Raw genomic sequence first — 130,590 nt, forward strand, 5'->3', positions numbered from 1 at the left:
ATGACCTTGCTGGAGTGCGGGGGGGACCTCCAGCCCCCCGGGTGGTCCCTGCGCCTCCTCTACCAAGGGTCTGGGTTCAGTTTTTGCAGTTTTGGGAGGAGCTGTCTGGTGCCTCTGGTGCCCCAGAGACCCGGGCAGACACTGGAATACATTGCAGCTATCAGCAACAGTGGCAGCACATGGTACGCGCCATCGGCGCAGACTCGGTTCATGATCTCCAGGGACAACGGGCAGAGCTCGGTGACGCTGACCATGAACAACCCCAAGGACGCTGATACCGGATCCTATTTCTTTACAAAATGTTACAGCACTGGCTGTGGTAATGCTGCTTATTCCAATGGTTTTGATGCTGGTTGTGGCCTCAAGCCCTTTCTTCTGTGTTCCCACAAATCACAGCATTCTCATATCCTTCCCCAAAATCCCGGCTCTTTTTCTCACATCTCAGCCATTTTCCCCCAAACTCCACAATCACTTTCCCAATTTCAGATTTCCCCAAATTTTGCCCATTTCTCCCCAGTCTGGCCCTTCCCCTCCGTCCCAGTGTGGAACGGGTATCGCTCCAGGGCCCTTTGCACACAAAGATTTTTGTGCAGCCGGCGCTCTGCTGCAGCGCCCCGAGGTTGAGCTGCTCTCTGCCAAACACAGATGTTCATCATTACCAAAACCAGGAAATTTCTGTTTCCTTTCCTGCCCCGGCTGGGCCCCAGCAGCTGCCGGGGAGGAAGTGGGGGGAGGCTGCGGAGCCCAAAAATCTCGGTGTCTGCTCCTCCCTCCCTGACTCCCTCGCTCCCACCTGGGGCTTCACTTCTCCCTCAGCGGCCTCGGCATCTGGGGCTGCTCCTTGGGGCTGGGCTGGAATCCTCTCTGGGAGCTCTGGAGAAAAAACCCTTTTTTTTCCCAAATGCGCCTGAAATTTTGGAGAGATGAAATTGTTGAAATTGATTTCGAGGCAAGGGCTCCTTGCTGAGAGAAGCAGATGGGTGCAAGGGTGGAGTCACCTGGAACGTTCCATCGGTCAAGGGCCGGGTCAGCACAGCCAGGGACAGCGGGCTGAGCTCGGTGACGCTGGCCATGTGTGACCACAGGGGAGAGGTCTGGGGACAGCGGAGGACATGGTGATGTGGACATGGCCAAAAGCACTGGCAATATCAGCATTGCCACCAGAAATACACTTGGCACAGAAATTGGATCCGGAATCCTCGTCCTTGAGGTTGTTCATGGTCAGCGTCACCGAGCACTGCCCGTTGTCCCTGGAGATCCTGAACCGGCCCTTGACCGACGGTGCGTAGAAGGTGTTGACACCATCAGCATTGATTCCAGCAACGAATTCCAGCGCCTGCCCGGGTCTCTGGCGCACCCAGAACTTTCCAAAACTCTCAAAATTGAACCCAGAGGCGCGGCACAGCAAAGTCATGGACCCCCCCGCAGCTGGAGATCCCTCCCGCACTCCAGCAGGGTCACGGCTGCCCGGAGACCTGTGGGACAAAGGGGAAATTGGGATGAGGCGATGCAAAACTCAGGCAGAACTGCCCAATTAATTAATGCGGGGATTGGGGCTAATTGCAGTGTTGAAGGCACTTCTCCATACAGGAAACCTCTGTTAGATATTTAAAGCCACACAAATGGATTTTGGGGCAAAAGCGGTGAAGGTTTGGGCATGTGGGAATGGCCGCGACCCTGCTGGAGTGCGGGAGGGACCTCCAGCCCCTGGGGGATCCCTGCGCCTCTTCTGCCGAGGGTCCGGGTTAAGTTTTAGCCTTTTTGCCATGCACTGGTTCCGCCAGAGACCCGGGCAGGGGCTGGAGTGGCTCGCTGGGAGCAGGAACCTTGGTTCGAGCACCGGGTACGCGGATTCAGTCCAGGGCCGGTTCAGGATCTCTAGGGACAACGGGCAGAGCTTGGTGACGCTGACCATGAACAACCTCAAGGACGAGGATTCTGGATCCTATTTCTGTGCCAAGCGTGCTTATGCTGATAATTGGGGCCCTCCTGCTATTTGTAAATGCATCATTGGTGGATCGATCGCCATCTCAGTGCCCCCACCTCTCCCCAAAGTCCCAGACCCTTCCCCCACACCCCAGCCTCAGGTCTTGCCCTTTTGTCCCAGATCTGCCCCATTTACAACCATGGTGACCAAAGATGCCAAACCCCGTCTGGTGTTGCCGCAAACCCATCTGAGCTGGTGACAGAATTTGTCAAATTTCACCCAAAATCTCAGCCTTTTGGGCACTTTTGGGGGACCAGGGTGAGATTTGGGGCCGAGAGTTTAGTTTGGAGACAGACCCCGTGGGAGTGTTGGGGGCCGATGGGCAATGTTTGGGCAAAGGGGGCGGGGTTGAGACAAAGGGTCAGGGGTGGGTCAGGGGGTTTGGGGAAGGGTCTGGGGACAGCTGGGGACAGCAACGGGGCTGAAACCCCAAACAGCAACACTAACACCAATAACAGCACCAAGAGCAGCACCAGTCAGAAGATTAGGCACAGAAATAGGTGGCGGAATCCTCATCCTTGAGGTTGTTCATGGTCAGTGTCACCGAGCTCTGCCCATTGTCCCTGGAGATTGTGAACCGGCCCTTGACCGATGGCACATAGTAGGTGCTGGAACCAGTTTTGTAGATTCCAGCGAGCCATTCCAGCCCCTGCCCGGGTCTCTGTCGGATCCAGTTCATGGCAAAATTGCTGTAAAAATCGAACATGGACCCTCGGCAGAGGGGGCGCAGGGACCCCCCGGGGGGGCTGGAGGTCCCGCCCACACTCCAGCAGGGTCACGGCCACCTGGAGCCCTGCGGGAAAAAGGGGAGATGGGAATGAGGCCAAAGCTCAACCCTTGACCAAAATTCTGATTATTGGCCCCAAATTCTGACCCCTAGACCTTCTCATCCTTCCCCAAAATGGGTGCCGAGTCTTTTCCAGCAGGCCGCACCCACTTTGAGTCCCTTGACCAATCAGGTTCCTCGCCCCCATCTTCCCTTTGTCCCGCAGGGCTCCGGGCGGCCGTGACCCTGCTGGAATGAGGGAGGGACCTCCAGCCCCCCGGGGGGTCCCTGCGCCTCCTCTGCCGAGGGTCCGGGTTCAGTCTTGGGAATTTTGGGATGGCCTGGATCCGCCAGAGACCCGGGCAGGGGCTGCAGTGGGTCGGAACCATCACCAGCAGTGGTAGCGTCACGAGGAACGCGGATTCCGTCAAGGGCCGGTTCAGGATCTCCAGGGACAATGGGCAGAGCTCGGTGACGCTGCCCATGAACAACCTCAAGGACGACGATTCCGGATCCTGTTTCTGTGCCAAGGACACCGATGGTCACGATGCTTATGCTGATGCTGGTTGGGGAAGATGGAACAGCAAAGCCTTATCAATATGAGTGCCTGGCAAAAGATTTTGAGAATATGGAAACCATCAGCGAGATTGAAAGGAAAGCAAGCTTTGAGATCCCTCAGTGACTGAACAACTGGAAAACAACAGTGTGGCCTGCTGAAGGTGATCCCATTTTGATGGAACAACACCCTCTGCCTGCAGACAGCTCCAAGGGTCAGAGCAGACCGCACAGCTTGGCAGCAGGGGCCAAAGAGGAGATTTTAGGGTTTAAAGTTACCCCAGAGAGGAGGTTTTAGGTTTTAAAGTTACTCCAAAAGGGAGTATTAGGGTTTAAAGTTACTCCAAAAAGGAGTTTTTAGGGTTTCCAAAGACTAGGTATTAGTGTTAGCAGAAGGGTCCCAAAGACCAATTTTTAGGGTTTAAAATGTAACACAGTACGGTAATGAAACGATTCTTATAGGCTGTATGTAAATGCTGTAGGATTTGTATATTGGACCAGATTGGTTAGTGAGGATTAGAATATTCTACAGAGAAGAAGATTTATTGTATTGTGGTCAGAACCTCACTCTCTTACCCTTTTATGCTCTTAGAGTTTTATGTTCTTACCGTTTTACACTCTTACCATTTTATTCACTGACTCTTTCACTCTCTTACCCTTTTTATTCTCTCACCCTTTTACTCATTTACCTTTTTTACTCTCTCACTGTCTCACCCTCTCATCCTCTCTCCCCTCTCTTCTCTCAGCCCTGCTCCAGCTGTGCCTGGCAGCTCCCAGCAGGGCCCTGCAGTCCATCCTTTGCAATAAACCCCAAATGCCACAACCTGGCTGCAGAGATCTCTCGTGTCCGTCCGTCTGTCCTGACCGTTCTTCGCCCGGATGCTCCTGCAATGCTGGTTGGGGAATGGGGCCAAGCCCGGCACATCAATAGCACCAGCATCAGAACTGCCACCACCAGTGTAAGCACATTTCCCACAGAAATAGGATCCAGAATCCTTGTCCTTGAGGTTGTTCATGGTCAGCATCACCGAGCTCTGCCCGTTGTCCCTGGAGGTCGTGACCTGGCCCTTGACCGATGGCGCATACTCGGTGTAGCCACCAGTGTTGCTGATATCTGAAACGTATTCCAGCCCCTGCCCAGGTCTCTAGGGGACCCAGAACATTTTATAAATCCCGAAATTGAACCCGGACCCTCGGCAGAGGAGGCACAGGGAACCCCCGGGGGGCTGGATGTCCCCCCCTGACTCCAGCAGGGTCACGGCTGCCCGAAGCCCTGCGGGACAAAGGGGAGATGGGGATGAGGGGTTGCAAAAGTCAGGCATAGCTGTCCAATTAATTAATGAGTGGACTGTGGCTCATTGCAGGGCTGAAAGCACTTTACAATACTGGAAATCTCTGTTGGAGATTTGGGGCGATACAAAGGGAATTTGGGGTAAACCAGTGAAGATTTGGGGATGCGGGAGCAGCCGTCACCCTGCTGGAGTGCGGGGGGGACCTCCAGCCACCTGGGGGGTCCCTGCGCCTCCTCTGCCGAGGGTCCGGGTTCGATTTTGGACAATTTGGGATGGGCTGGATGTGCCAGAGACCCGGGCAGGGGCTGGAACACATTGGAGGGATCCAAAGCGATGGCAGCACCTACTACAATATATCGTTCAGGGACCGGCTCACGATCTCCAGGGACAACGGGCAGAGCTCGGTGACGCTGACCATGAACAACCTCAAGGACGAGGATTCTGGATCCTATTTCTGCGCCAGATGCAGTGATGGTGGTTGGAATGGTGCTGCTGTTGCTTATGGTGACAATCCTCAGCATCGCCCCAAGGCCGCAGCCCGAGTTCCACAAAATTTCCCAAATTACTTCTCCCAAATCCCAACCCTTGACCCCTTTCTTGACCTTACTCCCCAGTTTCCACTATTGCTGTCCGAATTCCTGATGTTTTCCCAGATTTGCCCATTTCACCCATTTCTCCCCCAGTTCCCCAGGCCCTGATTGGCTGAGCTGGCACAGGCAGAAATGGGAACTCTTGGAGAGCAAGGCCTGAACTGGAGCCCAGGCTTGAAGGTTTGGGGCCAATGGTTGAGTTTTGGGGCAGGAGCAGGGGAGGGTTTGGGGTCAGTGCTGACCATTGGGGCAAATGGGGGAGATTTGGAACAAAGGGTCAAGGGCTGAGGTGTGGGGGAGAATTTGAAGGAAGGGTCTGGGTTTGGGGACAGGTGAGGACACAGAAATGGGGATGGAACCACCACGGCCATCATCACTATAAGCAGCAGCACCACCACTATAACCACTACCAGCAGCTTTGGCACAGAAATAGGATCCGGAATCCTCGTCCTTGAGGTTGTTCATGGTCAGCGTCACCGAGCTCTGCCCGTTGTCCCTGGAGATCGTGACCCGGCCCTTGACCAACGGCGCGTAGTCGGTGCTGCCACCACTGCTGCTGATACTGGCGATATATTCCAGCCCCTGCCAGGGTCTCTGGCGGATCCATAACATTCCATAAGTCCCAAAACTGAACCCAGAGGCACGGCACAGCAAGTTCAGGGACCCCTCGGGGGGCTGGAGGTGCCCCCGCACTCCAGCAGGGTCACGGCCGCCCGCAGCCCTGCGGGACAAAGGGGAGATGGTGAGGAATAAAAAAAACTACCCAAATTTTTATTCTTGCAAGCAGATCCTGATGTTGGCCCAAAATTGGGACCCTTGGACCGCCCCATCCTCCTCCTGCAGCACCTGCTGGCCCTCCCAGGTGGATCCCACACCCTTTTTTTGGCATGGCGACGCCCACTTTGGGTCCAAAACCAATCCAGCTCCCCAACCCCATCTCCCCTTTCTCCCGCAGGGCTCCAGGAGGCCGTGACCCTGCTGGAGTGTGGGGGGAACCTCCAGCCCCCCGGGGGGTCCCTGACATTGCTGTGCCACACCTCTGGCTTCAATTTCAAAAAATCTGCAATGTTCTGGATCCGCCAGAGACCCGGGCAGGGGCTGGAATTCGTCGCGGGGATCAACGGTGATGGTTCCACCCCCAGATATGCGCCATCGTTCAAGGGCTGGGTCAGGATCTCCAGGGACAACGGCCAGAGCTCGGTGATGCTGACCATGAACAACCTCAAGGAGGAGGATTCCAGATCCTATTGCTGTGCCAAAAACACCTATGATGGTTGGGGTTTGGAGGCTCATGCTGCTGGTTCTAATTTTGGTCCTGGCCACATCCCTGTGTCCCCATCTGTCCCCGTTCCCCAGGTCCTTCCCCCCTACCCTTGACCCCATTGTTGCCCCCCACAGACCCAAATCTGGACCATTTTTCCTAAATCTTGACCATTTGCACCCAGGTTGGGGGGACCTTGGTTGAGCCCTGGGGCCAAGAGATGAGGTTAGGGGCCAAGAGCTGAGATTTGGGGCACAACCAGCAGAGTTTGGAGCCAATGGTCACAAGTGAACCCCGCTGTGATCTGGGGCACACAGGGCAGGGTTTTGGGGATGAACCTTTGAGAATTATTTCAAATTCTGAAAGCCCCATGGAAATGTGTGAGGTGACACAATGATTGGGGAGATTGGGGAAAATGGTCAAGATTTGTGGCCAACACTAAAGATTTGGGGGTAGAATGTGGGGTTTTGGGATATTTGTGGGCGGAGTATCGAGGAGGGGCCACCACTGGCATCGTCATCATAACCAGCATCAATATTAGGACCACAACCACTGCTGTAACATTTGGCGTAGAAATAGGATTCAGAATCCTCGTCCTTGAGGTTGTTCATGGTCAGCGTCACCGAACTCTGCCCGTTTTCCCTAGAGATCGTGACCCGGCCCTTGACTGAATCCGCGTAGCCGGAGTTGCCACCATCGTTCCTGATCCACGTGAGCCACTCCAGCCCCATCCCAGGTCTCTGGCGCACCCAGAACATGTCGTAGCTCCCGAAATTGAACCCGGACCCTCGGCAGAGGAGGCACAGGGACCCCCTGGGGTGCAGGAGGTCCCCCCCGCACTCCAGCAGGGTCACAGCCACCTGGAGCCCTGCAGGACAAAGGGGAGAGGATGGAAATCAAAAGTCTGATTGGTCAAGGGCCTCCAAGTGGGTGTGGCAAGCTGGACAAAGGGGTTGAATCCTCCTGGGGGGAGGGTGATAAACTCCAAGGATCCCAATTTTGGGTCAAGAGTCAGGATTGGGGTCAAGGGTTCAGCTTTGGCCCAATCCCCATCTCCCCTCTATCCCGCAGGGCTCCAGGCGGCCGTGACCCTGCTGGAGTGTGGGGGGGACCTCCAGCCCCCCGGGGGATTCCTGCGCCTCCTCTGCCGAGGCTCCGGGTTCGATTTTGGCAGTTTTGGCATGGACTGGTATTGACAGAGGCCTGGACAAGGGCTGGAGTACGTCACAAGGATCAGTGACAGTGGAGGTTACACCGAGTACGCGCCATCGGTCAAGGGCCGGTTCAGGATCTCCAGGGACAACGGGCAGAGCTCGGTGACGCTGACCATGAACAACCTCAAGGACGAGGATTCCAGATCCTATTTCTGTGTCAAAGCTCCTGGTGGTGGTGGTGCTCCTGATGATTATATTGACGGTGCTCGTACTGTCCCCATGTCCTCGTGTCCACCTGTCCCCATTGCCCAGACCCTTCCCCCAAACCCCCAGCCCACACCCAGCCCTTCACCATTGATCCCAACCTTGCTCTGCCTCGGCCCCAGTTCTCACCTGCTGACCCCAAACCACAACTCCTGACCCAAAATCTCCACTCTGTACCCAAAACTTGAATCTGAAAGTGGATACTTCTGGTCATGGGTTAAGATTTCAGTCAACTTTGTGGTTGAGAGTGGAGAATTTGGGGCAGAGCCAGGGCAGGGCTGGGAGATGGTGTCAGAAATGGGGTCAGGGGCAGGGTTTGGGAGAAGGGTCTGGGGAACCTGGGCAGGTGGGGACACAGCCATGGGGATGGGGTTAATACCATCAGCAGCAGCACCCCAAGTATCATAGGCAGCTTTCCCGCAGAAATAGGATCCGGAATCCTCGTCCTTGAGGTTGTTCATGGTCAGCGTCACCGAGCTCTGCCCGGTGTCCCTGGAGATCCTGAACCGACCCTGCACTGATGATGCGTAGGCGTAGCTGGATCCATCGTTCTTGATCGCTGCGACGAATTCCAGCCGGTGCCCTTGTCTCTGATGCATCCAGAACATGGTGAAACTGCCGAAACTGAACCCGGACCCCTGGCAGAGGAGGCACAGGGACCCCCCGGGGGGCTGGAGGTCCCCCCCGGACTCCAGCAGGGTCATGGCCTCTTCCTCGTCCCCAAACCTTCACTGATTTTGCCCCAAATTTCCTTTTGTCGGGGCCCAAATATCTAACAGAAATTTCCTGTTTGGAAAAGTTCCCTAAACCCTGCAATTAGACCCAATCCATCCATTAATTAATTGGAGAGCTCTGCTGGACTATTGCATCACCCCATCCCCATCTCCCCTTTCGCCTGCGGGGCTCCGGGTGGCCGTGACCCTGCTGGAGTGCGGGGGGGACCTCCAGCCCCCCGGGGGGTCCCTGTGCCTCCTCTGCCGAGGGTCCGGGTTCAGTTTCAGCAGTTTTCCCATGCAATGGATCCGCCCGAGACCCGGGCAGGGGCTGGAATACGTTGCGGGGATCTGGAGCAGTGGTGGTTACAACTACTACAGTCCATCGGTCAAGGGCCGGTTCACGATCTCCCAGGACAAAGGGCAGAGCTCGGTGTTGCTGACCATGAACAACCTCAAGGATGAGAATTCCGGATCGTATTTCTGTGCCAGGGGTGCTGATGATAATGGTGCTGTTTATGATGCCTATGGCATTGATGCCTCGCCGTGGCTGTGTCCCCACCTGTCCCCATTCCCCAGACCCTTCCCCAATCCCCAGCCCCTGACCCCATTCCTGTCCCCGTGTCCCAGCTCTGAGCTGGCTCTGCCCCACATTCTCAGCTCCTGGCCCCAAACCTCAGCTCTGGGCTTCACGTCTCAGCCTAGGTATAAAAACCTGGGTGCAAATGGCCGAGATTTGGGGAAAAAGGGCCAGATTTGGGTCTCTGCTAGTCACCAATGGGGTCAAGGGCTGGAGGGAAGGATCGGGGGAAGGGGGTAGGGGGGCACACAGGGACGGGGATGGGGTCCAACAGCAGCAGCAACAGCAGCAGCAGCAGCATAAGCACCCCAATCAGCAGAAGCACATTTGGCAAAGAAATAGGATCCGGAATCCTCGTCCTTGAGGTTGTTCATGGTCAGCTTCACCGAGCTCTGCCCGTTGTCCCTGGAGATCGTGACGCGGCCCTTGAACGCAGACGGGTATCTGGTGTATCCATTGCTGTCAATGCCTGCGACAAATTCCAGCCCCTGCCTGGGTCTCTGGCGCACCCAGCTGATCCCAAATTGTCCAGAACTGAACCCGGACCCTCGGCGGAGGAGGCGCAGGGACCCCCCGGGGGGCTGGAGGTCCCCCCTGCACTCCAGCAGGGTCACGGCCGCCCAGAGCCCTGCGGGACCAAGGGGAGATGGGGATGAGGCCAAAGCTGAACCCTTGACCCAAATTCTGATGATTGGCCCCAAATTCTGACCCCTGGGCCTTCTCATCCTTCTCCAAAGTGGGTCCCGACTCTTTTCCCACTGGCCAAACCCACTTTGATGCCCTGGACCAATCAGGTTTCTCATCCCCATCTCCCCTTTGTCCCGCAGGGCTCCGGGCGGCCGTGACTCTACTGGAGTGCGGGGGGGACCTCCAGCCCCCCAGGGGGTCCCTGCGCCTCCTCTGCCGAGGGTCCGGGTTCAGCCTTGGCGTTTATGGAATGTTCTGGATCCATCAGAGATCCGGGCAGGGGCTGGAGTGGCTCGCAGGGATCAGCAGTGGTAACACCGAGTACGCGCCATCGGTCAAGGGCCGGTTCAGGATCTCCAGGGACAACGGGCAGAGCTCGGTGACGCTGACCATGAACAACCTCAAGGACGAGGATTCTGGATCCTATTTCTGTGCCAAAGCTGCTGGTGCCAGTTGGGGTAATGATGTCTCTGTTCTTGGCCTCTTGCCCTTGACTGGATCCCCTCCTGTCCCCAATCCCCAGACCCTTCCCCCATATCTCAGTCCGTGACCCCATTCCTGACCCTTTGTCCCAGATCTCCCCCATTTCCCGCACCACCAACCATGGATCCAAAACCCCCAAAGTGGTCGTGCCCCAAACCCAACTGCTTTGGCCCCAAAACTCACCCAATTCTACCCCAAATCCCCACCTAGCACTCCCAGCCACAGCCGCTGACACGAATTCTCAACTTTGTCCCCAAATCTGGACCCTGGGCTTCAAACCCCGACCTTCAGAGCCAAGTTATGGGGCACAAAGAGGAGATTTGGGGTCAGGAGTTGTGATTTGATGTTGGGAAATTTAGCAGACTAGAGAATGGAAAAGTACAAAGCCGTGGCTAATTCCAAATCTTGCACCTGTGAGATAGTGTGTCCTTGGGCCTATCTTCAGTAGGATAAAAAACAGTGAAAGAGACATGAGAAAAGAGAGATGTAACCCCTAAGGAATGAGGAAGAGTTCATGGTATAGTTTAACCAATAGATTGCTTGGCTAACAGAATATTCATAAACTTATTATTTGCTGTATAAGTGTTTGATGCTTTCTTCAATAAACCGGACCAGTGATGAAACAGCTGGTGTCTGGGTCCCCTTCCTATGACACACTCAGGTCTCTCATCCGCATCTCCCCTTTGTCCCGCAGGGCTCCGGGCGGCCGTGACCCTGCTGGAGTGTGGAGGGCACCTCCAGCCCCCCGAGGGGTCCCTGCGCCTCCTCTGCCGAGGGTCCGGGTTCTGTTCCGGTGGTTTCCACATGAGCTGGTATCGCCAGAGACCCGGGCAGGGGCTGGAGTGGGTCGCGAGTGTCAGTAACACCGGTGGCACCACCTGGTACGCGGATTCCGTCAAGGGCCGGTTCACGATCTCCAGGGACAACGGGCAGAGCTCGTTGTCGCTGACCATGAGCAACCTCAAGGACGAAGATTCCGGATCCTATTTCTGTGGCAGAAGTGTTGTTGGTAGTGCTGGTTGGGGTGCTGCTGCAGGTATTGGTCACTCTCATGTTTTGGTAGCATTTGACTGTGTTCCTGTTCCCCGGTCACCACGTATTTCCATTCTCTGGACCCTTCCCCAAAACCCCAAGCCTGGACCCCATTCCTGTCTCCATGTGCCAGTCTTGGAGTGGTTCAGCCCGAAATCTGGTCTCTGCACAATACCACAAACTTGACTCAAACCTTAACCCTTGGCTTGAAGTATCCACTTTCAGAATCAAGTTTTAGGGCACAAAGTGGAGATTTGGGGTCAGGAGTTGTGGTTTGGGGTCAGCGGGTGAGAATTGGGGCCGAGGCAGAGCAAGTTTGGGATCAATGGTGAAGGGCTGGGTGTGGGCTGGGGGTTTGGGGGAAGGGTCTGGGCAACGGGGATAGGGGGGACGAGGAGATGGGGACAGCAAGGGCATAGTCAATATAATCAGCAGTAGCAGCACCCCCACCAGCAGGAGCTTTTGCACAGAAATAGGATCCGGAATCCGTGTCCTTGAGGTTGTTCATGGTCAGTGTCACCGAGCTCTGCCCGTTGTCCCTGGAGATCGTGAACCAGCCCTTGACTGACGGCGCGTACTCGGTGTAACCTCCACTGCCACTGATCCTTGTGACGTATTCCAGCCCCTGCCCGGGTCTCTGGCGGATCCAGCCCATCCCAAAACTGCCAAAATCAAACCCAGACCCTCGGCAGAGGAAGCGCAGGGACCCCCCGGGGGGCTGGAGGTGCCCCTCGGACTTCAGCAGGGTCACGGCCGCCCGGAGCCCTGCGGAAAAAACGGGGAGATGGGAATGGGGCGATGCAAAAGTCAGGCTGAGGTGTCCAATTAATTAATGGGTGGATTGGGGCTCATTGCAGGGTTTAAGGAACATTTCAATACAGGAAACCTCTGCTGGACATTTGAGGAAAGAAAAAAGGATTCTGGGGCAAAACCAGAGAAGCTTTGTGGATGGTGGAGCAGCCGTGACCCTTCTGGAGTGCGGGGGGCAACTCCAGCCCCCCGGGGGGTCCCAGCGCCTCCTCTGCCGAGGGGCCGGGTTCAGTTTTGGCAGTTTTGGGATGGGCTGGATCTGCCAGAGACCCGGGCAGGGGCTGGAGTGGCTCGCGGGTATAAGCAGCCTTGCTGGTTCCAGCACCGCCTACGCGCCGTCGGTCAAGGGCTGGTTCAGGATCTCCAGGGACAACGGGCAGAGCTCGGTGACGCTGACCATGAACAACCTCAAGGACGAGGATTCCGGATCCTATTTCTGTGCCAGGGCTTTTTGTGCTGGTTGTTGGGCTGTTGCTAATCGTGATGACAATGCTGTTGATAGCGTCAAACTTCTAGATTTTTCTCCTGTCCCATCATTGGATCTCTAAATTATCGATTTTCATCCGAAACCTCACCTCTTGTCTCAGATCTTGACCCTTTGTCCCTATTTGCATCAATGGTCAGCACTGACCCCCAATCCTCGCCTGTTTTTGCCCCAAAACTCAACCATTGGCTCCAAACCTTCACCCTGACCCTTTGTCCTAGCTCCGCCCCCTTTGCCCCAACGCTGCCCATTGGCCCCAAACTTTGCCCTGGGTCTGGCCCCAAACTCAACTCTTGGCCCCAAATCTCATCCTCGTGCCCCAAAAGTGCCCAAAGGGTCGAGATTTGGGGTGAAATTGGGCAAATTTTGGCACCAACTCAGTTGGGTTTGGTGCAGGACCAGTCAGGGTTTTGGGCCTTTTCTCACCATGGGTGGCAATGGGGGAGACTTTGGACAAACGGTCAAGAATGGGGTGAAGGGCTGAGATTTGGGAGAAGGACCTGGGGTTGAGGTGAGAAGGGGATACTGAGATGGGAATGGATCCACCTCAGGCGTCTTCATATTTAGCACCAGGACTGCAATCATCACCAGCAGATTTGGCACAGAAATAGGATCCGGAATCCTCGTCCTTGAGGTTGTTGATGGTCAGTGTCACCGAGCTCTGCCTGTTGTCCCTGGAGATCCTGAACCGGCCCTTGACTGATGGCACGTAGTAGGTGCGGCCACTGCTGTGGATCGCTGTGAGCCACTCCAGCACCTGCCCGGGTCTCTGACGCACCCAGAGCATGGCAACACTCCTGAAACTGAACCCGGACCCTCGGCAGAGGAGGTGCAGGGACCCCCCGGGGGGCTGAAGGTCCCCCCCGCACTCCAGCAGGGTCACGGCCGCCCGGAGCCCTGGGGGACAAATGGGAGATGGGGATGAGGCCAAAGCTCAACCCTTGACCCAAATCCTGACACTTGGCCCAAAATTTTGACACTTCTGCCACCACATCCTCATCCTGGCTGCCATCTCACGCGGGTCCTGCCCCTTTTTTCTGCAAGCCATGCCCCTTTTCTCGTTCTGGACCAATCAGATTTGTCGTTTCCATCATCTCCCCTTTGTCCCGCAGGGCTCCGGGCGGCCGTGACCCTGCTGGAGTTCAGGGGGGACCTCCAGCCCCTCGGGGGGTCCCTGCGCCTCCTCTGCCGAGGGTCCGGGTTAAGTTTCGGGAGCTACAACATGAATTGGGTGCGCCAGAGACCCGGGCAGGGGCTGGAGTGGCTCGCATGGATCAACATTGGTGGCAGCACCTGGTAGGCGCCGTCGGTCAAGGGCCAGGTCACGATCTCCAGGGACAACGGGCAGAGCTCGGTGACGCTGACCATGAACAACCTCAAGGACAAGGATTCCGGATCCTATTTCTGCGGGAAATCTGCCTATAACAATTGGAGTACTGGTGCTGGTGTGGATCGTTTTGGTCCGGACCCTCTGGCCGTGTCCCGACCGGCCCACAAATCCCAGACCCTTCCCTAAAACCCAAACTCTTTTGCACATTCCTGACTCTGTATCAACCCTAGAGTGGTTCTTCCCCAAATTCTCCACAGCTGGCAAGAAAGTTGACCCAAGTCTTAACCTTGGCCTTAAATCTCCACTTTTAATTCAAAGTTTGGGGCACAAAGAGGAGATTTTGGGTCAGGAGTTGTGGTTTGGGGTCAGCGGGTGAGAATTGGGTCCGAGGCAGAGCAAGGTTGGGATCAATGGTCAAGGGCTGGGTGTGGGCAGGGGTTCTGGGGGACGGGTCTGGGCAACAGGGACAGTGGGGGACACGGGGATGGGGGGCACAGTCAAATCTATAAACAACACCAGCAGGATCATACCAAACATTAACAGATTTGGCACAGAAATAGGTGGCAGAATCCTCGTCCTTGAGGTTGTTCATGGTCAGCGTCACCGAGCTCTGCCCATTGTCCATGGAGATCCTGAACCGGCCCTTGACTGAGGGTGCATAGCCGGTGCTGGAACCATCGCTCTAAATCCCCCCGAGCCACTCCGTCACCTGCCCGGCTCTCTGGCGGACCCACTGCATCCCAAAATTCCCAAAACTGAACCCGGACCCTCGGCAGAGGAGGCGCAGGGACCCCCCGGGGGGCTGGAGGTGCCCCTCGGACTTCAGCAGGGTCACAGCATCTGACTCCATGTGTCAGAATGCTGAAAAATTTCTCTATTAAATCTCTACTATATTACATTGTTTTAATATTTTATTACATTATTACAATATTATATCTCGTTATTAATATATTACATCTCACTAATAATATATTATATCTCATTAATACTATATTATATCTCATTAATTCTATATTATAACTCATATATACTATATTATATCTCATTAATACTATATTACATCTCTTTAATACAATATTACATCTCGTTAATGGAACATTACATCTTATGAATGCTATATAAATCTCATTAATACTATATTATATCTTATTAATTCTATATTATATCCCATTAATACTATATTACATCTCATTAATGCTCTATTATATCTCATTAATTCTATATAACATCTCATTAATGGTATATTATATCTCATCAATACTATATTATATCTCATTAATGCTGTATTAAATCTATGCTAAAGAGATACTAAAAGAAATCCATACAAAAGACACGAAAAAATCTTAAAAAAATCCCCGTGAGAGTCCGACAGAGCCACGTCATGGCTTGGAGCCCATTGGCCAAGGAAACAAAACAATCTGCAGCAGAACCCAAATGATGAATCCCTGGAGGGGAACAATCCCCCGGACACATTCCAACATGCGCAGAAACAACAGGAGCAGCGAGGAGAGATGGGAATTGTTTCCTCTTCATCTTCTCTCTGTGCTGCTCCAGGAAAATCCTGTGACAGAAAGAGAGAGACAGAGAGAGAGAGGGAGAGAGAGAGAGAGACAGAGAGAGAGAGGGAATGGTGTCTGACTCTGTGCTGGGAATGAGAATGGCACAGCTGGGCCTGGTGCCCATCTCCCCTTTGTCCCACAGGGCTCCGGGCGGCCGTGACCCTGCTGGAGTGCGGGGGGGACCTCCTGCCCCCCGGGGGGTCCCTGCGCCTCCTCTGCCGAGGCTCAGCATTAAATTTCCGGAGTTTCTCCATGTTCTGGGTGCACCAGACACCCGGGCAGGGGCTGGAATTCATCGCAGGGATCAAGGACAATGGTGGCAGCATCGCCTACGCGCCATCATTCAAGGGCCGGGTGAGGATCTCCAGGGACAACGGGCAGAGCTCAGTGACGTTGACCATGAACAACCTCAAGGACAAGGATTCCGGATCCTATTTCTTTGCCAAATGCGTTGATGGTGGTTGTGCCAATAGTGATGGTACTGTTGGTGTGGCATTTATTGCTGGTTCTGATCTTGGTCCCAAATCCCTCCACTTTGTTCCCAAATATCTCATATTCCTCTGATCTCTCCACCAAATCTCAGCCCTTTTCATCACATCTCGGCCATTTTACCCCAAACTCTGCCCCTGCTGCCCCAACTCCCGAATTTCTCCCAGTTTTTCCCATTCCACCCAAATCTCCCCCAGCTCCCAAGACCTGGTTGGAGCAGGCCTGAACTGGAGCCCAGGGGTGAAGGTTTGGGGCCAATGGTTGAGTTATGGGGCAGGAGCAGGGGAGGGTTTGGGGTCAGTGCTCACCATTGGGGCAAATGGAGACAAAGGGTCAAGGGCTGGGTCAATGGGTGAGGTTTGGGATGAAAAGCAGAACTCTGGGGACTCAGTGATGGGAGTATGATGAAAGGCAGGAGCTTGAGACAATCAGGGGCAGCGTCACCATTAGCAGCAGCACCATAATTATCAGCAGCCCTGGCACAGAAATAGGGTCCGGAATCCTTGACCTTGAGGTTGTTCATGGTCAGCGTCACCGAGCTCTGCCCGTTGTCCTGGGAGATCGTGAACCGGCCCTTGACCGAAGGCGCCTAGTAAGTGGCTCCACCAATGTTTATGTACGCCACGAATTCCAGCACCTGCCCGGGTCTCTGTCGGACCCAATTCATGGCAAAATTGCCGAAACTGTACCCGGACCCACGGCAGAAGTGGTGCAGGGACCCCCCGGGTGGCTGGAGGTCCCCCCCGCAATCCAGCAGGGTCACGGCCGCCCGGAGCCCTGCGGGACAAAGGAGAGATTGGGACTAGGGGATGGATTGGCTGTGCGGTCAAAGTTGGCGCTGCCATTCCAGAAAAAGGGTGTGGGATCCACCCGGGATGACTGGCAGGAGTTGCAGGAGCAAGACGGAGAGGTCCAAGGGTCCCAATTTTTGGGCAACATCAGGATCTGCATGCAAGAATCAACATTTGGGTGGATGTTTTCCTTCATCCCCATCTCCCCTTTGTCCTGCGGGGCTCCGGGCGGCCGCGACCCTGCTGGAGTGCGGGGGGGACCTCCAACCCCCTGCGGGGTCCCTGCGCTACCTCTGCCGAGGGTCTGGGTTCGATTTCGGGAGTGTTGACCTGTTCTGGATCCGCCAGAGACCCGGGCAGGGGGTGCAATATATCGCAAGGATCTACTACACTGGAGGTTACACCGACTACGCGCCATCGGTCAAGGGCTGGTTCACGATCTCCAGGGACAACGGGCAGAGCTCGGTGACGCTGACCATGAACAACCTCAAGGACGAGGATTCCGGATCCTATTTCTGTGCCAAATGTTACAGCAGTGGTTGTGGTGGTGGTACTGCTGCTTACGGTTTTGATGGTGGTTGTGGTCACAAGCCCTCTCCTCTCTCTTCCCAAATAGCTCAGAATTGTCTGATCCTTCCCCAAAATCCCCACCTCTGTTTCTCAAATCTTGTACATTTCCCCCTAAATCCACCGTCACTTCCCCAGTTCCCAATTTCCCCCAATTTTCCCCATTTCTCCCCAGTCTGGCCCTACCCCTCCGTCTTAGTGTGGCACGGGGATTGCTCCAGGGCCCTTTGCAGCCAAAGCTTTTTGTGCAGCTGGCGCTCTGCCACAGTGCCCAGAGGCTGAGCTGCCCTCTGCCAAACACAGATGTTCACAGTGACCAAAACCAGGAACTTTCTGTTTCCTTTCCTGCCCCGGCCGGGCCCTGACAGCTACCGGGGAGGAAGTGGGGGGAGGCTGCGGAGCCCCAAAATTGCGGCGTCTTCTCCTCCCTCCCTCCCTCCCTCCCTCGCTCCCGCCTGGGGCTTCACTTCTCCCTCAGTGGCCTCGGTGTCTGGGGCTGCTCCTTGGGACTGGGCTGGAATCCTCTCAGGGAGCTATGGAGAAAAAACCCTTTTTTTTTTTTCCCAAAAACACATGAAAATTTGTGGAGATGAAACTGTTTAAATTGATCTCGAGCCAAGGCCTCCATGCTGAGAGAAGCAGATGGGTGCAAGGGTGGAGTCACGTGGAACGTTCCATCGGTCAAGGTCTGGGTCAGCACGGCCAGGGACAGCCGGCTGAGCTCGGTGACGCTGGCCATGTGTGACAACAGGTGAAAGGTCTGAAGATAGCTGAGGACACGGGGATGGGGACATGGCCAAAAGCACTGGCAATATCAGCATTGCCACCAGAAATACGCTTGGCACAGAAATAGGATCCGGAATCCTCGTCCTTGAGGCTGTTCATGGTCAGCGTCACTGAGCTCTGCCCGTTGTCCTGGGAGATCGTGACCCGGCCCTTGACCGATGGCGCATAGAAGGTGTTGACACCATCAGCATTGATCCCAGCAACAAATTCCAGCGCCTTCCCGGGTCTCTGGCGGATCCAGAACATACCAAATCTCCCAAAACTGAACCCGGCCCCTCGGCAGACGAGGCGCAGGGACCACCCGGGGGGCTGGAGGTCCCCCCCGCACTCCAGCAGGGTCACGGCTGCCCGGAGCCCTACGGGACAAAGGGGAGATGGGGATGAGGCCAAAGCTCAACATTGACCCAAATCCTGACTCTGGGCCCGAAACTGGGACGTTTGGACCCCCCCATCCTAGTTCTCCTGCTCCTGCTGCCCCTCTCAGGTGGGTCCCGCCACATTTTCCTGTTTAATACACCCACTTTGAGGCCCTCAGCCAATCAGGTTTCTCAACCCCATCTCCCCTTTTTCCCGCGGGGCTCCAGCTGGCCGTGACCCTGCTGGAGTGCGGGGGGGACCTCCAGCCCCCCGGGGGTCCCTGCGCCTCCTCTGCTGAGGGTCCGGGTTCAGTTTCGGCAGTTTTGCCATGGTCTGGATCTGCCAGAGACCCGGGCAGGTGCTGGAATTCGTTGCATGGATCAGGAGCGATGGTTCCAGCACCATCTACGCGCCATCGGTCAAGGGCCGGGTCACGATCTCCCGGGACAACGGGCAGAGCTCGGTGATGCTGACCATGAACAACCTCAAGGACGAGGATTCCGGATCCTATTTCTGTGCCAAAGCTGCTGGTGCTACTTGGGCTGCTGCTGCTTCTTATATTGACCGTACCGGTGGTGGCAGCGCCCTTGCCTGACCCCCTCTTGTCCCCAAATCTCAGAACCTTTACCCAAATCTCAGCCCTTGCCCCCCTTCTTGATCTTTTTGCCGTGATCTCCCCCATTTCCCCCATGGTTGACCAAAGACCCCAAACCCCCAAACTGGTTCTGCCCAAAACCCTCCTGCTCTGGCCCCAGAACTCACCTGATTCTGCCCCAAATCCCCACTTTGGGCTCCCAGCCGCAGCCGCTTACCCAGTCTTCACCCGCTGCCCCCAAATCTCAGCCCTTTGGGCACTTTCGGGGCAACGAAGGGGAGATTTGGGGCCGAGAGTTGAGTTTGGGGCCAGACCCAGGGGAGGGTTTGGCGCCAAGGGGCAGCGTTGGGGCAAAGGGGGCGGGGCTGGGACAAAGGGTAAGGGGTGGGTCAGGGGTGTTTGGGGGAAGGGTCTGGGGACAGCTGGGGACAGGGACGGGGACAGCACCCCAAACACCAACACAACCACCGGGAGTGAAACCAATGGCATGGGCAGCATTCCAGCCACCATAGGAATCCTTGGCACAGAAATAGGATCCGGAATCGTCGTCCCTGAGGTTGTTCATGGTCAGCGTCACCGCGCTCTGCCCCTTGTCCCTGGAGATCCTGAACCGACCCTTGACAGAATCTGCGTAGTCGGTGGCGCCAGCAGCGCTGACCTGTGCTACAAATTCCAGCCCCTGCCCAGGTCTCTGGTGCATCCAGCCCATCCCAAATTTTCTGAAACTGAACCCGGCCCCTCGGCAGAGGAAGTGCAGGGACCTCCCGGGGGCCTGGAGGTCCGCCCGCACTCCAGCAGGGTCACGCCCTGCCCGGAGCCCTGTGGGACAAAGGGGAGATGGGGATGAGAAAACTGATTGGCTGAGGGCTTAAAACTGGGTGTGTCAAACTGGAAAATGGGGCGGGACCTGGGAAGCTCAGCAGGAGCAGGACAACTAGGATGAGATTTCCAAGGGTCACAGTTCGGGGCCAAGAGTCAGGACTTGGGTCAAGTGTTGAGCTTTGGCCCCATCCCCATCTCCCCTTTGTCCCGCAGGGCTCCGGGCGGCCGTGACCCTGCTGGAGTGTGGGGAAGACCTCCAGCCCCCCAGGGGGGTCCCTGACGTTGCTGTGCCGAGGGTCTGGGTTCAATTTTGGGAGTTTTGGAATGTTCTACATCCACCAGAAATCCGGGCAGGGGCTGGAGTGGCTCGCCGGGATCTACAGCAATGGTGCTTACACCGAGTACGCGCCATTGGTCAAGGGCCGGGTCACGATCTCCAGGGACAACGGGCAGAGCTCGGTGACACTGACCATGAACAACCTAAGGGATGAGGATTCCAGATCCTATTTCTGTGCCAAGGCTGCTGGTGCCAGTTGGGATAATGATGTCTCTGCTCTTGGCCTCTTCCCCTTTACTGCATCCCCTCCTGTCCCCAATCTCCAGACCCTTCCCCCAAGTTTTAGTCCTTGACCCCATTCTTGACCCCTTGTCCCAGATCTCCCCCAGTTCCACAACACCGACTGTGCAGCCAAAACCCCCAAACTGGTTCTGCCCCAAACCCAATTAAGTTTGCATCAAAATCACCCGATTCTGCCCCAAAACCCCACTTTGTGCTCCCAGTCACAGCTGCTGACACGAATCCACAATTCTGAAAAAAATTTGAACCCTTGGCCTCAAATCCCGAACTGCACAGGAAACATTTGGGGCACAAAGAGGAGATTTGGGGTCAGGAGTTTTAGTTTGGGGTCAGCGAGTGAGAATTGGGCCCGAGGCAGAGCAAGGTTGGGATCGACGGCCAAGGGCTGGGTGTGGGCTGGGGGTCTGGGGGAAGGGTCTGGGGAACGGGGACAGGGGGGGACACGGAGATGGGGACACAACCATCATCATCACCTAAATTAGCAACAGCACCACCATCACCAGTGCCAGCAGATTTTCCGCAAAAATAGATGGCAAAATCCTCGTCATTGAGGTTGTTCATGGTCAGTGTCACCGAGCTCTGCCAGCTGTCCCTGGAGATCCTGAATAGGCCCTTGACCAATGGCGAGTAGCCAGTGGTGCCACCACTGCTGTAGATCCCAGTGACGTATTCCAGCCCCATCCCCGGTCTCTGGCAGATCCTGTACATTCCATAACTCCCAAAACTGAACCCGGACCCTCGGCACAACAACGTCAGGGACCCTCCGGGGGGCTGGAGGTCCCCCCCACACTCCAGCAGGGTCACGGCTGCCCGGAGCCCTGCGGGACAAAGGGGATGAGAAACCTGATTGGCTGTGGGGTCAAAGCGGGTGTGGTCTGCTGGAAAATGGGATGTGACTCACCTGGGAGGAGGATGATAAACACCAAGGCTCCCAGTTTGGGGCCAAGAGTCAAGATTTGGGTCAAGGGTTGAGCTTTGGCCGCATCCCCATCTCCCCTTTGTCCCGCAGGGCTCCGGGTGGCCGTGACCCTGCTGGAGTGCGGGGGGGACCTCCAGCTTCCCGGGGGGGTCCCTGCGCCTCCTCTGCCGAGGGTCCGGGTTCAGTTTCGGCAGTTTTGGGATGGGCTGCTATCGACAGAGACCCGGGCAGGGGCTGGAATACGTCGCAAGGATCAGTGACAGTGGTGGTTACACCGAGTACGCGCCAGCGGTCAAGGGCCGGGTCACGATCTCCAGGGATAACGGGCAGAACTCGGTGACGCTGACCATGAACAACCTCAAGGACGAGGATTCCGGATCCTATTTCTTTGCCCGGGCTGCTGATGTTTATGGTGCTGCTGCTAATGGTGACGATGGCCCTGAGGGTCTCATGGTCCTGCCTTACATCCCACTCCCATCATTTTACACTCATAATTCTGATTTTCATCCCAAACCTCACGCATTGAACCAGCCCTTGACCCTTTGTCCCAAATCTCCCCTATTTGCCCCAATGGTCAGCACTGACCCCAAACCCTCACCTGCTCCTGCCCCAAAACTCAACCACTGGCCCCAAACCTACACCCCTGAGCTCCAGGTCAGGCCTTACTCTCCAAGAGTTCCCATTTCTGCCTGTGCCAGCTCAGCCAATCAGGGCCCTGGGAGCTGGGGTAGATTAAGTTTAAATAGGAAAATAATGGGGAAGGTCGACACTTGAGGCAGAATGGGTGGAGTTTGCCGGAAAACAGTCTAGATTTGAGGAGTAGGGCTGGGATTTGGGAGAAGAATCTCTGGAGATTGGGGACATTTGCTGCCCACCGTGGGGGTGGTGCCACTGGTGTCGTCATCAATAAAAGCATAATCAGCGCCCCAATACTTGTGACGTCTGGCACAGAAATGAGATCCGGAATCCTCGTCCTTGAGGTTGTTCATGGTCAGCGTCACTGAGCTCTGCCCGTTGTCCCTGGAGATCGTAAACCGGCCCTCCACCGACGGCGTGTAGATGGTGCTGGAACCATTGCTCCTGATCCATGCGACCCATTCCAGACCCTGCCCGGGTCTCTGGCAAATGCAGAGCATGTCAGAGCTGCCAAAACTGAACCCGGACCCTCGGCAGAGGAGGCGCAGGGAACCCCTGGGGGGCTGGAGTTGCCCCCCGCACTCCAGCAGGGTCACGGTCGCCTGGAGCCCTGCGGGACAAAGGGCAGATTGGGATGAGGGAAAAAATCCACCCAAATGTTGATTCCTGCATGCAGATTCGGATGTTGGCCTCAAATTGTGGCACTTTCTCCTCCTCCCAGTCCTGCTGGCCCTCCCAGGTGGGTCCAGGTCCCTTTTTGGATCTGGTCACCCCCAGCGCAGCCCACACCCAGGTCCGGCTCCTCATCCCCATCTCCCCTTTGTCCCGCAGGGCTCTGGGCAGCCGTGACCCTGCTGGAGTGCGGGGGGGACCTCCAGCCCCCTGGGGGCTCCCTGCGCCTCCTCTACCGAGCGGCCGAGATTGATTTTGCGATTATTGTGATGGCCTGGATCCGCCAGAGACCCGGGCAGGCGCTGGAGTTCATTGCAGATATCAGCACCACTGGCAGCACAAGCTACGCGCATTCGGTCAAGGGCCGGTTCACGATCTCCAAGGACAACGGGCAGAGCTCGGTGACGCTGACCATGAACAACCTCAAGGACGAGGATTCCGGATCCTATTTCTGTGCCAAATATGCTTATACTCCTGATGGTACTTATGGTGTTGCTTCTATTGACGTGACGCCTTGGCCCCACCCCCCGACCAACATTGTTGGACCATCAGGGCGCAGGACAGTCGGGACAGACGGACGGACACGAGAGATCTCTGCAGCCAGGTCATGGCATTTTCAGTTTATTGCAAAGGAAGACCTGCAGGGCCCTGCTGGGAGCTGCCAGGCACAGCTGGAGCAGGGCTGAGAGAAAGAGGGGAGAGAGGATGAGACGGGAAGAGAGTAAGAGAGTAAAAAAGGTAAATGAGTAAAAGGGTGAGAGAACAAAAAGGGTAAGAGAGTGAAAAAGTCAGTGAATAAAATGGTTAGAGTGTAAAAGGGTAAGAACATAAAACTCTAAGAGAATAAAAGGGTAAGAGAGTGAGGTTCGCACCACAATACAATAAATCTTCTTCTCTGTAGAATATTCTAATTCTCACTAACCAATCTGGTCCAATATACAAACCCTACAGCATTTGCATACAGCCTATATGAATCGTTTCATTACCATACTCTATTACATTTTAAACCCTAAAAACTCCTCTTTGGGCCCCTTCTGCCAAGCCTAAGACCTGCTCTTTGGAAACCCTAAAATCCCCTTTTTGGAGAAATTTTAAACCCAAAAACTCCTCTTTGGACTAACTTTAAACGCTAAAAAGTCCTTTTTAGAGTATCTTTAAACCCCAAAAACTCCTCTTTGACCCCTTCTGCCAAGCTGTAGAGTCGCTCTGACCCTTGGGCCTGTCTGCAATCAGAGGGTGTTGTTCCATCAAAATGGGATCACCTTCAGCTGGCCAAACCGTTGTTTTCCAGTTGTTAAGTAACTGAGGGATCTCAAAGCTTGCTTTCATTTCAATCTCGCTGATGGTTTCCATATTCTCAAATTCTTTTGCCAGGAAATCACATTGATAAGGCTTTGCTGTTCCATCCTCCCACACCAGCATCAGCATAAGCACCATGACCATCGGTGTCCTTGGCACAGAAATAGGATCCGGAATCGTCATCCTTGTGGTTGTTCATGGTCAGCGTCACCGAGCTCTGCCCGTGGTTCCTGGAGATTGTGAACCGGCCCTTGACTGAATCCGCGTGCCTGGTGACGCCACCACTGCTGGTGATGGTTCCAACCCACTCCAGTCACTGCCCGGGTCTTTGGCGAATCCAGGCAATCCCAAAACTGCCGAAACTGAACCCGGACCCTCGGCACAGCAACATCAGGGACCCCCCGGGGGACTGGAGTTCCCCCCCGCCCTCCAGCAGGGTCACGGCCACCCGGAACCCTGCGGGACAAAGGGGAGATGGCGATGGGGCGATGCAAAAGTCAGGCAGAGCTGTCAAAGTATTAAATGGGTGGATTGCAGCTAATTGCAGGGTTTAAGACACTTTACCATTCAGGATACCTCTGTCGGATGTTTGGGGACAAAAAAAGGCAATTTGGGGCAAAACCGGTGAAGGTTTGGGCATGGGGGAGCAGCCGTGACCCTTCCAGAGTGCGGAGGGGACCTCCAGCCCCCGGGGGGTCCCTGCCCCTCCTCTGCCGAGGGCCTGGGTTCAGTTTTGGGGATTATGAAATGTTCTGGATCCGCCAGAGATCCGGGCAGGGGCTGGAGTTGCTCGCAGGGATCAGCAGTGGTGGTTACACCGAGTATGCGGGTTCAGTGCAGGGCTGGTTCACGATCTCCAGGGACAACGGGCAGAGCTCGGTGACGCTGACCATGAACAACCTCAAGGATGAGGATACCGGATCCTATTTCTGCGCCGAGGCTGCCGGTGCCAGTTGGGGTAATGATGTCTCTGCTCTTGGCCTATTCCCCTTGACTGGGTCCCCTCCTTCCCCCAGGCCCCAGACCCTTCCCCCAGATCTCAGCCCTTGACCGCATTCTTGACCCTTTGCCCCAGATCTCCCCCAGTTCCAACACCACCAACCACGGAGCCGAAACCCACGAACTGGTTCTGCCCCAGACCCAACTATGTTGGCACCAAAAATCGCCCGAATCTGCCCCAAATCCCCACTTGTGCTCCCTGCAGCAGCAGCCGCTGACACGATTCCTCAACATTTGTCCCCAAATCGGGACCCTTGGCCTCAAACCCCGACCTTCAGAGCAAAGTTTTGGGGCACAAAGAGGAGATTTGGGGTCAGGAGTTGTGGTTTGGGGTCAGCGGATGAGAACTGGGGCCGAGGCAGAGCAAGGTTGGGATCAATGGTGAAGGGCTGGGTGTGGGCTGGGGGTTTGGGGGAAGGGTTTGGGGAATAGGTACAGGGGGGGGATAAGGGGATGGGGGTGGGAAAAGCTTGGGCATCGTCACTACGTTCAGCATGTTCACGGTAATTATTAGCAGCACACTTCACGCAGAAATAAATGGCGGGATCCTCGTCCTTGAGGTTGTTCATGGTCAGCGTCACCGAGCTCTGCCCGTTGTCCCTGGAGATCGTGAACCGGCCTTTGACCGATGGCGCGTAGAAGGTGTTGGCACTGTTGTAGTAGATGCCTGCGACGTATTCCAGCGCCTGCCCTGGTCTCTGGCGGATCCAGTACATTCCATAATCCCCAAAATCGAGCCCGGACCCTCGGCAGAGGAGGCGCAGGGATGCCCCGGGGCGCTGGAGGTCCCCCCCACACTCCAGCAGGGTCACGGCCGCCCGGAGCACTGCAGGAAAAAGGGGAGATGGGGATGAGGCCAAAGCTCAACCCTTGACCCAAATCCTGACTCTTGGCCCCAAACTGGGACCCTTGGAGTTCATCATCCTCATCCCAGGAGTGTTCTATCCCTTTGTCCAGCTGGCCACGCCCACTTAAAAGCCCTGGACCAATCAGACTCTTGATTTCCATCATCTCCCCTTTGTCCCGCAGGGCTCCAGGCAGCCGTGACCCTGCTGGATTGTGGGGGGGACCTCCAGCCCCCGGGGGCTCTCTGCGCCTCCTCTGCTGAGGGTCCAGGTTCAGTTTCGGCAGTTTTGGGATTGGCTGAGTACGCCAGAGACCCGGGCAGGGGCTGGAAATCGTCGCAGGGTTAAACACTGGTGGAGGCATCGGCTACGCCGATTCAGTGCAGGGCCGGTTCAGGATCTCCAGGGACAACGGGCAGAACTCGGTGACGCTGACCATGAAAAACCTCAAGGACGAGGATTCCGGATCCCATTTCTGTGCCAAAGCTGCTGCTGATAGTTGGGCTGCTCCTGATCGTTTTGACCCCACCCTTATCGCTGTGTCCCCCCTGTCCCCGTTCCCCAGACCCTACCCCTAAATTCCAGCCCCTGACCCCATTCCTGTCCCCGTGTCCCAACCCTGCCATGGCTCTGCCCCACATTCTCATCTTCTGGCCCCACACCTCAGCTCGGGGCCCACTCGGGGCCATTTTGGCTCCTGAGCTCTCCTTGGCCATTCTGACCCTGCCCTTGACGCATGGAACGTTCCAGGTGACCCCACCCTTGCACCCATCTGCTTCTCTCAGCATGGAGCCCTTGGCTCGAGATCAATTTCAACAGTTTCATCTCCCCAAAATTTCCTGTGTTTTGGATAAAAAAGGGGGTTTTTTCTCCAGAGCCCCCAGAGAGGATTCCAGCCCAGCCCCAAGGAGCAGCCCTAGACACCGCAGCCGCTGAGGGAGAAGTGAAGCCCCAGGTGGGAGCCAGGGAGGGAGGGAGGGAGGAGAAGACGCAGCGATTTTGAGGCTCAGCAGCCTTCCCCCCACTTCCACGCTTGACTGAATCTGCACAGTAGATGTAGGAACCATCGCTGTGGATCCCTGCAGGCCACTCCAGCCCCTGCCCAGATCTCTGGCGAAACCAATCCATTCAAAAATTCCAGTATTGAACCCGGACCCTCGGCAGAGGAGGCGCCGGGACCCCCCAGGGGGCTGGAGGTCCACCCCGCACTCTAGCAGGGTCACTGCCGTCCGGAGCCCTGTGGGACAAAAGGAAGATGGGGATGGGGCCAAAGCTCAACCCTTGATCCAAATCCTGACTATTGGCCCCAAACTGGGACCCTTGGAGTTCATCATCCTCCTGCCAGGTGTGTCGCAATCCTGTATCAAGCTTTCCCCTCCCAGTTTGTGGCCCTGGACCCATCAGGTTTCTCCTCCCCATCTCCCCTTTGTCTCGTAGAGCTCCGGGCGGCCGTGACCCTGCTGGAGTGCGGGGGAGACCTCCAGCCCCCCGGGGGGTCCCTGTGCCTCCTCTGCCAAGGATCCGGGTTCGATTTTGGCAGTTTTGAATTGTACTGGGTCCATCAGAGACCTGGGCAGAGGCTGGAGTGGCTCGCAAGTATCAGCAGCGGTGGTGGCACCATCTACTATGCGCCATCGGTCAAGGGCCGGTTCACGATCTCCAGGGACAACGGGCAGAACTCGGTGACGCTGACCATGAACAACCTCGAGGACGAGGATTCCGGATCCTATTTCTGTGCCAAGGGTGCTGATGCTTATAGCTGGAAGGCTGCTGCTTATGGTGAAGACTCCAGTGGTGGATCCACGCCCCCATCTCAGTGTCCCCAGCTGTCTCCAAACCCCCAAAATTTCCCCAAAATCTCTGCCCTTGTCCCATCCCTGCCCGGGGGTCTCTGTCCCAATCCCCACCGGGACGGGGCTATGGGGACCCCTCTGGAGCCGTTTGGTTTCCCACCATCGCTCTCCTCACCGGGCTGTGGCCATGGGGAGGTGCCGGCGGCTCACGGCCCCGGCAGCATACACAGAACTCAATGGTGCCGCTTACCGCGAGGGGTTTGTGGTCAATTACACAAAGCAAAGGCAGATTGACATAGTGGGGCTGGATCTGGGACATCCCCGTCCCTTTTGGGGAATGTGGTTGGGACGTGGAGCCCAGACCTGAGGTTTGGGGCCAGGAGCTGAGATTGGGGCAGAACCAGTTCAGAGCTGGGACACAGGGACAGGAATGGGGTTAGGGGCTGGGGACTGGGGGAAGGGACAGGAATGGGGTCAGGGGCTGGGGACTGGGGGAAGGGTCTGGGGAACGGGGACAGGGGGGGACACAGCCATGGGGATGGGGTCAACATTATAAGCATTATTCCCCGAATAATTATCAGCAGATTTGGTGCAGAAATAGGTGGCGGAATCCTCGTCGTTGAGGTTGTTCATGGTCAGCGTCACCAAGATCTGCCACTTGTCCCTGGATTTCCTCACGCGCTCCTTGAATGACGCCCCGTAGTGGGCGCCGGAACCGTCCCTGCTGTTCCCCGTGAGACACTCCAGCCCCTGCCCGGGTCTCTGGCGCATCCAGAACATTCCATTGCTCCCAAAATCGCACCCGGACCCTCGGCAGAGGAGGCACAGGGAACCCCCGGGGGGCTGGAGCTTCCCCCCCGCACTCCAGCAGGGTCACGGCTGCCCGGAGCCCTGCAGGACAAAGGCGAGATGGGGATCAGAAACCTGATTTGTCAAGGGCCGCAACCTGGGAGGGTCAAGCTTGATAAAGTATCAAGACCCAACAGGAAGGAGGATGATGAACTCCAAGGGTCCCAGTTTGGGGCCAAGAGTCAGGATTTGGGTCAAGGGATGAGCTTTGGCCTCATCCCCATCTCCCCTTTGTCCCGCAGGGCTCCGGGCGGCCGTGACCCTGCTGGAGTGCAGGGGGGATCTCCAGCCCCCCGGGGGGCCCCTGTGCCTCCTCTGCCGAGGGTCCGGGTTCGATTTCGGGAGTTTCTCCATGTTCTGGATTCGCCAGAGACCCGGGCAGGCTTTGGAATACTTCGCAAGCATCTACTACAATGCTGCCAACACCGACTACGCGCCATCGTTCAAGGGCCGGTTCACGATCTCCAGGGACAACGGGCAGAACTCGGTGACGCTGACCATGAACAACCTAAAGGACGAGGATTCCGCTGTTTATTTCTGCGCCAAACATAGCAGTAATGGTTATGGTTCTGCTGGACCCGCTCGTATTGACAATTCCTGCCGTGGCCCCAGCCCCTTTGCAGTCCCAAGTGCCCACAATCCCCAGAGATCTTTCCCCGACTCCTAGCTCTGTTCATCAAATCTTCACCAGTTCCTTCCATACTCCGCCCCTGCTGCCCCAACATTCGGCTTTCCCAGAGTTTTGCTCATTTCACCCAAATCTCCCATAGCTCCCCGGGCCCTGATTGGAGGAGGCCTGAACTGGAGGCCAGGGCTGAAGGTTTGGGGCCAATGGTTGAGTTTTGGGGCAGGAGCAGGGGAGGGTTTGGGGTCAGTGCTGACCATTGGAGCAAATGGCGGAGATGTGGGACAAGGGGCCAAGGGCTGAGGTTTGGGGGGAGGGTCTGAGGACTCGGGGCATTTGGGAACCCATCAAGAAAGGCAGGGCTGAAACCAACATAAATACCATAAGCTTCGTAATTAGATCCAGCATAAGGAGATTTTGCACAGAAATAGGATCCGGAATCCTCGTCCTTGAGGTTGTTCATGGTCAGCATCACCGACCTCTGCCCGTTGTCCCTGGAGATCCTGAACCGGCCCTTTACACATGGCGCGTATGCGGTGTAGGAACCACTGCTGATCCCTGCGACCCTTTCCAGAGCCTGCCCCTGTCTATGGTGGATCCACATCATTCCAGACTGTCCGAAATCGAACCCAAACCCTCAGCAGAGGAGGCGCAGGGACCCCCCGGGGGGCTGGAGGTTCTCCCCACACTCCAGTAGGGTCACGGCCGCCCAGAGCCCTGCGGGACAAAGGGGAGATGGGGATGGGGCCAAAGCTCAACCCTTGACCCAAATCCTGACCCTTGGCCACAAATTAGAACACTTGGAGTTCATCATCCTCCTCCTACTGGGGTCCCACCCCTTTTTTAATCATGCAATGCCAACTTGGGAACTCTTCACCAATCAGGTTTCCCATCCCCATCTCCCCTTTGTCCCGCAGGGCTCCGGGCAGCCGTGAACCTGCTGGAGTGCGGGGGGGACCTCCAGCTCCCCGGGGGATCCCTGTGCCTCCTCTGCCGAGTGTCCGGGTTCGATTTTGGAGGTTTTGGGATGCACTGGCTGCGCCAGAGACCCGGGCAGGGGCTGCAATGGCTCGCAGGGATCACCAGCAATGGTGCTTACACCACGTATGTGCCGTCGGTCATGGGCCGGTTCAGGATCTCAAGGGACAACGGGAAGATCTCGATGACGCTGACCATGAACAACCTCAAGGACGACGATTCCAGATCCTATTTCTGTGCCAAATATGCTGGTAGTGGTTGTTGTAGTCCTGGTTCTTATAGTGAAGATGACAGTTTTGGATCCACCCCCCTCTCAGCGTCCCCCCCTGTCCCCAATCCCAGATCCTCCCCCCAAACCTCAGCCCTTGACCCTTTGTCCCAAATCTCCACCATTTGCAGCAATGGTCAGCACTGACCCCAAATCCTCCCCTGCTCCTGCCCCAACACTCAACCATTTGCCCCAAACCTTCACCCCTGGCCCCCAGTTCAGGCCTCCTCCAATCAGGGCCCAGGAGCTGGGGGAGATTTGGGTGAAATGGGCAAAATTGGGAGAAAGTCGGAAGTTGGGGCAAAGATGGTGGACACTAGGTGAAGGTCAAGAAGGGGATCAAGGGTTGGGATTTGGGGCAGGATTTGGGGATTTTGGGACATTTGGGGAGCCAGGGATGGGGGTTTGCTGCCACCACCAGCATCGTCGCAATGTTCAGAGCTCCTTGAGAGGATTCCAACCCCAGCCCCAAGGAGCAGCACCAGACACCGCGGCCGCTGAGGGAGAAGTGAAGCCTCAGGTGGGAGCGAGGGAGGGAGGGAGGGAGGAGCAGACGCCGCGATTTTGGGGCTCCGCAGCCTCTCCCCACTTCCTCCCCGGCAGCTGCCGGGGCCCGGCCGGGGCAGGAAAGGAAACACAAAGTTCCTGGTTTTGGTCACTGTGAACATCTGTGTTTGGCAGAGGGCAGCTCAGCCTCGGGGCGCCGCGGCACAGCGTCGGCTGCACAAAAAGCTTTGTGTGCAAAGGGCCCTGGAGCGATCCCCGTGCCACACTGGGACGGAGGGGAAGGGCCAGAATGGGGAGAAATGGGAGAAACTGGGGGGAAATTGGGAGTTGGGGTAGTGATGGTGGAGTTTGGGGGAAATGGTCAAGCTTTTAGGAACAGGGCTGGGATTTTTTGGAAGGATCTCTGGGATTGGAGGCATCAGTTGACCATCATGGTCACTGCCAGGATAGATGCCGAAACCAGCGTCAATAGAATTGCCAGCGTAACCATTGCAAAGTTTGACACAGAAAAAAAAGGCGGAATCCTCGACCTTGAGGTTGGTCATGGTCAGCGTCACCGAGGTCTGACCGTTGTCCCTGGAGATCGTGAACCGGCCCTTGAACGTTGGCGCGTATCTGGGAGTGGCACCATCAATGGTGACACTCGCCACAAACTCCAACTCTGCGCGGGTCTCTGGCTCATCCAGCCCATCCCAAAATTCCCAGAATCGAACCCGGGCCCTCGGCAGAGGAGGCGCAGGGACCCCCGGGGTCTGGGGCTTCCCCCCCGCACTCCAGCAGGGTCACGGCCGCCCGGAGCCCTGCGAGAAAAAGGGAAGATGGGGATGAGGCCAAAGCTCATGCCTTGACCCCAAAATCCCAACTATTGGCTCCAAATGGTGAACACTTCGTCCTTCTCCTCGTGATCCTGGTCACCCTCCAGAATGGATCCCATCATTTTTTCCAACTGGCCTTGATGACTTGGGGACTCTCGATTAATCAGGTTTCCCATCCCCATCTCCCCTTTGTCCCGCAGGGCTCCAGGCGGCCGTGACCCTGCTGGAGTGCGGGGGGGACTTCCAGCCCCCCGGGGGGTCCCTGCGCCTCCTCTGCCGAGGGTCTGGGTTCAGTTTCGGCAGTTTTGCCACGAACTGGGTCCGCCAGAGACCCGGGCAGGGGCTGGAATGCATTGCCTACATCAGGAGCGATGGTTCCAATATTTACTATGCGCCATGGGTGCAGGGCTGGTTCAGGATCTCCAGGGACAAAGGGCAGAGCTCGGTGACGCTGACCATGAACAACCTAAAGGACGAGGACTCTGACTTTTATTTCTGCACCAAATGTCCTAGTAGTAGTTATGGTGGCGGTGTTGCTGCTTTTAGTGACAATACCAGCAGTGGTCCCACCCTCCCTGATGGTCACCAGATGTCTCCACTCCCAGTGATCCTTCCTCCAGAGCTCCGCTTTTCTCCTCAGTTGTTAAAGAGTTTCCCCCAAACTCTGCCCCTGCTGCCTCAACTCTGGACTTTCTCCAACTTCTGCCTATTTCACCCAAATCTCCCCCAGCTCCCCGGGCCCTGATTGGAGGAGGCCTGAACTGGAGGCCAGGGGTTAAGGTTTGGGGCCAAAGGTTGAGTTTTGGGGCAGGAGCAGGGGAGGGTTTGGGGTCAGTGCTGACCATTGGGGCAAACGGGGGAGATTTGGGAAAAAGGGTCAAGGTCTGAGTCAATGGGTGAGTGTTGGGGGAAGGGTCTGGGGATTCAAGACGGGGGGCGACATGGAGACGGGGGTGGATCCACAACTGGTGCCTTCAACATATGCAGCAGCATCACCCCAATTGCCAGCAGCACCATGTTTGGCACAGAAATAGGATCCGGAATCCTCGTCCTTGAGGTTGTTCATGGTCAGCGTCACCGTGCTCTGCCCGTTGTCCCTGGAGATCCTGAACCGGCCCTTGACCGATGGGGTGTAGCCAGTGTCAGTACCATCGTTCCTGATCCCCGCGAGCCATTCCAGCCCCTGCCCGGGTCTCTGGCGGATCCATTGCATGGCGAAACTCCCGAAACTTAACCCAGACCCTCGGCAGAGGAGGCGCAGGGACCCCCTGGGGGGCTGGAGGTGCCCCCCGCACTCCAGCAGGGTCACGGACGCCCAGAGCCCTGCGTGGGCGTCCGTGAAAGGGGAGATGGAGATATGGGAACGAATCCACCCAAACGTTGATTCCTGCATGCAGATCCTGATGTTGGCCCAAAACTGGGACCCTTGGACCACCCCACCCTCCTCCTGCAACTCCTGCCAGTCATCCCAGGTGGATCCCAAACCCTTCTTCTGGAATGGCAGCGCCCAGTTTGACCGCAAAACCAATGGGTCTCATCATCCCTATCTCCCCTTTGTCCCGCAGGTCTCCGGGCTGCCATGACCCTGCTGTAGTGCGGGGGGACCTCCAGCCCCCCGGGGGTTCCCTGACGTTGCTGTGCCGAGGGTCCGGGTTCAGTTTTGGGAGTTTCTCCATGTTCTGGGTGCGGCAGAGATCCAGGCACGGGCTGGAATTCGTCGCAGTGATCAAGGACAACGGTGGCAGCATCGCCTACGCGCCATCGGTGAAGGGCTGGTTCAGGATCTCCAGGGACAACGGGCAGAGCTCGGTGACGCTGACCATGAACAACCTCAAGGACAAGGATTCCGGATCCTATTTCTGTGCCAAATGTGTTGATGGTGATTGTGCCAATAGTGATGGTACTGTTGGTGTGGCATTTATTGCTGGTTCTGATCTTGGTCCCAAATCCCTCCACTTTGTTCCCAAATATCCCATAGTCCCCTGATCTCCTCATCATCAGCCTTTTTCATCACATCTCGGCCATTTTACCCCAATGTCTGCCCCTGTTGCCCCAACTTCTGAATTTCTCCCAGTTTTGCCCATTTCACCCAAATCTCCCCAAGCTCCCTGGGCCCTGATTGGAGGAGGCCTGAACTGGAGCCCAGGGGTGAAGTTTTGGGGCCAATGGTTGAGTTTTGGGGCAGGAGCAGGGGACGGTTTGGGGTCAGTGCTGACCATTGGGGCAAATGGGGACAAAGAGTCAAGGGCTGAGTCAATGGGTGAGGTTTGGGATGAAAAGCAGAACTCTGGGGACTCAATGATGGGAGTGGGATGAAAGGCAGGAGCTTGAGACCATCAGGGGCATTGTCACCATTAGCAGCAGCACCATAATTATCAGCAGCCCTGGCACAGAGATACGATCCAGAATCCTCGTCCTTGAGGTTGTTCATGGTCAGCGTCACTGAGCTCTGCCCGTTTTCCCGGGAGATCATGAACCGGCCCTTGACTGATGGCGCGTAGTAAGTGGCTCCACCAATGTTTATGTACGCCACGAATTCCAGCCCCTGCCCGTGTCTCTGGCACACCCAGTTCATGGCAAAATTGCCGAAACTGAACCCGGACCCTCAGGAGAGGAGGCGCAGGGACCCCCCGGGTGGCTGGAGGTCCCCCCCGCACTCCAGCAGGGTCACGGCCGCCCGGAGCCCTGCGGGACAAAGGGGAGATGGGGATGAGGCCCCGGATCCAGGTGTGGGTCTGGCTGGGGGTGACCAGATCCAATAATGGACCTCAAGCCCCCTGGAAGGGCCTGCAGGATCAGGAGGAGGAGAAAGTGCCACAATTTGGGGCCAACATCAGGATCTGCATGCAAGAATCACCATTTGGGTGGATGTTTTCCTTCATCCCCATCTCCCCTTTGTCCCGCAGGGCTCCGGGCGGCCGTGACCCTGCTGGAGGGCAGGGGGGACCTCCAGTCCCCTGAGGGGTCCCTGCGCCTTCTCTGCCGAGGGTCTGGGTTCGATTTCGGGAGTGTTGACATGTTCTGGATTTGCCAGAGACCCGGGCAGGGGTTGCAATACGTCTCAAGGATCTACCACACTGGAGGTTACACCGACTACGCGCCGTCGGTCAAGGGCCGGTTCAGGATCTCCAGAGACAATGGGCAGAGCTCGGTGACGCTGACCATGAACAACCTCAAGGACGAGGATTCCACCACCTATTTCTGTGCAAAATGTTACAGTAGTAGTTGTGGTGGTGGCGCTGCTGCTTATGGTTTTTATGGTGGTTGTGGTCCCAAGCCCTTTCTTCTGTGTTACCAGGTATCACAGAATTCTCTGATCCTTCCCCCTGGTTCCAGCCCTTTTTTCTCAAATCTTCACCATTTCCTCCAAACTCCTCCCCTGTTGCTGCAATTTTTTGTTTCCCCCCAATTTTCCCCATTTCTCCCCAGTCTGGCCCTTCCCCTCCGTCCCAGTGTGGCACGGGGATTGCTCCAGGGCCCTTTGCACACAAAGCTTTTTGTGCAGCCGGCGCTCTGCAGCAGCGTCCAGAGGCTGAGCTGCCCTCTGCCAAACACAGATGTTCACAATGACCAAAACCAGGAACTTTCTGTTTCCTTTCCTGCCCCGGCCGGGCCCCGGCAGCTGCCGGGGAGGAAGTGGGGGGAGGCTGCGGAGCCCCAAAATCGCGGCGTCTTCTCCTCCCTCCCTCCCTCCCTCCCTCCTGGAGCTTCACTTCTCCCTCAGCGGCCTCGGTGTCTGGTGCTGCTTCTTGGGGCTGGGCTGGAATCCTCTCTGGGAGCTATGGACATGGTGACGATGCTGGTGGTGGCCCCAAAACCCCATCCCTGGCTCCGTAAATGTCCCAAAATCCCCAAATCCTTCACCAAATCCAAACCCTTGACCCCATTCTTGACCTTCTTCCTGAATGCCCACCATCTTTGCCCCAACTCTGGACTTTCAATCAGTTTTGCCCATTTCACCCAAATCTCCCCCAGCACCTGGGCCCTGATTGGAGGAGGCCTGAACTGGAGGCCAGGGGTGAAGATTTGGGGCCAATGGTTGAGTTTTGGGGCAGGAGCAGGGGAGGGTTGGGGGTCAATGTTGACCATTGCTGCAAATGGGGGAGATTTGGGACAAAGTGTCAAGGGCTGAGGTTTGGGGGATAATTTAAAGGAAGGGTCTCAGTTTGGGGACAGGTGAGGACCCAGAGATGGGGATGGATGCACCACGGCCATCGTCACTCTAAGCAGCACCACCACCATAACCACTAGTACCACGTTTGGCACAGTAATAAACGGTGGAATCGTCGTCCTTGAGGTTGTTCATGGTCAGCGTCACCGAGCTCTGCCCGTTTTCCATGGAGATTGTGGCCCGGCCCTTGGCCGACGGCGCGTAGTCGGTGCTGCCACCACTGCTGCTGATACTGGCGATGTATTCCAGCCCCTGCCCGGGTCTCTGGCGCACCCAGTGCATGCCAAAACTCCTGAAATCAAACCCGGACCCTCGGCAGAGGAGGCGCAGGGATCCCCCGGGGGGCTCGAGGTCCCCCCCGCACTCCAGCAGTGTCATGGCTGCCCGGAGCCCTGCTGGACAAAGGGGAGATGGGCACGGGGCCTGGCTGTGCCATTCTCATTCCCTGCACAGAGTCAGACAGCATTGTCTCTCTCCCTCTCTCTCCCTCTCTCCCTCTCTCACTCTCTCTCTTTGTCTCTCTCTCTGTCGCTCTCTCTCATTATTTTTCCTGGAGCAGCACAGGGAGAAGAAGAAGATGAAACAATTCCCATCTCTCATCGCTGCTCCTGCTGTTTCTGCACATGTGGAATGGGTCGGGGGGATCGTTCCCCTCCAGGGATTTACCAGTTGGGTGCTGCTGAGGATTGTTTTGTTTCCTTGCCCAGTGGGCTCCAGGCCCTGACCTGGCTCTGTCAGACACTCGCGGGGTTTCTTCAGGATATTTTAGGGTCTTTTGTGCAGAATTCTTTTAATATCTCTTTAGTATAGGTGTAATATAGCATTAATGAGATATAATAGATAATTAAAGAGATATAATACAGAATTAATGAGATATAATATAATATTAATGAGATGTTATATAGAATTAATGAGATATAATATAGCATTAATGACAGGCAATACAGTATTAATGAGATATAGTATAGTATTAATGGGATATAATATAGAATTAATGAGATATAGTATTAGTGAGATATAATATACTATTAATGAGATGTAATATACTAATAATGAGATATAATATTGTATTATTGTAATAAAATATAATATTTGTGTAGTATAGTAGAGATTTAATAGCAATCGTTCAGCATTCTGAATCAAGGAGTCAGATGCCATGACCCTGCTGGAGTGCGGGAGGGACCTCCAGGCCGCGGGGGGTCCCTGCGCCTCCTCTGCCGAGGGTCCGGGTTCGATTTTGGGAATTTTGGGATGGGCTGGTATCGACAGAGACCCGGGCAGGGGCTGGAATGGATCGCAGCGATCTGGAGCAATGGTGCCACCGACTACGCACCATTGGTCAAGGGCCGGGTCAGGATCTCCAGGGAGAACGGGCAGAGCTTTGTGGCGCTGACCATGAACAACCTCAAGGACAAGGATTCCGGATCCTATTTCTGCGCCAGATGCAGTGATGGTGGTTGGAATGGAGCTGCTGTTGCTTATGGTGACAATCCTCAGCATCGCCCCAAGCCCACAGCCCGAGTTCCCAAAATTTCCCAAATTACTTCTCCCAAATCCCAACCCTTGACCCCATTCTTGACCTTACTCCCCAGTTTCCACTATTGCTGTACGAATTCCTGATGTTTCCCCAGTTTTGCCCATTTCACCGAAATCTCCCCCTGCTCCCAGGCATTGATTGGAGGAGGCCTAAATTGGAGCCCAAGGGTGAAGGTTTGGGGCCAATGGTTGAGTTTTGGGGCAGGAGCAGGGCAGGGTTTGGGGTCACTGCTGACCATTGGGGCAAATGGGGGAGATTTGGGAAAGGGAGTCAAGGGCTGACGTTTGGGGGACAATTGGAAGGGAGAGTCTCATTTGGGGACAGGTGAGGACACAGAGAAGGGGTGAATCCACCACGGCCATCGTCATTATAAGCAGCAGCACCACCATAACCACTAGTACCAGGTTTGGCACAGAAATAAACGGCGGAATCCTCGTCCTTGAGGCTGTTCATGGTCAGCGTCACCGAGCTCTGCCCGTTGTCCCTGCAGATCCTGAACTGACCCTTGACCGACGGTGCGTAGTCGGTGCTGCCACCACTGCTGCTGATACTGGCGATGTATTCCAGCATCTGCCCGGGTCTCTGGCGGATCCAGAACATTCCATAACTCGCGAAACTGAACCCAGACCCTCGTCACAGCAACGTCAGGGCCCCCCCGGGGGGCTGGAGGTTTTCCCCGCACTCCAGCAGGGTCACGGCCGCCCGCAGCCCTGCGGAACAAAGGGGAGATGGTGAGGAATAAAAAAAAACTACCCAAATATTAATTCTCTCAAGCAGATCCTGATGTTGGCCCCAAATTTGGACCATTGGACTTCCCCATCCTCCTATTGCAAATCCTGCTGGCCCTCCCAGGTGGATCCCACACCCTTTTTCTGGCATGGCGATGCCCACTTTGGGTCCAAAGCAAATCCAGCTCCTCATCCCCATCTCCCCTTTGTCCCGCAGGGCTCCAGGCGGCCGTGACCCTGCTGGACTGTGGGGGGTCCTCCAGCCCCCCGGGGGGTCCCTGACATTGCTCTGCCAAACATCTGGCTTCAATTTCACAAAATCTGCAATGTTCTGAATGCGCCAGAGATCCGGGCAGGGGCTGGAATATGTCGCGGGGATCAACGGTGATGGTTCCACCCCCAGATACGGGCCGTCGGTCAAGGGCCGGTTCAGGATCTCCAGGGACAACGGGCAAACCTCGGTGACGCTGACCATGAACAACCTGAAGGACAAGGATTCCGGATCCTATTTCTGTGCCAAAAATGCCTATGATAGTTGGGGTTGGGAGGCTCATGCTGATGGTTCTAATTTTGGTCCCGTCCCCATCCCCGTTCCCCAGGTCCTTCCCTCCTACCCTTGACCCCATTGTTGACCCCCACGGACCCAAATCTGGACAATTTTTCCCAAATCTTGACCATTTGCACCGAGGGTTGAGAGCCTTGGTTGAGCCTTGGAGCCAAGAGCTGAGGTTTGGCGCCAAGAGTCGAGATTTGGGGCAGAACCAGCTGAGTTTGGAGCCAATGGTCACAAGTGAACCCCGCTGAGATCTGGGGCACACAGGGCAGGGTTTTGGGGATGAACCTTTGAGAATTATTTCAAATTCTGAAAGCCCCATGGAAATGAGTGAGGTGAGACAATGATTGGGAAGACTGGGGAAAATGGTCAAGATTTGTGGCCAACACTAAAGATTTGGGGGTAGAATGTGGGGTTTTGGGAGGTTTGCGGGCACAGCATCGAGGAGGGTCCACCACTGGCATCTTCATCATAACCAGCATCAATATTAGGACCACAACCACTGCTGTAACATTAGGCGCAGAAATAGGATCCAGAATCCTCGTCCTTGAGGTTGTTCATGGTCAGCATCACCGAGCTCTGCCCGTTGTCCCTAGAGATCATGACCTGGCCCTTGACTGAATCCGCGTAGCCGGAGTTGCCACCATCGTTCCTGATCCCTGCGAGCCACTCCAGCCCCTGCCCGGGTCTCTGACACATCAAGAACATGGTGACACTCCCAAAATCAAACCCGGACCCTCGGCAGAGGAGGCACAGGGACCCCCCGGGGGGCTGGAGGTGCCCCCTGCACTCCAGCAGGGTCACAGCCGCCCGGAGCCCTGCGTGACAGAGGGGAGTTGGGGATAAGAAACCTGATTGGTCCAGGGACTCCGAGTGGGTGTGGCCAGCTGGAAAACGGGGCAGGACCCATCTGGGAGGAGGATGATGAAATCCAAGGATCCCAGTTTGGGGCCAAGGGTCAGGATTGTGGGGTCAAGGTTTGAGCTTTTGACTCATCCCCATCTCCCCTTTGTCCCGCTGGGCTCCGGGAGGCCGTAACCCTGCTGGAATGCGGGAGGAACCTCCAGCCCCCCGGGGGGTCCCTGACGTTGCTGTGCCGCCCCTCTGGGTTCAGTTTCGGGAGTTATGGAATGTTCTGGATCCGCCAGAGACCCGGGCAGACGCTGGTATACATCGCAGGTGTCAACAGCAATGGTGGCAGCACCGACTACGCGCCATCGGTCAAGGGCCGGTTCACGATCTCCTGGGACAACAGGCAGAGCTCGGTGACTCTGACCAGGAACAGCCTCAAGGACGAGGATTCCGCCATTTATTACTGTGCCAAATGTTCTACTAGTGGTTATGATGGTGCTGCTGCTTTTAGTGACAAATGGCCATGGTGGTTCCATCCCCATCTCTCTGTCCTCACCTGTCCCCAAACCCAGACCATTCCTTAAAATTGTCCCCTTAACCTCAGCCCTTGACCCTTTGTCCCAAATCTCCCCCATTTGCCCCAATTGTCAGCACTGACCCCAAACCCTCCCCTGCTCCTGCCCCAAAACTCAACCATTGGCCCCAAACCTTCACCCCTGGCCTCCAGTTCAGGCCTCCTCCAATCAGGGCCCGGGGAGCCTGGGGAGATTTGGGTGAAATGGGCAAAACTGGGGGGAAAGTCAAGAGTTGGGGGAAAGCCAAGAGTTGGGGCAAAGATGGTGGACATTCGGGGAGAAGGTCAAGAATGAGGTCAACGTTTGGGATTTGGGGCAGAATTTGGGGATTTTGGGACATTTGGGGAGCCAGGGATGGGGTTTTGGTGCCACCACCAGCATCGTCACCATGTCCAGAGCTCCCAGAGAGGATTCCAGCCCAGGCCCAAGGAGAAGCCCCAGACACCGAGGCAGCTAAGGGAGAAGTGAAGCCCCAGGCGGGAGCGAGGGAGGGAGGGAGGAGAAGACGCTGCGATTTTGGGGCTCCGCAGCCTCCCCCCACTTCCTCCCTGGCAGCTGCCGGGGCCCGGCCGGGGCATGAAAGGAAACAGAAAGTTCCTGGTTTTGGTCATTGTGAACATCTGTGTTTGGCAGAGGGCAGCTCAGCCTCAGGGTGCTGCGGCAGAGCACCGGCTGCACAAAAAGCTTTGTGTGCAAAAGGCCCTGGAGCGATCCCCGTTCCGCACTGGGACGGAGGGGAACTAAGGGAGATTGGGGAGAAATGGGCAAAATTTGGGAAACCAAAAGCTGTGGCAGCAGGGGTGGAGTTTACAGGGAAATGGTCAAGATTTGAGAAAAAGGGGTGGGGATTTAGGGGAAGGATCGGAGAATTCTGAGATATTTGGGAACAGAGAGGAGAGGGCTTGGGACCACAACCACCATCAACACCATAACCAGCACCACGACTACCACAAAACTAGTGTAACATTTGGCACAGAAATAAACGTCGGAATCATCGTCCTTGAGGTTGTTCATGGTCAGCATCACCGAGCTCTGCCCATTGTCCCAGGAGTTCGGGACCCGGGCCTTGACAGAATCCGCATAGCCGGTCCAACCACCATTGCTGTTGATGCCCGCGACCCATTCCAGCCCCTGCCCGGGTCTCTGATGGATCCAGAACATTCCAAAACTCCCAAAACTGAACCTGGACACTCGGCAGAGGAGGCGCAGGGACCCCCCGGGGGCTGGAGTTCCCCCCCGCACTCCAGCAGGGTCACGGCCGCTCGGAGAACTGCGGGACAAAGGGGAGATGGGGATGAGGAACCTGATTGGCTGTGGGCATAAAGTGGGTGTGGCCAACTGGAGAAAGGGACCTTGACCCACTTGGGAGGGCCAACAGGGCCAGGAGCCGGACGGAGCTCAAGGCCGTGGCCGGGATGTGCCGGGGAGGGGGTCCCTGGAGGTTGTGGGGGTCGTTACCAAAATGTTAATTCTGCAATTAATGCACAGGTTTCAGGACGAGCTGTCCAAGTAATTAATGAGTGGAGTGGGGTTAATTGTAGGGTTTGAGGCACCCTCAATTATGGAAAACTCTGGTGTAGATTTGGGAGCAAACCAGGGGAGTCTGGTGAAAACTGGTGAAGGTTTGGAGCTGGGGGAGCGGCGTGACCCTGCTGGAGTGCGGGGGGGACCTCCAGCCCCCCAGGGGCTCCCTGCGCCTCCTCTGCCGAGCGACCGGGTTCGATTTTGGGAAATTTGCAATGCTCTGGATCCGCCAGAGACCCGGAAAGGGACTGGAGTGGCTTGCAGGGATCAGTGACAACGGTGGCAGCACCAACTACATGCCATCAGTCAAGGACCGGGTCACAATCTCCAGGGACAACGGGCAGAGCTCGGTGATGCTGACCATGAACAACCTCAAGGACGATGATTCTGGATCCTATTTCTGTGCCAAACGCCCTGGTGCTGGTGCTGCTCCTTATGCTGCTGATGTTTGATGTTTCCGCCCTATCCCCGTGTCCCTCCTGCCCCCAGTCCCAGACTCTTCTCCCAAACCCAACCCCTTAAACCACTCCTGTCCCCATGTCCCAACCTTGCCCTGCTCTGGCCCCAATCCCAGCTCTTGGCCCCAAATCTCAGCTCTTGGCCCCAAATCTCAGCCCCTGGCCCCAAATCTCAGCTCCTGGCCCCAAATCAGGGCCGGTTTCACCCTGAGCTCAGCCTCGCCCCTCCAATCGCAACCATTGCCCCCAGACTTGTCCAGTTTTACCCCAGATCTCCCCTGCGGGCACCGAGTCAAAGCCACTGACCCAAATCTGGCCCTCTTGGACTCACATTGGGAATTTTGGGTGAAAATTTGAATTCTTGACCCCACAGCTCAGCCTTGGGCCCAAATCCAGACATTTTGATGACATTTGGGTAACAAGGGCGCTGAGTGTGGCCCAGAGGGGACATTTGGGGCAGAGCCAGAGCAGGGCGTGGGCAGAGGGTCAGTATTGCAGTGACTTGATGAAGGTTCCTCTGTCGCCTTCTGATGCAAGGCGAGGCGACCTGGTTCTGAGGAAACGGCACGGCAACCCAAACTCTCCAGGGTCACTCGGGCCAAGAACACACGCTAGCACCAGTATGGCGGACGGTTCAAGACCTTTATTGTCCCGTCTCGTCGGGTTTTATACTGGGGGAGTTTTCTCTCTATGTCAGGGGGTCTTACTTTACTGTAATTGGTTAGTAAGGAGTCGAAAGTTACTAATGTTAGGGGGGACTACATTCTTGGGTGATCCCTTATCACTAGAAGTTAGGGGGAGAGGGATCCTGCTGCTTTCCGTGACATCGCGAGATTTTCCGAGCGCCTGACCCTATCTACTACATCTCCCCCCCTTTTTCTACAAATGAGCAAAGTAGTCATATACATAGGTACTGAGATGAGGCATGGGGTTGTTGACAAAGAAAGGGGTTTGGTAAACTTTAGTGGGAAATCTTGTGACTGGCAGTGTTCCCTGGTCGAATTCACAGCAGTGAATTGCTGACCTGTGAACAGGATGTTGGCCCGTTCTAGGCGCGTCTGAATGAATGAGACCAGCTTGTTCAGCAGGCATGGTCCGAAGGTGACAGCTAAAAGTAGCATTGCCAAAGGACCTATTAGGGTAGAAATCAGAGTGGTTAGCCATGGTGATCGATTGAACCAGGACTCGAACCAGCCCTGTTGGGCCTCCCTGTCTTTCTGTCTCTGAGCCAGTCTGTTTCGGAGTTCTGCCATGGAGTCTCTCACGACTCCCATGTGGTCTGCATAGAAGCAGCACTCCTCTTTCAAGGCAGCACACAGACCCCCTTGCTGCATGAATAGGAGGTCTAGACCTCGCCTGTTCTGCAAGACCACTTCTGAGAGTGAGGAGACTGACTTCTCTAGAAAGGAGATGGATTTCTCGATCCTCTGCAGGTCCTCGTCGATTGTTGCCTGCAGCTGTGACAGTCCTTGGCGCTGGGTCGCTAGGGCTGAGACTCCTGTGGCCGTTCCGGCTGCTCCTTGGCCCAGCAGCATTGCGATAGTTATACCTGTTACTATTTCTTTTTTGTGGAGCCGGCTGGGTTCCTTGAAAAGGTGATATACTTCTTTGTCTGCGTGGTACAGGACCCTAGGAACAATCAGAACTTGGACACAAAAGTCGTTAAAGTCATCGAATTTGGCAAGGAACACACAAGGACTCACTCCTGATCGCTGGCAAACCCACATCCCATATGCGGATGGCACTGCCCATTTATTGTTTTTCCCGTTGGGTCTGACTACTTTGGTGCAGACGTTGCCTTTCTGCCTAGCTAGGGTTGCATTGCCAAAGCATCTGCCCTGGCCTGTGACTTGACTCAGGGTGATTCCTTTGCGGGGGGTATCCCATCTACATTGGTTGGGTGCATCTGCTGCGGAGTAACCGAAGGGAGTGTTTAGAGCAACTCTTTCGTAAAAGGGAGGTTCGACATTGTAACAAAGCCAGCAGGATTCAGTTAGGTTAGGGTTAGATTCGTTCAGGGATAGGAAGGTAGCTTCTAACATACGAAGGATTGGGTCTGAGTCTGACTCGGCTGAACGGCCTATCTGAAAGGCTTCTACATGGCCGGTCGGGATATCAGCGACCCTTGTGGGCAAGGCTTTGGGGCGGGTCGCGTTTCTCCCTTTCGGCACGCTTTTAATCACTTTGTTGGGTCCGACCGCTCGGGATGCCGACGGTTGGAGCCTAATAATTCGCACGTTCACTCTCTCTTTTGACCCTTGAAGGACTACTGTCCACGTTCTGCCTGTTGCCCAGCTAGGGTGATGTGGCACGAAGGATGGGGTGTTTGGTGCGGTGATTTCCTTGAGCCCTTTGTCACTACTAAGGTATTGCATGACCCACCTGAATGGCCGATGGGGGTAGTGGTCTGGGCTGACTTGCCCTCTGGCAACAAGCCCCAACAGCAAAATCACACAGAGACACCATTGATGCTTGGGTCTCACCCGCGCGGGTCCCTCGGGCGCTGCCCGGCGGCCTGGTAGTCTGCCGCCTTCCTCTGGAATGGGGATGTACGCGTCATGAGGACGTCCCACGAGCAGGTCCTGCAAACAGAAACTCGCAACTCTCATCAGTCTCATTCTGCTCGTTATGGAGGTCCGGTTTAATTGACCCAAGTGGACACCACTTAGTTTGCCGTCCTCTTTGACAGCTGCGTACCCTCTCCCCGTGAGCATCAACCTCCAGCCCCGTTCCCATTCGCCTAGCTCGTTTCTAATTACCACCTGTGGGCCCCCTGCTCCTGTTTCTGCTCCCAGGCCTTCTGATCCCCCCTTTTTCATTTGCTCCAGTCGCTCCAGCTGCCTCTGGCCCTGCTGGTACAGCTCCTCAGCCCTCAATGCCCGCTCCTCTACATTCTGCTCCATCTGTTTCGCAATGCCCTGCTGGGCTCTCATCAGCTCCTGTTTCCTCTGGCGCTCCAGCTCCTCCTGGGCCTCCATGCCCTTCTCCCGCTCCATTTCCATCATCTCGTTCAGGCGCTTCTCTTCCTCCGCCAGTTCCTCGAGGATCATCTGCTTCTCCAAGACTTGCTTGTCCCAGATCATGTTGCACTTGGCACTGAGGAACAGCGCGTTCAGTTCCCGCACATCTTCCTCTTCCTCCAGCTTCATCCTTGTTGCTCGCTGTGGCAGCTTCTGCTTCCCCTGCTGCAGCTCTTCATCCACGTCTCTCCCACGGTCCCTCTCGTCCTCCAGCTCTGCCTTTCTCTGCTCCTCGATCTGGGCCTTTTTCAGGGCTTCCTGCAACGTCCAGACGCCTTTCGCTGCGGCGTCCGCTTTGTCGTTGCCGATCTGGAGGTGGCTGTTGATGTGAATGACTGACACGGTGCCCTGTTGCGAGGAGGGTGCTTCTTCCAGCATCAGGGCTGCTGCTGATGTTGGCACTCCTGGTCCCTTTTTTGTGTGAGGTGTTAAAGCCACCAGCTGGGTGCTTTTCCACGCCCGGGACTGCCCTCCCACCCCGTTCACTGGAGGGACTTCTTTGAATTGCCAACGTCCGGGCCAATGTGCTTGGGGAATGATCGTGCAGTCTGATCCCGTGTCTGCCCAGAACTGAAACCCTATGACGTGGGGATCTTGATTGCCATAAAGGCGGCATGTCCCCCACACCATCAGGGGTTCCTTCCCTATTTTCATGGCCAGGGCCACCCAGGGACCCCCCTCTGGGGCATCTCCTGCTGGCCCTGTGGCACTGGTGCGGCTTGTGGCGGTGGGGGGTGCGAAGGTACTGAGGGTGCTGTATAACTCTGCCATTGCGTCGTAGGCGGGGGTGCAAAATTGACTGCTCCCTGTGGGGGCATGGGGTATGAGGGTCCCCACTGGGGGTTGCTGTAGCTGGGCCGCTGCGCATTCCAGGTGGGAGGGGGCTGAACACGGCCCGACCACCCCCTCCCTCCCCCGTTTCCCTGAGGCCTGGATCTGCATTCCTTAGCTAAATGTCCCTCTTTCCCGCATGCCCAACACGGTCCCTTAAGTTCTCCTTCTCGTGGTGGAGCAGCTGCTGATAGGCATCCTGGCTGGGGGCAGTTTACTGCCAAGTGGCCTGCCTGGCCACACTCAAGGCACGCCATCACACTGGTTATTGCAGTGTGGACTGCTGCTTGGATGGGAGCAAGGTGTTCCTCTTTTGCGACGTGTTTGATCATGTCTGCTATGTTGGCCCCAGGTGGCAGTGATCTTAGAATGTCCTTGGTGGCTGAGTTGCATTGCTGGCGTAGACAGTCTGCCAGCACAGGACCCTTCGCCTCTGGGGGCAATGAGGAGGAATCTAACGCTGCCTGAAGTCTGTCCACAAACTGAGTGAAGCTCTCACTTTCACTCTGTCTTATGGTAGACCACGGGGCAGGTTTAGCCACTACTTTGGAAGCAGAACGAATGGCCTCTCGGGCAGCCCGGGTGGTTGTCATAACTTCATGGGCCCTTAATCCCTCAGCCTGGGCCTGGGGGGTGATCATCGTGGGGTCTCTACCCACCAATCTCTGTATACTGGAGCCGTGCAGTGGATGGTCAGGTCCCATTATCTGGGCTAGCTCCTTTGTGCATTGGTCCTCCCACTCTTGTTTAAAAACAATCATCCCCGCGCCATTGAAAATCATCCTACACGTCTGTTTGATGTCAAAGGGAAGCATGTCATCCCCTCCAAAAACCCCATCTATGAGCGTGTTAACCATGGCAGAATTAATTCCCTTGTCTGCAATCGCTTTAATAATTGCCTGTACCTCTTTTGGATTCACTGGAGAATAGGTCCTTCTTTGGTTTTCGCCTGCCCCCCCCACACGGACAGGAAACACTAGCTTGGCTGAAGGGGTGTACTCGGCGCAGGCTATCTTTATTTTTCGCCAATCTGTAAGAGGGGTCCGGTCTTTCTCTGATAATCCCTTCACCCATGCGGGAGCACTGTGACTAGAGATCTTGTATGCTGCTGCTCTCCCTCTGTTAAGGCTAGTATCCGAACTGGAGCTCCCCGACTCCCTCTCGGACTCGTCCCGGCTCGAGTCTGAGTCGGAGTCGGAAGTGGAATGGTCGAGCACTTCCGGGCTGCTCTGCCTTTTTCTCGGGCTCCGACCCCGCCCCCTCCTGCGGGGGGCGGACCGTTCCCTCCCCCTGGGGTCTCCCCGCCTCCTGCTGGGGGAGGTCCTTGCCTTATACGGGCTTAATTTGAATAGAGCGCTCTGATTGGTCTCACCCCTCACCGCGGGGACCGCCCCCCCTCCCCGCTCTCCCGCGCATGCGATGTTAAGCGGGCTGATCCCACTTCCGCCCTTTGTCCCCTCTTCTCTTCCGCCCTGACCACGCGGCCGGCCGCCATCTTCGAGCCCATACGGCAGCGGAGAGATGTTATCGATCCGGGCGGTTTCTGACCGTCCCGCCGCTTCCCGCGCCTCCTCCGTCAGCCCCCTCCAAAAACACTGCGCCCGTTGCTCTGCCTCCTGTGCTGGGTCAGCGATCGGCGGGGGGGGAATGGGTAGAGGAGCCGCGGTTTTGTCGGGAGGCTCCGGCGGGGGGCTGGGATCTGGCGGGCTTCGCGGGGGGGTTGGGGGGTCTCCCGGGGGTTTTGGGCTCGGGCTCGAGGGGAGGTGGGACGCGCCTAGCCCCCGCACATCCCCATCTGCAATCTGATCGCTTTCCGGGGTGGTCTGTGTCGGTGCCCCCACCCCTAGCTGCGGAGTGGCTATTAAGTAGCTTCTGGCAGCTTTCCAGGTTTCTTCCTCTTGTCGAGCTTTTTGCAGAGCCCGGATGACTCTGCCCCACGATTTTAGGGCTTTCCCCGAGCCTGAACACATGGTATCCTCGGCCAGGGTTTTCGTACAGTTATCCCACACCTCTGGGTGTAAAATACCCACGGGGCTCTGTATAGCCCCCAGCTTAATCAATCTCGACAATGCGAGAGTCACATCTTTAAGCTTACAATCTATTCCCCATTGTGTGCACACTTCACTTACGACCTTTGAGACTGCTTCCATGATTCGAGGGCGTCCCCTCCGCTGCACAAGGCCAGCTGTGCAGCCGCCGTCCTCTGTCCAGGCGATCCCCGTTCCCCGGGCACTGGTTCGATCCCGGGTTTCCGGCACCACTTGTCGCCTTCTGATGCAAGGCGAGGCGACCTGGTTCTGAGGAAACGGCACGGCAACCCAAACTCTCCAGGGTCACTCGGGCCAAGAACACACGCTAGCACCAGTATGGCGGACGGTTCAAGACCTTTATTGTCCCGTCTCGTCGGGTTTTATACTGGGGGAGTTTTCTCTCTACGTCAGGGGGTCTTACTTTACTGTAATTGGTTAGTAAGGAGTCGAAAGTTACTAATGTTAGGGGGGACTACATTCTTGGGTGATCCCTTATCACTAGAAGTTAGGGGGAGAGGGATCCTGCTGCTTTCCGTGACATCGCGAGATTTTCCGAGCGCCTGACCCTATCTACTACATTCCTCAGGATGCGAGAGATGGACGAGGATCTTGGTTCATAAACAGAAGGCCGGATTGAATAATATATGATATATAATACATTATGATTATAATAAAAGGAGTAGAGAGACAAGTTGCAGAAGCTGCTAAGGAAAGAATAGCATAGGAAAGAACAAAATAACAAAGTTCTGTGTCCAGCAGAAAGCAAGGACAAACTCTGCCGTGAGTGGTCAGCAAATCCAAACACTCACAGAGGACCAATCACAGATGCACCTGTTACATTCCACACCAGCAGATAATTATTGTTTACATTTTTCTTCTGAGGCCCCAGCTTCCTAAAAAAGAAAAATCCTAAAAGAAAGGATTTTAACAAAAAAAGTCTGTGACAGGTCAGGAATGGGGTGAGGGGTTGGAGTTTGGGGGAAGGCTCTGGGGAATAGGGACAGGTGGGGACAGGGGGCAGGCAATGCCATCTAAATATTCAACAGCAGCAGGACCATCAATCCAACCACCATAAGCACATTTGGCACAGAAATAGGATCCAGAATCCTCGTCCTTGAGATTGTTCATGGTCAGCGTCACCGAGATCTGCCCGTTGTCCCTGGAGATCGTGACCCGGCCTTTGAACGCAGGTGGGTACCAGTTGTATCCATCACTGACTATCGCTGTGACCCACTCCAGCCCCTGCCCGGGTCTCTGGCGAACCCAGCCGAGCCCGAATTTCCCAAAATTGAACCTAGAGCCTCGGCAGAGGAGGCGCAGGGACCCCCCGGGGGGCTGGAGGTGCCCCCCTGCACTCCAGCAGGGTCACGGCCGCCCAGAGCACTACGGGACAAAGGGGAGAAGGGGATGATGCCAAAGCTCAAACCTTGACCCAAATCCTGACTCTTGGCCCCAAACTGGGACCCTTGGAGTTAATCATCCTCCTCCCAGGTGGGTCCCGTCCCTTTTTCAAGCTGACACTGCCACCCATTCATGCCCTCAGCCAATCAGGTTTTTCATCCCCATCTCCCCTTTGTCCCGCAGGGCTCCGGGCTGCCGTGACCCTGCTGGAGTGCGGGGGGGACCTCCAGCTCCCCGGGGGGTCCCTGCGCCTCCTCTGCCGAGGGGCCGGGAGCAGTTTTGGCAGTTTTGCATTCAGTTGGTTTCGCCAGAGACCCGGGCAAACTCTGGAGTGGCTCGCAGGGATCAAAAGCAATGGCAGCACCTACTACACACCGTCGGTGCAGGGCCGGTTCAGGATCTCCAGGGACAACGGGCAGAGCTCGGTGACGCTGACCATGAACAACCTCAAGGACGAGGAACTTGCCGTTTATTTCTGCGGGAAATATTCTGATACTTGTACTGGTGGCACTGCTGCTGGTTATGTTGACAATGCCGGTGTTGTCCCCACACCCATCCCCGTGTCCCCACCTGCCCTCATGTCTCAGACCCGTCCCCCAAACCCCAACCCCTGATGCCATTCCTGTCCCTGTGTCCCAGCCCTGGGCTGATCCTTCCCCAAATTCTCATTTCCTGGCCAACTGGTTGACCCAAATCTTGACACTTGGCCTGAAATTGTCCTCTTTAATACAAAGTTTTGGGGCACAAAGAGGAGATTTGGCGTCAGGAGTTGTGGTTTGGGGTCAGTGGGTGAGAGCTGGTGCCGAGGCAGAGCAATGTTGGGATCAATGGTCAAGGGCTGGGTGTGGGCTGGGGGTTTGCGAGAAGGGTCTGGGAAATGGGGACAGGGGGGGACACAGGGATGGGGATGGGGTCAAAACGTTCAGCAGCATCATAGCAACCAGCATCCACACATTTGGCACAGAAATAGGATCCAGAATCCTCGTCCTTGAGGTTGTTCATGGTCAGCATCACCGAGCTCTGCCCGTTGTCCCTGGAGATCCTGAACCGGCCCTGGACTGATGAGGCGTACATGGTGCCACCATCGCTCCAGATCGCTGCCACCCACTCCAGCTCCTGCCCGGGTCTCTGGCGCGCCCACAACATGGTGAAACTCCTGAAATCGAAGGATCACGGCCGGTCCCCCATCCCCAAACCTTCTCTGGTTTGCTCCAAACTCCCTTTGTCTGGCCTCAAATATCTAACAGAGGTTCCTTATGTTTTAACTTATGTTAAACCCTGCAATTAACCCCGATCTACCCAATAATTAATTAGAGACCTCCACCTGAGTTTTGCATCTCATCATCCCCATCTCGCCTTTGTCCCGCAGGGCTGCGGGCGGCCGTGACCCTGCTGGAGTGCGGGGCGCACATCCAGCCCCCCGGGGGTTCCCTGCGCCTCCTCTGCCGAGGGGCCGGGTTCAATTTTTGGAATTTTGAAATGTTCTGGGTGCGTCAGAGACCCGGGCAGGGGCTGGAGTGGCTCGCGGGGATCAGCAGCAGTGGTGGCAGCACCTGGTATGGGCCATCGGTGCAGGGCCGGTTCACGATCTCCAGGGACAACGGGCAGAGCTCGGTGACGCTGACCATGAACAACCTCAAGGACGAGGATTCCACCACCTATTTCTGTGCCAAATCTGCTTATGGTCGTGGTGCTGATGCTGCTGCTTATATTGATCGTGCCAGTGGTCACACCACCATTTGTGAGCCGTTCCTGTCCCCAGTCCCCAGACCCTTCCCCAAATCGCAGCTCTTGACCCCATTCCTGAGCCTTTCCCCCAGATCTCCCCCATTTCCAGCAACGCCAACCACGGATCCAGAAAGCCCTGACGGGTTCTGCCCCAAACCAAGAAAGTTGGCAGCAAAATTCGCCCCAAATCTCCCTGATGTCCTCAAACGGTTATGATAGTGCTGCTCTTAGTGACAGTTCCGGCAATGGTCCCACCCGCCATGATGGTCACCAAATTTCCCCAATCCCCGCATATCCGTTCCCAATATCCCAGACCTTCTCCTCAGATGTTCACCATTTACCCCCAAACTCTGGCATTACTGTCCCAATTTCTGACTTTCTCCCAGTTTTGCCCATTTCACCCAAATCTCCTCCAGCTCCCTGGGCCCTCATTGGAGGAGGCCTGAACTGGAGGCCAGGGGTGAAGGTTAGGGACCAATGGTTGAGTTTTGGGGCAGGAGCAGGGGAGGGTTTGGGGTCAGTGCTGACCATTGGGGCAAATGGGGACAAAGGGTCAAGGGCTGGGTCAAGAGGTGAGATTTGGGACGAAAATCAGAACTCTTGGGACTCAGTGCTGGGAGTGGTATCGGAACCAGGAGCTGGAGGCCATAACGGGCATCGTCAACATAACGAGCACTAGGAACATGACCAGAGCACGAAGCTTTCCCAAAGAAATAGGATCCGGAATCCTCGTCCTTGAGGTTGTTCATGGTCAGCGTCACCGAGCTCTGCCCGTTGTCCCTGGAGAACCTGAACCAGCCCGGCACCGAATCCGCGTAGTCGGTACTGCCACTTTTGCTGATCTATGCAATGAATTCCAGCCCCTGCCCGGGTCTCTGTCGATCCAGCCCATCCCAAAACTGTCAAAATTGAACCCAGACCCTCGGCAGAGGAGGCGCAGGGACCCCCTGGGGGGCTGGAGGTCCCCCCCGCACTCCAGCAGGTTCACGGCTCCTCCCCCATCCCCAAACCTTCATTGACTTTGCCCCAAATTCCATTTGTCTGGCCCCAAATCTCCAAGAGAGATGCCCAGTATTATACAGTGCCTTCAAGCCTCCAATTGACCCCAATCCACCCATTAAATAATTGGAAAGCTCTGCCTGAGTGTTGCATCGCCTCATCCCCATCTCCCCTTTCTCCCGCAGGGCTCCGGGCGGCCGTGACCCTGCTAGAGTGCGGGGGGGACCTCCAGCCCCCCGGGGGATCCCTGACGTTGCTGTGCCGAGGGGCCGGGTTCGATTTTAGCAATTTTGGGATGGCCTGGATCCGCCAGAGACCTGGGCAGGGGCTGGAGTGGGTCGGAACCATCACCAGCAGTGGTGGCAGCGCCTGGTACGCGGATTCCGTCAAGGGCCGGTTCAGGATCTCCAGGGACAACGGGCAGAGCTCGGTGATGCTGACCATGAACAACCTCAAGGACGAGGATTCCGGATCCTATTTCTGCGCCAAGGACACCGATGGTCACGGTGCTTATGCTGATGCTGGTTGGGGAGGATGGAACAGCAAAGCCTTACCAAAAGGATTGCCTGGCAAAAGATTTTGAGAATATGGAAACCATCAGCGAGATTGAAATGAAAGCAAGCTTTGAGATCCCTCAGTGACTGAACAACTGGAAAACAATGGTGTGGCCGGCTGAAGGTGATCCCATTTTGATGGAACAACACCCTCTGCCTGCAGACAGGCCCAAGGGTCAGAGCAGACCGCACAGCTTGGCAGAAGGGGCCAAAGAGGAGATTTTAGGATTTAAAGTTACTCCAAAGAGGGGGTTTTAGGGTTTAAAGTAACTCCAAAGAGGAGTTTTTAGGGTTTAAAATGTAACAAAGTGTAGTAATATAATGACTCTTTTAGGCTGGATGAAATGCTATAGCATTTTTATATTGTACTAGATTGGTTAGTGAGAATTAGAATATTCAACACAGAAGATGATTTATTGTATGGTGATGGGAATCTCACTTTCTCATGCTTTTTTTCTCTTACAGTTTTATGCTCTTACCCTTTTATTCACTCACTTTTTCACTCTCTTACCCTTTTTATTCTCTCACGCTTTTTACTCTCTGACCTTTTTTACTCTGTTACTCTCTTCCTCTTTTACCGCCTCACCCTTTCTCCCGCTCTCCCCTCTCTTCTCTCAGCCCTGCTCCAGCTGTGCCTGGCAGCTCCCAGCAGGGCCCTGCAGTTCGTCCTTTGCAATAAACCCAAAATTCCAGACCTGGCTGCAGAGATCTCTTGTGTCCATCTGTGTGCCCCGACCGTCCTATGCCCGGATGCTCCTGCAGTGCTGGTTGGGGATGGGGCCAAGCCCGGCACGTCAATAGCACCATCATCAGAACTACAACCACCAGTGTAAGCACATTTCCCACAGAAATAGGATCCGGAATCCTCGTCCTTGTGGTTGTTCATGGTCAGCGTCACCGAGTTCTGCCCGTTATCCCTGGAGATCGTGACCCGGCCCTTGACCGCTGGCGCGTACTCGGTGTAGCCACCAGTGTTGCTGATATCTGCAACGTATTCCAGCCCCTGCCCGGGGCTCTGTCAGACCCAGAACATTTTATAACTCCCAAAATTGAACCCGGACCCTCGGCAGAGGAGGTGCAGGGACCCCCCGGGGGGCTGGAGTTCCCCCCCGCACCCCAGCAGGGTCACGGCCGCCCAGAGCCCTGCGGGACAAAGGGGAGATGGGGATGGGAAACCTGATTGGTCCAGAAGGGGAAAAGGGGTGTGACTTCCAGGAGAAAGGGGTGGGACCCACCTGGGAGGGGCAGCAGGAGCAGCAGGGCCAGGAGCCGGAGGGAGCTCGAGGCTGTGGCCGGGATGTTCCCGGGTTTGGGTGCCTGGGGTTTTGGGGGTCGTTAACAGTGCATTAACTGTGTAATCAATGCAGAATGCTCAGGATGAGGTGTCTAAGTAATTAAAGAATGGATTGGGGTTAATTGCAGGGTTTGAGCCATGTTGAGATATGGAAAAGTCTGGTGGGGTTTTGGGGCTAAACAAGGGGAGTTATGAGAGAAAGTGGTGAAGGTTTGGGGATGGGCTCCGGGCAGCCATGACCCTGCTGGAGTACGGGGGGACCTCCAGCCCCCGGGGGGTCCCTGCGACCCCTCTGCCGCACCTCTGGGTTTGATTTCGAAAAATTTGCAATGCTGTGGATCCGCCAGAGACCCAGGCAGGGGCTGGAAATGGTGGCAGGGATCAGCAGAAGAAGTGGCAGCATCTTTTACGTGGACTTGGTCAAGGGCCGGTTCACATTGACGAGTGACAACGGGCAGAGCTCGCTGATGCTGACCATGAACAACCTCAAGGACGAGGATTCCGCCACCTATTTCTGTGCCAAAACCAGTACTGATGGTTGTTGTAATGCTGCTGGTCGTCTTGATCAAACTGATCTAATCACTGCGTCCCTGTCTGCATCCCCGCGCCCCAGACCCTTCCCCCAAACCCCATTCCTGTCCCTCTGTCCCAGCCCTGCTCTGGCTCTGCCCCAAATGTCCCCTCTGGGCCACACTCAGTGCCCTCATTCCTCAAATGTCACCGAAATGTCAGGATTTGGACCAAAGTTAACATCAGGGATCAAGAATTCAAATTTGGCCTAAAATTCCCGATCTGAGTCCAATGGTGAAGATTTGGGTTGGTGGCTGTGACTTTGTGTCCGCAGGGGAGATTTGGGGTAATACTGGACAAGTCTGGGGGCAATGGTTGGGATAGGAGGGACGAGGCTGAGCTCAGGGTGAAACCGGCCCTGATTTGGGGCCAGGAGCTGAGGTTTTGGGCCAGGAGCTGAGATTTGGGGACAGAGCAGGGCAGGGTTGGGTCACCGGGACAGGAGTGGGGTCGGGGCTGGGGTTTTGGGGAAGAGTCTGGGGAACGGGGACGGGAGGGGACACAGGGATGGGGCCGAAATGTCAAATATCAGCAGCATAAGGAGCAGCACCAGCACCAGTGCGTTTGGCACAGAAATAGGATCTGGAATCCTCGTCCTTGAGGTTGTTCATGGTCAGCGTCACCAAACTCTGCCCGTTGTCCCTGGAGATCATGAACCGACCCTTGAATGATGGCGCGTACCCGGTCCAACCACCATTGTAGCTGATACTCGCAACCCACTCCAGCCCCTGCCCGGGTCTCTGGCGGATCCAGAAAATCCCAAAACTGCCAAAATTGAACCCGGACCCTCGGCAGAGGAGGCGCAGGGACCCCCCGGGGGGCAGGAGGTCCCCCCCGCACTCCAGCAGGGTCCCGGCCGCCTGGAGCCCTTCAGGACAAAGGGGAGATGGGGATGAGGCCAAAGCTCAAACCTTGACCCAAATCCTGATCCTTGGCCCCAAATTGGGACACTTGCACCTCCGCTGCCACAGCCCCCAGAGCTGAGCTGCCCTCTGCCAAACACAGATGTTCACCATGACCAAAACCAGCAACTTTCTGTTTCCTTTCCTGCCCCGGCCGGGCCCCGGCAGCTGCCGGGGAGGAAGTGGGGGGAGGCTGCGGAGCCCCAAAATCGTGGCGTCCTCTCCTCCCTCCCTCCCTCGCTCCCACCTGGGGCTCCACTGCTCCCTCAGCGGCCACGGTGTCTGGGGCTTCTCCTTGGGGCTGGGCTGGAATCCTCTCTGGGAGCTCTGGACATGGCGACGATGCTGGTGGTGGCCCCAAACCCCCATCCCTGGCTCCCCAAATGTCCCAAAATCCCCAAATCCTTGCCCAAATCCCAACCCTTGACCCCATTCTTGACCTTCTCCCCCAGTGACCACCATCATTGCCCCAACATTCAACTTTCTCCCAGTTTTTCCCATTTCACCCAAATCTCCCCCAGCTCCCTGGGTACTGATTGGAGGAGGCCTGAACTGGAGGCCAGGGGTGAAGATTTGGGGCCAATGGTTGAGTTTTGGGGCAGGAGCATGGAAGGGTTGGGGGTCAGTGCTGGCCATTGGTGCAAATGGGGGAGATTTTGGACAAAGGGTCAAGGTTGAGGTTCCGGGGAAGTGTCTGGATTTGGGGATAGGTGGGACTTGGAGATCGGCGTGGATCCATAACTGGCGTCTTCATCAGAAGCAGCAGCACTCCAATCATTATCATAGCCAGATTTGGCACAGAAATAGGATCCGGAATCCTCGTCCTTGAGGTTGTTCATGGTCAGCGTCACCGAGCTCTGCCCGTTGTCCCTGGAGATTCTTAACCGGCCCTTGACCGATGGCGCATACGCGGTGTAAGCACCACTGCTCCAGATCCCTGCAACGTATTCCAGCCCCTGCCCGGGTCTCTGGCGGATCCAGCACTATCCATAATCCTCAAAACTGAACCCGGACCCTCGACAGAGGAGGCGCAGGGACCCCCCGGGTGAGTTGGAGGTCCCCGCCGCACTCCAGCATTGTCACGGCCACTCCCCCATCCCAGAACCTTGATCAGTTTTTCCCCAAACTCCCTTTGTTTTGCCCGAAATCTCCAACAGAGATTTCCAGTATTGTAATGTGCCTTCAACCCTGCAATTAACCCAAATCCACCCATTAATTTATTGCACACCTCTGCCTGACTTTTGCATTGCCTCATGCCCATCTCCCCTTTGTCCCACAGGGCTCCGGGTGGCCGTGACCCTTCTGGAGCGCGGGGGGGACCTCCAGCCCCCCCGGGGGTCCCTGGGCCTCCCCTGCCGAGGGGCCAGGTTCAGTTTTGGGGATTATGGAATATACTGGATCCGCCATAGACCCAGGCAGGCTTTGGAATACGTCGCAGGCATCTACTACAATAGTGCCTACACCTTACTACGCACCATCAGTCAAGGGTCGGTTCACGATCTCCAGGGACAACGGGCAGAGCTCGGTGACACTGACCATGAACAACCTCAAGGACGAGGATTCCGCAGTTTATTTTTGCGGAAAATCTGCTGGTACTTGTGATGGTGGTGCTGTTGCTAATTTAGGTGATGATGATGGCTTTGTCCCCATCTCCGTGACCCCCCTATCCCCGTTCCCCAGACCCTTCCCCCAAACCCCCAGCCCACACCCAGCCCTCGACCATTGATCCCATCCTTGCTCTGCCTCGGCCGAAAATTCTCACCCGCTGACCCCAAATCACAACTCCTGACCCCAAATCTCCTATTTGTGCCCCAAAACGTTGCTCTGAGGGCCGGAGTTTGAGGCCCTGGGTCCCGTTTGCGGACAAAGGTTCAGGCCTCGTGTTACTGGCTGTGGCTTGGAGCGCTAAGTGGGGATTTGGGGCAGAATTGAGTGACTATTGTTGCCAATTTAGTTCGATTTGGGGCAGAACCAGTTCACGGGTTTTTGCTTCCTGGTTGGTGGTGTTGGAAATGGGGGAGATCTGGGACAAAGGGTCAAGAATGGGGCGAAGGGCTGAGATTAGGGGGAAGGGTCTGGGAATTGGGGACAGCAGAGGACACATTCAAGGGGTTGAGGCCAAGAGCAGAGACATCATTACCCCAACCAGCACCAGCAGCCTTGGCACAGAAATAGGATCCGGAATCCTCGTCCTTGAGGTTGATCATGGTCAGCGTCACCGAGCTCTGCCCGTTGTCCCTGGAGATCCCGAACCGGCCCTTGACCGATGGCGCGTACTCGGTATAAGCACCAGTGCTGTAGATCCCTGCAACCCATTGCAGCCCCTGCCCGGGTCTCTGGCGGATCCAGGACATTCCAAAACTGCCAAAATCAAACCCAGACCCTCGGCAGAGGAGGCGCAAGGACCCCCCCGGGGGCTGGAGGTCCACCCCGCACTCCAGCAGGGTCACGGCCGCCCGGAGCCCTGCGGGACAAAGGGGAGGTAAGGATCAGAAACCTGATTGGTTCAGAAGGGGAAAAGGGGTGGGGCCACCTGGGAGGGGCAGCAGTAGCAGCAGGGCCAAGAGCCAGAGGGAGCTCGAGGCCATGGCCGTGATGTGCCGGGGTTGGAGATGGTTAATGCTGGTTTTAGTTTTGAAATCAGTGTGGAACACTCTGGTCAAGGTGTGCAATTAATTAATGAGAATATTGAGTTAACTTGTAGGGTTAGAGGGACCTCAGGATTCCAGAAAAGTCTGATGGAGATTTGGGACCAAACCAGTGGAGTTATGACAGAAATTGGTAAAGATTTGGGCATGGACCCCAGGCGGCCGTGACCCTGCTGGAGTGCAGGGGGGACCTCCAGCCCCCCGGGGGGTCCCTGCACCTCCTCTGCCGAGGGTCCGGGTTCAGTTTTGGACAATTTGGGATCAGCTGTGTGCACGAGAGACCCGGGCAGGGGCTGGAATTTGTCGCAGGCATTGACAGCAATGGATACACCAGATACCCGTCTGCGTTCAAGGGCCGCGTCACGATCTCCAGGGACAACGGGCAGAGCTCGGTGACTCTGACCATGAACAACCTCAAGGACGAGTATTCCGGATTCTATTTCTGTGCCAAAGCTGCTGGTGCTGCTTGGGCTGCTGCTGCTTACATTGACCATGCCGGTGGTGGCAGCGCCCATGCCTGAGCCCCTCTTATCCCCAAATCTCAGAACCTTTACCCAAACCTCAGCCCTTGACCTCATTCTTGACCCCTTTGCCCAGATCTCCGCCATTTCCACCAATGGAGACTAAAGACTCCAAACCCCCAAACTAGTTCTGCCCCAAACCCACCAGCCTTGGCCCCAAAACTCGCCTGATTCTGCCCCCAATCCCAACTTTGGGCTCCCAGCCACAGCCGCTGACCCAAACCTCACCCGCTGTTCCCAAATGTCGGCCCTTTGGGGCAATTTTGGGGCACAAGTGGGAGATTTGGGGCTGAGAGTTGAGTTTGGGGGCAGACCCAGGTGAGGGTTTGGGGCCAATGGGCAGCGTTCGGGCAAAGGGGGCGGGGCTGGGACAAAGGGTCAGGGGTGGGACAGTGGGGTTTGGGGAAGGGTCTGGGGACAGCTGGGGACAGGGACGAGGCCAGGACCCCAAACACCAACCCAAACACCAACAAAACCAGTAAGAGCAGTGCTAACACCAGAAGATTTGGCACAGAAATAGGATCCGGAATCCTCGTCCTTGAGGTAGTTCATGGTCAGCGCCACCGAGCTCTGCACGTTCTCCCTGGAGATCCTGAACCGGCCCTGGACTGAATCCACATACCTGGTGCTGCCACCATCACTGTTGATGCTGGCGATGAATTCCAGCCCCTGCCCGGGTCTCTGGCAGATCCAGCCCATTGCAAATTTCCAATAATCGAACCCGGAGCCTCGGCAGAGGAGGCGCAGGGACCCCCCGGGGGGCTGGAGGTCCCCCCCGCACTCCAGCAGGGTCACGGCTGCCTGGAGCACTGTGGGACAAAGGGGAGATGGGGATGAGGCGAAAGCTCAACCCTTGACCCCAACATCCCAACTATTGGCCCCAAATTTTGACCCTTGCCGTTCATCACCCTCCTCCTCCCAGGTGGGTCCTGTCCCTTTTTTCCAAATGGCTAAGCCCACTCTGAGGCCCTGGACCAATCAGGTTTCCCATCCCCATCTCCCCTTTGTCCCGCAGGGCTCCGGGCGGTCGTGACCCTGCTGGAGTGCGGTGGGGACCTCCAGCCCCCCGGGGGGTCCCTGCGCCTCCTCTGCCGAGGGTCTGGGTTCAGTTTCGGCAGTTTTGGGATGATGTGGAAGCACCAGAGACCCGGGCAGACTCTGGAGGGGCTTGCGGTGATCGCCAGCAGTGGGAACACCTACTGCAATCCATCCTTCAAGGGCTGGTTCAGGATCTCCAGGGACAACGGGCAGAGCTCGGTGATGCTGACCATGAACAACCTCAGGGATGAGGATTCCGCCATTTATTTTTGCGAGAAATTTTCTGGTATAGGTGTTGGTGGTCCTGCTGCTAATTGAGGTGATGATGATGGTTGTGTCCCCATCCCTGTGCCCCCCCCTCTCCCCGTTCCCCAGACCCTTCACCCAAACCCGCAGCCTACACCCAGCCCTTGACCATTGATGCCAACCTTGCTCTGCCTTGGCCCCAATTCTCACCCGCTGACCCCAAACCACAACTCCTGACCCCAATCTCCTCTTTCTGCCCCAAAACTTGATTCTGAAAGTGGATACTTCTGGTCAAGGGTTAAGATTTCGGTCAATTTTGTGGCCAAGAGTGGAGAATTTGGGGCAGAGCCAGGGCAGGGTTGGGAGATGTGGTCAGAAATGGGGTCAGGGGCAGAGTTTGGGAGAAGGGTCTGGGGAACCTGGACAGGTGGGGACACGGCCATGGGGATGGGGTCAATACCATAAGCAGCAGCACCCCAAGTACCAGAGGCAGCTTTCACGCAGAAATAGGATCCGGAATCCTCGTCCTTGAGGTTGTTCATGGTCAGCGTCACCGAGATCTGCCCGTTGTCCCTGGAGATCCTGAACCGGCCCTGCACTGATGATGCGTAGGCGTAGCTGGATCCATCGTTCTTGATCGCTGCGACGTATTCCAACCCCTGCCCGGGTCTCTGGCGGATCCAGAACATTCTGAAACTGCCCAAACTGAACCCGGATCCTCGGCAGAGGAGGCGCAGGGACCCCCCGGGGGGCTGGGGGTTCCCCCCGGCCTCCAGCAGGGTCACGGCCGCTCTCCGATCCCCAAACCTTCACTGGTTTTGCCCCCAATTACCTTTGTTTGTCCCCAAATCTCCAACAGAGTTTTCCAGAATGGTAAAGTGCGTTAAACCATGCAATTAGCCCCAGTTCACCCATTAATTAATTGGACACCTCCACCTGACTTTTGCATCCACTCATCCCCATCTCCCCTTTGTCCCACAGGGCTCCGGGCGGCCGTGACCCTGCTGGAGTGTGGGGGGGAACTCCAGCCCCCCGGGGGATCCCTGCGCCTCCTCTGCCGAGCGCCCGGGATCGATTTTGGGATTATTGTGATGGCCTGGATCCGCCAGAGACCCGGGCAGGCGCTGGAGTTCATTGCAGATATCAGCACCACTGGCAGCACCAGCTATGCGGATTCGGTCAAGGGCCGGTTCACGATCTCCAAGGACAACGGGCAGAGCTCGGTGACGCTGACCATGAACAACCTCAAGGACGAGAATTCCGGATACTATTTCTGTGCCAAATATGCTTATACTCCTGATGGTACTTATGGTGTTGCTTCTATTGACGTGCCGGGCTTTGCCCCATTCCCCATCCAGCACTGCAGGAGCATCCGGGAGCAGGACGGTCGGGACAGACGGACGGATATGAGAGATCTCTGCAGCCAGGTCATGGCATTTGGGGTTTATTGCAAAGGACGAACTGCAGGGCCCTGCTGGGAGCTACCAGGCACAGCTGGAGAAGGGCTGAGAGAAGAGAGGGGAGAGAGGATGAGACGGGAAGAGAGTAAGAGAGTAAAAAAGGTAAATGAGTAAAAGGGTGAGAGAATAAAAAGGCTAAGAGAGTGAAAGAGTCAGTGAATAAAATGGTAAGAGTGTAAAAGGGTAGGAACATAAAACTCTAAGAGAATAAAAGGGTAAGAGAGTGAGGTTCCCACCACAACAAAATAAATCTTCTTCTCTGTAGAATATTCTAATTCTCACTAACCAATCTGGTCCAATATACAAACCCTACATCATTTCCATACACCCTAAAAGAATCATTTCATTACCGTACTCTATTACATTTTAAACCCTAAAAACTCCTCTTTGGCACCCTTCTGCCAAGTCTAAAACCTACTCTTTGGAAACCCTAAAAACTCCTCTTTGGAGCAACTTTAAACCCTAAAAACTCCTCTTTGGAAGAACTTTAAACCCTAAAAACTCCTTTTTGGAGTAACTTTAAACCCTAAAAACTCCTCTTTGGGCCCTTCTGCCAAGCTGTAGGGTCGCTCTGACCCTTGGAGCTGTCTGCAGGCAGAGGGTGTTGTTCCATCAAAATGGGATCACCTTCAGCCGGCCACGCCGTTGTTTTCCAGTTGTTCAGTCACTGAGGGATCTCAAAGCTTGCTTTCATTTCAATCTCTCTGATGGTCTCCATATTCTCAAAATTTTTTACCCGACTTATTGATATTATCAATATACCCATATTGATAAGGCTTTGCTGTTCCATCCTCCCCAACCAGCATCAGCATAAGCACCGTGACCATCGGTGTCCTTGGTGCAGAAATAGGATCCGGAATCCTCGTCCTTGAGGTTGTTCATGGTCAGCGTCACCGAGCTCTGCCCGTTGTCCCTGGAGATCGTGACCCGGCCCTTGATGGAATCTGCGTACCTGGTGACGCCACCACTGCTGGTGATGGTTCCGACCCACTCAAACCCCTGCCCGGGTCTCCGGTGCATCCAGCCCATCCCAAAATTCCCAAAACTGAACCCGGACCCTCGGCAGAGGAGGCGCAGGGAGCCCCCGGGGGGCTGGAGTTCCCCCCCCGCACTCCAGCAGGGTCACGGCCACTCCCCCATCCGCAAAGCTTCTCTGCTTTTGCCCCAGAATCCTTTTTTCTTGCCTCAAATGTCCAGCAGAGGTTTCCTGTATTGAAAAATTCCTTAAACCCTGCAATGAGCCCAAATCCACCCATTAATTAATTGGACACCTCAGCCTGACTTTTGCATCGCCCCATCCCCATCTCCCCTTCGTCCCGCAGGTCTCCGGGTGTTGCCCGATTGATAAATGACACAAAACTCGGATAAGTTTTGTGGGTGCTTTATTACGGGCCCAGGGTGCTGGGGGACTCACGTCCCAAAAACCCAAGCCCCCGATTTCACATATGGGTGCTTCCCTCTTATACATGCGATTCACAACAAAGTCTCCAAGAAACAGTTCCCTTGTGATACATTCCTTAGTTCACAGGCAAGATCATAAATCTTCTGCTTATCTTATTCTAAGAGCATTGTATGCTGCCTTCAGACAGGTTAGCATTCTTACTCTCCTGCACTAGTTTAATTATTTACTAAATTCCTAAGACTACCTGCTAAGTTACACACAAACCAAACACACACACTATCAACGGCTGCAAAACTGCAAAACTGCTTTTAACAAACCAATTCACACACAACTCATAACTAAACTATAATTACACATTTTGTGCAATTTCATTTCTTTTCCAATATTTCCCCACTTTTGAGCATCCTTCAGTCCTACTGCAAGGATGCTCAATCAACAGTATTGACAGTAACATCTTCATAACGAGGTGGGGAGTGTTCTTCATTCTGCCGCCCGCGGGTCATGGCCTTCAGCAACCGGAGAGATCGCTTCTTTTCCTTTTCGATCACTCCTAAGAGGCATCTATATACAATCCATATAGTCACTAAAAATACTAAAAACATTAGTGCATACTCTATAGCAGATGTAATCCAGCCAGACAGGTGAAGCCCCAAAGAATCAAATACTGCTCCTATCCAGTTATGCTGTGCTTCCTTTTCAATTTCCTTGGTTTTTGTTTCCACTTCTGCCAGTTAAGAAATATCTTTCTCAATTTCAAGTGTAACATTTGGAATGTGTACACAGCAATGATCTATTCTCCTACTCAGGTAACCACAAACTCCATGTTCTCTTAACAGTAGCAAATCCAATGCCATTCTGTTTTGTAGGGTCATTCTTGATGTAGCTTGCAATTGCAAATTTAGATCTTTAAATCCCTTCTTAGTAGCTGCTGCCAACCTTTCTGTCTGTCCTAACAAGTTGTTGAGCATCTCCCTATTTCGATATGTCGCTGCCGGAGGGAATAATGATTCTAATATCCATCCAAAGTGTACTCCTGAGCCAGGTTCATGCCACTGCTCCTCTAGGGATTCTTCCCTCTTTCTGAGTCCTTTCCTTTGGATCAATCTATTCTGTTTCCAGTATGGACACAATGTGGGAACCCCTAGGGTGATTTGTGTTACTGATCCATCTAGAGGTAAATGTGTGGTCCACTGTCCATGTCCCAACACCCAGACTAGATTTCTAGGGCTATGCACAGTAGTATATCTGCAATCTATAGGTCCCTCCATGGACTCTTTGCTAACCGTATGATCATATCCCCTACACTCGCATCCCCACTTTAATGCCATTTTCACCGGTACCAATCCAATTCGGTCTTCCGGTGTGTCACATGTAAAAACCTCAGTACAATTCCAATCCTCTTTCTGCGGTCTGAACTCTCGGGAAGATGTAGATGTGATGAGGGCCCTATAATGTGACTGATTCTTTACTCCTGACCATTGGATGCACCATTGTACTTCCCCAAGGTAATCATAGTGTTCCAAAACACTAGGTCCCCATAATGTCTTCCAACTATTCCAGGTGTCAAAATTCTGTGTGACATTCTGACAACTCATCTCATTTCGGTGGGATTTCGTTCTTATTCGTACTGTATTGCATGGCTCATCTATTGGGGTTGCAATTAAACACCTCCTGGTATTTTGAATCCAACCATAATGATTGGGTTTCTTTTCACATTCCTCTCTAGTCATAGCCCGAATGGTCATACACAAATCCCTCCATACATCCACTGGTTTGGGAACTGACTGGCAGGACCATGAAACATTCTTGAATGTTTCAGGCATTTTGGTTACCGGTATTATTCCCCAGGGAATAGGTTCACCTGCAGCCTGTGGTAATGGTAGGCAAGCTGTTATTTTAGTCACATTCTGCATGATCCCAAAATCTCTAATTAATCCTACCACTAAGTTTTCCTGCTCAGTATTCCGTTCTATTGTATCATTAGCCTCCCGTCTACCCCTTCTACCGTGTCTCTGTAAGGATAACATCATTCTGTCATGCCTCCACCATGCATTTCCTATTCTACGATTAGTGACATTCAACCACCCACAACCTTTGCCTTCCTTCTCCCACCAACTGGTCCTGTCCTCTATTCTGTCCCAGGTCAGTTCCCTATTTTGCCTCCACCTTTTGACCCATAGGTTCCTTTGATATCTTGATCTTACTAGGAAGGAACAATTTATTCTAAGGGGTGACCCATCCCACATGTCCGCTGCCATTGATACTGGATCAACCTTTATGTTTTCAGCACGATCCCCTGTCCATGGCAAAACCCTCATACTCACTCTTTTGTAATCAAAACTATCCCGTCTCTTGACCAAACATGTATATTCTCCCGTATCGTTTGTGGTTACCTTAGTAAGATTCAGTACCGTGTTTCCTTGTTGTTTATCCTGATCCCAACCGACTCCGATCTTGCCTCGGCTTCTTTCAGCCCCCCGTTGCCATATTGCAATAACTTCACCGGCCTCAACTCTCTGGCTGTCAAATATAACACAAGTTAATTGAACATCCATCCCTTCCATGACTGTAACCTTTGTTTCTTCAACCTGTACTAGAATAGACCCTTGAACGGGTAATAGTCTCATGATCACTAGCAGTAATATAATTAAGAAGGCGGCTTTGCGCGGAAGATCATCCGGGTTGGAGACACTATCTGGGTTTCCCATTGGAACGGTGCCTTCTTTACCCTGGTGTAATGGATCCAAGCATCCATCCCCAGAACCTTCACCGCCGTGTAGGTCGTCATCATCACCTGGTGGGGTCCACTCCATGATTCCCATAGCGGATCCGTGATCCACTTCTTGACGTACACCTGGTCCCCAGGCTGAATGTCGTGGACCGAATTCTCCAGCGTGAGCGGTCTATTCCATTGTAAAGTATTTCTTAAAGAATTCAAGATCTTATTAAGTGACATAACATACTCTGCAATTGCCTGGTCCCCACTCACATGTACCTCCCCTTTTAATACAGTTGCATGATATGGTTTGCCATATAGTATCTCATATGGACTTACGCCTACCTTTTCCCTTGGTTTAATTTGAATCCTGAGTAGGGCCAAAGGCAAAGCTTGAGGCCAGTGCAGCTAAGCTTCCTGGCAAATCTTTTTGATTTGTACTTTCAGGGTTTGATTCATCCTTTCCACCTGCCCACTAGACTGAGGTCTCCAGGGGGTATGCAAATTCCAGGTTATATCTAACAGTCGTGCTAATTCCTGCACTACCCCGGCTATAAAATGCGGACCCCTATCTGATGACAATCCTAAAGGTACTCCAAATCTTGGTATTATTTCTTTTAACAAGGTTTTTACCACCTCCTTAGCCTGATTAGTTCTACATGGAAAAGCTTCTGGCCACCCCGAAAACGTACATACATACACTAACAAGTATCTGTATCCCTGTGCCCTAGGCAATGCGGAAAAATCAACTTGCCAGTAATCTCCCGGTTGTGGCCCGACTTGCAGCTTTCCCATTTGTATTTGTCTCCTAACTACTGGATTATTTTTCAAACATACCGGGCACATTGCATTAACTCTTTTTGCCATTGTTAACATCTGATTAGAGATTATCTCATTTTTCAAAAATTTTACCAATACTTCTGCCCCCCAATGACATTTGTTATGTTCTGATTCCAAAATAAATTTCATTATGCGAGTAGGTACCACTATTTGTCCCAGTGGTGTAACATACCACCCAAGTTGATTCCTCTGTGCCCCTAGCAAGTTTATTAGTTTTCCATCTTCTATTGAATATTTGGGCTCCTGATTCAGGTAAGGGGTAGCCGGATTCGTTCTTACCGGTACCAATGCCATTTGAGTCCATATTTCCCGTGCCACTTGCCGTGCTGTAACATCAGCAAATCGGTTTCCTCTGTAAACGTCTCCTTCCGCAGTCTGATGTCCTCTAACATGCATAACTGCAACTGCTTTGGGACTATGTACTGCATCCAGTAGCTGTAGCACTTCTTCCCGGTGCTTGATGTTGGTTCCCTGTGAATTCAAAAGCCCCCTTTCCTTCCATAACGCCCCATGTACATGAACCACACCAAAGGCATATTTAGAATCTGTCCAGATATTAACCCTTTTGTCCTTGCTCAAATACAGGGCTCTGGTGAGTCCAATCACCTCTGCCTTCTGGGCCGAAGTTCCAGGTAACAAAGCCTTTGCCTCTATTACCTGATCCAATGTTACCACTGCATACCCGGCATAACGAGTCCCATTCTCGACAAAACTGGATCCATCGGTGTATAGTTCCCATTCAGGGTCTTCCAATGGTTCATCCTTTAAGTCGGGTCTGCTGGCATATACTTGTTCAATTACGTCTACGCAATCGTGCACCAGTTCCCCCAGCCTCCTGGTCACTGCATAAAAATTCTGCTGGATTAACATGATTAGTAGTCTTTATTTCAATATCATCCTGTTCTCTCAGGGTAGCCTGGTATTGCAACATTCGACTGGATGATAGCCAGTGACCCCCCTTTTGCTCCAAAACAGCCATGACCATATGGGGAACAAATACTTTCATTTTTGCCCCCAAAGTCAATTTCCGGGCCTCTTGAATAAGAATTATTTTTGCCGCCACAGCTCATAAACACAAGGGCCACCCGGAACTTACCGAATCCAGTTGTTTAGAGAAGTATCCCACTGGCCTCTTCCAGGATCCCACCTTCTGGGTGAGGACCCCCAATGCCAGTTTTTGCCTCTCATTCACGTACAACTGGAATTCCTTGGTCAGGTCAGGGAGTCCTAGGGCTGGGGCCTCCTTTAGTGCCTGCTTCAATTTCTGGAAGGCCTTCTTTTGCTGTGTTGTCCACTCCAGCCGATGCTGCTTCAAGGCCTCATACAGCGGCTTGGCTAGGAGACCGAAATTCATGATCCACAGTCGACACCATCCCACCATTCCTAGAAAAGATCTCAATTCCTGATGGTTACGAGGCAAAGGAATAGCACATATTGCCTCTATTCGGTTTACTCCCAAACGTCTCTGCCCTTGTGTGATCTCACAACCGAGATAAATAACGCTATTTTTGACCAGTTGAGCTTTTTCCTTAGAAACCCGATACCCTGCTTGGCCCAGCATGTTGAGTAATTTAATTGTTAATTCCACACACATTTCCCTTTCCTTAGTAGCCAGAAAGATGTCGTCCACGTACTGCAGGACTACATACAAGGATGGGGATATTGTTACCTGGGTTATCTTCCATTCCTCCAGCTCATTGGCCAGTTGATTTCCAAAAATAGTGGGGGACCATTTAAATCCTTGTGGGATTCTGGTCCATGTAAGCTGCTTCTTTCTCTCAGAATCAGGACTCTCCCACTCGAAGGCAAAATATTTCCTACTCTCTACTGCCAGTGGGATGCAGAAGAAGGCATCTTTAAGGTCAATCACTGAGAACCATTTAAACTCCTCCGATACAGATGTTAACAAGGTATAAGGATTAGCAACAACTGGATGTATGTCTTTCACTATTTCATTAATAGCCCTTAAGTCCTGTACCAAACGGTACTTACCATTAGGTTTCTTTACTGGAAAAATTGGAGTATTATACTCCGATTCACATTCCTGTAATATTCCTTGAGCCAAAAATTGTTTAATTAATGGGGCTACTCCCCTCCTTGCCTCAAGCTTCAAGGGGTATTGCTTTACCCTCACTGGTTGGGCCCCTTCCTTTAGTTCCACCTTTACGGGCTGCGCAGCTTTAGATTTTCCGGGAACCCCTGACTCCCATACCCAGGGTACTACAGCCTGCTCAATTTCTTCTAGAATAGGAGAGGCATCCACTTCCTTGATCACAAAAATGCCTGCTATTTGTTCCTCAGGTATTTCCAATTTCACCCTTCCCCCTTCAAATATTATTTTCACATTAAGTCGGGACAACAGGTCTCTGCCAAGAAGGGGTGTGGGGCAGTTTGGCATATACAAGAATTGGTGATCTAATTCCTTCCCCCCAAACCTAAGATTTAAAGGTTGTAAAAATGGTTGTTCCTCTAGCTTCCCTGTTGCCCCCACCACCTGTACTGTTGTGTCACTCAAAGGTCCCAATAGTCTATTAAGTACAGAATAGGTTGCTCCAGTGTCTACCATAAATTCTTGATCCTTTCCATCTATCTCTAAAACTACCCTAAGATCCTTTTCTAGTCAGCCTTGATTCTGATAGTTTCCCAAAACTAGTGCTTGAGCGACTTCTGCTGGTCCTCCCGTGAATCCTCCCACAGGAGCATTCCCCATTGGACCTGTCCTTAATCCTATGTTTCCCATGCCCATACCTCCTCTAACCGGGCATTCATTTTTCCAGTGTCCTAACTGTCGGCAAAACGCACACTGGTTTGGATCCAACCTCCCCGTGTTAGGTGCAAACCCAAATCCTCCCCGACCTCTTGCCAGCCCCCTTTGTCCGTGATTAGCTCCTCCCCGACCTTGACCCCTAATGGGTCTTCCTCCTACCCCTGTCTGTTGCATTACAGCCAGAATACTAGCTTGTTGTCTTTTTGCAGTTTCTTTTTCCCTGTTGTTGTATACCTTCCACGCTACCTCCAACATTTTGTCCAAACTTCCAGTGTCCTCTCCTTCCAACTTTTGTAACTTTTTCCTAATATCTTCTTGTGATTGCCCCATAAACAACAATGCCAATTGAAGTTTTCCTGATTGATCCTCTACATCTAAATTAGTAAACTTCCGAGCCATGTCTTTTAATCGTTCTAAAAAGGCAGACGGTGACTCATTCTTGTCCTGCTTGACCGAATACAGCTTAGACCAGTTCATAGTCTTAGGTATTCCTGTCCTAATTCCTTCCACCAACAATTCCTGATATCGTTTTACAGCCCTTATTCCTCCCGTAGAGTTTGGGTCCCACCTTGGTTCCTCACTAGGTACCAATTCATCAACTGTTTCATTTAGTTGTCTCAACCGTATCTCCTCACGAGCCTTTTCTCTAGTGGCTTTAATAACCATTTCCTTTTCTGTGGAATACATTATAGTATCTAATAATACCTGTAAATCATTCCAGTCCGGATTCTGAGTCTTTATTACCATTTTAACCACCCTTGCCACCCTTTCGGGATCCTCCCGATAACTCCCCGCTGATTGCTTCCATATTACCAAATCCCCGGGGGAGAAAGGCACCTTTATAAGTATCCTTTCTCCCTGTGGTCCCACAGCTTCCCTTAATGGCGCAATTAACTGTGGCCCCTTCTGCCCCTTCCTCCCCTGGCGAGTCCGCCCTGCTAATGGAGTTCTTTTAACACTCTCATTCCTTTCACCATCACCACCACCACTATCACTCTCACTAGATCCCGTTTTTATAGCTATATCCGCAGGGGGAGCAGGGGGCACATTAGGAGCAACCGGAGCCCTCGGGCGTGCTATACAATAAGACAAATCTTCCTCAACTGAAGGATACAAATTACGCTCCTTTCTTTCTTTACATCCCACACACTCCCTTTCATCATTCACTTCTAAAACCAAAATACCACACTCCTTTTGCCATTCATCTTTCCGGTACAAAACGAAAAACAAATCCAAATATGGTATTTCATCCCATTTCTCATTTCTCCTTAAAAATTGCATCAAAGATTCCATTATCTCCAGTTCCAGTGTACCATTCACCGGCCATCCCGCTTGCCCAATCTCACATTCAGGCCAACAATGATTACAATAATCTATCATTTTACTTTTATCCAATTCTTGATAATACCCCTCACTTTTCCACCGTTTCAATATACAACCTAATGGTGTATTTCCAGGTATTTTACCATTGGCTTGCGCAAAGGTTTTAAAAGTTTTAAAAGACATCATATTACAGCCTTTAATTCCACCTTTAGTTCCAGTAAACCAATACACCTTAAACCAATATACCTTCTCGCCGTCCTTCCCAAACAAAAACAGGAGGCGAGTTCCGGTCCTGCGTCCTTAGACGTCTTATGGCCGGAGCCTAGGCTTTTTACCAACCACCAAATCCAAATCCAATTATCACCTTTTTCCAATATAAAGCACCTTCAGGCTTACCTTGGCAGTTGTCCAACAGGCGCGGGGTCGGGCACGACCGATGTCTCCCCGAGAAGTGCTCGGTGCCGGCTTGGAGTGGATCGGAATGCGGAACCGCCCCAGCTGCCTTTGGAGTCCTGCCGCGGTCGCCAGAAAAACTGCTGCCCGATTGATAAATGGCACAAAACTCGGATAAGTTTTGTGGGTGCTTTATTACGGGCCCGGGGTGCTGGGGGACTCACGTCCCAAAAACCCAAGCCCCCGATTTCACATATGGGTGCTTCCCTCTTATACATGCGATTCACAACAAAGTCTCCAAGAAACAGTTCCCTTGTGATACATTCCTTAGTTCACAGGCAAGATCATAAATCTTCTGCTTATCTTATTCTAAGAGCATTGTATGCTGCCTTCAGACAGGTTAGCATTCTTACTCTCCTGCACTAGTTTAATTATTTATTAAATTCCTAAGACTACCTGCTAAGTTACACACAAACCAAACACACACACTATCAACGGCTGCAAAACTGCAAAACTGCTTTTAACAAACCAATTCACACACAACTCATAACTAAACTATAATTACACATTTTGCGCAATTTCATTTCTTTTCCAACACGGGCAGCCGTGACCCTGCTGGAGTGCGGGGGGGACCTCCAGCCCCCCGGGGGGTCCCTGCGCCTCCCCTGCCAAGGGTCTGGGTTCAGTTTTGGGAATTTTGGGATGGGCTGGATCCGCCAGAGACCCGGGCAGGGGCTAGAATACGTCGCAAGGATCAGTGACAGTGGAGGTTACACCGAGTACGCACCGTCAGTCAAGGGCCGGTTGAGGATATCCAGGGACAACGGGAAGAGCTCGGTGACGCTGACCATGAACAACCTCAAGGACGAGGATTCCGGATCCTATTTCTGTGTCAAAGCTCCTGGTGCTGGGGGTGCTGCTCCTGCTGATTATATTGACGATGCCCTTGCTGTCCCCATCTCCTCGTCCCCCCCGTCCCCGTTGCCCAGACCCTTCCTCCAGACCCCCAGCCCACACCCAGCCCTTGGCCATTGATCCCAACCTTGCTCTGCCTCGGCCCCAAATCTCACCACCTGACCCCAAACCACAACTCGCGACCCCAAATCTCCACTTTGTGCCCCACAACTTGATTCTGAAAGTGGATACTTCAAGCCCAGGGTTAAGGTTTGAGTCAACTTTGTAATAATGTGCAGAGAGCGGATTTCGGGCCAAACCACTCCAAGATTGGGACATGGGGACAGGAATGGGGTCCAGGCTTGGAGTTTTGGGGAAGGGTCCAGAGAATGGAGATAGGTGGGGACCGGGGAACAGGAACATGGCCAAATGCAACCTAAACATGAGAGTAACCAATACCTGCAGCAGCGTTCCAACCAGCACTACCAACAACACTTCTGCCATAGAAATAGGATCCGGAATCCTCGTCCTTGAGGTTGTTCATGGTCAGCATCACCGATCTCTGCCTGTTGTCCCTGGAGATCCTGACCCGGCCCTTGACCGATGGCGCGTAGTTGGCGTAAGCACCACTGCTGTGGATCCTTGCGACATATTCCAGCCCCTGCCCGGGTTTCTGGCGAATCCAGAATATGTCATAGCTCCCGAAACTGAACCCGGACGCTCGGCAGAGGGAGCGCAGGAACTCCCCGGGGGGCTGGAGGTCCCCCCGCACCCCAGCAGGGTCACAGCCGCCCGGAGCCCTGCGGGACAAAGGGGAGATGCGGATGAGGCCAAAGCTCAACCCTTGACCCAAATCCTGACTCTGGGCCCCAGATTGTGGCACTTTGTCCTTCTCCTCCTCACACTGGTCACCCTACCGTGTGGGTGCAATTCCTTTTCCCAGCTGGACTTGCCCAATGCAGGCCCACAGCCAATCAGGTTTCTCATCCCCATCTCCCCTTTGTCCCGCAGGGCTCCGGGTGGCCGTGACCCTGCTGGAGTGCGGGGGGGACCTCCAGCCCCCCGGTGGGTCCCTGACATTGCTGTGCCTAGGATCCGGGTACGATGTCGGCGGTATCACTATGTTCTGGGTCCGCCAGAGACCCGGGCAGGGGCTGGAATGGGTCGGGAGCATCAGGAAGGAGGGCTGGAGCTCCATGTACGCGCCTTCGGTGCAGGGCCGGTTCAGGATCTCCAGGGACAACGGGCAGAGCTCGGTGACGCTGACCATGAACAAGCTCATAGACGAGGATTCCGGATCCTATTTCTGTGCCAAACCTGCTGCTGCTGCTGTTGGTGGTTATAATGTTGGTGCTATTGGCCGGCTATTGGGACTCACCTGTCCCCGTTTCCCAGACAATTCCCACCAAACCCTGACCCCACTCCTGCCCTTTGTCTCAACTTTACCCTGCTCTGAACCCACATCTCAGCTCCTGGCCCCAAATCTCAGCTCCTGGCCCCAAATCAGGGCCGGTTTCATGCTGAGCTCGGCCTCGTCCCTCTAATCCCAACCATTGCCCCCAGACTTGTCCAGTTTTCCCCAAATCACAGGCAGGCACCAAGTCACAGCCACAGACCGAAATCTGGCCCATTGGACTGACATCGGCAATTTTGGGCAAAAATGTGAATTTTTGACTCCTTACCTTAACTTTGGCCCCAAATTTTGAAAAATTAAATGTAATTTGAGGAACGAGGGCACTGAGTGTGGCCCAGACGGGACATTTGGGGCAGAGCCGGAGCAGGGCTGGGACAGAGGGTGAGGAAATGGGGTCAGGGGCTGCGGTTTGGGGGAAGGGCCAGGGGAACGGGGACAGGAGGGGGCCCAGCCATGGGGGAAGAGCCAATAGCATACGCAGTATTAGCACCAGCACCAGCACGAACACTCTTGGCACAGAAATAGGTGGCGGAATCCTCGGCCTTGAGGTTGTTCATGGTCAGCGTCACCGATCTCTGCCTGTTGTCCCTGGAGATCGTGAACCGGCAGTTGACCGATGGCGCATATGCAGTGCTGGAACCACTGCTGTAGATGCCTGCGAGCCACTCCAGCCACTGCCCGGGTCTCTGGTGGATCCAGTACATATCAAAATTCCCAAAACTGAACCCGGACCCTCGGCAGAAGAGGCGCAGGGACCCCCCGGGAGGCTGGAGTTCCCCCCCGCACTCCAGCAGGGTCACGGCCGCCCGGAGCCCTGCGGGACAAAGGGGAGATGGGGATGAGGCCAAAGCTCAACCCTTGACCCAAATCCTGACCCTTGGCCCCAAACTGTGAACCATGGACCATCCCATCCTGGTTGTTTTGCTCCTGCTGCCTCTCCAAGTTGGGTCCCACACGCTTTTTCTGGCATGGCCATGTTCACTTCCGGTCAGAAGCCAATCAGGTTTCTCATTCCCATCTCCCCTTTGTCCCGCAGGGCTCCGGGCGGCCGTGACCCTGCTGGAGTGCGGGGGGGACCTCCAGCCTCCCGGGGGGTCCCTGTGCCTCCTCTGCCGAGGGTCCGGCTTCAGTTTCGGCAGTTTTGCCATGCAATGGGTCCGCCAGAGACCCGGGCAGGGGCTGGAGTGGGTCGCTGGGATCAGGAACGATGGTTCGAGCACCGGGTATGTGGATTCAGTCCAGGGCCGGTTCAGGATCTCCAGGGACAACGGGCAGAGCTCGGTGACGCTGACCATGAACAACCTCAAGGACGAGGATTCCGGATCCTATTTCTGTGCCAAACGTGTTTATGCTGATAATTGGGGCCCTCCTGCTATTTGTAAATGCACCATTGGTTGATCCATCGCCATCGCTGTGTCCCCACCTGTCCCCAAAGCCGAAGACCCTTCCCCCACACCCCAGTTCCATCATCTGACCCTTTGTCCCAGACCTGCCCCATTTCCACCCATGGTGACCAAAGACGCCAAACCCCGTCTGGTGGTGCCCCAAACCCAACTGAGTTGGTGCCAGAATTTACCAAATTTCACCCAAAATCTCAGCCCTTTGGGCACTTTTGGGGGACCAGGGTGAGATTTGGGGCCGAGAGTTGAGTTTGGGGCCAGACCCAGGGGAGGGTTTGGGGCCAATGGGCAGCGTTGGGGCAACGGGGGCAGGGCAGGGACAAAGGGTCAGGGTGAAGGTTTGGGGCCAATGGTTGAGTTTTGGGGCAGAAACACGCGAGGGTTTGGTGTCAGTGCTGACCATTGATGCAAATGGGGACAAAGGGTCAAGATCTGAGACAAGAGGTGAGGTTTGGGACGAAAATCGAAAATTTGGAGATTCAATGATAGGACAGGAGCAAAAACTAGAAGTTTGACGCTATCAACAGCATTGTCACCATGATTACCAATAGCCCAACAACCGGCACAAAAAGCCCTGGCACACAAATAGGATCCGGAATCCTCGTCCTTGAGGTTGTTCATGGTCAGCGTCACCGAGGTCTGCCCGTTGTCCCTGGAGATCCTGAACCGACCCTTGACCGATGGCGCGTAGCCGATGTTTCCACCAGTGTTGGTGATCTCTGCGAGCCACTCCAGCCCCTGCCCAGGTCTCTGGCGGATCCAGCCCACCCCAAATTGGCCAAAACTGAACCTGGACCCTCGGCAGAGGAGGCGCAGGGACCCCCCGGGGGGCTGGAGGTCCCCCCCGCACTCCAGCAGGGTCACGGCCGCCCGGAGCCCTGTGGGAATAAGGGGAGATGGGGATGAGAAACCTGATTGGTAAAGAGTGCCCAACTTTGCATGGCATGCTTCAAAAATGGGACAGGACCCACCTGGCAGGAGGATGATGAATTCCAGGGGTCCCAATTTGGGCCAAGGGTCAGGATTTGGGTCAAGGGTTGAGCTTTGGCCTCATGCCCATCTCCCCTTTGTCCCGCAGGGCTCTGGGCGGCTGTGACCCTGCTTGAGTGCAGGGGGGGCCTCCAGCCCCCCAGGGGGTCCCTGCGCCTCCTCTGCCGAGGGTCCGGGTTCGATTTTGGAAGTTTTGGGCTGGGCTGGATCCGCCAGAGACCAGGGCAGGGGCTGGAGAGGCTCGCAGGGATCACCAGCAGTGGCAGCACCTACTACGCGCCGTCGGTGCAGGGCCTGTTCACGATCTCCAGGGACAACGGGCAGAGCTCGGTGACGCTGACCATGAACAACCTCAAGGACGAGGATTCCGCCACCTATTTCTGTTACAGCAATAGTTGGGGTGGTGGTGGTGCTGCTTATGGTGTTGATGGTGGTTGTGGCCCCAAGCCTTTTGTTCTGTGTTCCCAAATATCTCAGAATTCTCTGATCCTTCCCAAAAAACCCAACCCCTCTTTCTCCAATCTTGACCATTTCCGCCAAATGCCACCATCACTTCCCCAATTCCCAGTTTCGCCCCAATTTTCCCCATTCCTCCCCAGCCTGGCCCTTCCCCTCCATCCCAGTGCGGAACGGGGATCGCTCCAGGGCCCTTTGCACACAAAGCTTTTTGTGCAGCCGGCGCTCTGCCGCAGCGCCCCGAGGCTGAGCTGCCCTCTGCCAAACACAGATGTTCACAATGACCAAAACCAGGAACTTTCTGTTTCCCTTCCCGCCCCGGCCGGGCCCCGGCAGCTGCCGGGGAGGAAGTGGGGGGAGGCTGTGGAACCCCAAAATCGCGGCGTCTGCTCCTCCCTCCCTCCCTCCCTCCGTTGCTCCCACCTGGGGCTTCACTGCTCCCTCAGCGGCCTCGGTGTCTGGGGCTGCTCCTTGGGGCTGGGCTGGAATCCTCTCTGGGAGCTCTGGACATGGTGACGATGCTGGTGGTGGCCCCAAACCCCCATCCCTGGCTCACCAAATGTCCCAAAATCCCCAAATCCTGCCCCAAATCTCAACCCTTGACCCCATTCTTGACCTTCTCCCCCAGTGCCCACCATGTCTGCCCCAACATTCTACTTTATCCCAATTGTTCCCATTTCACCCAAATCTCCCCCAGCTCCCGGGCCCTGATTGGAGGAGGCCTGAACTGGAGGCCAGGGGTGAAGGTTTGGGGCCAATGGTTGAGTTTTGGGGCAGGAGCAGGGGAGGGTTTGGGGTCAGTGCTGACCATTGGTGCAAATGGGGGAGATTTGGGACAAAGGGTCAAGGGCTGAGGTTCGGGGGGAGGGTCTGGGTTATGGGACTGGGAGGCTCAAAAAAAAGGACTCAGAAAAAAACCACCATGACCAACATCATCCCAATCAATGTCTTTACCAGCAGCAGGACCACAACAACCAGCCCAACTTTTGGCACAGAAATAGGATCCGGAATCCTCTTCCATGAGGTTGTTCATGGTCAGCGTCACCGAGCTCTGCCGTTGTCCCTGGAGATCCTGAACCAGCCCTTGACCGATGGTGCGTAGTAGATGTAAGCACCAGTGTTGCTGATGTAGGCGACCCATTCCAGCCCCTGCCCGGGTCTCTGTCCAACCCAGTTCATGGCAAAATTCCCAAAATCGAACCCGGGCCCTCGGCAGAGGAGGCGCAAGGACCCCCCCGGGGGCTGGAGGTCCCTCCCGCACTCCAGCAGGGTCACGGCCGCCCGGAGCCCTGCGGGACAAAGGGGAGATGGGGATCAGAAACCTGATTGGTTCAGAAGGGGAAAAGGGGTGGGGCCACCTGGGAGGGGCAGCAGGAGCAGCAGGGCCAGGAGCCGGAGGGAGCTCGAGGCCATGGCCGTGATGTGCCGGGGTTGGGTATGGTTAATGCTGGTTTTAGTTTTGAAATCAATGTGGAACACTCAGGTCAAGGTGTGCAATTAATTAATGAGAATATTGAGTTAACTTGTAGGGTTTGAGGGACCTCAGGATTCCGGAAAAATGTGATGGAGATTTGGGACCAAACCAGTGGAGTTATGAGGGAAATTGGTAAAGATTTGGGGATGGGCCCCGGGCAGCCGTGACCCTGCTGGAGTGCAGGGGGGACCTTCAGCCCCCCGGGGGGTCCCTGCGCGTCCTCTGCCGAGGGTCCGGGTTCAGTTTTGGACAATTTGGGATCAGCTGGGTGCGCCAGAGACCCGGGCAGGGGCTGGAATTTGTCGCAGGCATTGACAGCGATGGATAAACCAGATACCCGTCTGCGTTCAAGGGCCGGGTCACGATCTCCAGGGACAACAGGCAGAGCTCGGTGACGCTGACCATGAACAACCTCAAGGACGAGGATTCCGGATCCTATTTCTGTGCCAAATGTGCTTCTGCTGGTTGGGGTGCTTATGCTGCTGGTGCTGCTGTTGGACCCCATTCCCGTCCTTGTGTGCCCCCCTACCCCGTTCCCCCGATCCTTCCCTCCAGCCCTTGACCCCATTGGTGACTACCAGAGACAAAATCTGGCCCATTTTCCCCAAATCTCGGCCATTTGCACCCAGGTTTGGAGACCTGGGCTGAGACGTGGAGCCCAGAGCTGAGGTTTGGGGCCAGGAGCTGAGAATGTGGGGCAGAGCCAGTTCAGAGCTGGGACATGGGGACAGGAATGGAGTCAGGGGCTAGGGATTTGGGAAGGGTCTGGGGAATGGGGACAGGGGGGGACACGGCCATGGCAAGACATCAATGCCATAGGCATCATTAACACCACCATTACCATCAGCCCCCCTGGCACAGAAATAGGATCCGGAATTCTCATCCTTCAGGTTGTTCATGGTCAGCGTCACCGAGCTCTGCCCGTTGTCCCTGCAGATCGTGACCCGACCCTTGACTGATGGACTGTAGTAGATGTAAGCACCACTGCTCCAGATCCCCGCAACGTATTCCAGCCCCTGCCCGAGTCTTGGGCAGATCCATTGCATGGGAAAACTGCTGAAACTGAACCCGGACCCTCGGCAGAGGAGGCGCAGGGACCCCCCGGGGGGCTGGAGGTCCCCCCCGCACTCCAGCAGGGTCACGGCCGCCCGGAGCCCTGCAGGACAAAGGGGAGATGGGGATGGGGCGATGCAAAGGTCCAGCAGAGCTGTCCAATTAATTAATGGATGGATTGGGTCTAATTGCAGGGTTTAGGAAACTTTTCCATACAGGAAATTTCTGTTAGATATTTGGGCCCCGACAAAAGGAAATTTGGGGCAAAATCAGTGAAGGTTTGGGGACGAGGAAGAGTCCATGACCCTGCTGGAGTCCGGGGGGGACCTCCAGCCCCCTTGGGGGTCCCTGCGCCTTCTCTGCCGAGGGTCCGGGTTCATTTTTGGCGTTTATGGAATGTTCTGGATCCATCAGAGATCCGGGCAGGGGCTGGAGTGGCTCGCAGGGATCAGCAGTGGTGGTAACACCGAGTACGCGCCATCGGTCAAGGGCCGGTTCAGGATCTCCAGGGCCAAAGGGCAGAGCTCGGTGACGCTGACCATGAACAACCTCAAGGATGAGGATTCTCGATCCTATTTCTGTACCAAAGACAGTGGTGCTGGTGGTGGTGCTGCTGCTGCTTATATTGACAGCGTCGGGGGTGGCACCACCCCTGTCTGAGCCCCCCGTGTCCCCAATCCCAGACCCTTGCCCCGAACCTCACCCATTGACCCTTTGTCCCAAATCTCCCCCATTTGCCCCAATGGTCAGCACTGACCCCAAACCCTCCCCTGCTCCTGCCCAAAACTCAACCATTGGCCCCAAACCTTCACCCCTGGCCGCCAGTTCAGGCCTCCTCCTATCACGGCCCGGGGAGCTGGGGGAGATTTGGGTGAAATGGGCAAAATTGGGGAGACAACAGGAATTCGGGCAGCAATAGTGGAGACTGGGGAGTAAGGTCAAGAATTGGGTCAAGGGTTGGGAATTGTGAGAAGGATTTTGGGAAAATTTGGGAACTTGGTCTGCGGGCTTGGGGCGATGCTGAGGATTGTCACCATAAGAAACAGCAGCTCCATTCCAACCACCATCACTGCATCTGGAAAAAAATAGGATCCGGAATCCTCGTCCTTGAGGTTGTTCATGGTCAGCGTCACCGAGCTCTGCCCGTTGTCACTGGAGATCGTGACCCGGCCCCTGAACGATGGCGCGTAGTAGGTGCTGCCATCGCTTTGGATCCCTCCGATGTGCTCCAGTCCCTGCCCAGGTCTCTGGTGCATCCAGCCCATCCCAAATTTTCCAAAATCAAACCCAGACCCTCGGCAGAGGAGGTGCAGGGAACCCCCAGGGGGCTGGAGGTCCCCCCCGCACTCCAGCAGGGTCACGGCCGCCCGGAGCCCTGCGGGACAAAGGGGGGATGGGGATGAGGCGATGCAAAACTCAGGCAGAGCTTTCCAAGTAATTAATGGGTGGATCGGGGCTAACTGCAGGGCTGAAGGAACTTTACAATACTGGAAATCTCTGTTGGACATTTGGGGCAAGAGAAAGGGAATTTGCGGCAAAACCAGTGAAGGTTTGGGCATGTGGGAATGGCCGTGACCCTGCTGGAGTGCGGGGGGGAACTCTAGCCCCCCAGGGGGTCCCTGCGCCTCCTCTGCCGAGGGTCCGGCTTCAGTTTCGGGAGTTACCCCATGTACTGGATCCGCCAGAGACCCGGGAAGGGGCTGGAGTGGGTTGCGAGTATCTACAGTGATCGTGCTTACACCGACTACGCGCCATCGGTCAAGGGCCGGTTCAGGATCTCCAGGGACAACGGGCAGAGCTCGGTGACGCTGACCATGAACAACCTCAAGGACGAGGATTCCGGATCCTATTTCTGTGCCAAGGGTGCTGATGCTTTTACCTGGAATGCTGCTGCTTATGGTGAAGACCCCAGTGGTGGATCCACGCCCCCATCTCAGTGTCCCCAGCTGTCCCCAAACCCCCAACAATTCCTCCAATCCTCAGCCCCGGGCCCATCCCCGCCCGGAGGTCTCTGTCCCAATCCCCACCGGACCAGGGTTTTGGGGACCCCTCTGGAGCCGTTTGGTTTCCCACCATCGTTCTCCTCACCGGGCTGTGGCCATGGGGAGGTGCCGGCAGCTCACGGCCCTGGCAGCACACACAGAACTCAATGGCGCAGCTCAGTGCGAGAGGTTTGCGGCCAATCACACAAAGCAAAGGCAGATTGACACGGTGGGGCCAGATTGGGACATCCCCGTCAGTTTTGGGGAATTTGGTTGGGACGTGGATCCCAGAGCTGAGGTTTGGGGCCAAGAGCTGAGACTAGGCCAGAACCAGTTCAGAGTTGGGACACGGGGACAGGAATGGGGTCAGGGGCTGGGGACTGGGGAAGGCTCTGGGGAACGGGGACATGGGGGAAACAGCCATGGGGATGAGGTCCAAATGACAGGCAACATTCTCCCAACCAACACGATCATCAACACACTTGGCACAGAAATAGGATCCGGAATCCTCGTCCTTGAGGTTGTTCATGGTCAGCGTCACCGAGCTCTGCCCGTTGTCCCGGGAGATCGTGAACCGGCCCTGCACCGATGGCACGTACCCCGTCAAACCAACATTGTAGCTGATACTCGCGAGCCACTACAGCGCCTGCCTGGGTCTCTGGCACACCCAGTTCATGTCGTTGCTTCCGAAACTGAACCTGGACCCTCGGCAGAGGAGGCGAAGGGACCCCGCAGGGGGCTGGAGTTCCCCCCCGCACTCCAGCAGGGTCACGGCCGCCCGGAGCCCTGCGGGACAAAGGGGAGATGATGGAAATCAAAACTCTGATTTGTCAAGGGCCTCCAAGTGGGTGTGGCCAGCTGGTCAAAGGGGCAGCACCCACCTGGGAGGAGGATGATGAACTCCAATGGTCCCAATTTGAGGCCAATAGTCAGGATTTGGGTCAAAGGTTGAGCTTTGGCCTCATCCCCATCTCCCCTTTGTCCCGCATGGCTCCGGGCAGCCGTGACCCGGCTGGAGTGTGGAGGGGACCTCCAGCCCCCCGGGGAGTCCCTGCGCCTCCTCTGCCGTGGATCCGGGTTCGATTTCAGGAGTTACCCCATGATCTGGATCTGCCAGAGACCCGGGCAGGGGCTGGAATATTTTGCGGGGATCTGGAGCAGTGGTGCTCTACACCTACTACAGTCCATCGGTCAAAGGCCGGTTCACGATCTCCAGGGACAACGGGCAGAGCTCGGTGATGCTAACCATGAACAACCTCAAGGACGAGGATTCTGCCATCTATTTCTGTGCCAGGGGTGCTGATGATAATGGTGCTGTTAATGATGCCTATGGAATTGATGCCTCGCCATGGCTGTGTCCACCCCTGTCCCCTTTCCCTAGACCCTTCCCCAGCTCCCCGCCCCTGACCCTGCCCGTGACAATTTCTCCATTTCCCTTTCCCCTCTCCGGCCCCAAACCCCAACCCTTGGCCATTGATCTTCCCCCAAACTCTGCCCCAAAGGTCAGCACTGGACCCGGGGCTGGGGACACGAATTCAGTCACCGAGAGCGGGGACGAGCGCTGGGATTTGGGGGCAGGGTCTGGGGAGCCGGGACTGGGGGGGACACAGCCATGGGGCGGCAGGTTCAAAACCATAAGCAACATCAGCAGCATCGTACCAAACATTACCAGATTTGGCACAGAAATAGGTGGCAGAATCCTTGTCCTTGAGGTTGTTCATGGTCAGCATCACCGAGCTCTGCCCGTTGTCCCTGGACATCCTGAACCCGCCCTTGACTGAGGGTGCGTAGCCGGTGCTGGAACCATCACTCTTAATCCCCCCGAGCCACTCTATCACCTGCCTGGCTCTCTGGCGGACCCACTGCATCCCTAAATTCCCAAAACTGAACCCGGACCCTCGGCAGAGGAGGCGCAGGGACACCCCGGGGGGCTGGAGGTGCCCCTCAGACTGCAGCAGGGTCATGGAATCTGACTCCATGAGTCAGAATGCTGAACAATTGCTCTATTAAATCTCTACTATATTACATTAATATTATATTTTATTAAAATAATACAATATTATATCTCATTATTACTATTCTACATCTCATTAATAATATATTATGTCTCATTAATACTATATCTCATTAATTCTATAACTCATTAATACTATATCTCATTAATACTATATTACATCTTTTAATTACTATATTACATCTCGTTAATGGTATATTGCATCTCATTAATGCTATATTATATCTCAAAAATACTGTATCTCATTAATTCAATATTTTATCCCATTAATACTATATTACATCTCATTAATGCTATATTATATCTCATAAATACTATATTATATCTCATTAATTCTATATTTTATCCCATTAATACTATATTACATCTCTTTAATGCTATAGAATATCTCATTAATTCTACATAATACCTCAATAATGCTATATCTCATTAATACTATATTATATCTAATTAATGCTATATTACATCTATACTAAAGAGATACTAAAATAATTCCGTACAAAAGACACGAAAAAATCTTAAAGAATCCCCGTGACAGTCTGACAGAGCCAGGTCACGGCGTGGAGCCCATTGGCCAAGGAAACAAAACAATCTGCAGCAGAACCCAAATGATGAATCCCTGGAGGGGAACAATCCCCCGGACACATTCCACACGCGCAGAAACAGCAGGAGCAGAGAGGAGAGATGGGAATTGTTTCATCTTCATCTTCTCTCTGTGCTGCTCCAGGAAAAATCCTGTGACAGAAAGAGAGAGACAGAGAGAGAGAGGGAGAGAGAGAGAGAGACAGAGAGAGAGAGGGAATGGTGTCTGACTCTGTGCTGGGAATGAGAATGGCAGAGCTGGGCCTGGTGCCCATCTCCCCTTTGTCCCGCAGGGCTCCGGGCGGCCGTGACCCTGCTGGAGTGCGGGGGGGACCTCCAGCCCCCCGGGGGGTCCCTGCGCCTCCTCTGCCGAGGGTCCGGGTTCGATTCTGGGGGGTTCTCCATGTTCTGGAGGCGTCAGAGACCCGGGCAGGGGCTGGAATTCGTGGCAGGGATCAAGGACAAAGGTGGCAGCATCGCCTTCACGCCATCAGTCAAGGGCCGGTTCAGGATCTCCAGGGACAACGGGCAGAACTCGGTGACGCTGACCATGAACAACCTCAAGGACGAGCATTCCGGATCCTATTTCTGTGCCAAATGTGTTGATGGTGGTTGTGCCAATAGTGATGGTACTGTTGGTGTGGCATTTATTGCTGGTTCTGATCTTGGTCCCAAATCCCTCCACTTTGTTTCCAAATATCCCATAGTCCTCTGATCTCTCCACCAAATCTCAGCCCTTTTCATCAAATCTCGGCCATTTTACCCCAAACTCAGCCCCTGCTGCCCCAACCCCCGAATTTCTCCCAGTTTTTCCCATTCCACCCAAATCTCCCCCAGCTCCCAAGACCTGGTTGGAGCAGGCCTGAACTGGAGCCCAGGGGTGAAGGTTTGGGGCCAATGGTTGAGTTCTGGGGCAGGAGCAGGGGAGGGTTTGGGGTCAGTGCTGACCATTGTGGCAAATGGAGAAAAAGGGTCAAGGGCTGGGTCAATGGGTGAGGTTTGGGATGAAAAGCAGAACTCTGGGGACTCAATGATGGGAGTGGGATGAAAGGCAAGAACTTGAGACCATCCTGGGCAGCGTCACTATTAGCAGCAGCACCATAACCATCAGCAGCCCTGGCACAGAAATAGGATCCGGAGTCCTTGACCTTGAGGTTGTTCATGGTCAGCGTCACCGAGCTCTGCCCGTTGTCCTGGGAGATCGTGAACCAGCCCTTGACCGATGGCGCGTAGTAAGTGGCTCCACCAATGTTTATGTACGCCACGAATTCCAGCCCCTGCCCGTGTCTCTGGCGCACCCAGTTCACGGCAAAATTGCTGAAACTGAACCCGGACCCTCGGCAGAAGAGGCACAGGGACCCCCCGGGAGGCTGGAGGTCCCCCCCGCACTCCAGCAGGGTCACGGCCGCCCGGAGCCCTGCGGGACAAAGGGGAGATGGGGATGAGGGGATGGATTGGCTGTGCGGTCAAAGTTGGCGCTGCCATTCCAGAAAAAGGGTGTGGGATCCACCCGGGATGACTGGCCGGAGTTGCAGGAGGAAGATGGTGAGGTCCAAGGGTCCCAATTTTTGGGAAACATCAGGACCTGCATGCAAGAATTTGGGTGATGTTTTCCTTCATCCCCATCTCCCCTTTGTCCTGCAGGGCTCTGGGCGGCCATGACCCTGCTGGAGTGCGGGTGGGACCTCCAGCCCCCCAGGGGGTCCCTGTGCCTCCTCTGCCGAGGGTCCGGGTTTGATTTCGGGAGTGTTGACATGTTCTGGATCCGCCAGAGACCCGGGCAGGGGTTGCAATACGTCGCAAGGATCTACTACACTGGAGGTTACACCGACTACGCGCCGTCGGTCAAGGTCCAGTTCAGGATCTCCAGGGACAACGGGCAGAGTTCGGTGACGCTGACCATGAACAACCTCAAGGACAAGGATTCCGCCACCTATTTCTGTGCCAAATGTTACAGTAGTAGTTGTTGTGGTGGTGCTGCTGCTTATGGTGTTGATGGTGGTTGTGGTTGATGGTGGTTGTGGTCCCGAGTCCTTTCTTTTGTGTTCCCAGGTATCACAGAATTATCTGACCCTTCCCCCTGGTTCCTGCCCTTTTTATCAAATCTTCACCATTTCCTCCAAACTCCTCCCCTGTTGCCGCAATTTTTGGTTTCCCCCCAATTTTGCCCATTCCTCCCCAGTCTGGCCCTTCCCCTCTGTCCCAGTGTGGCACAGGGATCGCTCCAGGGCCCTTTGCACACAAAGCTTTTTGTGCAGCCGGTGCTCTGCCGCAGCACCCCGAGGCTGAGCTGCCCTCTGCCAAACACAGATGTTCACAATGACCAAAACCAGGAACTTTCTGTTTCCTTTCCTGCCCCGGCTGGGCCCCGGCAGCTGCCGGGGAGGAAGTGGGGGGAGCCTGCGCAGCCCTTAAATCGTGGCGTCTGCTCCTCCCTCCCTCCCTCCCTCGCTCCCACCTGGGGCTTCACTGCTCCCTCAGCGGCCGCGGTGTCTGGGGCTGCTCATTGGGGCTGGGCTGGAATCCTCTCTGGGAGCTCTGGACGTGGTGACGATGCTGGTGGTGGCCCCAAACCCCCATCCCTGGCTGCCCAAATGTCGCAAAATCCCCAAATCCTGCCCCAAATCCCAACCCTTGACGCCATTCTTGTCCTTCTCCCCCAGTGCCCACCATCTTTGCCCCAACTCTCGACTTTCCCCCACTTTTACCCATTTAACCCAAATCTCCCCCATTTCCCGTGCCCTGATTGGAGGAGGCCTGAACTGGGGGCAAGGGGTGAAGGTTTGGGGCCAATGGTTGAGTTTTGGGGCAGGATCAGGGGAGGGTTTGGGGTCAGTGCTGACCATTGGTGCAGAAGGGGACAAAGGGTCAAGGGCTGAGTCAATGGGTGAGGTTTGGGGGAAGGGTCTCGGTTTGGGGACAGGGGGAGACACTGAGAGGGGGCTGGATCCACAACTGTCACCTTCACTATAAGCACCAGGACTGCAACAACCATTATCAGCATGTTTGGCACAGAAATAGGATCCGGAATCCTCATCCTTGAGGTTGTTCATGGTCAGCGTCACCGAGCTCTGCCCGTTGTCCTTGGAGATCGTGACCCGGCCCTTGACCGATGGCGCGCAGCCGGTGTAGACACCATTGCTGGTGTTCCATGCCACCCATTCCAGCGCATGCCCGGGTCTCTGGCGCATACAGCACATGTCAAAACTGCCAAAATCGAACCCGGACCCTCGGCAGAGGAAGCGCAGGGACCCCCCGGGGGGCTGGAGGTCCCCCCAGCACTCCAGCAGGGTCACGGCCATTCCCACATGCCCAAACCTTCACCGCTTTTGCCCCAAAATCCCTTTGTCTGGCTTTAAATATCTAACAGAGGTTTCCTGTATGGAGAAGTGCCTTAAACACTGGAATTAGCCCCAATCCACCCATTAATTAATTGGGCAGTTCTGCCTCAGTTTTGCATCGCCTCATCCCCATCTCCCCTTTGTCCCGCAGGGCTCCAGGCGGCTGTGACGCTGCTGGAGTGCGGGGGGGACCTCCAGCCCCCCGGGGGGTCCCTCTGCCTCCTCTGCCGAGGGTCCGGGTTCAGTTTTGGAAGCTACAACATGAACTGGATCCGCCAGAGACCCGGGCAGGGGCTGGAGAAGGTTGCGAGTATCAGCTACCGGGTACGCGCCGTCGTTCAAGGGTCGGTTCAGGATCTCCAGGGACAACGGGCAGAGCTCGGTGACGCTGACCATGAACAACCTCAAGGACGAGGATTCTGGATCCTATTTCTGTGCCAAACACACTGGTGCTGGTGCTGCTCCTTATGCTGCTGATGTTTGATGTTTCGGCCCCATCCCTGTGTCCCCTCCCGTCCCCGTTCCCCAGACTCTTCCCCAGAACCCCAGCCCCTGACCCCACTCCTGTCCCCGTGTCCCAACCCTGCCCTGCTCTGGCCCCAAATCTTAGCTCCTGGCCCCAAATCTTAGCTCCTGGCCCCAAATCTCAGCTCTTGGCCCCAAATCTCAGCTCCTGGCCCCAAATCAGGGCCAGTTTCACCCTGAGCTCAGCCTCGTCCCTCCAATCCCAACCACTGCCCCCAGACTTGTCCAGTTTCACCCCAAATCTCCCCTGTGGACACAAAGTCACAGCCACCGACCCAAATCTGCGCCATTGGCCTCAGATCAGGAATTTTAAGCCAAATTTGAATTCTTAAGATCCCTGATCTTAACTTTGGGCCAAATCCTGACATTTCGGTGACATTTGAGGAACGAGGGCACTGAGTGTGGCCCAGAGGGGACATTTGGGGCAGAGCCAGAGCAGGGCTGGGACAGAGGGACAGGAATGGGGTCAGGGGTTGGGATTTGGGGAAGGGTCTGGGAACGGGGATGCAGACAGGGACCCAGTGATTGCATCAGTTTGATCAGGAGCAGCAGCAGCTGCACAACAAGTATCACCACTCCTTTTGGCACAGAAATCGCATCCGGAATCCTCGTCCTTGAGGTTGTTCATGGTCAGCGTCAGCGAGCTCTGCCCGTTGTCACTCGGCAATGTGAACCGGCCCTTGACCGAGTCCGTGTAAAAGATGCTTCCACTTCTTCTGCTGATCCCCGCCACCCATTCCAGCCCCTGCCCGGGTCTCTGGCGGATCCACAGCATTGCAAATTTTTCGAAATCAAACCCAGAGGTGCGGCAGAGGAGGCGCAGGGACCCCCCGGGTGGCAGGGACCCCCCCACACTCCAGCAGGGTCACCGCCGCCCAGAGCCCATCCCCAAACCTTCACCCATTTCTCTCATAACTCCCCTTGTTTAGCCCCAAAACCCTACCAGAGTTTTCCATATCTCAACATGTCTCAAATCCTGCAATAAACCCCAATCCATTCTTTAATTACTTAGACACCTCATCCTGAGCATTCTGCATTGATTACACAGTTAATACACTGTTAACGACCCCCAATTCCCCCTGGGATCCCAACCTGGGCACATCCCGGTCTTGGCCTCGAGCTCCCTCCGGCTCCTGGCCCTGCTGATCCTGGTGCCCCTCCCAGGTGGCCCCGCCCCTTTTGCCTGGAAGTCACGCCCCTTTTCCCCTTCTGGACCAATCAGGTTTCCCATCCCCATCTCCCCTTTGTCCCGCAGGGCTCCGGGCGGCCGTGACCCTGCTGGAGTGCGGGGGGGACCTCCAGCCCCCCGGGGATCCCTGACGTTGCTGTGCCGAGGGTCCGGGTTCAGTTTCGGGAGTGTTGCCATGAGCTGGGTCCAACAGAGACCGGGGCAGGGGCTGGAATTCGTCGCCTACATCCGCAGCGGTGGCAGCACCTGGTACGCGGTTTCAGTCAAGGGCCGGTTCACGATCGCCAGGGACAACGGGCAGAGTCTGATGACGCTGACCACGAACAACCTCAAGGACGAGGATTCCGCCGTTTATTTCTGTGCCAAGGATGGGGATGATTGTTGCGACACTGCTGCTGGTGACGATATTGATTGTGATGATGTTGGTCATGGTGGTTTGTTCTGAGTCCCCATCTTTGAGTGCCCCCCCCTGTCCCAAACACCAGACCCTTACTCCCAAACCTCAGCCCTTGACCCTTTGTCCCAAATCTCCTCCATTTTCACCCATGGTCAGCACCTTCCCCAACCCTAACTGGTTCTGCCCCAAAACTCAATCATTGGGCCCAAAACTTCGCCCGCGACTTCCAATTCGCCTCCTCCCAGTGAGGACCCCAGGAGCTGGAGGATATTTGGGTGAAATGGGCAAATTTCGGGGAACGTTGAGAGTTGGGGCAGCAGGAGCAGAGTTTGGGGAAGACCGGTGGAGATTTGATAAAAAGGGCTGAGGTTTGGGGGAAGGATCAGAGAATTCTGTGATATTTGAAAATAGAGAGGGGAGGGTTTCGGACATCATCAATACCAGAAGCATAAGCAGGGTAAGCATAACCACCGCTGTAACATTTGGCACAGAAATAGGTGGCGGAATCCTCGTCCTTGAGGTTGTTCATGGTCAGCGTCACCGAGATCTGCCCGTTGTCCCTGGAGATCATGAACCGGCCCTTGACCGCTGGAGTGTAGCCAATGTTGCCACCGTTGTTGCTGATTCCTGCCACGAATTCCAGCCCCTTCCCAGGTCTGTGACGCATCCAGCCCATGTTGAAACTCCCGAAACTGAACCCGGACCCTCGGCAGAGGAGGCGCAGGGACCCCCCGGGGGGCTGGAGGTCCCCCCCACACTCCAGCAGGGTCACGGCCGCCCGGAGCCCTGAGAGACAAAGGGGAGATGGGGATGAGGAACCTGATTGGTTCAGCGCCGCAAAGCGGGTGTGGCAAACTGGAAAAAGGGATGGAACGCACCTGGGAAGAGGATGATGAACTCCAAGGGTCCCAATTTGTGGCCAAGACTCAGGATTTGGGTCAATGTTGAGCTTTGGCCTCATCCCCATCTCCCCTTTGTTCCGCAGCGCTCCGGGCGGCAGTGACCCTGCTGGAGTGCGGGGAGGAATTCCCGCCCCCCGGGGGGTCCCTGCACCTCCTCTGCCGAGGATCCGGGTTCAGTTTTGGGAGTTTTGGGATTGGCTGGTATCGACAGAGACCCGGGCAGGGGCTGGAATTCCTTGCTGAGATCTGGAGCAGTGGCAGGATCAACTACGCGGAATCAGTCAAGGGCCGGTTCACGATCTCCAGGGACAACGGGCAGAGCTTGGTGACGCTGACCATGAACAACCTCAAGGACGCGGATTCCGGATCCTATTTCTGTGCCAAATGTTTTAATGAATATAATCCAAGTTCTGCATTTGGTGACGATGGCATTGGTGGTGCCAGCTCCATCTCTGAGCCCCAAGCTGTCCCCAGCTGTCCCCAGACCCTTCCCCAAACCCCCCTGTCCCACCCCTGATCCTTTGTCCAAGCCCCGCCCCCTTTGCCCCAGCGCTGCCCATTGCCCCCAAACCCTGCCCTGGGTCTGGCCCCAAACTCAACTCTCAGCCCCAAATCTCATCCTCGACCCCCAAAAGTACCCCGAGGGCTGAGATTTGGGGGCAGCGGGTGAGGTTTGGGTCAGCGGCTGTGGCTGGGAACCCAGAGTGGGAATTTGGGCCAGAATTGGGCGAGTTTTGGGGCCAAAGCAGGAAGGTTTGGGGCAGAACCAGTTTGGGGGTTTGGGGTCTTTGGTGGAAATGGGGCAGATCTGGGCAAATGGGTCAAGAATGGAGTCAAGGGCTGAGATTTGGGTAAAGGTTCTGAGATTTGGGGACAAGAGAGTCTCAGGCCTTGGGGCGCTGCCACCACCGGCACGGTCAATATAAGTAGCAGCATCCCAAGCAGCACCAGCAACTTCGGCGCAGAAATAGGATCCGGAATCCTCGTCCTTGAGGTTGTTCCTGGTCAGTGTCACCGAGCTCTGCCCATTGTCCATGCAGATCGTGACCCGGCCCTTGACTGATGGCGCGTACCTGGTGCTGGAACCATCGCTCCTGATCCACGCGATGAATTCTGGCGCCTGCCCGGGTCTCTGTCAGACCCAGTTCAGGGCAAAACTGCTGAAACTTAACCCAGACCCTCGGCAGAGGAGGCGCAGGGACCCCCTGTGGAGCTGGAGGTCCCCCCTGCACTCCAGCAGGGTCACGGCCTCCCGGAGCCCTGTGGGACAAACGGGAGATGCGGATGAGAAACCTGATTGGTCAAGGGCCTCATAGTGGGTGTGGCCTGTTAGAAAAAGTTATAAGACCCTCCTGGGAGGAGGATGATGAACTCCAAGGGTCCCAATTTTTGGGCAAGGGTCAGGATGTGGGTCAAGGGTTGAGCTTTGCCCTCATCCCCATCTCCCCTTTGTCCCGCAGGGCTCCGGGTGGCCGTGACCCTGCTGGAGTGTGGGGGGGACCTCCAGCCACCCGGGGGGTCCCTGCGCCCCCTCTGCCAAGGGTCCGGGTTCCATTTCGGTGGTTCTGATCTGCACTGGATCCGCCAGAGCCCCGGGCAGGGGCTGCAGTGGGTGGCCGCTATCGACAGCTATGGTGGCACCTACTACGCACCGTCACTGTGGGGCCGGGTCAGGATCTCCAGGGACAACGGGCAGAGCTCCATGTCCCTGACTGAGAACAACCTCAGGGACGAGGATTCCGGATCCTATTTCTGCGCCAAGGAGTCCAGCACTAACATTGCTGCTTGTGCCCTTGAATCTATTGACCCGTGCCCATCCCCAGGTCCCCACCTGTCCCCATTCCCCAGACCATTCCCTGCAAACCTTGACCCCATCCCTGACCCCCACCAACCCAAGTCTGGCCCATTTTCCTCAAATCTCGACCATTTGCACCCAGGTTTGGGGACCTCGGTTAAGACTTGGAGCCAAGAACTGAGGTTTGGGTCCAGGAGCTCAGATTTGGGGCAGAACCAGCTGAGTTTGGGGCCAATGGTCACAAGTGAACCCCACTGAGATCTGGGGACCAAAGGGCAGAGTTTTAGGCATGAACAGTTGAGATTTGGGTCAATTGCCTAAAGCTGCAAGAGAAATGTGAGAGGTGAGACAATGATGGTGGAGATTCGGGAAAACTGTCACGGTTTAGAGACAAGGGCAAAGATTTGATGGAAGAAAGTAGGAGTTTTTGGGATGTCTGTGAGCCCAGTGTCAGGTGATGGGGCCATCACCGGCATTCTAAATATAATTAGTACCAGCACCACCAGTACCAGGAGATTTGGCACAGAAATAGGTGGTGGAATTGTCGTCCTTGAGGTTGTTCATGGTCAGCGTCAGCGAGCTCTGCCCGTTGTCCCTGGAGATCGTGAACACGCCCTTGAACGATGGCGCGTACTCGAGGTAACCAACATTGTTGTTGACATTCGCGACGTATTCCAGTGCCTGCCCGGGTCTCTGTCGATACCAACCCATCCCATATTGTCCAAAACTGAACCTGGACCCTCAGCAGAGGAGGCACAGGGACCCCCCGGGGCGGCTGGAGGTCTCTCCGCACTCCAGCGGGGTCACGGCCGCCCGGAGCCCTGCGGGACAAAGGAGAGATGGGGATGAGGCCAAAGCTCAACCCTTGACCCAAACCCTGAAACTTGGCCCCAAATTGGGAACCTTGGAATTCATCATCCTCCGCCTACAGGGGTCCCACCCCTTTTTCAATCATGCAATGCCAACTTGGGCACTCTTCACCACTCAGGTTTCTCATCCCCATCTCCCCTTTTTCCCGCAGGGCTCCGGGCGGCCGTGACCCTGCTGGAGTGCGGGGGGGACCTCCAGACCCCCGGGGCGTCCCTGCGCCTCCTCTGCCGAGCATCCGGGTTCGATTTTGGAGGTTTTGGGATGCACTGGGTGCGCCAGAGACCCGGGCAGGGGCTACAATGGCTCGCAGGGATCACCAGCAATGGTGCTTACACCGCGTACGCGCCATCGGTCAAGGGCCGGTTCACGATCTCCAGGGACAACGGGCAGAGCTCGGTGACGCTAACCATGATCAACTTCAAGGACGAGGATTCCGCCACCTATTTCTGTGCCAAATATGCTGGTAGTGGTTGTTGTAGTCCTGGTGCTTATAGTGAAGATGACAGTTGTGGATCCACCCCCCTCTCAGTGTCCCCCCCGTCTCCAATCCCAGACCCTCCCCCCAAACCCCAGCCCTTGACCCTTTGTCCCAAATCTCCCACATTTGCACCAATGGTCAGCACTGACCCCAAACCCTCCCCTGCTCCTGCCCCAAAACTCAACCAATTGCCCCAAACCTTCACCCCTGGGCTCCAGCTAAGGCTCCTCCAATAAGGGCCCAGGAGCTGGGGGAGATTTGTGTGAAATGGGAATAATTAGGAGAAAGTCGGAAGTTGGGGCAAAGATGGTAGACACAAGGTGAAGGTCAAGAAGGGGATCAAGGGTTGGGATTTGGGGCAGGATTTGGGGATTTTGGGACATTTGGGGAACCAGGGATGGGGGTTTGGGGCCACCATCAGCATCGTCGCCATGTCCTGAGCTCCCAGAGAGGATTCCAGCCCAGCCCCAAGGAGCAGGCCCCAGACACCAAGACCGCTGGGGGAGAAGTGAAGCCCCAGGTGGGAGCGAGGCAGGGAGGGAGAGAGGAGCAGACGCCGCGATTTTGGGGCTCCGCAGCCTCCCCCCACTTCCTCCCCGGCAGCTGCCGGGGCCCGGCCGGGGAAGTAAAGGAAACAGAAAGTTCCTGGTTTTGGTCATTGTGAACATCTGTGTTTGGCAGAGGGCAGCTCAGCCTCGGGGTGCTGCGGCAGAGCACCGGCTGCACAAAAAGCTTTGTGTGCAAAGGGCCCTGGAGCGATCCCCGTTCCGCACTGGGAAGGAGAGGAACTGGGGGAGATTGGGGAGGAATGGGCAAAATTGGGGGGAAATTGGGAATTGGGGAAGTGATGGTGGACTTTGGGGGAAATGGCCAAGATTTTAGAAACCCGGCTGGGATTTTGGGGGAGTATCTCTGGGATTGGAAACATTTTTTGACCATCATGGTCACTACCAGACGTGACGCCAAAACCGGCGTCAATAGCATTGCCAGCGCAACCATTGCAGAGTTTGACACAGAAATAAACAGCGGAATCCTCGTCCTTGAGGTTGTTCATGGTCAGCATCACCGTGCTCTGCCCGTTGTCTGTGGAGATCGTGAACCGGCCCTTGAATGACGGCGCGTATCTGGGAGTGGCGCCATCACTGGTGACACTCGCGACAAACTCCAGCCCCTGCCTGGGTCTCTGCCGTATCCAGCCCATCCCAAAATTGCCAAAATCGAACCCGGACCCTCGGCAGAGGAGGCGCAGGGAACCCCCGAGGGGCTGGAGTTCCCCCCCACACTCCAGCAGGGTCACGGCTGTCCGGAGCCCTGCGGGACAAAGGGGAGATGGGGATGAGAAACCTCATTGGTTGAGGGCCTCAAAGCAGGTGTGGCCAGCTGGAAAAAGGGACTGGACAAACCTGGGAGGAGGATGATGAACTCCAAGGGACCCAATGTGGGACCAAGAGTCAGGATTTGGGTCAAGGGTTGAGCTTTTCGAATCCCCTTTGTCCCGCAGGGCTCCAGGCGACCGTGACCCTGCTGGAGTGCAGGGGGGACCTCCAGCCCCCCGGGGGGTCCCTGACGTTGCTGTGCCACGCATCTGGGTTCAATTTTGGGACTTTTGGAATGTTCTGCGTTTGCCAGAGACCGGGGCAGGGACTGCAATTGGTGGCATACATATACAGTGGTGGCACCATCACCTGCTCAAAGTCGGTCAAGGGCCGGTTCACGATCTCCAGGGACAACGGGCAGAGCTCGGTGACCCTGACAATGAACAACCTCAAGGTCGAGGATTCTGGATCCTATCTCTGTGCCAAACGTTCCAGTGATTACGCTGGCAATGGTAATGCTGCTGGTTTTGGCATCAATCCTGGTAGTGACCATGGTGGTTTCCAAATTTCCGCAATCCTGGCAATCCTTCCCCCAAATCCCAGCCCTTCACCTCAAAACTGTCGGTGGAAGGAGACCCAGACACCAGTGTGTTCATCCAAGTCCAATTTATTGATCGAATACGGCGGGTTAAATATAGTTCTTAATAAGCTTCATACATATTGCAAAAGTTGAGCTCAGGATTGGTTAGTTACGTATCAACAACTACACCTACTTCTACATTCTTGTGCTTATTCTTCTGTTACATTCTGCAGATATTCAGGACTAATCTCACCTCCCTTTCCTCATGTTGCAGCAAGGCCATCCGGCATTCTTGCTTGTCAGCAGTCACTGAATCAGAGACTGCTGATCTCCCTCTTTCAGCTTAACCAGTGGCATTATGTCAGTATGGCTTTTCTCACTAACCAACTCTTAATAAAATCCTCCACATTTCCCCCGTTTTCTTCTTGAGCAAGAAGACTAGTCTGCATTTTTGCTATCATACGACTGACCATGTTTTGAATACAATTAAAGACACAAGGCAAAATAAGCAAAAACAGTAAAACTACACCCAGTAGTCCTATAGCATAGATCACAGGGTTCCTCAGCCATGGCCCAAGTCCTAAGTTTTTAAGCCATTCGTCAATTCCTAAACCTTCTTCTTCTTTGAGATTGTGAAGTCCCTGTTGTAGTTCTTTTATCTTAGTGTGAATGGACACCGAATGATCAGACAAATTCATGCAACACATTCCCTCAAATTCTTCACATCCATGCCCTTGTGCTAAGAGCAAAAAATCTACAGCAGCTCTATTTTGTAAGACAGCATGGTTAACACTCTGCACATCTGCAGTTAACATGTCTAGAATTTGGGATGTCTTGTTTAGCTCATTTCTTGTCCAGCACCCTAACTGCTTTGCTAAATTCATAGCCTTATTGGCAGATCCTCCTGGCAATATAGTGGAAACTACTACTTGTTTGAATGTACCCCAAAACTTTGGATCTCCTATCTGGCTGGAGTCCAAGTCATGTATACTACGCTTTTTCCTGTTTGATGTTTGACTGAGCTGCATTAGCAAGGATACATTAGGGTGAAACAAGGACAATTTTCCCAAATAACAGGGTCCACCCTGTGGCTTAGCTGGTACACCATTCCACGCCCTGTCTCCACAAATTAAAAATATTCCTGTAGGTAATTTCATTGGTGCCGTGATTTTTGTACTGTTACATTGACTGTAATACTGTGGAGAGAATTCACTCAAATTCAGGGATGAATCTAAGGTGGCCCATGTGTCTTTAGGTTGATTTAAATTTTGAACATCCAAGGGTTTGAAACTAAACTATCCTCCAGCTGTAGTGTTAGGCATACTGGCATTTGCACTTCCAAAAAGATCCAGTTCCTCAGGAGGAGAATGCAAAGAAGTGTTAAGTGATTGGATTAGTAAGCATTGGCGATAGCCATCACTCTGACCTGCAGTATACCCTTGCTGCACTGGCAATGTGATGTTTGACATGTTAGACATACATAAGGTTCGATTATTTATCAAACCACAAAATTCTCCTGGAGACCACACCGGAAGTCCTACCAGGCATGTTCGAAATGGGTTAGTAATTCCTCCAAGACTAAGACAAAGCGATGATTGGTTAATCTGTTTAGCAAGTGTTACCCATAGATTTTCTCTTGGCTGACTGAAACGTGTTATCCCTATCGCTTCACTTACTACAGCATTGAGCAGTATAAAAACAAACTTCATTCTTCTTTCTGCTTTCTCTGTTTTTCCTTTCTTCGTTGTCTTTTCCCTGGTTTGTTAGAATGTCTATTGTGAGGCTGAGTCAATTTCTGAATACACTGATCTAATTCCAAATCAGCATCTTTGCTTACAGGTATAGCGTGAGGTAAGTTTAAAAGCAAATTAGCTTTACAGCGAGCTGCTATGATGCGTGAGGATGTAGTAATTTCAAGCTCTCTAAGTACTTGCTGTAATTTCCACCTTATATATGCTATGGCCACTTGTTCTGCACTCTCATAAAGTTGTAATCCTGACCTTCCTGGTAGACCAGTACTTTGCTCAAGAGCTCTATACCAGGAAGAATATCGAATCCACTTCCCAAAACAAGGGTGACACCATAAAATTCCTACTGTCCTCTGTGAATACCAGTAAACCTTATTGCAATCAGCACAATGCAAAGCTACCCAAGCATAGCACTTATCATTATCCTTTTTGCAAACATAACAAGGAAGTGTATATAGGAAAGGATCAGTATTAAAATTTGTCTGTGTGATCCAATCCAACCAGTTCAATGGTGGTGATTGCAAAGCCTCTTCAGCTTTCTTACTATATACGGCTACCAATTCAAGCTCCTTCTTTAATACAAAATGTATCTCATCTCGTAATCGCTGTTCTTGTTCTTCAACACCTATAGCATGCCACGAAGCAGGGTCCCATGGAGCTAGAGCATCTCACAAGGCAGGGTCCCATAGATGTGAAATTGCCCTAATCATAGAAAACTAATTAGCAATCACTAATAGCCTTATTTAGATGAGGTTGTTCCCCATCTTACCTTCTTTTTCTTATCTGTTTTCAGTTTTGCTGCTCCTAATTTCACTGGTCCCGTCACTTTCAAACTTAATTTTTGTAATTTTTCAATGCAATGATGCAATGCTCTTTCAGGATTCCCCCTGAAGGGCCCTACAATAGAATGTTGTGTTAAAGGTACTAATTTTCTACACCTTACAGAAATTATACGTGATTTACTTTGAACCTTAATTCTACTTACAACACATTGTACTTCCCAACGATAATAAGCAAGAATTTTCTGTTCAGGAGACTCATAAAGATTTAAAGCTACATATGCATTTAGCCCCGTTTGTCTCCTTAATTCATCTTGCCAGTTTTTACCCCATGTGTGCTCATGCTCACAAGTGTGGCACCACAAATCCCATAATAATGATTGTTCTATCCAAAAAGTTCTATCACAACCCCCACAACGTAGGGCTATCCAGGCAGCACAATGTGGATCATAACAGTCAAGGCAATGTTCCTTTGCTGGATTTGTTAAACGAAAAGTTGATAATGAGTCAATAAAACCAATCAGCTCCTGGGCCGTCCGATAGTGACGTGTCAGTGCTCTGTCCAACACTTTCGAGTGTCCCTTCAACTATAACAGTAGTGGTCGTAGGACTAGAAACAGTTTCTTCCCCAGTAGCTCCTTGTCCTCCTCCGTGAGGCAGTCCACCAGAGGCTGCATCAAAAACAGGTTTAGTCCACTTAGCAGGCACCCACAAAGGTCCTGTAGGTGAGGAAACACAGAGATATCCCTGACCCCAGTATAATACTTTTGCAGGTTTTTCCCATAATCCTGTAGTCGAGTTTTAATTTCCTGACCTGACCTCGGATGATGTTTAATTGCAGGAGGGATATCGCCTTCCCCAAAAATACATAAATGATTGATCACATACAGAACCTTAGCCAAACATGATTGTGGGTCCTTTATATCTTGATGCTTTTCAATATACTGCTTAAGGGTACCATTTGCTCTTTCCACTATTGCCTATCCAGTAGGAGAGTGTGGAATACCTGTCACATGCTTAACAGACCACTGATTCAAGAATTTCTGGACCCTAGCACTCACATAAGCTCGACCATTATCCGTTTTGATACTCTTTGGGACTCCCATGACAGCAAAACAACTTAACAGGTGCCTGATAACATGTGTAGCTTTTTCCCCGGCCTAAGCCGTAGCCCATATGTAATGACTATATGTATCTATAGTGACATGCACACACTTAACTTTACCAAATCTAGCGATATGTGTAACATCCATTTGCCATTTCTCATTTATTTCCAAACCTCGAGGATTAACTCCAATGCCTAAACCTATTCCACCATTATGATAACTACATGTTGGACATGCTCTAACAATAGCCTTAGCTTCTGACAAACAGCTCAAAGTGCTTTGCTAATCCTTTTGCATTTTGATGATATTTACTATGTGCTTCTCTGGCCAATGTATGCTTATCAATAGGACAAGAGTTATCAATGGGTAAGGTAACCAATTTATCTGCACGTTCATTCCCTTCTCCTAAACCTTCAGACCATTTATGGCTCTTAATATGAATCACAGAATACGCTGCATTTCTTTCTCGTAAAGCTTTCCTTAATTGTATCAATAGCTCATACAATCGTTTATTATTCACTTCCTTAATTGCTGCTTCCTCTATTCGTCTGGCTACTCCGGCAACATCCATAGAGTCTGTGACCACATTTAAAGGCTCCTGTAAGTTGGACACTGCCCATACTACTGCCAACAATTCCAAAGTTTGTAAGCTATCTGCAGGATCTGCTGTAAGAAGTTGATGCTTCCATTGTCCTTTTTCTTGCCAGGTGACAGCAGCACGCCTTGATTTCTTTCCTGCATCTGTAAAAGCAGTAATAGCTCCTGTATCCAATAATCCATAAAGGGTTATGCTTTGATGCCCATGGGTAATTTCCACTTTTTGTTTTGGTCTATTTTGTAAATCCACAGTTAAAAGTGTAACACCAGTAGAGCCAAAACCCTTTTCATCCCGCGTTTGTCCAGTAAATGATGGTATACCAGATGTCATTTGTGATAGTGGTATTAATTGTGCAATGCGTTGTCCTTTTGTTATTCTAATAGGAGGATTAAGGGTGTAAACCATAATTTGTATTTCCCCTGTATAATCCGCATCGATAACACCAGGCAATACAAATAATCCCAGCATAGTTATTGAAGAACGTCCTAATAACAATGCTCCACATCTTTATCCATTTAATATAAGAGGACCCTTTACTCCAGTTTGTATCCTCTCAGGCCGGTTCGTCATTAGTGTGACGTCTACTGCTGCTGATAAGTCCAAGCCGAGGCTCCCTGCTGTGGCTGGTTGCAGACAGGAGGTGACAGTGATGTTACGGCAGCAGCTGATGTCTCCGATGTCACGGCGGTTCTTGTGTCTGGGCGCGTATGTCCCTCATTGCCGCATCGGTAACACTTGATGAATGGTCTCGAGCTCTGCGTGTCCGCCAGTGAGCCGCTTCGGAGAGGAGCAAGAGCAGCTAACACCTGATTCTGAGCAGCTAACACCTGATTTTGAGTAGACTCTGCTTGCTTTTGTAACCCTAATCCTAATTCCTTTAAAGTTTCTGCTAGAAATGCCTGTGAAGCTGTTGGCATTAATGCCATTCGCTCTAATGCTTCCTCAATAGTCCAATTTGCCCCTAAAGTAGCTAACACTCTTGCATTTGCCTAACAGGTTCACTTTTTTACTCCAAACTGACTAACCGTAGAACGTAACTGGGCTAACAACTTCCAATCTAAGGGAGTATATTCCGCTATATTATGTGTAAGGTTCCCCTGTGCATCATACTGTGGTGTGTATGTAACCGGACATGCAAGATTAGAAGCTACTTCCACCGCCTCGCCATCCCCCATCTGCATTACTTCTTTTGCCACAGCAGCCCAAGCTTCCCTCCTCTGTTTAGCCATCTCCCCCCATAGGTCACTGTGTGCCCCCGGGATAGGATCTGGCCCTTTAAGGGTGCTATGCTGCTGGCACTTCGGTACAGACACCGAGTTCTCGCACGGGGAAGGCGGTGGAGCAGGAGCTGACTCGCGCGGGGGAAGCGGCCCCCCTGCTGAGGCGGGCTCGCGTGGGGCAAGCGGCCCCCCCCGCTGCTGGAGCTGACAGTGAAACCGGAGACGACTCGCGCGGGGGAAGTGGCCCCCCGGGAGCCGGCCCGCTCGGGGGAAGCGGCGGAGGCAAAGGTGGCGGCGGCGGCGAAGCTGGCTTGCTCCCACTTTAACCATCCGACCCGCCTGAAGCTGGCGGCGGAGGCAAAGCTGGCTTGCTCTTACCTCCACCATCCAACTCGCCTGAAGCTGGCGGCGGAGGCAAAGCTGGCTTGCTCTTACCTCCACCATCCAACTCGACCTCCCCCTCTGACAGGAAGGGTGCAGATGGTTCCACTGTATCTAAGGGAAAATTTTCCACACCATTTTGCTGGGGACCCTTAAGCATAAGTATCTGAGTTACAGAAGGTGCCAGGGGATCATCCTCACGACCATACCCTATATTCCTCTTATGAGCTTCTGTCGCCCTTTCTGCTGCCTTTCTCTCAGAGACCTGCTGAAGTAACGTATTATACACCACCCGCCATAACTTGCCAAATTTCTTTGCTGACTTATCATCATCTAACACTGCATCCCACAGGATATCCCCAAACTTTTTCCACTCTGCTATCTCATGAACTGTATGTGGGTTAGCAAAAATTCCTTTAGAATGACCATAAGCTAATAACCCTGGTAATTCCTTTTTTAAATCTATCCCTTTTACTCCTCGCCTTTCTAAATATGAGGAGAAGGAATCGTATGTCGTTTGCCTATCCATACCTATATATCAGCGCGTGCTGTTGCAGCCCTTCCAGGCTCCTGCGACACGTAGAGACTTGAGATACCTTTTGTAATCCTCAAGGGTGCTTTTAAAATCCGGCACCGTCCCGGCTGCAAGGACTCTCACCCAACTTCCCCGACCGTGGCGACTTTATAATCCAAGAGAGCGAACGTTCAGAGTGCTGCCTTTGCCCGCATTCTCCAGCATTTGTCGGAGGAAGGAGACCCAGACACCAGTTGGTTCATCCAAGTCCAATTTATTGATCGAATACTGCGGGTTAAATACAGTTCTTAATAAGCTTCATACATATTGCAAAAGTTGAGCTCAGGATTGGTTAGTTACGTATCAACAACTACACCTACTTCTACATTCTTGTGCTTATTCTTCTGTTACATTCTGCAGATATTCAGGACTAATCTCACCTCCCTTTCCTCATGTTGCAGCAAGGCCATCCGGCATTCTTGCTTGTCAGCAGTCACTGAATCAGAGACTGCTGATCTCCCTCTTTCAGCTTAACCAGTGGCATTATGTCAGTATGGCTTTTCTCACTAACCAACTCTTAATAAAATCCTCCACACAAAACTTCACCATTTTCCCCCAAACTCCACCCCTGCTGACCCAAGTCTGGACTTTCCCCCAATTTTTCCCATTTCCCCCAAATCTCGCCCTTCACCTCACCCTGGGGCTGTTTGCCCAGAACCATCCCCCAAACCTCAGCCATTCACCCCAGATTTCCGCTCCCTTCCATTGTGACCACGGGCCTGAAAATCCCTCTGGGGCAGCCCCAAATCTGCACCCCTGGCCCCAAACCCGCACTGGGGGCACCGAATCCTGAGGGTTTGGCACAAAAATTTCATAGAGTCAAGATGTGGGTCCGAGAGTAAAGAATTTGGGGGAAAATGGGGGAGATTTGGGGCAGAGCCAGATCAGAGCTGGGACACGGGGACAGGAATGGGGTCTGGGGTTGGGGATTGGGGGAAGGGTCTGGGGAACGGGGACAGGGGGGGACACAGGGACGGAGACGGGATCAAATGATAAGCAGCAGCCTGATTTTGGTAACCATTATAAGCAGCCTTGGCACAGAAATAGGATCCGGAATCCTCGTCCTTGAGGTTGTTCATGGTCAGCGTCACCGAGCTCTGCCCGTTGTCCCTGGAGATCGTGAACCGGCCCTGCACCGATGGCGCGTAGTAGGTGCTGGAACCATCCTTGTAGATTCCTGCGAGCCACTCCAGCCCCTGCCCAGGTCTCTGGCGGACCCAGTTCATGGCAACACTCCCGAAACTGAACCCAGACCCTCGGCAGAGGAGGTGCAGGGAACCCCCGGGGGGCTGGAGGTCCTCCCCACACTCCACCAGGGTCACGGCCGCTCGGAGCCCTGCGGGACAAAGGGGAGGTGATGGAAATGAAAAACCTGATCGCTTGAATGTCTCATAGTGCATGTGGTCTGCTGGAAAACGTGATGGGACCTGCTGGGAGGTGGATGATGAACTCCAAGGGTCCCAGTTTGGGGCCCAGAGTAAGGATTTTGGTCAAGGGTTGAGCTTTGGCCTCATCCCCATCTCCCCTTTGTCCCGCAGGGCTCCGGGCGGCCGTGACCCTGCTGGAGTGCGGGGGGGACCTCCAGCCCCCTGGGGGGTCCCTGCGCCTCCTCTGACGAGGGTCCGGGTTCGATTTTGGCCGTTTTGGCGTGGGCTGGTATCGACAGAGACCAACAAAGGCACTGGAATGGCTTGCAAGTATCACCAGCAGTGGTGGCAGCACCAGGTACGCACCATCCGTCAAGGGCCGGTTCACGATCTCCAGGGACAACGGGCAGAGCTCGGTGATGCTGACCATGAACAACCTTAAGGACGAGGATTCCGCCACCTATTTCTGTGCCAAAGAGAGTGGTGCTGGTGGTAATGCTGCTGCTTATATTGACCATTCCGGTGGTGGCACCACCCCTGTCTGAGCCCCCCCTGTCCCCAACCCCAGACTCTTCCCCCAAACCTCAGCCCTTGACCCTTTGTCCCAAATCTCCCCCATTTGCCCCAATGGTCAGCACTGACCCCAAACCCTGCCCTGCTCCTGCCCCTAAACTCAACCATTGACCCCAAACAATCAAACACATCCCCCAATTCAGGCCTTGCTCTCCAAGAGTTCCCATTTTTGACTGTGCCCAATCAGCCAATCAGAGTTCAGGGAGCTGGGGGAGATTTGAGTGAAATGGGCAAAATTGGGGAAACTCCAGTGCTGCGGGAACAGGGGCAGAGATTGGGGGAATATAGCCAAGATTTGAGGAGAAGGGTTGGGATTTTGGGGAAGAATCTGTGGCGATTGGAGACATTTAGAGACCATCAAGGGCATGGGATCGCTGAGAGCACCGGCAATAAAAACAAAATCAGCGCCCCAATATTTGTGATGTCTGGCACAGAAATAGGATCCGGAATCGTCGTCCTTGAGGTTGTTCATGGTCAGCGTCACCGAGCTCTGCCCGTTGTCCCTGGAGATTGTGAACCCGCCCTGCACCGATGGACTGTAGATGGTGTAACCTCCATTGTAGGTGATGTGGGCGACCAACTGCAGCCCCTGCCCGGGTCTCCGGCGGATCCAGAACATGTCGTGATTGGCCAGAGTGAAGCCAGAGCCGATGCAGAGCAACGTCAGGGACCCCCCGGGGGGCTGGAGTTCCCCCCCGCACTCCAGCAGGGTCACGGCCGCCCGGAGCCCTGCGGCACAAAGGGGAGATGGGGATGAGAAACCTCATTGGCTGTGGGCTCAAAGTGGGTGTGGTCTGCTGGAAAAAGGGGCAGGACCCATACGGGAGAAGGATGATGAAATCCAAGGGTCCCAATTTGGTGCCAAGAGTCAGGATTTGGGTCAGGGGTTGAGCTTTTGTCTCATCCCACCTCATCAGCGTCATTCTCACCCGCTGACCCCAAACCACAACTCCTGACCCCAAATCTCCTCTTTGTGCCCCAAACTTTGCTCTGCAGGTCGGGGTTTGAGGCCCAGGGTCCCGATTTGGGGACAAAGGTTGAGGACTCGTTTCAGTGGCTGTGGCTGGGAGCACAAAGTGGGGATTTCGGGAAGAATCGGGGGAGTATTGTTGCCAAGTTAGTTGGGTTTGGGGCAGAACCAGTTTGGGGGTTTTTGCTTCCTGGTTGGTGGTGTTGGTAATGGGGGAGATCTGGGACAAAGGGTCAAGAATGGGGTCAAGGGCTGAGATTTGGGGGAAGGGTCTGGGAATTGGGGACAGGAGGGGACACTGAGATGGGGAGGAATCCAGCATGGGCGTCCTGAGCAGAAGCACCAGGACTCCAATTATCAGCATAAGCACGTTTGGCACAGAAATAGGATCCGGAATCGTCGTCCTTGAGGTTGTTCATGGTCAGCGTCACCGAGCTCTGCCCGTTGTCCCTGGAGATCCTGAACCGGCCCTTGACCGAATCTGCATAGTAGGCGCTGCCACTGCTGGTGATACTTGCGACTGCTTCCAGCCCCTGTCCGGGTCTCTGTCGATACCAGCCCATCCCAAAACTGCTGAAACTGAACCTGGACCCTTGGCAGAGGAGGCGCAGGGACCCCCCGGGGGGCTGGAGGTGCCCCCCGCACTCCAGCAGGGTCACGGCCGCCCGGAGCCCTGCGGGACAAAGGGGAGATGGGGATGAGAAACCTGATTCGTCAAGGGACTCAAAGTGGGCAAAGCCAGCTGGAAATAGGGACAGGACCCACCTGGGAGCAGGATGAAGAACTCCAAGGGTCCCATTTTGGGGCCAAGTTTCAGGGTTTGGGTGAAGGGTTGAGCTTTGCCCTCATCCCCATGTCCCCTTTGTCCCTCAGGGCTCCGGGCGGCCGTGACCCTGCTGGAGTGCGGGGGGCACCTCCAGCCCCCCGGAGGGTCCCTGATGTTGCTGTGCCGCACATCTGAGTTCAATTTTGGGAGTTTTGACATGTTTTGGATCCGTCAGAGACCCGGGCAGGCGCTGGAATGGGTCGCAGGGATCAACACTGGTGGAGGCACCACCTACTACGCGCCATCGGTCAAGGGCCGGTTCAGGATCTCCAGGAACAACGGGAAGAGCTCGGTGACGCTGACCATGAACAACCTCAAGGATGAGGATTCCGGATCCTATTTCTGTGCCAAATTTTCTGGTGCCGGTAATTGGGGTGCTGCTCCAGTTTATCCTTTTGGCCTCTTTCCTGTTCCCCAGACCCTTCCCCCAATCCCCAGCACCTGACCCCATTTCCTCACCCTCAGTCGCAGCTCTGCTCTGGCTCTGCCCTAAATGTCCCCTCTGGGCCACACTCAGCACCCTCGTTCCCCAAATGTCACCGAAATGTCTGGATTTGGGCCCAAAGTTAAGATCAGGGATCAAGAATTCAAATTTGGCCCAAAATTCCCATTCTGAGGCCAAGGGGCAGATTTGGGTCAGTGGCTGTGACTCGGGGCCCGCAGGGGAGATTTGGGGTGAAACTGGACAAGTCTGGGGGCAATGGTTGGGATTAGAGGGACGAGGTCGAGCTCAGGGTGAAATCGGCCCTGATTTGGGGCAGGAGCTGAGATTTGGGGCAGAGTCAGTTCAGAGCTGGGACACGGGGACAGGAATGGGGTGACAGGTTGGGGTTTGGGGAAAGAATCTGGAAAATGGGGACAAGTGGGGAAACAGCAATGCGAATGGGGACAAAAGGATTCACAGCAACAGCCCAAACCGCATATTTGGCACAGAAATAGGTGGCGGAATCCTCGTCCTTGAGGTTGTTCATGGTCAGCGTCACCGAGCTCTGCCCGTTGTCCCTGGAGATCGTGAACCGGCCCTGCAGAGACGGCGCGTAGTAGATGGCACCACTGCTCCAGATCACTGCGATCCACTCCAGTCCCTGCCCGGGTCTCTGTCCATACCAGCCCATCCAAAAACTGCAAAAACTGAACCCGGACCCTCGGCAGAGGAGGCGCAGGGACCACCCGGGGGGCTGGAGGTGCTCCTGGACTCCAGCAGGGTCACGGCCACCCAGAGCCCATCCCCAAATCTTCACCCATTTCTCTCATAACTCCCCTTGTTTAGCCCCAAAACCCCACCAGAGTTTTCCATATCTCAACATGCCTGAAAACTGCAATTAACCCCAATCAATTCTTTAATTAATTACATACCTCATCCTGAGCATTCTGCATTGATTACACAGTTAATACACTGTTAACGACACCCAAAACCCCCCGGGATCCCAACCCAGGCACATCCCGGCCACGGCCTCGAGCTCCCTCTGGCTCCTGGCCCTGCTGATCCTGCTGTACCTCCCAGGCGGGCCCCGCCCTTTTTTCCTGGAAGTCACGCCCCTTTTCCCCTTCTGGACCAATCAGGTTTCTCATCCCCATCTCCCCTTTGTCCCACAGGGCTCCGGGCGGCTGTGACCCTGCTGGAGTGCGGGGGGGACATCCAACGCCCCGGGGCGTCCCTGCGCCTCCTCTGCCGAGGGTCCGGGTTCAGTTTTTGCAGTTTTGGGATGGGCTGGTATCGACAGCAACCCGGGCAGGGGCTGGAATTCATTGCACAGATCAGCAAAGGTGGCAGTACCGACTACGCGGATTCGGTGCAGGGCCGGTTCAGGATCTCCAGGGACAACGGGCAGAGCTCGGTGACGCTGACCATGAACAACCTCAAGGACGAGGATTCCGGATCCTTTTTCTGTGGGAAAGCTCCGTGCTCTGGTTGTGTTCCTAGTGCTGGTTATGTTGACGATGCCCGTTATGGCCTCCAGGTCCTGGTTCCGATACCTCTCCCATCACTGTGTCCCAAGAGTTCTGATTTTCGTCCCAAATCTCACCTCTTCACCCAGCCCTTGGCCCTTTGTCCCCATGTGCCCCAATGGTCAGCACTGACCCCAAACCCTCCCCTGCTCCGGCCCCAAGTCTCAGCCATTGGCCCCAAACCTTCACCCCTGGCCTCCAGTTCAGGGCTCCTCCAATCAGGGCCTGGGACTTGGTAGAGATTAGGGAGTAATGGGCAAAATTGGAGGAAAGCACAGAGTTCAGGCAACAATGGCAGAGCTTGGGGGGAAATGGTCGAAGTTGTAGAAGGGCTGCAACTTGGGGGAAGCATCGCTGGGATTGGAGAAATTTCACGACCCTCGTGGTCACTACCAAAAGTGAAGGAAAATACAGCAGCAGCATTACCACCAGCATAACCATTGTCACGTTTGGCACAGAAATAGGACCCGGAATCCTCGTCCTTGAGGTTGTTCATGGTCAGCGTCACCGAGCTCTGCCCGTTTTCCCTGGCGATCCTGAACCGACCCTTGACCGACGGCGCGTACTTGGTGCTGCCACCATTGTCACTGATCCCTGCGAGCCACTCCAGCCCCTGCCCGGGTCTCTGGCGGATCCAGTGCATGCCAAAATTGCCGAAACTGAAGCCGGACCCTCGGCAGAGGAGGCGCAGGGACCCCCCGGGGGGCTGGAGGTCCCCCCCGCACTCTAGCAGGGTCACGGCCACCCGGAGCCCTGCGGGACAAAGGGGAGATGGGGATGAGAAACCTGATTGGTCCAGTGCATCTGAGTGGGCTTACCCAGGTGGAAAAAGGGGCGGGACCCACTGGGGAGGAGGATGATGAAATCCAAGGATCCCAATGTGGGGCCAAGGGTCAGGATGTGGGTCAGGGGTTGAGCTTTGGCCTCATCCCCATCTCCCCTTTGTCCCACAGGGCTCCGGGCTGTAGTGACCCTGCTGGAGTGCGGGGGGCACATCCAGCCCCCCGGGGGGTCCCTGCACCTCCTCTGCCGAGGGTCCGGGTTCAGTTTCGGGAGTGTTGCCCTGCAATGGCTCCGACAGAGACCCGGGCAGGGGCTGGAGTGGGTCGGGAGCATCAGGAGCCATGGTTCTGGCACCAACCTCGCGCCATCGTTCAAGGATCGCGTCAGGATCTCCAGGGACAACGGGCAGAGCTCGGTGACTCCGACCGTGAGCAACCTCAAGGACGAGGATTCCGCCGTTTATTTCTTTGCCAAAGAACCACGCACTGGTGGTTGGAATGCTGCTGCTGGTTGTCCTTTCAGCTTCGTCCTTCTCCCCTTGCCCCAGACCCTTCCCTCCAAACCCTGATCCCACTCCTGACCCTTTGTCCCAACCTTGCCCTGCTCTTGCCCCAGATCTCAGCTCCTGGCCCCAAATCAGGGCCGGTTTCACGCTGAGCTCACCTTCGTCCATCCAATCCCAACCATTTTTGCCATACTGGACCCGTTCTGTCCCAAAATTGCAGTGGTGGAACTGAGTCACAGCCACGGAAAAAAATCTGGCCCATTTTCCCTAAATCTCGACCATGTGCACCCACGTTTGGGGACCTTCATTGAGCATGGGAGCCAAGAGCTGAGATTTGGCGGCAAGAGCTGAGATTGGGGCAGAGCCAGTTCAGAGCTGGGACAGGGCGACAGGAATGGAGGAAGAGTCTGGGAAATGGGGACGGATGGGGACCCGATGATGGGATCAGATGGATCAAGAGGAGCACCAGCACTGCAGAAATTATTATCAATATTTTTGGCACAGAAATAGGATCCGGAATCCTCGTCCTTGAGGCTGTTCATGGTCAGCGTCACCGAGTTCTGCCCATTGTCCCTGGAGATCGTGAACCAGCCCTTGACTGATGGCGCATAGTAGGCGCTGCCACCATTGCTTTACCTCCCTGAGAGCCACTCCAGCGCCTTCCCGGGTCTCTATTGGACCCAGTTCAGGGCAAAACTGCCGAAACTGAACCCGGACCCTTGGCAGAGGAGGTGCAGGGAACCCCCGGGGGCCTGGAGGTCCCCCCCGCACTCCAGCAGGGTCACGGCCGCCCGGAGCCCTGCGGGACAAAGGGGAGATGGGGATGAGGCCAAAGCTCAACCCTTGACTCAAATCCTGACCCTTGGCCCCAAACTGTGACCCTTGGAGTTCTTCATCCTCCTCCCAGGCAGGTCCTGCCCCTTTTACCAGCAGTCCACACCCAGTTTGGGGCCTTCAACCAATGAGGTTTCTCATCCCCATCTCCCCTTTGTCCCGCAGGGCTCCGGGTGGCTGTGACGCTGCTGGAGTGCAGGGGGGACCTCCAGCCCCCCAGGGGGTCCCTGCGCCTCCTCTGCCGAGGGTCCGGGTTCAGTTTTGGTAGTTTCTCCATGTTCTGGATCCGCCAGAGACCCGGGCAGGCGCTGGAATTTGTCACGTGGATCAGGAGCAGTGGTTCCAGCACCATCTACACGCCGTCGGTCAACGACCGGTACACGATCTCCAGGGACAACGGGCAGAGCTCGGTGACACTGACCATGAACAATCTCAAGGACGAGGATTCCGGATCCTATTTCTGTGCCAAAGCTGCTGGTGCTGCTTGGGCTGCTGCTGCTTACATTGACCATGCCGGTGGTGGTAGCGCCCTTGCCTGAGCCCCTCTTGTCCCCAAATCTCAGAACCTTTACCCAAATCTGAGCCCTAGTCCCCATTCCTTACCCTTTGTCCCAGATCTCCCCATTTCCATCACCACCAACCGTGGAGCCAAAACCCCCAAACTGATTCTGCCCCAAATCCCCACTTTGTGCTCCCTGCAGCAGCAGCCACTGACCGAATCCTCAACCTTTGTCCCCAAATCAGAACCCTGGGCCTCAAATCCCGACCGTCTGAGCAAAGTTTTGGGGCACAAAGAGGAGATTTGGGGTCAGGAGTTGTGGCTTGGGGTCAGCGGGTGAGAATTGGGGCCGAGGCAGAGCAAGGTTGGGATCAATGGTCAAGGGCTGGGTGTGGGCTGGGGGCTTGGGGGAAGGGTCTGGGAAACGGGGACAGAGGGGGACACGGAGATGGGGACACGACCATCATCAACACCCTAATTAGCAAGAGCACCACCATCACCAGTACCAGCAGATTTTCCGCAAAAATAAACGGTGGAATCCTCGTCCTTGAGGTTGTTCATGGTCAGCGTCACCGAGCTCTGCCCGTTGTCCCTGGAGATCGTGACCAGGCCCTCGACCCATGGCGCGTAGTAGGTGTAGGCACTATTGGAGTAGATGCTTGCGACATATTCCAAACCCTGCTCGGGTCTCTGGCGGATCCAGAACATTCCATAATCCCGAAAACTGAACCCGGACCCTTGGCACAGGAGGCGCAGGGACCCCCCGGGGGGGTGGAGGTCCCCCCCGCACTCCAGCAGGGTCACGGCCGCCCGGAGCCCTGCGGGACAAAGGGGAGATGGAGATGAGGCGATGCAAATTCGGGTGGTGCTGTCCAATTAATTAATGTGTGGATTGGGGCTAATTGCAGGGTTGAAGGCACTTTACAATACTGGAAATCTCTGTTGGAGATTTAGGGCCAGACAAAGGGAATTTGGGGCAAAACTGATCAAGGTTTGGGGATGGGGAAGCGGCCGTGACCCTGCTGGAGTGTGGGGGGGAACTCCAGCCCCCAGGGGGGTCCCTGCGCCTCCTCTGCCGAGGGTCCGGGTTCGATTTTGGGGATTATGGAATGTACTGGATCTGCCAGAGACCCGGGCAGGGGCTGGAATTTGTAGCAAGTATCTACAACAATGGTGGCAGCACCGAGTACGCGCCCTCGGTCAAGGGCCGGTTCACGATCTCCAGGGACAACGGGCAGAGCTTGGTGACGCTGACCATGAACAACCTCAAGGACGAGGATTCCGGATCCTATTTCTGTGCCAAAGATGCTTATGGTGGTGATTCTAGTAGTGCTGGTTATATTGACGATGGTTATGATGGCCCCACCCTGCCTTTGATCTCACAGACATCCCTAATTTCCCACATTCTACCCTCAAATCTTTACTCTTAAAACTGAATCTTGACCCTTTTCCCTCAATCTCTACCATCACTGCCTTACCTCTCCCACTTCTCTGCACCTTGCAGCCTTTCACCCAAATCTCAAATGTTCATGCCCAAAACTCTGCCCTTTGTGCCCCAGATCTCAGCGGGGATCACTTCTGACCGTTGGCCCCAAACTCAGCCGGTTCTGCCCCAAACCTCAGCTCTTGGCACCGAGTCTCAGCCAAGGTCCCCAAACCTGGGTGCAAATGGTTGAGATTTGGGGAAAACGGGCCGGATTTGGGTCTGTGGGGGTCACCAATGGGGTCAAGGGTTGGAGGGAAGGACCTGGGGAATGGGGACAGGTGGGGACCCAGGGATGGGGACAAGTCAATAGATTCGAGGGCACCAGCAGCAATGTTAGTGCTGGACTCCTTGGCGCAGAAATAGGATTTTGAATCCTCGTCCTTGAGGTTGTTCATGGTCAGGGACATGGAGCTCTGCCCGTTGTCCCTGGAGATCGTGACCAGGCCCCGCAATGATGGCGCATAGTTTGTGCCACTTTGGCTGTCGATGGCGGCCACCCACTGCAGCCCCTGCCCAGGGCTCTGGCGCATCGAGTGCAGATCAGAATGACCGAAATGGAACCCGGACCCTCAGCAGAGACAGCGCAGGGACCCGCCGGGTGGCTGGAGGTCCCCCCCGCACTCCAGCTGGGTCACGGCTGCCCGGAGCCCAGCGGGACAAAGGGGAGATGGGGATGGGAAACCTGATTGGTCCAGAAGGGGAAAAGGGGCGTGACTTTCAGGAAAAAGTTGTGGGACCCACCTGGGAGGGGCAGCAGGAGCAGGAGGGCCAGGAGCCGGAGGGAGCTCAAGGCCGTGGCCGGGATGTGCCAAGGTTGGGAATGGTTAATGGTGGTATTAGTTTTGAAATCAATGTAGAACACTCAGGGCAATGTGTCCAATTAATTACTGAGAATATGGAGTTAACTTGCAGGATTTGAGGAACCTTAGGATACCAGAAAAATGTGATGGAGATTTGGGACCTAATCAGTGGAGTTATGAGTGCGATTGGTGAAGATTTGGGGATGGGCTCTGGGCGGCCGTGACCCTGCTGGAGTGCGGGGGGACCTCCAGCCCCCCAGGGGGACCCTGGGCCTCCTCTGCCGAGGGTCCGGGTTCAGTTTCGGCAGCTCTGACATGTTCTGGATCCGCCAGGGACCCGGGCAGGGGCTGGAATTTGTCGTGTGGATCAGGAGCGATGGTTCCAGCACCATCTACACGCCGTCGGTCAACGACCGGTACACGATCTCCAGGGACAACGGGCAGAGCTCGGTGACGCTGACCATGAACAGCCTCAAGGACGAGGATTCCGGATCCTATTTCTGTGCCAAAGCTGCTGGTGCTGCTTGGGCTGCTGCTGCTTACATTGACCCTGCCGGTGGTGGCAGCGCCCGTGCCTGAGCTCCTCTGGTCCGCAAATCTCAGAACCTTTACCCAAATCTCAGCCCTTGACCTCATTCTTGCACCTTCTCCCAGGTCTCCCCTATTTCCCCCAATGCTGACCAAAGACCCCAAACCCCCAAACTGGTTCTGCCCCAAACCGTCCTGCGTTGGCCGCAAAACTCGCCCGATTCTGCCCCAAATCCCCACTCTAGGCTCCCAGCCACAGCCGCTGACCCAAACCTCACCCGCTGCCCCTAAATCTCTACCCTTGGGGCACTTTTGGGGCACGAGGGGGAGATTTGGGGCCGAGAGTTGAGTTTGGGGCCAGACCCAGGGGAGGGTTTGGGGCCAATAAGCAGCGTTGGGGCAAAGGGGGCGGGGCTGGGACAAAGGGTCAGGGAGAAGGTTTGGGGCCAGTGGTTGAGTTTTGGGGCAGAAACAGGCGAAGGTTTGGTGTCGGTGCTGACCATTGATGCAAATAGGGACAAAGGGTCAAGATCTGAGACAAGAGGTGAGGTTTGGGATGAAAATCGAAGATGTGGAGATGCAATGATAGGACAGGAGCAAAATCTAGAAGTTTAACGCTATCAACAGCATTGTCACCATGATTAGCAACAGCCCAACAACCAGCACAAAAAGCCCTGGCACAGAAATAGCATCCGGAATCCTCGTCCTTGAGGTTATTCATGGTCAGCGTCACCGAGCTCTGCCCGTTTTCCCGGGAGATCGTGAACCGACCCTCGACCTATGGCGCGTAGCTGGTGCTGCCACCAGTGTTGGTGATCCCCATGAGCCATTCCAGTCCCTGCCTGGGTCTCTGGCGCATCCAGCCCATCCCAAATTTTCTGAAACTGAACCCGGACCCTCGGCAGAGGAGTCGCAGGGACCCCCCGGGGGGCTGGAGGTCCCCCCCACACTCCAGCAGGGTCACGGCCGCCCGGAGCCCTGCGGGACAAAGGGGAGATGGGGATGAGGCCAAAGCTCAACCCTTGACCCAAATCCTGACTCTTGTCCCAAAACTGGGACCCTTGGAGTTCATCATCCTCCTCCCAGGTGGGTCCTGACCCTTTTTTCCAGATGGCCACGCCCACCTCGAGGTCCTCAACCAATCAGGTTTATGATTTCCATCATCTCCCCATTTTCCCACAGGGCTCTGGGTGGCCGTGACCCTGCTGGAGTGCGGGGGGGACCTCCAGCCCCCCGGGGGGTCCCTGCGCCTCCTCTGCCGAGGGTCCGGGTTCAGTTTCAGCAGTTTTGGGATGGGATGGGCTGGGTTCGTCAGAGTCCCGGGCAGGGTTTGGAATTCGTCGCGGGGATCAACGGTGATGGTTTCACCCCCAGTTACGCGCCGTCGGTGAAGGGCCGGTTCAGCATCTCCAGGGACAACGGGCAGAGCTTGGTGACGCTGACCATGAACAACCTCAAGGACAAGGATTTCGGATCCTATTTCTGTGCCAAAATCGCCTATGATGGTTGGGGTTGGGAGGCTCATGCTGCTGGTTCTAATTTTGGTCCCGTCCCCATCCCCGTTCCCCAGGTCCTTCCCTCCTACCCTTGACCCCATTGTTGACCCCCACAGACACAAATCTGGCCCGTTTGCCCCAAATCTCGACCATTTGCACCCAGGTTTGGGGACCTTGGTTGAGCCTTGGAGCCAAGAACTGAGGTTTGGGGCCAGGAGCTGAGATTTGGGGCAAAAGGTTGAGATTTAGGGCCAAGAATGAGGATTTGGGGCCAGAAGTGAAGATTTGGGGCCCAGAACGAAGATTTGGGGCCCAGAACGAAGATTTGGGGCCGGGAGTGGAGATTTGGGGTCAGAAGTGGAGATTTGGGGCCCAGAACAAAAATCTGGGGCCAAGAACGAAGATTTGGGGCCCAGAACGAAGATTTGGGGCCAGGAATGAAGATTTGGGGCCACAGGCTGAGATTTGGGGCTACGAGTGCAGATTTGGGGCCAGGAGCTGAGATTTGGGACCAGGAGTGGGGATTTGGGGCCAAGAACGAAGATTTGGGGCGGGAGTTGAGATTTGGGGTGTAAGGTTGAGATTTGGGGTGAAGAAGCAAGATTTGGGGCAAAGAGCTGAGATTTGGGGTGAAGAGTGAGGATTTGGGGTGAAGAATTTTAATTTTATTGTATTTTCTTTTTTTTTATTTTATTATTTATTTTATTTTTTTTTTATTTTATTTTATTTTATTTTATTTTATTTTATTTTATTATTTTATTTTATTATAATTTCTTTTATTTTATTTTATTTTAATATATTAGTTTATATTATTTTCATTTATTATTTGATTTTATTTTCCTTTATTTTATATTGATGTATTTTATTTTATTTTATTTTATTTTATTTTATTTAACTTTATTTTATTTCATTTTATGTTATTTTATTTTATTATTTTATTTTATTTTATCTGATTTTATTTTATTTTTCTTTTTATTCCTCTTTTAATTTAATTTAATTTTTATTTTATTTTATTATTTTATTTTGTTTTATTTTACTTTATTATGTTTTATTTTATTTTATTTTTTTAATTTATTTTATTCTATTTTATTTGAATTTAATATTTTTTTTTACTTTATTTTATTTTATTTTATTTTTAATTTTTTTTTATTTTTCTTTATTATTTTATTTTATTTTATTTTTATTTATTTTATTTTTTTTTATTGTTTTATTTTATTTTATTTGAATTTTTTATTTTATTTTATTTTATTTTATTTTATTTTATCACTTCATTTTACTTTATTTTACTTTATTTTTTTACTTTATTGTATTTTTTATTTTAATTTATTTTTTAATTTACTTTTTATATTTTATTTTATTTTATTTTACTTTATTATTTTATTTTAATATTTTATTTCATTTTAATTCATTATTTTATTTTATTTTTCTTTTTTTATTCCTATTTTAGTTTCATTTAATTTTATTTTTCTTTTATTTGTTTTTTCTTTTATTTTCTTTTACTTTTTTTATTCTCATTTAAGTTTGATTTCATTTTATTTTTATTTTATTTCCATTTTCTAACTTAATTTTATAGTGATTTTATTTTTCAATTTAGTTTAAAATTTAATTTCAATATAATTTTATTTCTATTCGTAATTTTTTTTTGGATTTTCATTTTAAACGCATTTGAACTTATTTAAATTTTAATTACAATTGCAAGTATAATTTTATTTTTTAATTTCATATTAAATTTATTTTTCTTTTAATTTTCTTGTTCTTTTCCAATTAAATTTCAATTAAATTTAACTTTCAATTAAATTGAAATAAAATAATCATTTTATTTTAATGATTATTTTATTTGGAATTTTATTTTTTACTATAATTCACTTTGAATTTATTTTATATTTTTAATATCAATTTTAATTTTCTTTTTTCTCTTCATTTTAATTTCTTATTCTATTTTCAATATATAATTTTATTTCTATATATTTTTATTTCAATTTATAATTTTATTTCTAAATTTATTTTTGGTTAATTTCCTTTTTCCTATTCACATCATTTTAATTTTATTTTTTTATTGTGTTTTCAATTTTATCTTAATTTCTAAATGGAATTTCAGCCTCAATTTCACCTTTAAGTTCCTTTTTAATTTATATATTTATTTTATCTTGTTGAATTTTATTTTACTTTAATTTTATTTTTATTTCTTTTTTATTTTTAATTGATTTTCGATTTTTATTTATTTCACTTTAATTTAAAATGATATGTTTATTGATAACTTTAATTTTATTTAAAAATTTATATTTTTATTTCCATTTTTAATTAAGTCATATAGTAAATTTTGTCGGTAAGTTTATTTTTATTTAATTTCATTTAAAGTTTCATTTTATTTTTAATTTTCCTTTTAATTTGTATTTTTATTGAATTTTAATTCTTGCCAATTTTGGAACTTTTAATTCCGATTTTTGTGATTTTCTGTTATTATTGGTTTCCAGGTGAATTTTTTAATTTAATTACGATTTTATTTAATTTAACTTAATTTAATTACTTTTAGTTTAATTTAGATTATTTCTATTTTATTTTATTTTAATTGAGTTTATTTTCGTTTAATTTAATTGATTTGAAGTTTTATTTTGTTTTATTTCCTTTTTGTTTAAAAAAGTTGAAGTAAATTAAATTATTATAAATTTAAATGAATTTCAATTTAAAGCAAATTTATTTTATTTTATTTCTTATTTAATTTTATTTTATTTTTATTGAGTTTATTTTAGTATAATTTAATTGATTTGAGGTTTTATTTTGTTTTATTTCCTTCTTATTTTACAAAGTTTCGGTAAATTAAATTGTTTAAAATTTAAATGAATTTAAATTTAATTTAATTTCATTCATTTATATCTTTTTTTAGTTTATTTTATCTTTATTGAGCTTTTTTTGTTTAATTTAATTGATTTGAAGTTTTATTTTGTTTTATTTCCTTTTTATTTAACGAAGTTGAAGCAAATTAAATGATTTTAAATTTAAATGAATTTCAATTTAAAGGAAATTTTTTTTTTTTTTTTATTTTTATTTAGTTTATTTTAGTTTCATTTAATTGATTTGAGGTCTTATTTTGTTTTATTTCCTTTTTATTTAGCAAAGTTTCAGTAAATTAAATAATTTTAAATTGAAATGAATTTGAATTTAAAGTCAATTATTTTACTTTATTTTACTTTTTTTTTAAATTCTATTTTAAATTAATTACTTCCATCATTAATTTGTTAACTTTGTTTATTTGAGGTTTATTAATGACAATACTTTTAATTTACATTTTTATTTTGATAATAATAATAGTAAAAATAATAACAACAACAATAATAATAATAATATTAATAACAGTAACAATAGTAATAATAATAAAATATAATAATAATAATTATAATAATAATAATATAATACTAAACCAAAAAATATTATTTTTTATTTTATTTTATTTTTATTTTTTTAGTTCTATTTTTAATTAATTAATTCCATCATTAATTTGTTAACTTTGTTTATATGAGGTTTATGAATGACAATACTTTTCATTTATATTTTTATTTTATGAATAATAATATTAATAATAACAATAACAATAACAATAACAATAACAATAACAATAATAATAAATTATTAAAATAATAAATTATTATAATAATATTAATAATAACAACAATAATAAATTTTAAAATCATAATAATGATAATAATAATGATAATAATAGTAATTATATAATACTAAAACAATAAAATACTATTTTTTATTTTATTTTATTTTTATTTTTTTAATTCTATTTTAAATTAATTACTTACATCATTAATTTGTTAACTTTGTTTTTTTGGGGTTTATGAATGACAATATTTTTAATTTATATTTTTATTTTGATAATAATAATAATAATAATAATAATAATAATAGTATAATATTAATAAAAATAATAATAATAGTAGTAATAAAAATAAAAATATAATAATAATAAATATAATAATAAATGTAATAATAGGAATATAATAATAATACAGTAAAATATTATTTTTTTAATTTTATTTTTATTTTTATTGGTTTTATTTCTCTTGTTTTTATTTCTTCTTTCAATATTTGGCCAGGTTCCTTCCTCGCTAACATTTATTAACATCAATTAAAGTCAATGACCGTTTATTAATCGCTATTAATTAATGTTATTGCAATAAAGAATCAAGAATTCCATTTTCTTCTGGGTTTTTTTCATTTTTTCCCTTTGGGGATCAATGAAAGAAAATGGAATTAACGGGAATAAAAGAATTGTAATCAAATAAATTGAAAATTGAAAAAAAATCAAAATAATTTGAAAAATCAGTGAAAGAAAATAAAATAAATCAATGTAATTAATGTTGTTTTTATTTTATTTTACTTTATTTTATTAGAATCTATTCGTTTATCATTATTCGCATTTTGATTTAATTGAATTTATTAAGATTTATTTTTATTATTTTTATTAATCACAAAAAATTTTTTTTATTTTTATTACCTTTTATTCATTACAGCGTATTCTTTATACGCGTTTATACGAATGGATTTTTAAAATATTGAAATTAAAATGAATTTGAAATAAAATTAAAATGAAATCATTAATTTAAATTTTAAAAATTTTGAATTTTAAATGAACCAAAATTGAATCTAGAATTAAATTTAACTGAAATTAAAATAAATAAAAAAAATAGAATAAAAGAGAATAGAATAGAATAAAATAAAATAAAACAAAATAAAATAAAATAAAATAATTAAATTAAAAGAGGATTAAAAAGAAAAAGAAAAGAAAAGAAAAGAGTAAAATAAAATGAAATATAATAAAATAAAATGAAATAAAATAACATAAAATAAAAGAAAGAAAAATAAAATAAAAAAATAAATAAAATAAAATAAAATAATAAAATGAAATGAAATGAAATGAAATGAAATAAAATAAAATAAAATAGAATAAAGTAAAATAAAATAAAATATTTAATTAAAATAAAATAAAATAAAATAAAATAGAATAAAGTAAAATAAAATAAAATTCTAAATTAAAATAAAATAAAATAGAATAAAATAGAATAAAATAGAAAAAAATAAAATAAAATAGAATAAAGTAAAATAAAATAAAATAATAAATTAAAATAAAATAAAATAAAATAAAATAAAATAGAATAAAATAGAATAAAGTAAAATAAAATAAAATAATGAATTAAAATAAAATAAAATAGAATAAAATAAAGTAAAATAGAATAAAGTAAAATAGAATAAAGTAAAATAAAATAATAAAATAAAATAAAATAAAATAAAATAAAATTAAATTAAATTAAATTAAATACGATTAAAAATAAATGGGAGAAAACAAAGTAATCAGAAAAAGACAATGAAATAAAAATGAAAAAAAAGAAATCTAATAGGAAATAAACAGAATAAGTGGAATAATAATTTGTATTTTTAAAAAAAAAATTGAATTCAATCTGAAAGAAAGGGCGAGATTAGGAATTGAAAAAAGGGAATGAAAATAAATTTATAAAAATAGAAAATGGCAAAACCAGAGGCAGGAAATTGATGCAAATTAAGGAGGAAATGGGGGGAAAAGAGAAATAAAAATCAATTAAAGCAGAGGAATTAAAAACAAATCAAGGAGATTCATTGAAATCAATTGAATAAAATAAAATTAATTCAAGGAACGGATGAAAATCCAGGAATTAAATCGCAAAATTTGATAAAATACAAGAAGACGAATTTAATTTACTTTAAGTAATTAGATTTCATTTTTTAATTAAATTTTAGTCTTATAAATGATTTATTATTATAAAAAATGAAAAATAAATTTATAGGAAATTGAATTATTAGAAAATTGATATTGAGAGAAATTAATTTATAACAATGTTTAGATTTTTAATAAATAAAAATACAAACTTATATTGGTAGAATTTATTAATTTATGATAATCGGAATAAATAGAATAAATTGCTATATCTTTATTAATTTCAAATTTTATAGTTTTTATTTAAAAAATGGATCAACTTATATTAATGGAAATTAATGCAATAAATTAATTGGCTTTAGGAATTGAAGTAAATGTTTAATTCAAACATTTATAAATTTATATTAATTTGAAACTATAAAATAAATTTATAGGTTTTTATTGATTGAGAAAATTTCTAAGAATTTATTCATAAAATTAATAAATTTTTATTTTTTTAAACGAATAAAACATATTAATAGGCTTTCATTAATTGAAATAATATTTTATTGGAAAAATTATAAATTGATATTAATTGAAATAAATAGTTAGAAAAATTAAAATTTCTCTTAATTAAAAATAAGTTTATATTACTTGAAATTAATTTAATTACACTAAACAAACCCCAATTAAACGAAAAGAACTGCAGTTGATTCCAATTAAACTAAACAAACCAAACGCCAAAAAAGTAATCAAAATAGCGATAAAATCCCAAATCAATTAATTATAATTTAAAAATTAATTAAAATAAACCCAAATCCGCATTTTCCCGCCTCCTCCTCACCAGCGGCAGCTGATTGGTCGAGAGAAAAGGGCGGTGACCAATCAGCACCGTGCGCGGGAAGAGCGCCCTTGGAGGGGAAAATCTGCCAAGCGACGGCTTCCGATTGGTCCGGAGGCGCCCCGGGGAACCAATCAGAGGCAGGGATCCCCGAGACACGGCCGCCAATTCACTGAGGGCGCCCCCAAACCCCCCGAAAATCGCCCCAAAATCCCTTTTAGGACCCTTAAAATCCCCTCAGAACTCACAAAATCGCCCCAAAATCTCTTCCAGGAGCCCAAAAATGCCCTCAGAGTCCCAAATTCCCCTTAAAAATCTCTTCAGAAACCCCAAAATTCGCCCAAAATGCTCTCAGAGCTCCAAAATCCCCTGAGAAATCCGAAATCCCCTAAAATCCCTTAAGAGCCCCCAAATCGCCCCAAAATCCCCTCAGAGACCACCCAAAAAAAAATCCCCAAATCACTTCCAGGACTCCAAAATCCCCCCAGAAACCTCAAATGAAAAAATAATTCCTTTCAAGACCCCAAAATCCACTCAGAACACCCAAATTTGCCCCAAATTCCCCTCAGAGACCCCAAATCTCCCCAAAATGCCCCCAAAAATTCCCTCACAGACCCCAAAACCGCCCCAAAATCCCTTCCATGACCCCAAAATCCCAAAATCCCTTTCAGGACCCCCCAAAATCCCACTCAGAACCCACAAAATCCACCCAAAATCCTCCTGGGACCCCCTCAAAATCCCCAAACCTCCCCAAAATCTTCTGGGACCCCCAAAACAATCCCCCAAAATCACCCAAAAACTGCTCGGGACCCCAAATCTGCCCAAAATCCCCCGAAATTCCCCCTGAAGACACCCCAAAACCCTCCTGGGACCCCCTAAAAATCTCCAAATCTCCCCCATAAATCCCAAAACGCTCCAAAAAAACCCCAAACGCCCCCCAAAACCCCCTCCCAAATGCCCCCAAAATTCAAAATCCCCCCAATATCCCAAATTTCCCCCCAAATTTCCCCCCCAAAAAATTGGGAAAAATCCCAAATCCCCCCCCAAAATTCGCTAAAATCCCCCCCAAAATCACCAAATTCCCCCAAATTTCCCCAAAATTCCCCCCGAAAAATCCCAAATCCCCCCAAAATTCGCTAAAATCCCCCCCAAAATCACCAAATTCCCCCAAATTTCCCCCAAAAATCCCCCCAAAATTCCCCCCGAAAAATCCCAATTCCCCCCCCAAAATTTGCTAAAATCCCCCCCAAAATCACCAAATCCCCCCAAATTTCCCCAAAATCCCCCCCCAAATTCCCCCCGAAAAATCCCAATTCCCCCCCACAATTTGCTAAAATCCCCCCCAAAATCCCATAATTCCCCAAAATCCCCCTCCCCCCAATCCTCCAAAATGCCCCAAATCCCCCCAAACCCCGCGAATTTCCCCCCAAAATGCCCGGAATCCCCCTCAAATCCCCCTTACACATTTCCCTCTATCTCATGTCTGTGTGGTTTGATGCACAGACAACGGCAGCAACACCCAACGAACGGTGACATTTCCAAATCATTCTCACCCCACAATCAGATCTCCCTGAACAACAACACCGTGTCCTTCCATCTTTTTGCATTACCCACCACGTGCAACCGGTTTGCGGAGCAAAAACAACCCCACGAGTGGGTTTGTCTGTATTAGAGGCAGGATTAATCCACACGGCCTTCCCTAACAAACCTCTGACATGAACCACTGGTGTGGGATCTCAGCGCCTCAGGACTGAGGTGCAGAGTGACCGAGACCACCCTTGGGGGGCTCAGGGGTCCTGGAATGTCACCAGAAGCGTCTGGTGGCTGGACTTTGATCCTGCACGGGAGACGACGCCTGTGTGAGGACGGGAGGATCTCACCGGGGTAAATGGTGAAGGGATGAGTTAATTAGAGTGTAAAACACAGGGTTTAGGATTTCTGTACAGGGGGGTCTGGAGAAGTAAGATGGAGGAATTGGGCCGTGTCCTGTCCTTCTTCTTCTTCTTCTTCTTCTTCTTGGCCTCCATCTTCTGTGGTGGTGGTGGCACTTTGGGATTGGTTATTACTAAAAGTGCACCGGTCAATAAGGGTGAAAGGTATTGGAAAGAATAGGCAAATATTGTATACATAATTTTGAGCATAAAGATAAGTGACCGCCCCGGGGGCTCGCGGTGTGCACCTGTATGAGGATGGGAGGATTTCACGGGGATAAATGGTGAAGGGATAAGTTAATTAGAGTAGTGTGCACCTGTATGAGGATGGGAGGATTTCACGGGGATAAATGGTGAAGGGATAAGTTAATTAGAGTAGTGTGCACCTGTATGAGGATGGGAGGATTTCACGGGGATAAATGGTGAAGGGATAAGTTAATTAGAGTAGTGTGCACCTGTATGAGGATGGGAGGATTTCACGGGGATAAATGGTGAAGGGATAAGTTAATTAGAGTAGTGTGCACCTGTATGAGGATGGGAGGATTTCACGGGGATAAATGGTGAAGGGATAAGTTAATTAGAGTAGTGTGCACCTGTATGAGGAGGGGAGGATTTGAGTAATTTTGAGTATAAAGATAAGTGACCGCCCTGGGGGCTTGCTGTGTGCACGTGGCTGGCTTGCTGTGCGGACCTCTGTCGGGCAGAGAGAAAAATCTTTTAGATAAACAACCAATAAACACTGAAGTCCAAGAAAGACCTGAAGCCTCTTGTCGTCCTTTGGAGTGCGGGCTGCCCAAGGCCATCTCTGAGCCTTTCCAGGCCATAAAACAGCCGAGGAAGGGACAACTGGGACTTTGTCTCCTTCTATTACATTCAGGGGCTCAGACTGGGCAGGACCTGCTTGGTTGGTGGAACCTCGGGTGTTGACTAACCAGGCGGCCTTTGCCAAATGCTGCTCCCAATTTTTGAAAGATCCCCCACCCAAAGCTTTTAGTAATCCATTGCACCTCTCCACTTTCCCTGCAGCTGGTGCATGGTAGGGGATATGGTGCACCCACTCAATGCCACGTTCCCTAGCCCAGGTGTTGGTAAGGCTGTTCTTGAAATGAGTCCCGTTGTCCGACTCGATCCTCTCAGGGGCGCCATGTCTCCACGGAACTCGCTTTTCCAGGCCCGGGATGGTGTTCCGGGCTGTGGCATTGTTGGAAAAGAAAATGAAATTTAGCAAAATGCGTAGTTATAGTTTAGTTATGAGTTGTGTGTGAATCGGTTCGTTAAAAGCAGTTTTGTAGCCGTTGATAGTGTGTGTGTGTTGGGTTTGTGTGTAACCCAGCAGGTAGTCTTAGGAATTTAATAAATATTTGAACTAGTGCAGGAACTCTTAGGGATTTAATAAATATTTAAACTAGTGCAGGAACTCTTAGGAATTTAATAAATATTTTAACTAGTGCAGGAAATCTTAGGGATTTAATAAATATTTACACTAGTGCAGGAAATCTTAGGAATTTAATAAATAATTAAACTAGTGCAGGAAATCTTAGGGATTTAATAAATATTTTAACTAGTGCAGGTAGTCTTAGGAATTTAATAAATATTTAAACTAGTGCAGGAAATCTTAGGGATTTAATAAATATTTAAACTGGTGCAGGAAAGTAAGAATGCTAACCTGTCTGGGGGCAGCGTACAATGCTCTTAGAATGAGATAAGCAGAAGATTTATGATTTTGTTTGTGAACTAAGGAATGTATCGCAAGGGGACTGTGGCTACGCAAGGGGAAGGGGAACTGTTTCTTGGAGACCCTGTTGTGAATCGCATGTATAAAAGGGAAGCACCCATATGTGAAATCGGGGGCTCGGGTTTTTGGGACGTGAGTCCCCCAGTTCCCCGAGCCCTTAATAAAGCACCCACAAAACTTGTCCGAGTTTTGCGTCATTTACCAATCGGGCTGCAGCATGAGACACAGGGTGGGCTTCCAACCATCCGGTGGCGGCTTCCACCATGGTCAGCACGTAGCGCTTGCCCTGGTGTTGCGGTGTGCTGTAATGTCCCATTTTAGACTTCCAAGTCACCTCCCAGGTGTGCCTGTACCTCTCTCCCTTCCCCCTCGCCCCCTTGCTGAGTGAGTCCTGTCAATCAGGCTTAACATTCCAGCAAGGCGTCGTGTGGTTGGTCAAGTTCAAAGGATGCCCCTCAGGCCTGGGGGTCATTGGCCTGTCTAGGTGTCATCCCCCCCCTGAGACCCCGCCCCTCTCACCTGGTTGGGTGGCTCACCTGTTCCCTCCCCTCCCCCTGTCCCTGAGCTTAAAAAGGTAATCAGGCCATGGGGTTGTGATTCTGTTGGAGCAGTTGCCCCCGTTCAGACCTCTGTAACCATGGAATACACCTCTGGACATTAAACCCTCCAGCAGAATCCATCTCCTTTTTCTCTTCACCATCGCCTGAAGCTCTTCCTCCTGAGGTAAACGGAGTTCCTGACAAGCCTGGACTTGTTCAGTGCCCAGCTGCAACCTCCAGCAGCCAAGGTATCTCTGGGGTGATTTACACCACGGCTGCTGCCTTTGGCCCAGCAGCAAGGGACAGACTGGCCCAGGCACTAACTGGTAATATTGGGATTCGTATTCCAATACCCTGGCGTGTCTGGGGCAGTGTGATGGAGTCAATCTGCCAGGCCTCCCCATACTTGTACTTGGACCACCGCCCACCGTACCGCAGGGGCTTCACTCGCTCGGCCTGCTTGATGGCAGCACACGTCTCACAGTCATGGATAACCTGAGAAATGCTGTTCATGGATAGACCCATCCCTCGGTCTTGTGCCCACTTATAGGTGGCATCTCTGCCCTGGTGGCCTGAGGCATCATGGGCCCATCTAGCTAGGAATAACTGTCCCTTATGTTCCCAATCTAGGTCTATGTTGGACACCCCTATCTTTGCAGCTTGGTCTACCTGCTCATTGTTCTGGTGCCCCTCATTGGCCCTGCTCTTGGGGATATGAGCATCGACATGGCGGACTTTCACAGGTAGCCTCCCTACCCTGGTAGCAATGTCTTTCCACTCATCAGCAGCCCAAATTGGTTTCCCTCTACATTGCCAGTTGGCCTCTTTCCACCTCTCCAGCCATCCCCACAGAGCATTGGCCACCATCCAGGAATCAGTGTAGAGGCAGAGCTTTGGCCACTTCTCTCTCTCAGCAATGTCCAGGGCCAGTTGTGTCGGAGAGTGACTTAAAGAAAAGGCCATGAGACATACAATTGAGAGAAAAGTATAAGGGAAAAGTAAAGCAGTTCTCAGCCTTCTGATTTCTATAAACAACTCGACTCTCTTTATAAACAATAAAGTTCTCAGACTGTCTTCCCATTATAAGCAGAACACCATCTCTGGGAAAAGCTGGCACCCTGGGAACAGATGCAGAAGTTTGGGAACACTGGTTCTGTTTTTGATAAACAATTGTAGGTATTCTAAAACAAAAGTAGTGGTTAGAGTTTTCTCTCTTAGCCTATCATGAACTTGGATTGCAGAATATGCACGAAGTTCGTTAACTTTGTTATTTAAAGTGACTGATTGATCAATAAACCTGAGTTCGATGCATTAAAGGATGGTCGTTCTCCCTTCATTCTCCAACACCTACCCTGGTAGCGATGTCTTTCCACTCCTCAGCAGCCCAAATTGGTTTCCCTCTACATTGCCAGTTTGCCTCTTTCCACCTCTCCAGCCATCCCCACAGAGCATTGGCCACCATCCATGAATCAGTGTAGAGGCAGAGCTTTGGCCACTTCTCTCTCTCAGCAATGTCCAGGGCCAGCTGAACAGCTTTGAGTTCAGCCAGTTGGCTCCATCCACCTTCTCCTTCCGCAGCTTGTGCAACCTGTCCTGCGGGGCTCCACACGGCTGCTTTCCACTTCCGGTTCATCCCTACGATGCGACAGGAGCCGTTGTCGAGGGATGGGCAGTTATAAGTCCAATTGTGTCAGGAACTCACGTCTTAAAAAGGAACTCGCTAGGCCGCGGCGAAATATTTAGTATGGATAACATTGCAACTGGACCAGCGAAGAGATTTTTGCTCTTATTTCCAGCACGTCAGTCTCAGAACGCAAAAAGGAGACATGAACAGCTCACTGATCCGCCCCAAAATGTCTCCTCTAAGAGGGCTCATACAGCAATACATGAAATCATCTCAGTCTGCGTTTTCAGCCAATCACACAGAGAAAACACATATTGACGAGCATTCTATCTAATCTTATAAAACACACGTAATGGTAGCTAAAACAAAGACTGGTTCATAAGAGACGAAGAACAGAGTTCTATTCATGCTAACCTTCTGAAGATATACATTAAATAACTTTGCTGCCATCTTAAAGCCAATTCTACAGCGGCCTGTTGTTGTTTGTCACGTCTACTGCTTGGGAAACTTTTCTGCTTGCATGACAAACTTTTCTGCAGTGCTAACAAAACTCCAATCTAAAACCCACATACCTTTCTTTAACCACTTTTAATCCCTCTCCAATCCTTGTTTTTTAGCCCCACCCACTTTAAGCCCCACCCACTATTTCAACACCATGCAAGCCCCACCCGCTTTAAGCCCCACCCACGTAATTCCACCTATTTTAAGCCCCACCCACTTTAAGCCCCACCCACGTAATTCCATCTATTTAAAGCCCCACCCACTTTAAGCCCCACCCACGCAATTCCCTCTATTTGAGCCCCACCCACCCAAGCCCCGCCCATTCCCCCCGTTCTTACTTTAGCCCCGCCCACTTTCAACCTTCCCCTTCAAGCCCCTCCCACTTTAAGCCCCACCCACTATTTCAATACCATGCAAGCCCCACCCACTTTAAGCCCCACCCACGCAATTCCATCTATTTGAAGCCCCACCCACTTTAAGCCCCACCCACGTAATTCCATCTATTTGAAGCCCCACCCACCCAAGCCCCGCCCATTCCCCCGTTCTTACTTTAGCCCCGCCCACTTTCAACCTTCCCCTTCAAGCCCCTCCCACTTTAAGCCCAACCCACTTTTTCAATACCATGCAAGCCCCACCCACTTTAAGCCCCACCCACGCAATTCCATCTATTTGCAGCCCCACCCACTTTAAGCCCCACCCACGTAATTCCATGCATTTTAAGCCCCACCCACTTTAAGCCCCACCCACGTAATTCCATTTATTTTGAGCCCCACCCACCCAAGCCCCGCCCATTCCCCCCGTTCTTACTTTAGCCCCGCCCACTTTAAACCTTCCCCTTCAAGCCCCTCCCACTATTTCAATACCATGCAAGCCCCACCCACTTTAAGCCCCACCCACGCAATTCCACCTATTTGAAGCCCCACCCACTTTAAGCCCCACCCACGCAATTCCATCTATTTAAAGCCCCACCCACCCAAGCCCCGCCCATTCCCCCCCGTTCTTACTTTAGCCCCGCCCACTTTCGACCTTTCCGTTCAAGCCCCTCCCACTTTGAGCCGCGCCGCAAATTCCTTCTTATTTAAGCCCCACCCACTTTCAAACCAATCCCATTAAGCCCCGCCCACTTTTAGCCCGGCCCACTTTATCCTTTCCCACTTAAGCCACGCCCCCTTTAGCTCCCCCACCCTCCAAGCCCCGCCCCCTTCGCCCCTATTTGGCTCAAGCCCCGCCCCCCCAGAGCTCTGCGCCTCCCATTGGCTGAAGCCGGAGCAGCCCCGCCCCTACGGCCCCATCCGGATCAGGCTCCGCCCACGGTGCCAATAAACCACGCCCACTTTGCCATATATGGACCTGTCTCATTTTCCTTGGGGATTTTGGGATTTTTTCAGGGAATTTTTTGAAATTTTGGGCAATTGGGCGGATTTTGGGTGGAAATTTGAGAATTTTGTGGAAACTTTAGGGAATTTTGGGTGGAAATTTGAGAATTTTGTGGAAATTTTAGGGAAATTTGGGTGGAAATTTCAGAATTTTGTGGAAATTTTAGGGAATTTTAGTGAATTGTTTGCAAAATTTGCTGGGGTTTTTTGGGGGGAATTTTTGGTACAAATCTCCGAATTTTGAAGGAGTTTGGGTTTTCCTTGCCATTTCTGGGAGTTTTGAGGAAATTTTTGGGGATTTAAGAAAAAATTCTGGGTGGAATCTAAAAATTCTTGGGATTTTTTTGAGAAATTTCTGAAAAAGACTTAAAATTTTGGAGAAAAACTTGTGAATTTTCGTGAAATTCGGGATTTTAAGGAACTTTTTATAAAAAAATGTTGCATTTTTTCCAGAATCTTCCTCATTTAGAATTTGAGGACATTTTGGGTGAAAATGTGAAAATTTTGAGGAACTTTGGGTGGAAAATTGGAGATTCTGGGGAATTTTAAGGCAATTTAGGGGGTTTTTAAAAATTTTTCATGATTTTTGCAAAATGCGGAATTCTTTTGACACTTCTGGGCAAATTTTTAGTAGAATTTGGGGATTTTTGGATTTTTTGGGTCATTTTGGGGAGTTCTGAGGAAACTTAAAGAAATTTTGTGGCAAAATGTTAAATTTCTCAGGAATTTTGGAGAATTTTGGGAAAAATTGCAGTTTTTGAGATTATTTGGGTAAAATTTTGAGGCATTTTTTGAGAACTTTTTAGGATTTGGAGAATTTGGGGTGAAAACTGTGGTTTTGAGCAAGTTCTGGGACATTTTTGGGGGAAAATTTTTGAATATTGAGTGAAATTTTAAGATTTCTTGAGATATTTTATTAAATTTTTGGCAAAAACTTTCAATTTTTGGGGGGCAATTTGGGGAAAAATTTTCACCAACTTTGGGCGGAATGTGAAGTAAAATTCTTTCAGATTTTCCATTAAACGTATTGTAATTTTATGCAAATTTTATGCAAATTTCGGGTGATTTTAATTTTATTTCCTACATAATTTTTTTTGCATTTTCGGGTGACTTTACGGGATTTTTAACCGAAATTCTGTTAAATTTACGAAGATCTTGAGAAATTCATTAAGATTGGAAGAAATTTTCAAAAATCTCCTGTTAGTTTTGAAATTTTGAAGCCCCACCCCCCCAAAGAAGAAGCCACGCCCATTTTTGGTCATCCTCCGTTTTTATTGGCCGCCGGTGACGTCATCCAACAGCCGGCGCAAGATGGTGGCGTGGGCGGGGTCCAGCGAGGCCACGCCCACCCGGAAGCGCTCGGGGTCGGCCCCGCCCACCTGGCGGAGCAGCGCGAGCAGCGATTGGCTGAGATCTGAGGGGGCGGAGCCACAAGCGGGAGTGGAACAGGAAGCGACAAAAATGAGGAAAAAAACCCCAAAAAATCCCCAAATTTTTCCCAAAAATTCCCCAAATTTTTCATCGAAAAACCCAAATTCTTCTCCAAATTCCCAAGAGTTGCCTAAAGTCCAAAATTCCGGCAAAATTCTCTCTCGAATTCCCCGAATTCCCCAGAATTTTTTTCCAAATCCCCATTTTTTTCCCCCCAAAATCCTCCTTAAATTTCCCCAAAATTCCCATTTTATGCCCGAAATTTCCACCCAAAAATTCCCCTCAAAATCCCTCAAATTCCCCCCAAACTTCCCCAATTTCCCTCAAAATCCCCCCAAAATCTGAAATGATCCCAAATCCATTTCAAATTCCCCCGAAAATCCCGATTTTCCCACAAAATCGGCCCAAAATCCTCCAAAAATCCCCCAAAATTTTCATTTTTTTCCCCAAAATTTCGCTTTCAATCTCAAAATTTTGCCTTAAAATCACCCAATTTTCTGCCGGAATTTCCCAAATTTCTTCCGGAATTCCCCAAAATTCCCAAATTTCCCAAAATTCCGGAATTTTCGGACCTTTCTGGAGCCGTCCCAGGGCCAGGGCGGGGCCGACGGCACCGACGAGCTCGGGAAGGTGGGGGAGGAGCTGGGGGGGAAATTTGGGTCAAAAATCACAAAAATTGGGAAAATTTCTGAAACTTCGCCCCAATTTCCCCCTGAATTTTTTCCCCATTTTTTTCCCAAGTTTTCCCCCTGAATTGTCCCCAAATTTCCCGTTTTGACCCAAATTTTCACAATTTTCCCTGAATATTTCCCACTTTTTTTCCCAATTTTTCTCTCCAATTTTTTTCCTCAAATTTTCCATTTTTCCCCCAAATTTATTCCCCAAAATTTTCTGAGATTTTCCCAATTTTTTCCTGCATTTTTCCTGCATTTTTCCTGCATTTTTCCACAATTTTTTCCCTTTTTTCTGTATTTTTTACCCCAAATTTCCCCAATAATTTTCTCTTTTTTCCTCCGTTTCTACTCCAATTTTTTCAATTTCTTCCTGAATTTTCCCCCATTTTCCTCCCCATTTTCTCCTGGTTTTCCCCAAATTTTTCCAAATTCTTTTTTTTTTAATTTTTTCAATTTTTTCTTGAAATTTCCAAATATTTCTCCAATTTTTTCCACCATTTTTGTCAAATTTTCCCTCTTTTGCTCTCACATTCACCCCAAGTTCCCCCTAAATTTTCCCACTTTTTTCCCAAAATTTCTCATTTTCCCCCAAATTTTTTCAAAATTTTTCCTCACATTTTTCCAATTTTTCCAGCATTTTTCCACAATTTTCCCACAATTTTTCCCCTTTTTTCTCAATTTTTTGCCCCAAATTTCCCCAATAATTTTCTCTTTTTTCCTCCATTCTTACTCCAATTTTTCCAAATGTTTTCTTGATTTTTCCCAATTTCTC

The 130,590-nt window shown here is 52.1% G+C and overlaps 2 pseudogenes and 7 gene segments (V, D, J or C); 4 read left to right on the forward strand and 5 right to left on the reverse strand.

The window, feature by feature from the left end:
* Positions 1–4,777: 4,777 nt before the first annotated feature.
* Positions 4,778–5,897, reverse strand: LOC128946356 (immunoglobulin heavy variable 3-23-like; annotated as a pseudogene).
* A 30,061-nt stretch (positions 5,898–35,958) lies between these two features.
* LOC128946357 (immunoglobulin heavy variable 3-64D-like) lies at positions 35,959–36,291 on the reverse strand (the record flags this gene model as incomplete). The annotated part of the segment is given in 1 exon segment: positions 35,959–36,291. A coding segment is annotated over 1 exon segment (333 nt), but the record flags the coding sequence as incomplete, so codon positions are not given.
* Positions 36,292–50,488: 14,197 nt separating this feature from the next.
* On the forward strand, positions 50,489–52,633 carry LOC128946358 (immunoglobulin heavy variable 3-23-like; the record flags this gene model as incomplete). The annotated part of the segment is given in 2 exon segments: positions 50,489–50,563; positions 52,337–52,633. Coding segments are annotated over 2 exon segments (372 nt in total), but the record flags the coding sequence as incomplete, so codon positions are not given.
* Positions 52,634–58,856: 6,223 nt separating this feature from the next.
* LOC128946359 (immunoglobulin heavy variable 3-23-like) lies at positions 58,857–67,056 on the reverse strand. The segment is given in 3 exon segments: positions 58,857–58,882; positions 60,377–60,708; positions 67,010–67,056. Coding segments are annotated over 3 exon segments (405 nt in total).
* A 17,242-nt stretch (positions 67,057–84,298) lies between these two features.
* Positions 84,299–86,850, forward strand: LOC128946360 (immunoglobulin heavy variable 3-21-like; annotated as a pseudogene).
* A 1,234-nt stretch (positions 86,851–88,084) lies between these two features.
* LOC128946361 (Ig heavy chain V region 6.96-like) lies at positions 88,085–102,259 on the forward strand (the record flags this gene model as incomplete). The annotated part of the segment is given in 3 exon segments: positions 88,085–88,106; positions 92,247–92,558; positions 102,192–102,259. Coding segments are annotated over 3 exon segments (402 nt in total), but the record flags the coding sequence as incomplete, so codon positions are not given.
* Positions 102,260–104,666: 2,407 nt separating this feature from the next.
* LOC128946362 (Ig heavy chain V region 6.96-like) lies at positions 104,667–106,619 on the forward strand (the record flags this gene model as incomplete). The annotated part of the segment is given in 2 exon segments: positions 104,667–104,976; positions 106,573–106,619. Coding segments are annotated over 2 exon segments (357 nt in total), but the record flags the coding sequence as incomplete, so codon positions are not given.
* A 378-nt stretch (positions 106,620–106,997) lies between these two features.
* On the reverse strand, positions 106,998–107,306 carry LOC128946364 (immunoglobulin heavy variable 3-20-like; the record flags this gene model as incomplete). The annotated part of the segment is given in 1 exon segment: positions 106,998–107,306. A coding segment is annotated over 1 exon segment (309 nt), but the record flags the coding sequence as incomplete, so codon positions are not given.
* Positions 107,307–109,656: 2,350 nt separating this feature from the next.
* LOC128946363 (Ig heavy chain V region 6.96-like) lies at positions 109,657–109,974 on the reverse strand (the record flags this gene model as incomplete). The annotated part of the segment is given in 1 exon segment: positions 109,657–109,974. A coding segment is annotated over 1 exon segment (318 nt), but the record flags the coding sequence as incomplete, so codon positions are not given.
* Between the last annotated feature and the right edge of the window lie 20,616 nt (positions 109,975–130,590).

The sequence above is a fragment of the Melozone crissalis genome, unplaced genomic scaffold, assembly GCF_028551555.1.
Source record: "Melozone crissalis strain CALT ecotype California unplaced genomic scaffold, PUWL_Pcris_2 ptg000079l_1, whole genome shotgun sequence".
Lineage (NCBI taxonomy): Eukaryota > Metazoa > Chordata > Aves > Passeriformes > Passerellidae > Melozone > Melozone crissalis.